This window comes from Eriocheir sinensis, chromosome 19 (genome assembly GCF_024679095.1).
Source record: "Eriocheir sinensis breed Jianghai 21 chromosome 19, ASM2467909v1, whole genome shotgun sequence".
Lineage (NCBI taxonomy): Eukaryota > Metazoa > Arthropoda > Malacostraca > Decapoda > Varunidae > Eriocheir > Eriocheir sinensis.
The window spans coordinates 13,201,752-13,330,796 of record NC_066527.1 but is presented as its reverse complement, the minus strand read 5'-3'; the positions used below and the strand labels follow the sequence as shown (position 1 = coordinate 13,330,796).

General features: G+C 43.4%; 4 protein-coding genes and 1 long non-coding RNA gene across 8 annotated transcripts; 3 read left to right on the top strand and 2 right to left on the bottom strand.

Moving 5' to 3' along the window:
• The first annotated feature begins 7,538 nt into the window (after positions 1–7,538).
• LOC127000979 (uncharacterized) lies at positions 7,539–29,246 on the top strand. The gene is made up of 20 exons (XM_050865152.1): positions 7,539–7,609; positions 8,888–9,743; positions 13,400–13,466; positions 13,980–14,129; positions 17,076–17,216; positions 17,553–17,699; positions 18,408–18,554; positions 18,740–18,877; positions 19,393–19,539; positions 20,081–20,227; positions 20,475–20,618; positions 21,046–21,189; positions 21,463–21,576; positions 21,929–22,164; positions 22,334–22,471; positions 23,227–23,397; positions 23,650–23,706; positions 23,822–23,966; positions 24,329–24,454; positions 28,346–29,246. The coding sequence occupies exons 1-20, from the start codon at positions 7,539–7,541 to the stop codon at positions 29,101–29,103; spliced, it is 4,044 nt and encodes a 1,347-aa protein (XP_050721109.1). The 3' UTR covers positions 29,104–29,246.
• A 1,261-nt stretch (positions 29,247–30,507) lies between these two features.
• Positions 30,508–39,221, bottom strand: LOC127000737 (tRNA pseudouridine(38/39) synthase-like). Its single transcript, XM_050864773.1, has 10 exons — positions 38,933–39,221; positions 37,830–37,935; positions 37,004–37,146; positions 36,179–36,340; positions 35,611–35,837; positions 35,241–35,362; positions 34,160–34,761; positions 33,232–33,375; positions 31,470–31,777; positions 30,508–30,691 (listed from the first exon to the last, which is right to left on the bottom strand). Exons 2-10 carry the CDS (start codon positions 37,923–37,925, stop codon positions 30,615–30,617), a joined length of 1,881 nt encoding a protein of 626 aa, XP_050720730.1. The 5' UTR covers positions 37,926–37,935; positions 38,933–39,221; the 3' UTR covers positions 30,508–30,614.
• Positions 39,222–43,017: 3,796 nt separating this feature from the next.
• On the top strand, positions 43,018–69,687 carry LOC127000977 (cytoplasmic polyadenylation element-binding protein-like). Its single transcript, XM_050865151.1, has 10 exons — positions 43,018–43,181; positions 44,590–44,770; positions 45,666–45,778; positions 52,331–52,453; positions 52,909–53,048; positions 53,755–53,878; positions 57,291–57,534; positions 62,354–62,545; positions 62,787–62,953; positions 69,661–69,687. The coding sequence occupies exons 1-10, from the start codon at positions 43,167–43,169 to the stop codon at positions 69,685–69,687; spliced, it is 1,326 nt and encodes a 441-aa protein (XP_050721108.1). The 5' UTR covers positions 43,018–43,166.
• A 32,248-nt stretch (positions 69,688–101,935) lies between these two features.
• LOC127001026 (uncharacterized) lies at positions 101,936–111,200 on the top strand. Of its 4 annotated transcripts, none has more exons than XR_007754667.1 (6): positions 101,936–102,037; positions 105,962–106,062; positions 106,855–106,975; positions 107,763–107,911; positions 108,745–108,887; positions 111,057–111,200. It is a non-coding gene; the product is annotated as an uncharacterized LOC127001026 (long non-coding RNA). The 4 variants fall into 4 exon arrangements; XR_007754668.1 differs by having other exon boundaries at positions 107,763–107,952; XR_007754669.1 differs by having other exon boundaries at positions 105,935–106,062.
• Positions 111,201–114,960: 3,760 nt separating this feature from the next.
• On the bottom strand, positions 114,961–120,724 carry LOC127000976 (G-box-binding factor-like). Its single transcript, XM_050865150.1, has 6 exons — positions 120,605–120,724; positions 119,549–119,710; positions 118,752–118,947; positions 116,652–117,295; positions 115,662–115,931; positions 114,961–114,980 (listed from the first exon to the last, which is right to left on the bottom strand). The coding sequence occupies exons 2-6, from the start codon at positions 119,553–119,555 to the stop codon at positions 114,961–114,963; spliced, it is 1,137 nt and encodes a 378-aa protein (XP_050721107.1). The 5' UTR covers positions 119,556–119,710; positions 120,605–120,724.
• Positions 120,725–129,045: the final 8,321 nt, after the last annotated feature.

The window sequence follows — 129,045 nt, the reverse complement described above, 5'->3', positions numbered from 1 at the left end:
TGCTGGCTGCCGAGTGCTCTCCTTTGGACTTGGAGCGGTCGTCTAACCCTAATAGTTTAAGGTAAGAGACTGTAGTTGCGTTTTTGGGTTTTATTTTCACTTATCTATACTTTGCAATGACTAGATTTTTTGTCCGGTTGTTATCTCAGGCAAAAATGTTCACAATATTCAAGAAAGGTGACAATGAATCCTAGAAACTACAGGAGTATAACTGTAATCAATCGTATAGCAAAACTACATGACATGATTTTATGTTCTGGATTAAAAATGTGGTTTAAGCCTTGCAGAGAGCAAGCAGGTGCCCAAGCAAAGCGGGGCTGTATGGAACACGTGTGCCTGAGATTATTGTGTGATATGGCGAAACGGGAAAAAAAAAAAATTATTTGTGACTTTTGTTGATTTTTCCCAGGCCTATGACCGTGTTCCGAGGCAGGTGTTGTTCCGCGTGTTGCGTCGACTTGGGTGTGGAGCAGTGATGCTGGCGGCCTTGGCTGTCTTGTACTCCGTTACAGACAGAGTGCGTTATTGGCTCAGTAATCATCACTTTCAATTAGGGGTGCGCCAAGGCTCGCCAACGTCTTGCCTATTTTTTATTCTTTATGTCAGTGACTTAAGATGATAAAGGAGGGTTGTGATGTAGATGGCTTTTTGTCCAAGGTGCATATTTTAGTACTTGTGGATGACACTGTACTTTTAGCAGGAACAAAGAGCCGCAAAATGCAGAAAATTAAGATCATTCAAAAATATTGTAAAGAATACGGCATGATTATTAATAAGACTAAGACCAAGTTTTTTCTTAATAAATGGTCAGGCGGGTGATGCGGAGGCACTGTGAGTGGGCGATCTAAATGTCGAGGCTGTGACAAGTACAGTACGTATATCTGGGATCGCCGGACACCGCAGATGGCTCCCCATCGTCCGCTGTCAAAGCCCATGCCATGTCAAAGATGCTTCACGTAATCAAGTTTGTCTCCTTTATTAGGAAAAATCATGACACTCCTTTTGTCGTGAAGAAACGTGTGTCTGACGCAGCGCTGATGTCGTCAATACTCCATGGCTGTGAGTCATGGCTCAACGCTGACCTTACACCTATGGAAAAATTATATAATTGGTGCATTAAGGAACTATTAGGAGTACGAAGAACAACTTGTAATGATGTGTGTTACAAAGAAGTAGGTTGTGTTCCCCTGAAACAGTTGGTTCAATATAAGCAACACAAATTCTTAAACAATATGTGGTCTGAGAGGTCAGCGCTGAGAGATGATCCTCTCATGTATGCGATGAGGGTGGTGATGGCGTCAACAACAGTAACATCTAGGTTAGTAAAATATTACACTGAGAATGTATTTATGGACTTCAATACGGCAAAACTAGAATTAAGAGATGAAACCACGGCGAGTGACTCCTCCAGGCGAGTAACTTACAAATAAATTAATCCAAGCTTGGACACATTATATTTACACCAAAAGGCATAACATAATAGAGCCATACAGGATATCATTCACGCGATTCCGTATCAGCGGCCACTGTTTAGCGTGTGAGGTTGTTCGGTGGAACAGGCGGGGTCGTGGTCGCGTCCCCCTGCAGGAGCGTCTGTGCAGGTGCGGTTTCGTACAGACGGAGCGACATGTTGCCCAGCACTGCCCCCTCACCCAACACCTAAGAAACGCTTAACATTTTCTACCATAAAATAGTCGCTGATCACATGTAAAATTATTCATATTTTAACCACATACATGTAGATACCTTAAACTGTTTCATGAGGCTGATGGTTGTATTTAGGGTTATCAAATATTAGGCGAATACTTATACATAATTCAGGAAAATTTTATGTATATATGTTTTGGGGACTTATAATTGAAGTAAAGGAAGTATAGCCAGTGAGTTATCCTGGAATGTATTTGTTTAACTTTAAGATTACGTTGTGGACCACAGAGGGTATAATGTAGATTACAGAAGCTTTCACTCTGTTTTATGATATTATAAATGTTTGAGTAAAATCAAGTTGTAAAATGTTATCCTGTGGTCAATAAACATCTATCAATCTATCTGTCTATCTATCTGTGTGTGTGTGTGTGTGTGTGTGTGTGTGTGTGTGTGTGTGTGTGTGTGTGTGTGTGTGTGTGTGTGTGTGTGTGTGTGTGTGTTGGGTATGTGTGTGTGTGTGTGTGTGTGTCATGAAGGAGGCGCCCAGGAGCTACTCATGTGATCCTTCCGTGTCCGTGAGCTGAAGAGCGATCACCAGGTAGGACAGGACCAGGCTGAACACCTGAGGAAGGAGAGAAAGGGAAGGGAGCTCAAGGTACAGCGGTGATGGGGTTGTAAAATAATGGCTAAGTTAGTAAGTACACACATCCCATTCGTCCATTATAAGATAACATACACACACTTAACGCACACAAAATACAGTACGCCTACACCAGGATCTGGATCCATAAGACAGACAGTCGGTTCACGCTCGCTCGGGAACCTCGGCCGCTACGTCATCAGTCCCAAAACCTAAATATAACAAGTCTGGTCACTTCCCGCTAAAATCTCGTCGTATTCGCTTAATGACGTCACGCTGCCTTCAAAGGCTGGGTCCGTTACGTGGGACCAAGGAGGCTATACTTTACTATAGTCTATAGTCTCCTTGCGTGGGACCGAGTCAGTCTGCAACAAGACGGTACTTGGCGCACAACCTTCAGTCCCTGTCCTGCACGACAGGTTCCCCTCTGTAACTGTTAACAACTGTAAACCTGGCTGAATTCTTCAGTGTGGGCATCACTCTATAACTTTTGGTGCTAATTTGATAATTAAAGATGTCACAGTCTCCCTGTTACTATTATTTAACCTGACTATCGTACTCCATGTTAGTAGCCTATCACTCTGTGCATCAACTTCACAATTTGTGATGTAGCCACACAGGCGTCATTTGGGGTCTTGGGGGCAGTTGCCCCCAAGCCTCAAAGTAACAGCAGTTTGCCCCCCACCAGCGAAGCGAAGCCTCAAACAGCAGCTGGATTTAGTTATATATATATATATATATATATATATATATATATATATATATATATATATATATATATATATATATATATATATATATATATATATATATATATATATTTTTTTTTTTAATTATTATTATTATTATTATTATTTTGTTGTTGTTGTTGTTGTTGTTGTTGTTGTTGTGTGTGTGTGTGTGTGTGTGTGTGTGTGTGTGTGTGTGTGTGTGTGAACAGTCAACACTGAGCGGCAGTATTAGGGTTCCGGGAGCAGCAAAGACAGACGTGCTGTAGCCTGTTTAGGAGGTGGGCCTCAGAACTGGTGACGTCGCGGTGGGGGCCTGTGAGAGTGCCAAGCCTAGTGCTTTCCCCATCTCTATCTCGCCCCTGTGTCACTGTGTGCTGTGTGTGTGGATCTACAGTGAGGGTGTAAGCTAGATGAGTGTGCGTGATTTGTTGTGTGAGCGGTGGACATCGTGTATACAGTGTACCGGTATGTGAGTGTGGAGCTTTGCATGAGTGTTTGCGGGTGTCTGTGTGTTGCACCAGCGTAAGAGTGTGGTGAAAAAATGGTGAGCCACCGACGGACAGACCACCAGTGTTTGCTTGCCTCTGTCCTCTGTCCTTCGTCTTAGCAGCTCGATGTAAACCTCCCGACAAGGGAGGAGACGAGGCCGCCATTACGGGCCGTGATGATAAGGTAAATGAACAGTAGTGAGATTATATAATTTATGCTGAAAAACCTTGCTTATGTGGTTTAAAAAAAGCAAAAAAAAAAAAAAAATATATATATATATATATATATATATATATATAAAGAGAGCTGATGAAGCTCTTTGCTCACCAAACTGTCTCTGCCCCCCCCAAGAAAAATCTGAAATGACGCCCCTGTAGCCACATAAATGGTAATTATTCCACTAATAGCATGTAAACAGGAAACTCTACAATAGAGATTCTGACAAGAAAATAGAAGTTTTTATATCATTGTTGAATTACCAGAGCTGGGCGCGTTACTGGATATCGGGTAGTCCGGTACCGCTCCTCCGCACCTCGAAACACATATAGTCCGTACCTGTACTTCCGCGCCTAAAATTTTTTCACTCGTTCCGGTACCGCACCTCCGCACCTCCGGTACCGTACCCAAAACTATTAAAGCGCGCCTGAAAAATCTAGTCCGTACCTTAAAAAAAAGAAATACAAGGCAATACTGCAGCAGCATTATTATTATCATTATTATTATTATTATTATTACCATTATTTTTGTTATCATTATTGTCATTTTAACGCATAGAATCTCCACCACCTGAAGTAAAGTAACTACTTTTACACTCATCATAATTATCATACCTCAGTACACATGCAACACCGGGCCGTAAATCTGAATGAGTGACGTCACTCAAGTGGCGGGAAAACATGCCCTGCAGCACAGACCGCGTAAACGACCGGAAGTATTACTGCAGAGCGCGGACTGTTTGTCGTTTTCATTTTTTTTATCCTTGAAAACCTCAGGTGCGGAGGTACGGACTTAAAATACTGCCGTTCCGCACCTGTTACTTCCGCACTTTTGAAAAACTTTCCGCACTTCGGACCTCCGCACCTCGTTTAAAGGTCCGCAGGTCCGGAGGAGCGGAGGTGCGGACAGAGGTGCGGAAGTGCCCAGCTCTGTGAATTACTTAATTAAATGACATATTGCATTGTAATGAGTAACATGCTTAGTTCATTTATCTCACTCCTGTCTACTCCTTTCATCAGTTAATTATCAAAAATTACTAAGTAAGTATTTTTTGTTAAATAAGAATGGTATACTTGTAGTTAATAAAGAAAAAATAGTATGACTGAAAACGTAGTATACAGTGAACAAAATAAAAGAAAATACAAGTCACCCATCAATTACTCCGTTTTCTGTCATTGGACCCACCGAGGCAGTATGACGTCACCTCTCTGTCACGCCTCTCCTGCGCGTGAACAGACTTGTTATGATTAGATTTTGATAAGTCCCACTCGCTCCTATTCACTCACTGACTGACGCGCTTATTAACCACTATTTTTACAGATTTGTTTTCACTCTTTTTTGTTGTTTTTTGCTCTTCATTACTATTTATGGCATTATGCATATTAGCGAAGTAGCATCAATAGTAGTGGTAGTAGTAGTAGTAGTAGTAGTAGTAGTAGTAGTAGTAGTAGTAGTGGTGGTGGTGGTGGTGGCGGTGGTAGTTGTTGTAGTAATAGTGGTAGTGTTATTAGAAGTAGTAAATAACAAATTCTCAATTTTTGTCTAAGTAATCAACATGCACCTGGAGTGGATTAAGATGAACCAGGGGACGCCACTGTGACCTGAAATGGCCTTATCAGAATTAGACAAACTCAGGTCACAGTAACTTCACTTGATTCATTTTGATCTGCTCCAGGTGCATGTTGATCATTTATATTTAAATTCAAAACTAACCTTTCCGTTAAAAAAAAAAAAACAGGAACAGTGCAGAGAATGTATACATCCATCCATGTATTTACATCTATCTATCTGTGTGCATGCATGTATGTATGTATGTATGTATGTATGTGTATAAATGTATGTATGTATGTATGTATGTATGTATGTATGTATGTTCAGGGCCGTAATTTCTGGGGGAGCTAGTGGGGCTATAGCCCCCAAAATGATTTCTATATTGGCCTCAAAATGCCCCTAACAGTGCTTATTTAAAAAAAAATCCCCTTTCGCCACCTCGTGAACCTATAGGGAACCCATAGGTTCACGAGGGGCTAGAGGGCATCATTATATGATGCCCTCCAACCACCCCAAAAAAATCTGCCAAATTTACAAGCCTGATGTATGCATGTATGTATGTGTGTATGTAGGTATGTATGTATGTGTGTGTGTGTGTGTGTGTGTGTACAGTCACCAACATGTAATCAAAAACATCTAGAGTCATCACTATCATCACCCGCATCTAGAATCATCCATCTACTGCACTTAGAATCATCAGTTTATCATTTACAGCATCTAGAGTCATCACTGTCATATCGTATCTAGTCATCACTGTCTCATATCATATCTAGAGTCATCACTGTCATATCGTATCCAGTCATCACTGTCATATCATATCTAGAGTCATCACTGTCATATCGTATCTAGAGTCATCACTGTCATATCGTATCTAGAGTCATCACTGTCATATCGTATCTAGAGTCATCACTGTCTCATATCGTATCTAGAGTCATCACTGTCTCATATCGTATCTAGAGTCATCACTGTCATATCGTATCTAGAGTCATCACTGTCTCATATCGTATCTAGAGTCATCACTGTCTCATATCGTATCTAGTCATCACTGTCTCATATCGTATCTAGAGTCATCGCTGTCATATCGTATCTAGAGTCATCACTGTCTCATATCGTATCTAGAGTCATCACTGTTGAGATTCATACTAGGTACTACCATTCGGTAGCATATAAAGGAGAAGGGACAGCATCTTTCTGCAAGACTCGTTGATTTCTAGAATTTTCAATGTCAAGCAGCCTGTACTTCATGTCATCTGTATATCATGTTCTGTAAAAAGTGCAGAACAGACAACTGCATATTTTGTGATTATGTTGCCTCTACGGCGGCGACAAATCACCCGCTGTTTTCTTCTTGTTTCCTCTTTAGGAAACCTGAGGTAGCGCACAGTATTTCCATTTTTTAAGTAGAGTATTGTAGCACCCATACACTGAACAGTTACTAGGCATATCTGTTAAAAAAGGATAGAGCACTGTGCCACACATCAGGATAGATGGATGACTGTTTTCTGACTGGAGAGTGTGGCCAGCCAGGCCAGGGTATGAGCAAGGCCTTCTAAAAGGCCTTGGTATGAGGCGGTGGGACTGCTGACGTCATTCACCGACCCCAAGCGAGCGTGAGCCGACCTGTCTGTCGCCTGGCCAATACTACATACTCGTCCATGACACACGCCGTGCACATGAAAGAGTAAGTACACACTCCATACAAATCTACAACACTATTCGTCGATGATCTACCCATCTACTTCTATCTACCCGGGCCCCGCCCTAACAACGGCCCCGGCAGAAGGAGACAAGCTAGCGGAAGACAAGGACGCCCTCCGCCCTTGGAGTCTTACTGTGGTGACGCAGGAGCCGCCAAGGTTGAAGAGCTTCATGACTCGCATCTCCAGAGGCCTTTCAAGCTCCGCCAGCACCGCTGCCGCCTGTGGGTGAAGAGGCAAGGGTAGGTAGGGCACGCCAAGGTGAGGCAAGGCAAGGTAACACAGTGTGTGCCAGACCCACCTCGGGCAGCGGAGCCACGTCGGGATGAGCCAAGAGGCGCCGGTAGACACCAGCACACCGACGGCGCTGCAACAACAACAACAACAATAACAACAACAACAACAACAACAACAGCAACAACAACAACAACACCTGCTCTTGCTGCCACCCTCACCTCCTGCAGCAGGTTCTCGGCCGCCATGTTTATCGCTGGAAACGCCAACATGAAAACGAACCCAAACGCGAAGTAGACGATCTCAAACTTGCCCTGCTTCTGCAGCCTCACGATGAGGCTGTACGTGGAGAAGGTGAAGAAGACGACGCCGCCGCTCAGCCACACGAGCAGGGGCCCCCCGAGGTACGCCAGCAGGCAGGCCAACACCTGTGCATGGAGTAGAATGAGGAGCCGCATAAAAAGGGGAGAGTTTATGAGGACGTAAACCCTCAGTCGGAATAACACTTGGTCTAAGGGCCGTATTACAAGTCGGGTCCCTACAGAGTTCGGGATGAATAACTCTGTAGGGACCCGAAACCTCTCGGATTCGACTTGTAATACGGCCCCTAAACCGAACTCTGTAGGGACCTGAAACCTCTCGGATTCGACTTGTAATACGGCCCCTAAACCGAACTCTGTAGGGACCCGAAACCTCTCGGATTCGACTTGTAATACGGCCCCTAAACCGAACTCTGTAGGGACCCGAAACCTCTCGGATTCGACTTGTAATACGGCCCCTAAACAGATAAGACCCGTTGCTTTGGGTGACGTTGATGCTACTACTGGCGCTGATAGAGCTGGCAGTGACTCAAGTGTTGGTCCCCATGGTTCTGGTACCAGGAACACCATGCAGCAGTTCTCCCTTCTGTTTTTTGCAAGATTCAGGAAGTTGAGAAATACATTTTCTTGGTACCAGGGACCAGAGCTGGCTTGGCCCACAGTGTTATGGGCTCGCTCAGCACGAGTATATAGCGTTGTCGATACCTGTAAAGAAGAGCAAAGATCCGAATCTTCACGTTGCTTGTGCTTTCTGTACTCTATGGCTGTGAGACATGAACAGTGAGAAGTGATTTGAAGATTTGGATTGATGCCTTTGGTAATAGATGCCAACCCAGAATCTTGAGATATCACTGGAATGACTGTGTCAAATTGGCGACTACTCCGTAAGGGTAAGACTGATTCGAGGCCATTACCTGCATAAGCAGTAAAAGTCAACCCCGTCTATACGGGGACGTGGCACTCTACCCAGAAGCTGACCCTGCTCACCCGGTTATTTCTGCAATATAGAGAATGCCAAGTGGAGAAGGCAAAGGAGATGCCCACAAAGGTCGTGGTTTGACCACAGGGTACTCAGGGTGGGAAGGGGGCCTGAATGGAGACTTATTCGTAGGGATTCCCGTGATTGGCGTCGTTGGGCGAGGCGAGCCAGCCACCCCCCACCCACACTCACACAGCCGTATGCTCTTATTGATTGACTGATAGACGAATTTTGGCAGAATTTACAGGTCACTCTTAACGCCTCAACACTGTCCGAAGTAGACCCGCCACCACTACCCCGACATCAATATCGGGACACAGTCCTGAAAATGGTTACAGCTCTGCATCTACATCTACATGTTCATGTACCTCCTCCGTCTGCAGCAGCACCACGCGGGCCCGCCGCAGGAAGGGTGCCAGGTCAGGGGTGACTGCGGCGGCGGGCACACTCCAGGCCCCACTTGAGTTGACGTCCGTGGCCTCGTCCCGCACCTCGGTGACCAGGTGCTCCCAGCGGGGCGGCAGCACTGCGCGGGTGGCGGCCTGCAGGCGGCGAAGCTCCGAGCTGAGCAGCAGTACCATAGCAGGGAAGGAGGGGAAGCTGAGCAGCCAGTCCCCGAGAGCCAACACAAACACCAGCCACCGGGCCCCGTCGCTATCAGAGATGATAAAGCCTATTATCCTGAAGATGAAGAACAGGTACTGCGCCACGCACACCCACAGGAAGGCGAGGCTGGTCGCGCCCAGACGCCGAGGTCCTGCAGGGTTGAGGCCGCGCGCCAGCCGCTTTAGAGCTGCCACCTCCCTCACGAGGCGCGGCAGGCGGGGGCTGAGCAGCAGCAGCAGCAGACACGTGACACTGAACGCCACCTGCGAGCCCATATTCAACATGATCTTCCCGGCAATGGCCACGACGCTCGTTTGGTGGAAGACCACGACCCTCCAGATGGCTGCATCGCCCACGTTCATCCACACCTGCAGGGCCACATTCAGCGCCAGGTGCACCACGCACCACGCCGCGGGTAGCCAACCCACGCGGCAGGCACCCTCGGGGCCCACCACCACGTACGGACACAAGCCCACCGCCTGCAGCCACCACACGCCCACGCCCATGCCAACGTCTGTACTCGCCGCAGTGCCACGCGTGGCTCGTGGCCGCCTCTTGGGTGCCTCCTCTGCCATCGCTGCCATTGTCGCTGTGCCTCTGTCGCCGCTGCTCAGTTCCCGCGGCCCCTGCCAGGTATCGACCACTAGGCCGGGGCGGGCCGAGCGTCGCCTGCAAGCTTCATCTCGTAATGACTGTAGCAAAGGACCTGCCATATTATCGTTTCTAAAGTCGAGTTGATAACATCGCAGGTATTTTGCTATTTATCGTGTTCATACTTACTTGCATAATAATCACTAACGTAATGAGGGTTTTATTTTATAACATGATAAATATAGTTTCATTATGTCCAAATATATACCTACCAATCATATTACATGGACATAATTATGTCGTTAATATTATTATGTTACATTGCTATTTCAATTATTGTCAAATTATCTTTGCAAACTGGCGTTGAAAAATAGTTGTCACCCTCCTGCCAAAGGAAGTTAAGAAATAAGTAAAATTCTTGTGGTAATGGGCGAACAGGACAATCGCCTCGAGGCGTGCGTGGTGGAGACTCCCTGAGGCAGGGGGCGGAGGGGACGGGGGGGGGGGGCCTACAGAATACACCAGCGAACATCTTTACGGTATTCATGGTTATACATTCATGAGTAGGTTTTATTACTTGATGCACGTAAACGCAGGTGACAACGGATATATACCTGGATAGGTTACCCCTTCACTGAATGTCGGTGTGTTCTTCAATTACACAACACTGTCACGTCCGTCTATATGCATCAGTAATCGTGACCTGCCCAAGAGCCATAAACACCGCCCACGAAGGTAACAAGCTTCATCTATAAACACTATTTCGATATTGTAAACTTCCACCGCGTCGCTGTTCCGCCTCCAAAGCTTCAACACAATCTTCACTGGCGGCTGCGAGGCCTTTGAGGGTCGTTTGTGTTTCGTTTTAGTCGACTTGAATTACCCGTGAGAAAGGAAGGCGGTCAGTCGCTTGTGAGGAGTATCACCTGCAGGACGGCACGGTAAGGAAACGGAGGTGGCGACATTGTGACCTAGGAATCTACTAGAGTTTAAGGATGGCGTTGTAATGTTAAGCATGGCTGGCATCAAGGTGCTCTCTCTCTCTCTATATATATATATATATGGATAACTGGTCCGCTTCCTCCGGTTTGCAGGCACCATTGCCCCTGATCATCTGGACTCCATGTTTGTTACAGTGTGAGGAAAGTGGTTGTGTTGGTCTTCTTGGTTGTTAGTGTGAAGAAAGTGGTTGTGTTGGTCTTCTTGGTTGTTAGTGTGAAGAAAGTGGTTGTGTTGGTCTTCTTGGTTGTTAGTGTGAAGAAAGTGGTTGTGTTGGGCGTTTTAGTAGTAGCAGTGTGAAGAAATTCGTTGTGTTGGGGTGTATTGAATAGTTCTGGGGAGGGGAGGGAAGGCGAGGGAAGGCAAGGCAAAAAGGCGGGGAGTAGCATGAAGATAATGTGATGAAAAGGTGGGGAGACTGTTTGTCTTGGTCAGCAGGGGGGAAGAGGAAGACGGTGTTTGTCTGCCCAGCTCGCGACAAGGAGTGCGAAGGCGTTTAGCTGATTGGGCGTGAGCTTTCACCCGGTATTATAAGACTCTATCGCTTTTCACATCAGCCATTTCTAAAGGTCAAAGAGGGGGTCAGCTGGATTCTCATGAATGTTTCTTCAGGTTCACGGTACAGAGGAAGGGTTAAACTATCACCAGGGTCATACAATTGCCCCTGGAAATGCCCACAACCCCTACGAAAGCAGTGTCAAATATGTGTTCTTGGGCGGCGAAATGTTTTGCACGACCCTTTGTTTAGTAATTTCTATCAATATGAGGACAGGGCGTGTCGAGTCTGAGCAAACAAAGCGGTCCCGTGCTGGTAATATTGTGTGAGTGATCTCTTTCGTTTACGTGATGGTGGTGGCGATAATGACTGCTTGGTGGCGGTAATAGTTGTGGTAATAGAAATAATGGTGGTTGAAATTGGAAGGTAACAGATATTATGGTAGTACTAGTTATACAGTGCGGTAGTTCTATTTGCCTATTGTGTGGTACGGGAGGGTGGTGTGGCATGGTACGGAGAGGGTGGGTGGTGGTGTGGTGTTGTAACAGGTGGGTGGTGGTGGTGGTGTGGTACGAGAGGGTGATGTGGTACGGTGTGAAGTGCGGTGGTTCGGAGAGGGGTGTGGTGGGTGGTACCGGGTGCAATACGTTCACCCCGCACGTCACCTTCTGCTGCTCTTAACGAAAAACCTCTCCTTAACATTGAGCAATCTCCCCATCAATACATTTTCTTCTGCAGCCTTACTAAACTAACCCCCCACCCCCCACCCCCCTTTACTCTTTACCTCGTCATCCCTCTTGTTCCTCGGTACTTTTCTCCCCCTCTTGCGGAAGGAAGGAAAGAAGGATGGGGGGAGGGGAGGTTACTATGTTTACTGCACGAATTCTTGAAGGGTTGGAATAGAGTTGCCAGATTATCGTACAGAACTTCAATTTTTACATTTCCGACCCGTAAATTATCTCCTGCACCCAAATAACGAGATTCATTAGTAGTTGTCGTTGAAATGGTTAATTATTGATGTAGTTTTGTCGGAAAATACAACGTGGTGAATAAGATTATCTGGCATCGTTGGGTTGAGCCTATTGACCATTCATTACCTTAGTGCTCCATAGTTTCCTACTCGGACTGAAAATATCAAAAGCCCTTCCTAGTTATCTATTGAAGGATTGAGCCTACTGACCATTCGTTCTCTAGTTTCCTACACGTGCTGAAATAATTAAAAGCCCTAGTTTTTTTTTATGGAAGGGTTGGGTTTATTGACCATTCATTATCTTAGTGCTCCCTAGTTTCCTACTCGGAATGAAAATATTAAAAGCCCTTCCTAGTTATCTATTGAATTATTGAGTCTACTGACCATTCATTATCTTGCTGTTCGCTAGTTTCCTACAAATGCTGAAATTGTTGAAATCCCTAGTTTTATATGGAATGGTTGGGCCTATTGACCATTCATTATCTTGCTGTTCGCTAGTTTCCTAAAAGTGCTGAAATTGTTGAAAGCCCTAGTTTTATATGGAAGGGTTGGGCCTATTGACCATTCATTATTTTGCCGTTCCTACTTTCTTAGTCTGATTTTATTAAAAGCCCTTCCTTATTTCGCTCGTTCCTTTAATTTCTCCCACATTAACTGGTGTTAACGTCACAGACACCTGATCTTCGTTAAGCAGGAATTAAACAGCCATTTCCTCTACCAATCTCGTTATTCTTACTTTGTCACTTTTCACCTCGTCACATCCTCTTCGTTAAGCAGGAATTACGAAGCCCTTAATTCCTTCTACATTTCTCGTTATTCTTATTTGTCACTTTTCACTTCGACACCTGATCTTCGTTAAGCAGGAATTAAACAAAGCCATTTCCTCTACATTTCTCATTATTTGTCACTTCTCGCCTGATCTTCGTTAAGCAGGAATTACAACAAAGCTATTTCCTCTACAATTCTCGTTATTCTTATTTGTCACTTTTCACCTCGACACCTGATCTTCGTTAGGCAGAAATTACAACAAAGCCCTTCCTTCTACCATTCTCGTTATGCTTACTTTGTCATTTATTTTTCATACTAATGTTCTTCTACTATTCTCGTTATTCTTACTTTGTCATTTATTTTTCATACTAATGTTTTCTCATCGAGGGGATTGTTTTGGTCTATCGTTTTTCTCCTTAATGCCCCTTCATGTATTTTGATAATAATGACAATGATAATACACAGATGCAGGCAACGGTGGTGATCGTATTGGTGTTGGCTGTGTGCGCCCAAGGCCAGGAGTCTGGTTCCAGTAAGTGACTTAATCTGTTGTGTATTTCCCTAGTTATCACTTTTAATAATTATGTGGGTAGATCTTTGTCTTGGTTGTCTTTAACGCTGATGTTACAGGCTCGTTCCAGCATCATGTACTTTCCATGATCCTTTTCTATGGATTAATGGCTGGACCCCAGATAAGTTTTTTTTTCTGATTTTTTTTGCGGAAGTGCAAGGTTAAGTGATTGGCGGGTAAATTTGCAAGTCTTGTCTGTAGCGCCCATGTTACAAGCTCCTACCACTTTGATCAGTTCCAGACTCGATCTGCTTTCTGTGATCGACTTTTATGGGTTAACTGCTAGGTATTTTTTTTTCATATGGCGCAAGTATTGGGTCAAAAAGTAATTGAATATGAAGTACGAATTCAACAAAGAAGGTTAAGGGGCTTCAGTTGAAATACGATATAGTAATGATATATATTAAGGGAGATCTTGGAATACGGCACTTTGTCTTGCCCTTCTATATAATACTTTTTCTATTCCGTGCTCAGGTCCCAGGGCGGCGTGTCCGTGGCCGTGCCCCGAGTACTATCACCCCGTGTGTGGGAGTAACGGAGTGACGTACGACAACCCTTGCAAACTGTACGAGGCCGCCGCGTGTGTTAACCACTGCATCACCCAGCGACACACCGGCAAATGCGGTGAGTGGCGGAGGAAAATGCAGAATAGAGGAACGGAAAAAGGGGGTAAAAAGGGGATTAAAAGTAGGATCAGGAGAAACAAAATGGGTGAGCAAGAGGATCGGGAGGAAGGGATAAGGTATAAGTGTAAGTAGGATCGGGAGAAGGGCGGGAGAGGAGAGAAAAGCATAAGAGGAGGATTGGGAGGAAGGGATAAGGTATAAGTGTAAGTAGGATCGGGAGAAGGACAGGAGAGGAGAGAAAAGCATAAGAGGAGGATCGGGAGGAAGGGATAAGGTATAAGTGTAAGTAGGATCGGGAGAAGGGCAGGAGAGGAGAGAAAAACATAAGAGGAGGATCGGGAGGAAGGGATAAGGTACAAGTGTAAGTAGGATCGGGAGAAGGGCAGGAGAAGAGAGAAAAGCATAAGAGGAGGATCGAGAAGAAGGTAGAAGGGATAAGGAGGACTAAATGCAGGATCAGGAGGGGGAAGAAGAGTAGAAGCAGAATAGATAAAATGAACAGGGAAAAAAGTATAAGAGGATCGGAAGAGGCAGGTAAGAAGAGTAAAGAAGGAAGGAAACAAGGACAGGGTTAAGGTTTAGCGATGGACGGTTAAGGAAAGAGAAAAAGAAAGAAGGGAAGGATAGGAAAGAAAGGAGGAAGGAAGGGTGCAGCGTTTATTGCATTTGCGGTACTGAAGGGTTGGAACTATTGACCATTCATTATCTTGTCCGCTAGTTTCCTACCCAATTCTGCAGAAATTCAAAGCCCTTCCTAGTTTTGCGCTTTCCCTTAATTTGGTCCACATCAATTGACACTTTAACCTTCATACATCACCACCTGGTACTTCGTTGAGCAAATATTATTACCACGTTCCTAGTTGGCCCTCCTCACCTTAATTTGGTCCACATTGACACAACCTCCATACCTCGACACACGGTACTTCGTTGAGCAGGTATTACTACCCCGTTCCTAGTTGGCCCTCCTCCCCTTAATTTGGTCCACATTGACACAACCTCCATACCTCGACACACGGTACTTCGTTGAGCAAGTATTACTACCCCGTTCCTAGTTGGCCCTCCTCCCCTTAATTTGGTCCACATTGACACAACCTCCATACCTCGACACACGGTACTTCGTTGAGCAAGTATTACTACCCCGTTCCTAGTTGACCCTCCTTCCCTTAATTTGGTCCACATTAATTGACACAACCTCCGTACCTCGACACATGGTACTTCGTTGAGCAAGTATTACTACCCCGTTCCTAGTTGGCCCTCTTTGCCTTCATTCTTACACTAATTAGCTTTTTTATACCTCTAACCTTCATACGTCACCACCTGGTACTTCGTTGAGCAAATAGCCTACTACTCCTGTTCCTAGTTAACCCTCTTTGCCTTCATTCTTACTAATAAGCTGTTTTCTACCTCTAACCATGCCCAATCGTTACCTTTATAATTAGCGCTTAAGATCTGGCTAGTCCTTTGGGTTTTTTCAGTCCTTGGCGCCTCCACTTGTCTGTTCCTTTCCACCCGCGCACAATTTCCTTTCCTCGACGGTGACCCTTCAGTATTACCTTTATCCTCCTACGCCCATAGTCTATTAAAGTTATATCTGTTCAACATTGCACCATCTTTGACTTTTTCTACTGGTACCTCTTTTTTACCACACTCGTACTATGTCTTTATCCTTATATTTCTACGCTCATAATCTATTTGTTTACCAGTTCAATATTGTATGATCTATGACCCTTTACTGTATTGCCTTTTTCCACACTTATTACGTCTTCATTCTTTCTCTGCTCAACAGCCTTCCATATGTTTGTACTAGGGCTGTGGAGTGTTCACTTCTTTCTCTGCTCAACAGCCTTCCATATGTTTGTACTAGGGCTGTGGAGTGTTCACAAGTACCAGACGTATATATACCATCTGACTTCATAAGGAGTCTCGCGGAACTTTCTTGGGAGCTCTCCGCCGTAACTGCTTCAGACTCCACGACGCCTCCACAGCCCGGGTTTAATAAGTCGCGCTCCACCCCATCCCCATACACACTCCTTCACTCCACCTCTAGCACTTTTGACTTCTGACGTGGCCCATATTCTGAAATCTAGGGACCAGCACACCCACATTTGATTAGGCTTTCGTTGGGGGTGAGGGTATTTTAATGGGTTTTATTATGAACTTACTATCCATATCAGACCTTATGACGTACCACAAAGACTGATCAGCATGGTACTTTGGCACAGATTATCACACACTCCGCTAAGTTTTGACGATATTGTGCATTGCCAGATGTTAATTATGACGTTTACTCCTGGCTGTGATGGCAAAAACCTGTGAGCCACTTACACGTTCGAACAGGTGAGGCGTGACGTATTTGTGACCTGTATCCACCAGCTACCTCCACTTCTGGCTTACCCTACTCCCATCCCCCCCCTCATACCCTTCCCCGCGGACACTACCCCCGCCCCCTTTCTCCCTAATACATCTCATTTCCCCCCCATCCCCCCCCTCATACCCTTCTCCCCCGCGGACACTACCCCCGCCCCCTTTCTCCCTAATACATCTCATTTTCCCCCCATCCCCCCCCTCATACCCTTCTCCCCCGCTGACACTCTCCACCCGCCCACTTTCTCCCCAATACCTCTCATTTCCCCCACTCTCCATGAATCAGATTGATCTCCTTTATGGACTTTGGAAATAATTGAGCGGAAATATGAAAATACGAACCATGACTCCTGTTCTCAAACGTATAGGCGCCTTGGTTCGCCGGTTTGAAAAGCCTCTCGTGTAAACAGTTGGGATTTCCATGGACTGTTTGGTGATACGAGTGATAGATAATAAGACTCGTGCATGTTGAACGTTAAAATTGCCAATGAAAACCCGGGTAATCTTCACTGTGCCTTGGGAAATAGCCGTAATGGGAACACGAAACGTAATAAGGACCATATCTTCCTCTTCCCTGTAGACTCGCCATGCCCAGAAGCTTGCATCGCCGTGTACCAGCCGGTGTGTGGGACTGACGGCCGCACGTACAGCAGCGCGTGCCACCTTAGCATGGAGCGCTGCGCCAACCCGTGTGTCGAGATGAAGCACGACGGGGAGTGTGGTGAGTGTACGCCCGGGCAAAATGAGACCGTATCCAAGTTTTTAGTCAGTTGTCAGCCTTGCAGCTTTTAAGTTCCCAGTTTGCTGCTATCAAGTGTATTCCTTTCTAATCATGCACTAGTTCAGGCCGATAGTGTGGTGAACTTTAACTGTTACTTTGCAGCGCCAAATATCAAACTGCTGAGGTAACTTACAGCCTTATATCTTAAAAATATATATTCCTTCGCTCCCATCTTTGGCATTCAGCAACTAGAGATTTTACGAACACTGGTTGTTATTGAGTTTCCTCACAAACAATAGTCACAGCCTTGTCCGCGGCCGTGTCTGCCCTTTCCAGTGTCGCCGGGTGAGCAGTGCCGCGAGATGTGTGTGGGCGGGCACCCGGTGTGTGGCAGTGACGGGGCCACCTACATGAGCGACTGTCACCTCTCCAACGCCGCCTGTGACAACCCGTGCATCAAGAAGGTCGCCGACGGACAGTGTTGTGAGTACCCATTGTATTATCCTCGTACTCCTTGCGATGGAAATGCTAATGGGAAAGTTAGGAGCATACGCTAAAGCTGCGCGTGGTCTGTCTTCATTACCACTCGCGTAGGCCCCCGAGCCTGTGTCGGGTAATGGCCCATTGCCCAGGGACACGTGACCAGTGTGAAATACAGGTTACCGTTACCATCCCAGGTACCTATTCAATGAAAGTCCCGAATGGGAGGATTAGCCACCTTGATGGGCTGGCCGTGCGAGGATCAGGATGCTAACCACTATACCGTGGAGGCCCTAACCTAAAGCCAGTTTGTTTGGTAGTGCTTAGTTTTTGTATTAGTGTGAAGTTCCTTGTTCCTTATGGTTAGAGCGAAGAATTTTTGTACTCAAGGTTGATTTATAAATTAACTATGAATTAACCTAACAACTGATAACTAGTGATCAGCCAGTTTAAATAGGTAGAGAAATGCCTAATTGCTAAGGATTTAAACCATTTGTTTACACCTATAGGTACAGTATACCTACCTACAGTACCTACCATTTCATACAGCCATAGGTACCAAGCATTTCATGAACAAGGAGTAATTTTAACCACCCGTGACCAAAGGAGCATCAGAAAGTATCATTCCTACCAAAGGTTCATTATCAATTGGCTTTCCCCATGATCTCTTCATATATAGTAATCCCGAAGTGTAAGTAATTCCTCCTCCAGCCCGTACCTGCGGCGACATTTGCCCTGTGCACGTGGATGATGCGTCCGTGTGCGGCAGCGACGGCATCACCTACGAGAGCGTGTGCCACTTGCAGGAGGCGGCCTGTCAGAACCCCTGCATCACCCTGCAACACTTGGGTCCCTGCAGTGAGTAGGCTAAGAATCTACGCAAGAGAAATTTGGAGTGTTGCTATGTGTTTTTTTTTTTTTATACTTCCTACCAGCAACTTCTAGCAGTTTAAATGTATTCTCATTGTTTTACCCCCCCCCCTCCCCCACTTCACACGCCCCAAACAGATCTGTACCTACATTTTTAACTTCCTCGTTGCCAGTCACGTGCCCCATCATCTGTCCGCTCAACTTCGCTCCCGTGTGTGGCACTGACGGCAAGACCTACAGCAACCGGTGCCAGCTCGATGCCGCCGCCTGCACCAACCCCTGCATCGCCCTCCGAGCCGAGGGTGCCTGCCGTGAGTGTTGCCGTAGCCGGTGATGACTGAATGGGAAAAAGTTTTGCTACTCTTCCGGAACCCAATCTTAGAACAGCTGTCTCCAGCACTTACATCTTTCTATCTTGCCTTCTTGTTAGCTTGGTATTCGCTTGTTTAAGACTTCCTGGGGCCATGCGAACACCGCGACCCCGGGTCCCTGGCTATAGCTGCCACTTGGTTGCAAAGTCTCTGGACACCTCGCCTCAGATTTCAGTACCGTGCATGTCGTTGTTTATACAGATCCCCCACGATATTTACTTTGTGCATTGGGCCACACCTTTGTCAGTCGTTATCATCTTCGCTTCACGTGCTCCCCGTGCCTATACATCGTTTTTTTTCTGCTGATGTGAGGTCAGTGGTTGCATACAGTCAAATAAAAGTACAAAGTCATGAACTGTATATAAATACAATTGAAGTTTAGTACAAATAGGAGTACTTTCACCAGATGTTAGTAAATATTTACACTAAAATTTAACTTTAGATTTTCTTTACAGTTCGTGTATGTGGTGATGCATGCCCTGTGCCAGCATCAGGGAACTATGTGTGTGGCAGTGATGGCACCACATACCCCAGCCAGTGCCACCTGCAGGAGGCAGCGTGCCAAAACCCCTGCCTTGTCCTGGAGCGGGAAGGCCCCTGTGGTGAGTGCATAGTGGAGGAGCACACATCCATTAGTAAATTCACCAGGGTTGTCATTGCTGGCAGCGGTTTTTATTTCTTGTGGACCAGGTTTTCATGACTATAGTGTTTCTCTAACCTGTTCAGTGTTCTTAGCGACTCCTTTAAGTTTTGCTTGATCTGACTTGTAGGCAGTGTAGTGTACAAGGTATAGAGTACAGTGTGTGACCCTATAAAGGCAGCCATAGGAGAGGAGGGCCACAAAGACTGGTTAGCAGGTGTGGAGGTTTTAGAGACTTGACATTTTATACAGAACCTTGTTCCATTTTTCTCGCACATCCATGCCAAATCAAATGGACACTTTCTTGGACACCTGGGCACTCTACCAGCAAGAAAATCCCTCCTGATATTGTAATATAAACTGTAAACTGTCCAACCCAGAGCCATTTTATACAGTACCCAAAAGACTTTTGAAAAACCAGACACCAACTGCTGGTTGCTTCGTACCCCGTCTAAACCCTAAAGTAACCCGTAAACCTTGCCATAGAATATTTTCTTTTACAGAAGGAAGAGACTGCCCAGGGATCTGCCCATTCAACTTTGACCCTGTCTGTGGCAGTGATGGAAAGACTTACGGCAACATGTGTCAGCTGAATGACGCCACGCACTGTGAGAACTCCTGCATCACCCTCAGAGGAGTGGGGCCTTGCGGTGAGTGTCATTGGGTTTCATCTTTATTAAAATTTTACTGTGGCTTTAACTTTATCACAGGGAGGGATGGACACGTGCATTATCACCGGGAGGGATGGACGCGTGCATATATTTCTCGAGTAACAAAAGTTGGCATCAAAATGATGGTTAAAAGCAAGAAACATGTCAGTAGACTGAGGTTGAGGAGGCTTGGTCATTAAGGGTTTAAGACTGAAAGCAAAGAGTTTGATTTGTTTTTACATTTCAGGCCGTAATTGTGGAGACTTGTGCCCGATGACGAACCAGGTGCCAGTGTGTGGCAGTGACGATACTACCTACCCCAGCCAGTGCCACCTAGAAGAGGCGGCGTGCCAGAACCCCTGCCTCACCCTGCAGCATGAAGGGGCCTGTGGTAAGTGGCTGAAGGAGAGACTAATACACTTTTCAACCTGTTAAGGACTGTTTGATGCAGGGTTCTTCAATGTAGGAGGTCTTGACTGTTGTCTACTGAATGGGTCCCCATTTCAAAAGATCAGTACCGTACCATATTACACAAGGCAACCAGCAGTTAGTGTCTACATTTTCAAATGTCTTTTGGGTATTGTATAAAATGGCTCTGGGTCACAGCAAATAACACTCTGGCTTGGACAGTTTAAATTAAAATGAGGGATTTTCTCACTGGTAGTGCCCAGGTGTCCAAGAATGCATCAACTTAATTTGGCACCGTTGTGTGGAAAAAAATGGAAAAAAGTTTATTGTAAAATGTTAGTCTCTAAAACCTCCACACCTGCTAACCAATCTTTGTGGCCCTCCTCTCCTATGGCTGCCTTGCCACACAGGTGAGGGGAGGTGCTGCCTGGAGGGCATGCTGTCCCTGCCTGACCTAAATGTTCAGCTGTCTTGCCACGCCGGAGCCCTGCTGGCAGAGCCCATCTCGACAACCACCCCAACCACCGCCACGGAGCTGCCCACCAACGTGCCCCGTAAGTTGACAAGACCACTGTTGGTTTTATAACCACCTAGTTTTTAAATATTTTCTCATTCAAATGAACTGAACACAAAAGTATATCTACATCGGAGGTATATTATCTCTTCTAATATACATTTCCTTCCAGTTTAAATTGTTTTCCTATAATTATCCAATACTGGATGCTTCAGTCTTCAAATCAGCCCAGTAATGGGTGGGCAAGACACTAGCTTTGGGGTAGATGTTTCTATTATTGCTCCACAAAGTTTTAATTTTTAAATTTGTGCAGACTGTCTGTTCGCTGGCCGCGGCTACCCTGTGGGGGCACGGCTGGACCACCTCTGCTTCCCCATAGAGTGCACAAGCTATGGCTGGGCGTATATGGGACAGATCAGTGACTGCTGTGAGTAAAACTTTAAGCTTTGTACTAATGGTCTTGAGGTTGCTGTGTATAGTATTGTAGTTTCTTATGAACAATTGAATCATTACTTTTGCCTCTTAATATAACAAGTCTTTCCTTTTCAAAAGCAATAATTTGCCTTTTTTGTGTAATTGAGTATTTTCATGTTCATACCTTTCTTCAGACAACACCTTGTGTTGTATATGGACATTTGACTGTAGAAGGAATGTCACGAAAGAATGATTGTAACAAATTAATCCAAATCACCATTGTGATGCTGTGCACGCTGTCTTGATATTTATGTAGATCATCCCCTAATGTCATAATGCATGGATTGGTTCTTCCTCCCTGTCAGGCCGCCACTGTCACCTCCACGGGGACATGCACGTCTTCACCTTCGACCACCAGCTGTACAACTTCAACGGCACCTGTAACTACACAGTGGCTCAGCAAGGCGCCTCCTTCACCCCTCCGCTGGGAGTCTTCACCTGGCCCAAGACTTGCAAGGGCCGCTCCACCTGCTTCAGACACACCACCTTCAGGAATGATGAGCACACCATTGTTACTGTGAACCACTACGGTCTGTTCAAGGTAATGCGTCAGTCTTACTTGTGGTGACTGGTTGTGCATACCTAGTTATACTGCCAAAGATTAATGATATAGTCTCAACAAACTTTCTTGACCCATTGTTTGGATATGTTAAGTATGTTAGAATAATAGAGGGAATAATCTTGGAGTGCCAACCTTTTCTCACTTCCAGGTGAATGTAAATGGCTACGAGAATCTGGTAGCAGAGAGCGGCGTGCAGGTGTTGAGGACTGGCGATGGCGCGGCCGTGCCCGTGCTGGCGTGGCGCGGCGATTGTGGCATCTACCTGGCTGGCTCCTCGGGCATTGTGGTGCGTGGAGTATGATTCCTTTAAGAGTCCTTTTGTGGGTACATATTTTTCTTCTACTTTGTAAACAGTAGTGTTCCAGGTCCACCCAAAAAGTGACTTCTCCTGGCCTATCATTTCTTTTTTTTTTTTTTTTTTAGGAGCATCTAGTGGGCTCTTTTGTTCATGTTTTCGTTAGTTGCCCTTGAGCTGCTTCCCTTACTGTGAAATTTTCTTTCTCTGGGGATCATTTCCTCCTATTGAATCTAGGGAACTTTTCACCCTTCTGCATATCATCTGGCCTCTGCATTGACTTTTAGCCAAATTGAGTTTTTGGGGGCATTACTTCAACTGCATACTTCATCTCTAATCATCAAACTGTTTTTGCTAGCCATTAACATTGCTATTGCTGGTCCTGTTATTTCTTCCTACTACTGTCCACAATACCCTGCCTGAAAGTCTTCCCCTCCCTTTCTGAATGTAATCATTAAACCCCTTCATTTAATTATAGCTGGAGTGTCCTTTCGACATTCATTAAACTGTACTGCTGGTTCCATTATTCCTCCTTCCTACTACCATAGACAAGACCCTGCTTAGAAGTCTCTCCCTCCCTTTCGGCATGTAATCCTTAAACCCCCCCACTAACTTGTAGCCCGATGATTTTTTCTGGCATCCGTTAAACTGAAGTGCTGTATACCTTGCCACTATTGATCGTATTATGCAGACTCATTCCTGCCATCCACAAAACCCTGTCACGTCTACTACCGTCTTCTACACAGCTGCTGGCCTGTCTCTTCCGCCTGGACGTGTGGGCTTCCTCCAGCCTTGTGGACCACCTGGACGGTCTGTGCGGCCACTACAACCTCAACCCGAATGATGACTTTAGGGCTCGCGACGGCACAACCTACCCATCCAACAACTGGCCCCTCGCTTTCCCCCATTCCTGGAGGGTTAGTGTTCTTATCTGCACCTGTTCACTCATCCCCATTCTGTTATTCATACAGTAACTCTTTAACATGGCCTGAACCTTTAATCTTTATAACCTTTGCCCATTTCTGAAGTTTCCTTAATTTTCCTAAATCTTTTTCAAAGTCTAGGCTTATTTGCTCAATTTTATGTCTGCTGTATTTGTCCCTTGAACTATCAATTTCCCTTTCCTGTCTGTTCTTCTACCCTCACCCATTCTTCCTCCTTTCCCTCAGACCAACGTGCAGACGGAGGCACACTGCCATCAGCCTCACACTGGACCCATCAACGGGGTAAGAATAATGTACAGTGTGAAGAGAAATTTCATTTAAAAAGAAAGTGGCTACTATGTCTTCTTGCTAAATGCTCTAGTCCTTGTTTAACGTTTATTCTCCTTTATCTTCTCAGGATGACCCGTGCCCAAGTAACCCCAAGTGGCGAAGCATCTACCAAACAACTTGCATGAAGATGCTGGACGCTGCTGACGGCCTCCCCACCACCCAGATGGCCAACGGCTTCACCCCGCCCGTCTATGACACCAACCCCTATATTAGTAAGCTCGGTTTGTAGACTTGCTGCCAGGTCACTTGCAAAAGATTAACTACTTTCTGTTTATGCTTTTTTCATTAGTTGTAATTAAAGTTTATAGTTTTTTTACTTATAAACTTTACGTAACTTTACTTCAAGGATAAGCCTTTAGTAATGCATTGTGATCATAGGTGAACCAGGAACAGGTTTTGACTCCTAGCATCAAGGTTGTGGTGCAGCGATGCTTCCCCTCACTTGGATACTCTATGCATCTGCTCCCTGAATCTCATTATAATTAAAAGATCTGCTTGCCTACTTCTACTTATATTTACTCAAACTCCTAAACAGCTTCTGTCCTGGCAACTAACTTAACTATCTTTGCTGCAGATACTTGTGCTGCGGATGTGTGTGTGATGCACCAGGGCGGCTTCCCCGTCAAGGCCATGGAGCAGTGGATCTTCATGCTCCGCCAGAACCTTGTGGTGTCCCTGAAGCTGGGCCAGAGACTGTTGGGTGAGTGTATGGACTGCAGGTAGTGTGGAAACATGGGAGTGTGACTGATGAGTATTGATAGTGTAACAGATTTGTGGAGACTACAGATAGTGGCAGAGTGATAGCTTGCTTAGGAAGTGTGAATAGGATGATAAATGACTGCACTGACCATTTGTTGGGTTGAAGCATAAAAGGGTGAAGAATGAGAACTTTATATGGGTAGTGAAACAGTGATTTGTGGGGGACTACAGATAGTGGAAGAACTATTGGGTGACTGGGATTTATGGATGGACCAGAAGGGTGGTAACAGCTAAATGAACAGACTGGTAATTGTGGATTAGACAGGCAAAAGATACACACTAATTGCAATGGCTGACTAGTGAGTGGGCTTTGTAGGGAAGCAGAAGGGTGATCAAGTTAAAAGAATGGAAATTTTGGGTTAAGCACAAGATCTAGACATACTAACTACAGAATGGTGCCTCTGTCTGCACCTTGGTCTGAGGGAAAGGAGGAGGAAAGGGTGAGGGTAGAGGAACAGACAGGAAGGGGAAATTGATAGTTCAAGGGACAAATTAAGCAGACATAACAATTAAGAGAATAAGCCTAGACTTTGAAGTAGAATGGAAGTTATGGGTTAAGCAGAAGATCTAGACACACTAACTACAGAAGGGTGATCAGGTTAATATAATGGGTCCAGCACAGGATCTAGACATACTAACTGCTAAAACTTGCAATCATTTTTTCAACAGGATCGGAGGGATGGGTTAAGCACAAGATCTAGACATGCTAACTGCTAAAACTTGCAATCATTTTTTCAACAGGATCGGAGGGATGGGTTAAGCACAAGATCTAGACATGCTAACTGCTAAAACTTGCAATCATTTTTTCAACAGGATCGGAGGGATGGGTTAAGCACAGGATCTAGACATGCTAACTGCTAAAACTTGCAATCATTTTTTCAACAGGATCAGAGGGATGGGTTAAGCACAAGATCTAGACATGCTAACTGCTAAAACTTGCAATCATTTTTTCAACAGGATCAGAGGGATGGGTTAAGCACAAGATCTAGACATGCTAACTGCTAAAACTTGCAATCATTTTTTCAACAGGATCGGAGGGATGGGTTAAGCACAAGATCTAGACATGCTAACTGCTAAAACTTGCAATCATTTTTTCAACAGGATCGGAGGGATGGGTTAAGCACAGGATCTAGACATGCTAACTGCTAAAACTTGCAATCATTTTTTCAACAGGATTGGAGGGATGGGTTAAGCACAAGAACTAGACATGCTAACTGCTAAAACTTGCAATCATTTTTTCAACAGGATTGGAGGGATGGGTTAAGCACAAGATCTAGACATGCTAACTGCTAAAACTTGCAATCATTTTTCAACAGGATTGAGGGATGGGTTAAGCACAAGAACTAGACATGCTAACTGCTAAAACTTGCAATCATTTTTTCAACAGGATTGGAGGGATGGGTTAAGCACAAGATCTAGACATGCTAACTGCTAAAACTTGCAATCATTTTTTCAACAGGATTGGAGGGATGGGTTAAGCACAAGAACTAGACATGCTAACTGCTAAAACTTGCAATCATTTTTTCAACAGGATCAGAGGGATGGGTTAAGCATAAGATCTAGACATGCTAACTGCTAAAACTTTCAATCATTTTTTCAACAGGATCGGAGGGATGGGTTAAGCACAGGATCTAGACATGCTAACTGCTAAAACTTTCAATCATTTTTTCAACAGGATCGGAGGGATGGGTTAAGCACAGGATCTAGACATACTAACTGCTAAAACTTTCAATCATTTTTTCAACAGGATCGGAGGGATGGGTTAAGCACAGGATCTAGACATACTAACTGCTAAAACTTTCAATCCTTTTTTCAACAGGATAGGAGGGATGGGTTAAGCACAAGATCTAGACATGCTAACTGCTAAAACTTGCAATCATTTTTTCAACAGGATCAGAGGGATGGGTTAAGCACAAGATCTAGACATACTAACTGCTAAAACTTTCAATCATTTTTTCAACAGGATCGGAGGGATGGGTTAAGCACAAGATCTAGACATACTAACTGCTAAAACTTTCAATCATTTTTTCAACAGGATCGGAGGGATGGGTTAAGCACAAGATCTAGACATACTAACTGCTAAAACTTTCAATCATTTTTTCAACAGAATCGGAGGGATGGGTTAAGCACAAGATCTAGACATACTAACTGCTAAAACTTTCAATCCTTTTTTCAACAGGATCAGAGGGATGGGTTAAGCACAAGATCTAGACATACTAACTGCTAAAACTTGCAATCATTTTTTCAACAGGATCGGAGGGATGGGTTAAGCACAAGATCTAGACATACTAACTGCTAAAACTTTCAATCATTTTTTCAACAGGATTGGAGGGATGGGTTAAGCACAGGATCTAGACATACTAACTACTAAAACTTTCAATCATTTTTTTAACAGGATTGGAGGGATGGGTTAAGCACAAGATCTAGACGTACTAACTGCAAAAACTTTCAATCATTTTTTTAACAGGATTGGAGGGATGGGTTAAGCACAAGATCTAGACGTACTAACTGCAAAAACTTTCAATCATTTTTTCAACAGGATCAGAGGGATGGGTTAAGCACAAGATCTAGACGTACTAACTGCAAAAACTTTCAATCATTTTTTCAACAGGATTGGAGGGATGGGTTAAGCACAAGATCTAGACATGCTAACTGCTAAAACTTGCAATCATTTTTTAAACAGGATTGGAGGGATGGGTTAAGCACAAGATCTAGACATGCTAACTGCTAAAACTTTCAATCATTTTTTTAACAGTATCAGAGGGATGGGTTAAGCACAAGATCTAGACATGCTAACTGCTAAAACTTGCAATCATTTTTTCAACAGTATCAGAGGGATGGGTTAAGCACAAGATCTAGACATGCTAACTGCTAAAACTTTCAATCATTTTTTTAACAGGATCGGAGGGATGGGTTAAGCACAGGATCTAGACATACTAACTGCTAAAACTTTCAATCATTTTTCAACAGGATAGGAGGGATGGGTTAAGCACAAGATCTAGACATACTAACTGCTAAAACTTTCAATCATTTTTTCAACAGGATCGGAGGGATGGGTTAAGCACAAGATCTAGACATACTAACTGCTAAAACTTTCAATCATTTTTTCAACAGGATCAGAGGGATGGGTTAAGCACAAGATCTAGACATGCTAACTGCTAAAACTTTCAATCATTTTTTCAACAGGATCAGAGGGATGGGTTAAGCACAAGATCTAGACATACTAACTGCTAAAACTTTCAATCATTTTTTCAGGATCAGAGGGATGGGTTAAGCACAAGATCTAAACATACTAACTGCTAAAACTTTCAATCATTTTTTCAACAGGATCGGAGGGAGTTAGTGCACAAAGATCTAGACATACTAACTGCTAAAACTTGCAATCATTTTTTCAACAGTATCAGAGGGATGGGTTAAGCACAAGATCTAGACATACTAACTGCTAAAACTTGCAATCATTTTTTCAACAGGATTGGAGGGATGGGTTAAGCACAAGATCTAGACATGCTAACTGCTAAAACTTGCAATCATTTTTTCAACAGGATCAGAGGGATGGGTTAAGCACAAGATCTAGACATACTAACTGCTAAAACTTGCAATCATTTTTTCAACAGTATTGGAGTGATGGGTTAAGCACAAGATCTAGACATGCTAACTGCTAAAACTTGCAATCATTTTTTCAACAGGATCAGAGGGATGGGTTAAGCACAAGATCTAGACATACTAACTGCTAAAACTTGCAATCATTTTTTCAACAGGATCGGAGGGATGGGTTAAGCACAAGATCTAGACATGCTAACTGCTAAAACTTGCCGTCACTTTCTTTCAACAGGATCAGATGGCAGCACCACAATAGACCCCACAGGAGTTGCCCCACACTGCATGAGCACCACCACCCCGGACCAATGCACCTCCACCGCCACCACCACAGTCACCGCAAGCATCCTGGCCACCACCACACACTTCTCAACCACCACGGTCACTACCACCACCACTACTAGCATCACCACTACCACCACCACTTTTATAACAATCGTGACCTCGCCAACGTATCCGTCCACCCCATACACAACTACGCCCACCACCAATCCATATCCCTTCCCAACCTACGACTTCTCTGAATACATCTCCTCTGACTATCCGTTCCCTTCAGACTTTTATCAGACCACTCTGTACACCACTACACACACTACCCCAATATACAAGTATCCACTCGCTGATATCACCTTCCCATACATTACTGAGCACACCTCTTACCCAACCCATATCCCCACATACTCAAAGACTTTCCCTACATACCACACACCCACATACTCGACCACTTTCCCTACATACACCTACTCCACGTACACCTCACAGACCCCCACCTACCATACATACACACCCACATACTCGCACACATTCCCCACATATCCATACCCATCTTCCACCTCTTACACTCCTTCCTACCCTACTCCCACGCCTCCTACCACCCATTGTACCCAGAAGGATTGCCCTAATCGTTGTGCCCCCGCTGGCCAGTGTCCACAAGGTATGATGGAGCTGCCTTGGCCATACCTATGTGAAGGGGAGTGTGTGTGCTGTATCTAAGCTGTTTAATGTTCAGCGGCTCCCCAAGTGTGGGATAATGTTTTAATTAATGTACATAGGTGTTTATAACTGCAGTGTTTAGTCTGATACAAGAGTTATGCTCCCCTGTTAATTTTGTTTCAAAAATATATCTTCTAATTTAATATTCTTTTAATATCTTTTTTTAAAGATTGGTTGAATTGGCTGAAATAGTAGAAGCTCTGTCTCTGGTATCCACAATGCTATCACTTCACTCTCAAATCAAGAAGCTGAGAATGCAAAGCAACAATGATGCCACTGTGTTAAGAGAAATTTAAGTGAGTGAATGTTTGATGATTAGCCTTAACCCGACTTTTGATACGATCACCAGTGTGCAAATGTCTGTGATACAGACAGCCATTATTGTGCGCAACCCCAAGTAGAAGAAAACTGTTGGCCATGGTGACAGGTGGCAATCAATCTTACATGCCCTAAGTGTAATAACTGATCAACTTATCCTCTAATGTGAATGATGGGAAAGATGGCTAATGTAATGTACAACTGATATTGACACTTTGTTCTTCCCCATTCTTGAGGAGCAACAAGGCTGGATAAGTAGGTTTATTTTGTAACCAAAACCACCCAGTAACAATGATATTCCAGTAAAGACAAGTACTAGTGGCTGTAGGGTTAAGAGAGGAGCATGCTACTGTACTTTCCATGATTTGCTAATCTCTTACTTTGTCTATTTAGCAGTTTCTCAGCGGCTCGTAGCTTTAAGTTGGCAGAAGTGGATGGGTTAGCAGCCTACTGCCAATATTGGCAGCTAATAAAAAATGTCTGCTGATGTGTACAAGGAGGCTAGCAGGTTTGTTTTTTTATTTCGGCTATTTTTCCAGTCTAAGTTCTGTCTAGTCAATAATTCACTACTCAAACTAAAATCAGACATCTGGGTACAATGTTGAGGCATAGCCTATATTACAGGTTATGTATACACACTAATGCTTAATCATCTATAAATTTAATATAGAAACTGGACTTTAACCCTAAGGATGAGCTAGAGGGCAATTTTCTGCTCTTGGAGTGAGCTATGTTATTTTTTTACTAAATAGGTGTTTTTCAGCAATGCCCTGTGTGGCAATCTCTGACAAAAACGAAATAGTTCAGTGCTTTAACACTGCCAATCTTTCAAGTACATAATGAAAAAAAAAAAAAAGTCCCTTGGTTGCAGCACGGCAGAGATGTGATGTTGGAAAGTACAAATGTTGGCAGGACAATGGATGACAGGAGTTCCCACACCCCGCCTTTCTCCGACCAAACGGGAATTCCCGCAAGCCATGCTAAAAGTTTAAAGAATCTCCAAAAAGGAAAAGTAATAGATAAAAAAAGTCATAAGAGTTGATGAAACTAACTTTTACGGTGATGGATATTAACAAAAGTCAGGGCTGATGATTATGGATTATTATCTATGAATAAAAGTACAAATCCAATTTTGACTTACAGAAAAGACCTGACTGAACACAAATCTTCATAACCTTGGGCTCGGCAGCAGGTCAGGTCAGGTTCTGCAGCAGACCGGGGTCCAGCCTCTGCCTCTTGACGTAGTGCTCAACCCGCTGCTCCAGACTCTCTGCACCAAAATGGAAATCATAATAGCAATAGTTATATTTTGCTCTGAGACATACAGAAAAAGACATACAGGATAAAAGTAAAAATGAAAGGAGAGGAGAAACACAGTGCTGCACTCATGAACAAACTAACAAGCCCACTAAACTCACTCCCTTGCACTTGTTCACATTCACCTTGGGTCCCTCCACACCCAACCTTTTGTCCTGCAGCATACGCACACACCTTCATTTCTTCAAACACTTCAGGGCTTGCACATTCACATTTGATAAGGCTTTCATAGAGGTTGTGGTAGTGTGATCTGCACTGCCATATTATCGTACTCATCGCATTGCACTGTCGTAATTTCTGACCGATAACTATAGCAAAAAAACACAAAAAGCATCAATAAATAACAGTTTTAACACTAACTTTAATGTTCTATCGTTGTTTGTGTGGCTGCGGTAGTCTTGGAGCCTAAAATTGATAAATGCAATGTTCAGAGTACGACAATTTGGCAGCGCTGAGTGTGATGAGCCTTTTCATAATTTGCTGAGGCTTCTGCACCATCAACATGAAAAGAACTCACGAGAACCCAACTAATCTCCTTTTTGGCCTTTGGAACTGAAAGCATCTAAGAATATATATGCTAAAGTCTCAGGAAGGAGAAATTGAATTAGAAAGTGAACCAATGAAAGAGGATGCTGGTGAACTCACGATGACTTCCTGCCAAGCGACAACCTTCCACTTTATCTTTGCCCATCTCTTTCCCTTAAAATGAAAGAAGTCCTTAGTTCACTCACCACAGGTTGGCCGGGAGAGGAGCGGCCGATACACCTTGGTCCTTGTGCCTGTCATGAGGGGGGTGACCTGCTCCCTCACCTCCCGTCCCTCACACACCTCCTCATCCTCGTCCTTCTTCCTCTTTTCGCTTCGTTTCGTCTCCCCCTCCTTCTTCTTTTGAGCAGGGTCTTTCTTTTCCCCCAGTTTCTCCTTCTCTTCCTCCTTCTGTTCTTCCTCTTCCTTCTTTTCCTCCTTCTCAAGCCTTGCCTTTGCCAGGTCTTTGTAGCGAGCCTCTAGGTCACTCAGCATACTTCCAATCATAGTGGCTCTGTGAGAGGTAGAAGAGTTAGGTTTTGTTTTGATTTCCTGCCTTTGTCTTCTGCCTATCCAGCACTCTGACTCCCTGATAACACAACTATAGTCCTTTAGGTTTTGATTTCCTACCTTTGTCTTCCACCCATCCAGCACTCTGACTCCCTTAAAATGTGACACCATTCTTATCTGTTCCAGTGACTCTAATCTAACCTAACCTAACCTAACCTAACCTAATCTAATCTAACCTTACCTTACCTTACCTTGCCTTACCTTACCTTACCTGACCTTACCTAACCTAATCTAACCATACCTTACCTTACCTTACCTTACCTTACCTTACCTAACCTAACCTAACCTTACCTTACCTTACCTTACCTAACCTAACCTAACCTAACCTTACCTTACCTTACCTTACCTTACCTAACCTAACCTAATCTAACCTTACCTAACCTTACCTTACCTTACCTTACCTAACCTAACCTTACCTTACTTAACCTTACCTTACCTTACCTTACCTTACCTTACCTTACCTTACCTAACCTAACCTAACCTCCTCCTCCTCTCCATCTTCATCCTCATCATTTATCTCCTCATCCTTTCTCGTATCCTACATTATACATCGTTCTTTACCTGTCTGCATCTATGACAAAAATAATGCTGAAGGTGTTGCTTTAGGCAATGTTTTGACACATCCTCTTTATGGGTAGTGTTAGTTTGGGTTGTAAGCCTTGCCTCTTCCTCTGCACTCTCCTCCCATCTTTTGCATGCTTACCTCTTTCTCTTTCCTCTCTTGCTTCCAATACTTTCCCCTTCCTGTCTCATGCTAATACCTTCCTAGCATCCCCTTTTCTCCTTTATCCTCACTTTTTCCCTTCCCTTCTCCCTGCCTTCCTGTTCCCCTCCCTTCTCCCTTTCCCCCTTCACCTAGTTATTGCAAAGAGGTGAAGAGGATGAGAAGGAGAAGACAGAACATGATGAGGAAAAGGAAGAACTAAAAAAAACAAGGAGCTAAAGAAAAAGAAAAACAACAAACCAAGATGATAATTTTTCTCCCTCTTATCTGTATGGCAATGAGGTGCAGAAGGAGGTCGAGGAGGAGGAGGAGAAAGACAAAACACAATGAAAAGAAAACATGAGGAACAAAGGCAACAACACACTCCCCATCACTCAGGAGACAGAGGTTGAGATGGTATGGGCATGTCAAGAAAAGGGAGGAGGGCCATGTAATCAGAAGAGCTGCAGAGGTAGAGATAAAAGAAAGGAGACCAGCTGGAAGACCAAAGAAGAGACAGCGTGTGGAGGAAGACATGAGAAGGGTGAACATCAGGGAGGAGAGAGTATACTATCGTCAAGAGTGGGGGAGATTCATACCCCAAAAATAAGGACGGTAAGCGAGAACAGGAGGAAGACAAAGAAGAAGAACAAGAAAAAGGAGACGAAGAAGAACAACAACACACTCCCCCTCACCTCACTGCCTGTACCGCCCACGTCCCTTGCATCTGGGCCACCACGCGACGCACCTCCGCCTCCTCCCACCGCCACGCCACGCCGCTGAACTCCACCGACCACAGGCTTAGGGGGAAGTCACTGGCCAGGCTGTACTGCGGCTTCCTGGAGACAAAACAGCAATAATAACAATAATAATAAAGTGAAGCAAAAAACAGAAGAAAAAAGTACGAAGATAATAAGTAAGTACCTGAATATAAATAAGTGAAAATAAGTGTATAAGAACATAAGAAGTCTGCAAGAGGGTGGTAGGACTATGCAAGGCAGCTCCTGTGAACCTGACCCCACCTAACATCACTATCCATGAACTTATCTGATCTTTTGTTTGATGTGTCTATCGTATTCTCTTTTCAACGGACGAGGTTAAAAGAAGTAACTGTTTCGCAATTATTCACCTTCTGTTGGTATTAATAGAAGAGATAAAACAAAAGAAGGTGAATAATGAGAAACGCCTACTGCTTTTAACCACAGCTGTTTAAAATAGAATTAAAATAAGTACCGGTATATAGAAGTATTGATATGTAATGAAGTGGCTAAGAAATGTGGTTTGAAAGAGATACAGGCAAGAGTGAGACAGAGAAGGCTGCAATGGTTCAGACATGTGAGAAGTGAGACAGAGGGCAGAGTGCTGAGGATGGTGGAGGAAACAGAGGTACTTGGAAAGAGGCAAAGATAAACTAAGGAGAACATGGAGAGGAACATTGCAACAAGGCTTGAAAGTGTTAGAAATAGAGGAAAGAATAGCACTGGATCGAGCAAAATGAAGGAGGATCATCGTACGTCTGACCCCAAGAATGGAAGAAGATGGACTACAAACAAAAACAAAGAAGTTGAAGATAATAATAATAACGATAATGATGGTAGTTGACGTGTCCTTGTGTGCACCTACCTGGGGTGTGTCTGTACGTCAAGCAGCGTTGCCACAATGTCGGGGCGCTCCTTGCCCTCCCCCACCAGGAACAGTACTGCCATCACGGCCCTCACTTGGTGCCACAGGAACGCCTGGCCCTCGATGGTGGCCACACACATCTCGTACCCATCACCACCCTCACTGCAGCTTCGTAAATCACCTCCCTCATTCCTGCCACCCAAGACACCACTATCTTTCCCTTGCTCTCTTCCTTCACCTACAACACCACTATCTTTCCTTTCCTCTCTTCCTTCATTTTCTTCCTTACTACTACCATCACATTTTCCCCCCTCCTTACCACCACCACCACCACCACCACTATTTCCCTTTCCACATTCACCATCTTCACTTCTCCCAGTTCTTCTTTTACCACCTCTTCCACCAGTACCACCATCCTCACCATCTACATTAGCCACCCTTCCCTCATCACCACCACCACCACCATCCTCCTGCTTCGCCCTCTCCACCCTGACAGCCAGAATGCGTCGCCTGAAGTTCACAACACCATTGCCCACGTCCATCTTACAAAGGTTACGGTAGTCATGTTCTCCAACCAAGTGCTGCCCGGCCTCCTGCATAGCCTGTCAGAGGGAGGAAAGAAGGTACTGGGTTTAAAGATTAGGATTAAGATATGATAAGGCAGATAAGGATGATTTAACACTAGAATCTATGCTGTTTAATACGGCCAAGGGTTGATGTCATGATTTCCACGCATGAAGGAAAAGGGAAGAAAGAAGGTACTGAGTTTGTGTCATGATTTCCACACAGCACAAAGAAAAAGGGACAAAAAGAACATTCTGAGCTTAAAGTTGTGGACAAAGATGATTTAACACTGGAATCAACACTGCATAATGAGACTAACTGCTAATGACATGAACTCCACATTGCACAAAGAAACAAAGGAGAAAAAAGGTACTGGGTTTAAAGTAGTAAAGATGATGTAACACGAACCTACACTGCATAAGCCCAATTTTACCCCTACCTGCCCCTCCTTCGCCTCATTGACCCCCTCAAGCCACCTCTTTTACCTCCCCCTCACACCACCACCTCTCCCACTAACCTGCAAGTCCAGGCCGCCCCGAGGGAAGAAGTACTTGTAGGTGCGGCGGCAGCAGTCAAACCTGGCCGAGAACCCCTGAGGCACCGGACACCAGGCAAGGACGCGGATCTCCTGCGGAAGGACTGAGGGAGGAAGAGAGAGTGAGAAATAGGGAAAGAGAGATGAATAGAAAGACCGTCTCCTATTCTGCTTTATTCTATGACTAAGCTTATCAGTTATGCCAATCACATGAATAAGAAACAAATATATAGATAAATAAACAAATGAACAAATCAAAAAGTCAAGTAATAAGAAATCAGTTAGTAAATAATTAAAGTGTGAATACTTATACTAATACTGCTAATAATAACCAACAAAAATTCATAACTACCTCTGTTGAGAAGCTGGACATAGTTAATTTCATCCCCTTCTTCCTCCTCATCTTCCTTCACCACCTCCTCCTTTTCTTTTTCCTCCTGCCCCTCCATTCTCTCACAGACAGCCCCCTCTGCTCCCTGTGTGAGCCCCAGCACCCCCAAGCCCTTCTTCAGTTTGCTGCGCAGGGTGATGGAGATGACTTGGTCGAAGGCACTCACACCTTTGTCCGTCCTGCCACACCTGAGAGAGAAAGATCATATGACACTGCATGAGTTTAGCCGACAAATAACAAGGGTATACACAGGTTTGCATTAGCTAGATGTTAACATGCAGACAAAGAGTATGGAAGAGCTATTATAGTGTTAAAGAAGGGAAAAATCAATAACTAACACATTATGAAGATATCCAGCAACAAGTAGGGAGGGAAAAAAATGTAGATAAGGAGGAGCCATTGTTAAGGTAATCCCCAAGACATACATCATATTGGGTTGGATACAGAGACAGCTGAACTGAATCTGATCCTGCATGGTGTCAGTTCCAAGTAATATCTGTGTCAAAACTTTGCACACTCATCAACAAACCTGTGGTAGTTGGAGGTCTCCCTGGACTCTATCAGCCTGGTCTTGAGCAGTGCCGCAAAGAGCTGAGCCTCAATGGTGTTCTGAGAGTCCTCCTGCACAGCAAAGCCCTGGTAGTCCCAGCCCAGGTAACACAGCTTGAGGGCCACATGTCTGCGGGAGTGCCTGGGGAGAGCCACCACAAGGAGGTAGGGTTTTTTTACAGCAAAGAAAGCAGATAAAGGGCAAAAACAAAATAAACAAAAAAGTCTACTGAGAACTCCTCCAATAAAAGAGAATACAATAGAGTGGCCAGAAGAAAGGTCAAATTTGGATGGAGAGGTGGCTTGATACTCCCCTCTTGAAAGTGTCAGGAAATTATAGGTGTAACAACATACACAACTAGAGGCAGGAAGTGAGGTTAATGAAGTTCATCGTAATGGAAAAAGCCTCATAATGGACACAAAGAGGAGGGCATCAGTGTTGTCAAAGGGATCAATGCATATAAAAGAAAGTGTCTTTTTCCACTTTCCACGTAATTCAGCATGACTTGTGAGTGTCCTTCAGCCACAAGTTTGAGGTTATACGGCGGGTGATACGATGCCCATTCCAGCATATGCCCCTTTTGATTAACTTATTGATTCAGCCACTAACCAACACTCACCTGAAGTAAACCACGACAGATATCTAAATGCAGGACCCTACACTAGCCATGTTATAAAGCACTACAAGGCAGCTGAGACCCAATCTTTATTTGTGTTGTCTGCCTGTATGCTACACTTAACACTTAATGCCTCACACACCCATTTATAAACAACAAGTACAGAGGCGTCATGTAACTGTACTTACTTGGAGAAGTCAAACTGTCTCTGTTTCTGTGGCTTGGTGTGGACAGAGGGTGTGTCTGAGGCCCCTCCAGCCTGGCTCTTGGTGAGAAGGTTACGCAGCTGTGTGTTGTGGGCCTCCAGCTGCCGCACCCTGGCCTCCAGCTCCTGTTGCAAGATACCAACACATTCTTCACCACCTGGCCAGTCCTCTCTCTCTCTCTCTCTCTCTCTCTCTCTAACTATAAGAAGAAAAAGAACAAAAAGAAGAGGAAGAAAAAGAAGAAGAATAAAAAGAACAAAAAGAATGCTAATAAAATATGAAGAAGAGGAAGATTTTATTTAGTCTACTTCAATAATAGACAAATCAAATTACTGTGAATCAGGGACAAAGACGCATCAAATACAAAAGTAAGGTAAGGGAATATATACACAATCCATGTAAAGGAGAAAATAAAATATAATCAGAGATGTGGCATTCACATCATGAAACTATTACCATTCCTTATTTCAATTTTGAGTGTAACCTTGGCAATGAATCTAACAGCATTTTCAGCCAGTACCTCTCACACCAGCACCTGACTTTTTAAACATCTTTACTAACAATAATGTGATGGATTTGTCTTTTATAACCCATTTTCAAGGCATGGTTCGTTGATATTTTTTACATCGCCTTTTACAACTGAGTTTGAAATTAATCGACTTAACTTTGTGAGTCCAACATTTCTAACTTACTCCATCCCTAAAATTAAATTAAAAAGTCTAACTAGCCCCATAACCGTTAATAAATATTTTTGCACCATTTAAAAAATCTGACACAAGACTTCAACCCTCAAGCAGCTTTCCCTCACCTCCCTCGTTAGCTGGCTGAGTGGCGTCTGTTTGTGCTTCTTGTTTGCAGGTTGCCACGGCCCAGCCTCTTTCTCGTCTTCCTGGGCCCCCACCATGGTCGGGTCCCTGCCGCAAGAATAAGTAAGTGCCTGGCAAACCTTAAGTAAGCATCAAACTGTTTTACAATTAATGATACGGTACTTTTTTTTACTTTATTTATGGCTTTCTTGTGCTTTTTCAGGGGAATTTAAAATATTTGGAAATTTTATTATTATGACCATTTTTATATAACTAACCCTGACTGTCTAACTAAACCAAAGGAATATTAACCAAATGACTCAAAACTAACAACATACCGTAGTCCCCTAAATTCAATGACTAGGCCCATCAGACTAGGACCCAACAGGAATGTCAGTTGGGCTCAGCCTTCATGGAGGCAGTGGATATTAATAAGGCAGCTAACAATACTTCATTTCGATGAGCCAAAATGATTTTTCATGATGTGTAAAGGATAAAAATTCCTTAAAACTTCCTCTAAAATTTTGAAAGGTGGTCATTTTCCACAATTTTGAGTATGGAAAATGAATCAGTACAGAGTAACTCCCTGCCTGACCAACTGAAACACTCCAGGAGTGCAACCCAGCGTATGGGCAGTGTAGGCCCCAGTTGGTGATTAATCTCAAAACACAAGACAAGCACACTGTAACCCTAGTGACACCCTCTATACCAGGGCTACTCAACCATTACGAGCAAAGGTCCAGTTAGACAAGTACAAATGTATGCAGAGATCCGATTAAATATTGTAGCTGGACCCCAGCTCCAGGAGTAGCAAAATATAATTTTACATTATGAAAGTCCTAGCGATGGATTCTTGCAAGTGTATTTCCTTGACTGATTGTAGGGCCTACAGTCAGGCAAGGAAATATACTTGCAAGAATCTATCACTACCAGGACCATGTAAATCAGTTATATTTTTCTACTGCTGGAACTTGGGGTCCAGTTACAACACTCATAAGGTCCGGATTTGGACCGCGGGCCGCCAGTTGAGTAGCCCTGCTCTATACAATAAATCCGTTCCTTCAAAGATTGCCTTTAACTCCTTCCTCTAGCTACCTGTGTATACCTGGAGCTCGGTGTTACAAGTAGGAAGAGATGAACATAAATTAATATGAAATGTCAAGGCACGGGGCAATGAGTGGAGGCTGGGACTGTTCTATGGACCCCTTCTTCTTCTTTTGACCTGTATCGCTTCGTAGGTCCTCCTCCTCTTGATCCTCTCTTCTGCTTATAGACACACTTTGCTTTTCAATGGCATTACTGTTTTTTTTTTCGGTGTTTTAGGGCACACCACCACCTCGCACGTGTGTTTGTTTTTGTTATGGTCCGGCTGCTGATGATGACACTGATGCAGCGGGCCAGTTGGGGGGCGTGGCTTCGGTGTTCATCGAGGCCTCAAAAAGCCATTGCCTTTGTGTAGTACTGAATGTAAATATTGTACAACACGTGAGAATGAGGCACTGATGTTTTTTTCTGAAGGGTGTCATGTGCCCATCACGAGCATTTAATTGTCATGGGTGATTAAAAGGAACAGATCGAGGATCGTTAATTGTCGTCAGTATTTCTTTTTTTTTTTTTTAGGTGGTGCCTATAGCTCTGGTAGGCTCTCTTGAGGGGTCTCTTGGATGACCCTGCAGCCCGTTAGTGGCACATGCGAATTTTATTTAAAGTAGCTGCCGTGATCTATGACTTGTTTGGCCCTTGCTGGCCCGCTCCTCTTGATCGAAGTCGCTGAAGTTAAGGATTGATTAAAGATAAGTCGTTAACATGTGAGGTTGACATGTAAGGTTGACATATAAGTAGTGATGTAAGAGTATAACCTGCAGAACTAATGGTACAGATTGAAAGGAAAGGCTAATAAGTTGGCGTCTCGATGGTGATGTCGAAAACAGTCTATACATATCAACCAATAGCAGGACAGCCAGGTGTGAAACAGATGGGAATACCTGTCTGTCTCCCGAGGAACGATCGAGGAGGGTAAAGACTATATTCGCTAGAGGATCCGAACCTCTCTCGGTGCCACGTTAACGTTACCTTCCTATTTACACTTTGGCGTGCGGTTTACCCAAGGAGACTGGGTTTACCTGTGCTGTTTACCTGCACACTTACACTTTTACGTTACTTGTGGACTGTGGACTTCTAATTGATGCCGGTGCCGCGCGTTGACTGTTTTCAGTCTTTTTTATCTTCCACACTAATAGTATATATAGTGTTCAAGCCGCAGCCCAGTGTTGTAAAGCTTCAAGACTGACAAGCATAACCTGCTGGCCTACAGACGCAAGCCTGGCATGTATGATCCGTAGGAAAGTGAATACTGTATATCTTGGTATGCGCATTTTTTCAGCCGACTCGAGCGGTACGGACTCGTGATGAGATAAGGAGTATGTAGAATGACAAATAGAGTAGAAGGGGTAGGGGGAGACCGCGGAGGTGGCTGGATTATGTAAAGGAAGTCACAAGATGAGAAGAGGGAAATGTAGGATGACAAGTAAAGGGAATAGAAATACAGGACGAAAGGGGGAGAGACCGAGGCAAAGGTGAATGTATCGAGAAAAAAACATCAGTGAACAAATATTACAGACCACGGTGGAAGAGACTCATAAACACCAACGACCCCATCCAACAACCCAAATCACACGCAAAAAAATCTGAAAAAAAATTGCCTACATTAATGGTTTTACTCTAATGCGTAAATCAGCTTTCCATCATCCCTGACTCATTTGAAGCACGAGAGGTTGTTTTGCACCTCTACCGTGAATTTGAAGTTTGATTTGGGCATTTTGTCAGGGCAATTTGTAGCCAATAGTAATTTGTATAGTTCTACCTAAGGAAGTTCTACCTAACCTGTGGGCAATTTGCATAGTAATTTTTTATAGTACCTGTGGGTACTTTGTATAGTATTTTTTACAATAATTTGTATAGTACCTGTGGCAAGAAAAATAGGGTCACAAGGTTACAAACAAGCAAAGGGTAATCCAAGTAATTTAAGTCTGGCGCGACGTGAGGCGACGGGGGGCTGAGCTGCTCTCAGGGTAGGAGGCATCGGCATTCCCAGACGCTTCCACTTCTAACGTCAACTATTTCCAAAGGCCGAAAAGGAGATTAATCGGGTTTTCATGAGTTCTTTTTCACGTTCATGGTCAAGAAGAAGGATCAAACTACCACCAGGGTCATAAAAGTGACTCTGAAAATGTCCCACACTCCTACGAAACGTCTGGAATATGACCCTTGACGTAATCGCATCATCATTCATCTTTGCCTCGGTGTCTCGATCTCTCCCTTATTCCGCCTTGTTCTGCCTTTCCCTTTACTTTTCCTCCTACACTCTCTTTTCATCTCATCTTAATTGTGTCTTCCTTTACATAACCCGTCCACTTCTTCCTACACCAATTAGCTGCTACCCGCGACCCACACACCCTTTCTTCCTTTCTGACTAGGGATATTTACAGGGGCGTCATTTGGGGTCTTGGGGGCTGTTGCCCCCCCCAAGACTCAAGTTGCCCCCCCCAAGCCTCAGTTTGCCCCCCCTACCAGCGAAGCCTCAAGAAGTAACAGCAGCTGGATTTAGTTATATATATATATATATATATATATATATATATATATATATATATATATATATATATATATATATATATTTTTTTTTTTTTTTTTTAATTATTATTATAATTATTATTATTTTGTTGTTGTTGTTGTTGTTGTGTGTGTGTGTGTGTGTGTGTGTGAACAGTCAACACTGAGCGGCAGTATTAGGGTTCCGGGAGCAGCAAAGACAGACGTGCTGTAGCCTGTTTAGGAGGTGGGCCTCAGAACTGGTGACGTCGCGGTGGGGGCCTGTGAGAGTGCCAAGCCTAGTGCTTTCCCCATCTCTATCTCGCCCCTGTGTCACTGTGTGCTGTGTGTGTGGATCTACAGTGAGGGTGTAAGCTAGATGAGTGTGCGTGATTTGTTGTGTGAGCGGTGGACATCGTGTATACAGTGTACCGGTATGTGAGTGTGGAGCTTTGCATGAGTGTTTGCGGGTGTCTGTGTTGCACCAGCGTAAGAGTGTGGTGAAAAAATGGTGAGCCACCGACGGACAGACCACCAGTGTTTGCTTGCCTCTGTCCTCTGTCCTTCGTCTTAGCAGCTCGATGTAAACCTCCCAAGGGAGGAGACGAGGCCGCCATTACGGGCCGTGATGATAAGGTAAATGAACAGTAGTGAGATTATATAATTTATGCTGAAAAACCTTGCTTATGTGGTTTAAAAAAAGCAAAAAAAAAAAAAAATATATATATATATATATATATATATATATATATATATATATATATATATATATATATATATATATATATATATAGAGAGAGAGAGAGAGAGAGAGAGAGAGAGAAAGCTGATGAAGCTCTTTGCTCACCAAACTGTCTCTGCCCCCCCCAAGAAAAATCTGAAATGACGCCCCTGGATATTTATGATTGCGTGACATTGCTCTGAGAATACACTGATGGAAACTGGAATTCCGGACATTTGAGGAAGTTTAAAAAAATCCTATTTGCGAAGTAGAAGTCAGGAACAACAATTAACCCAGTAACCACTACCATCCATTTACCTCTCCATCTCGTTACTCATATAGCTAATAAAAAAATGAAGATAAAAAAAATGAAAGATGGTTTTGATTACACCTGCGGTAAATGGGATATGGCCTAACTACTCAAACTGAATAATAGCCTGTTAACAATGGAACTACGGGGCTACCACTTCTCCCATTACTCTCTCCAGTGCATAAAACCAGTGGAAATGTGATTTTAATAACACCTACTACGGTAAATATAAAACGGCCGAATTATAGAAACAGAATTTCATCTGTAAGTTAATTACGAAACCTATGTAAGTTCAAATTTCGTAGTAATTTATTAGTAGATATTTTTATTTGAGTTCATCGTACAGAAAAGTCTGATAAACGACTTATATAACTATTTAACAAGTGCTCGAATGCGTTAAAGCTCCGTTCGAATCGCTATTAAAATCTCATTAACGCTGAAAAAGGGAGGAAATCAGTTTGTCTTAGGTCACAATTTATTTATTCATATTCTACCTATTCTAATGTACCATAAAACGCCGGGAAAATGCTCAGAATATGCACTAAACGGCCGAAGGAGAGCGAGACCCCTCCACCTGCGCAGAAGATGGACGATTCGCAGCGAGAGGGAAGGTTGGCCGTGCACGCCGTTCAGTATTTTAGCACCGTGGAGAGCCTGCGGAGGTCCTGCGATTTTAATTATCCTATGTAAATTGTCTCGAGAGTGAGAGACGCAACCATGCAGAGTGGAATGGTGAGTATGAACGTGTGAAGCGTGATATGTACTATTGAGATTGATGGCAGACCTATGACCTTGATGCTTGATGGCGTCCCTTGTCTGCACTTTGTCCTTATTTGATGTCTCGCACGTGTTTATTTAATGGTTTGGGCGTGTTAACTATGACGTGGTTGTCTTCATTGTGTAAGCGTGTGGTAGTGGATGTGGTAGAGTTGTTGCATTTCGTATTTGGTTGATGGAAAATTTTGGCAGACGTGACTTTGATATGTCTGGTTAATACCGTCCCTTGCAGTTTCTCGTCCTTATTTCATACCTTATTCGTGTTTATTTTATGGTTCAGACGTGTCGGCCATAACCTGAGTGTGTCCCTGGCGTTACTGAGCCATATAAGTAAACGAGTGGTAGAGGGTGTGGTTAAGTTCTCAGGCCTTTAATCCGTGCCTGCCTGATGGCGTCGTTTGCACCGTATGTATGGTTCTTTAAGGCTTTCCACGTTTTCTTCAACTTTTCATTGGTCTCAAGTGTTTCCCTGGTGTTACTGAGCCATAGAAGTAAGTGTGTGATAGAGGATGTGGTCTGACTTGTGACATTAACTCCTGTGTGGCTGCCTTGAGTGATGGCGTCGTTTGCCCCGTATGCGTTATGGTTGTTTAAGGGTTTACACGTGTTTTGATTGATCTGAAATGTCTCCCTGGTGTCAATGAGCCATATAAGCGAGTGTGTGGTAGTGGGTGTGGTTAAGTTGTGGCATTTTACTCATTTGTATTGCTGTTTGGTTGATGGCGTCGTTTGCACCGCATGTTACTGCTTATATACGTAATGTTTACAAGTATTTTCCATAATCTTGAGTGTGTTCCAGGTGTTACTGAGCTATATAAGTTAGCGCGTTATAGTGGATGTGGTAAACTTGTGGCATCTAACTTGTGTATGGCTGTCTAACTGATTGCATCGTTTGCACAGTATGTTTTATGATTTTATGATTAATGTTTTCCACGTGTTTTCAGTCTGTTCCCGGCCTTACTTAACCATACAAGTGATGCGTATGACAGTTTAATCTGGGGCATTTAACTCCTGAGTGCATGCATAGGCTATGGGAGTGAGGTTGGTGGCGTCGTTTGTAACCGTGTGATTCACGGCTATTCAGTGTTTAACACGTTTTTTTTACTCACCCTAAATGTGTTACTGGCGTCACTGAAGTATTTACATGGGATTCGTGTGGCTGTGGATCTAGTTTACGTGTCTAGCAGTAAACTTGTGTATGGTTGTTAGGTAGTTGGGCTCATGAGCACCTTGTGCCTTATCAGGAGCTGATAGCGTGACTTGCTTGGGTATGAGGCTGTCCTTGATGCTGCTAAATAAAAGGAACGCAGAGTATTTGACCTTAACCATGCTTTTTTTGCCATTGCCATTGCCATCCCTCCAGAGTGAGCTGAGTGAACTGTACGGGTCCCTGAGTCTTGGGGGCTGCTCAGAGGGAGGCGATGGCAGCAACCTGGGGACCATTATGCGTATCAACTCCTTCCTCAACAACTCCCTCGACCTCCACAGCCTGACTTCGCCCGACACCAATGCTGCTGCCTCCCCCACCTCCAAGGCTTCCATTGGTGAGAGAGAGAGAGAGGGAGCATGTTAGGTATAAACAGAAAACTGATAAAGTTGGAAGGAGAGGGAAGGAAGAGTGAGGATGGGAGAAGGGGGAAGGAAAGACCGTGACAGAGGCAAAGGATGATTGGAGGAGCGGAAAATAGTTGAGAGGAACACACACACACACACACACACACACACACTCATGATTTTAAGGAAAAGTTGGACAAAAACGGGTATGGAGATGGGACAGCGCGAGCGTATCTCTTTTCCCGTATGTCACAACTAGGTAAATACAACTAGTAAATACAACTAGGTAAATACACACACACACACACACACACACACACACTCAAAGAAGAGATTTAATTCAGATATCATTGAGTCGGTCATCTCACACAGGACAAATGAAGCTTCAGAATGTGGGTTTCGGGGTCTTGTAAAACAGCTTGCTCACTCTATTTGTATTTTCTGACCTACAGCAGTTTGGGCTAATATTTATTCAGTTTTCGCAGCAAGCAGCCAAGTCCTGTGATGAGATCTATTTATAACTGATGCCATGGTTTTTTTTACCAGGTAACTTCCCTTGAGAGTTGAGAATGTGATCAGGGCAGAAGTCAAGTTTTTCTTCAGTTACTCCTATTTTCCAACTTTCTCAACTCCTTCCTACTCCCTCCATGTAGTACTCAATGCTATCAATCCTCCTTAGCTGTAGTCTTTTTCACCACCCCTTGCTCTCATATATTGACGCACTCACAAAACCACCATCTTGCATTCCCATATTTCCAAACCACCTCGCTTGTGCTGAGCTATATAACTCCCATGCACCCTTTCAAAAGGCCACTCTACATTACCCTTAGAATGTCCAGACTACCTCACAGAGGTGGTAGATCTTTATCCCTCTTTTCCTCCCAGACATGATGCTGTACGAGTTGATGAACGGCTCAGGAGCGATGCAGCTAAATAACTGGAAGGGCCAGTCTTCGCCTCGGCCTCTTGGCTCTGGTAGCCTGAAGAAGCCGCTGCAGGTGTGGTCCCACTCTTGTTTGTGTGTTGTCATTGAGAGGAGAAAGATAATAGATAATGATGCTTCTTTTATTAGGGTTTTGTTGGTGATTGATTAACCCCCTTAGTGCCACGCATTTTTTGCAAAAAAAACCTTCCCCTGGTGCCAAGGGATTTTTTTTTTTTTTTTTTTTTTTTTTTTTCGGAAAAGTGTTTAGAATGATAAGACAACACATACTTGATACATTTTACTACTCACTTCTTAAAATTTCCATGATTTCTAGGCGCCGGAAGTTTCCATAGACTTACTCGCTCCAGGGAGCTCGTCTGTCAAACTTCAGCTTTGGCCTGAGAGGCAGCAGAGGGTTTGAAAACCCTCCTTGCTTGGGCATAATGCGAGTGGCGAGGCGTGGGCACCTCACTTTCCTCACCACTCGAGCTGCCACTATCACTATACGTATACAGTAAACCCTCAGTTATCCGGGTGCACCGTATCCGGGAGTTTTAAAAAATATTTGATTTTTTCAAAAAAAATATAAAAAAATTGTCACACGCTGCCAAAAGTCGTTCAAATAGCCCGCACAATGCCTCTAAGCTCTGCCCAGGCGGCGTACCGCACCCGTAAGGCACGCTCCAGCTTTCACGTACCAATGATATTGACGTCCTGGTGCGAAGGTTCACAGGAAAGCTGTGTGCTTCTCAGTACAACTGGCACGTAAATGTTCTTGCCGAGCGCTGCAGACCATATCGAAGTGACGAGAGTCAAGGCAGTGCAGGTTTAAATGACGGGTGTGTCAATTAAAGAACTGTTCAAATGAAACGCAGTGCGAACCCTAGCTTAAGCCTTGATGACTGCCTAAATCCAGACTGGACTAGGTAAGTAGTCTCCGTCCCCGTGGAGAAGGCATGCGGGTCCGCTAGCACTCCTGCGGGAATCTGTGCGGAATAAGAAATGCGGATAAGTACCGCCCTCGGTCCGACATGTGAAAGAAGGATTTTACCATGCTTACGGTAGGGCGAGTAAAGGGGCCCGCAGGGGTTCAGGAGTCCCGTGGGCCAGCCCGATCTGGAGGTGCGGGCTGGCCGTAAATCGTGGTTACTTCTTGTGGCTGGCCTCCCCGTGGTCCCGCTGGAAGCACTGTGCAGGGGGTACCCGCCCCCCTGGCTCAAAAGGGCAACACAGTGTAACTAAACAGCCACAGATCACCACGCAAGCGGATGCGCCAGGTTGTCTTTGACTCCTTGGTTCCCCACTCACACTCAGAGTGGGGCGGCCTGGCGTACTTGCCCGGCGTCTGTGGGCCTTCAGGTTCCTTGCCGAGCTTAAAAAGGTAGCACCCTGGGGTGTCTGCCCGGGCGTCCATATAGAACCCTGCTTTGAGCGCCTGATGCCCGTTGCTGGCCTGGACGGCTTCGGGTATCGCTCTGGTATGCCCGCGGTGCTCGTAGCCATGAGGTTGCTAATGCAGCTACGCAGCGATAAAGCCGCAGGCACGCACCTAAGAACAGCACAGAGCATCGGCCTTCCAGTTTTGTAAAACTGGACCCGTAAAAAGTTTCTTGTGGCAGTGCTGGGTCTGCTCGGAAGCCTATGTGGTAAACACGATGGTGCAGACTTGGGCAGTTAAGCTGCCACAAATACCTGGGCTTTTCTGGGTTGGGTCCAGGCCCCGCTGGTGTGATTGGCCAGGCAGGGGAACATTAGCTGCTGCCTGTGAACACGGGGCTAGGCACCCCAGCAATGGGTTAGCGGCTGAGGCTGTCGCGCCTAATCGCCGAATCCCAAGTAACAGATCCTTCCAAGGTGCAGCGGGTCTGCGATAAGCCAGGGAGAGATTGCCGCGAGTGCTAACCGTGACAATGCTGCTCGAACCCTTTTCTCAGCGCCCAGAGCACATCAATCATGTGCATTTCACTCCCTGGTGCAGACTGACTGCTACAAAGCCATTGGGCGTACAATATTATAAGTATGGACAGAAGCACCTATGCAGTACTCTGCTGTTGCCATTATGGCAGCCCATGATCGAAAGTTGGGTTTTCGGGTCCGTAGACTTAACCTACACCATATCTGGGTTTTTCCCGTATCCGGGTGCCCCCGTGGCTATATTAACCCAGATACCAGAGGGTTTACTGTATATAATCTTTATCAAGGTCACTATCAGACTCAGAGTCACTCGAATCACTATCCGTGAAGTCACTAGGGGCTTCATCAAGGGCACAAGCAAAGTTGGACGTTCGCAAAATATGCTTTGCGCGGTGAGATATCCTCCCTGCACTGCGGTCAGGTCAGGAAAGGGGCTCGTACCCTCGGGATCCCAAGAGGCTTGGTGGGGTGGGTGAAGATCAGTGACTAGGAGGGGTAAAGGTATGAATAGAGTCCTGACAAAGTATGAAAAGCTTCTCAGTCAAAATAAGGCCACGGTGATTTTTCTAAATTGCCGCTGTAGAAAAACGGTGCTGGCACACAGCGTGCGCCTACCCGCCGCCGCCGCCGTAGATACACGCTGCTGGTACCCTAGGGGTTAACTGTAAGGAAAATTACCCAAGGGGTATATAAAAAGAAAAAGGGAAAGGAAAATACCTCCACTTTTTGCTTTTGGTGTTGTCATTTAGAAGAAAAAGATAATAGAAAATAATAATACTTCTTTTATTGATTCCATAATAATAATAAAATATGTTTGTTAGATGTAGACTATCTGCAGGCTACAGTAAGTATTTTGAGCATGTCTAAGGTAGGCTATGCCAGGCTATCATAAAAGAGCAGTACAGGTTAAAGATTAGATATATATGATTGTTACCACTGCAGTAGACAGTGTAACAAGGCTTCTGCACCTTGAGCAAGAAAGCATCCATGAGAACTTGACTAACTTTACTTGAAGATACAGTAAACCCTCAGTTCAATGGACCCACTTTTTATGGATTTTGGATTTAACAGACAAGGTCAGAGGGTCAGAAATCTACGGGGATCGACCAAGAATATTTTTTTAACTGACCGTGCTTGACTGCAATTGAGTCTGTTTGCCATCTTGCCCTCCTCCCTTTATCTCATCTCCCATCCTTCAGTTACATTAGTTCAAACCGTTGTTGGCAGTTTTGGTAAGAACGTACCAGCTTTGGCACTTTTTGTCTGAAGTACATAAAGTACGTCTCTTTAGGCCGCCTGATTAAATGTTTTCCTCCTTGTGGTTCCCATTCAAATGAAGAATGCATTTACACCACAAGAAAGTCATATAATATCCCGGGATGTATATGTAATGGAAAATAGGAAAGTATTTGCAAGTGTCGGTGAAGTGTTTAGAGTAACACTTTACAATATATATATGAATGTTGGAGAGAATGGCAGTGCTCTGTGGCGTTGGTTACCATATAATGACTGACGGATACCCGAACACCAGTATAGTACATTTTAACATGGTGCCTCTTCCACACGTATATATTAACCCTCTGAGTACCGCGCTATGGCGAGAAAACTAGTACACCCCATACCGCACTATGTGCAAAAAAAATTTTTTTCTTTCAAAACACTCGAATCTATCCCAAAACCATAAAAAATGTTGTCATTCCCCTTTCCGTAGCTTAGAAGTGTACCCCCTTCATCTCACCCGCAGCCCCGCCCCACCCGTCCAGCCCCGCTCAGCCGAGAGCGAGTTCATGCGGCTGTGCCCGCCACTCCGTTTCAGCGCGGTTTTGTAGTTCCACACTTTTTACACTCAGTGCATCATGGAACAATTATATTTCGAGAAATAAGACCGGTTTTGAAAATTATAAAATGACGATACGGTATCGTCACCCGTATGGGAAGCAACATTTTGTTTTTGGCAGAGGGTGGTAAGCTGTCCTGAACTTTTCCTTTGTTTTCACTATGTGGCGTATCCCATAGGATCACGAGAACCTGGGAGAGGCTAGCCCAACTCTCTAGCTATCACGTGATACCCGGCTGGTCTTCGGGGAACCAAAACTTTTCGCGAAATAAGACCGAGTGTAAGGGTAACTCAGTGACGATGTGGTATCGTCACCCGTACTGGCGGTAACATCCAGTGGTGACGATACCGTATCGTCATCGGTACTCAGAGGGTTAAAGGTGATACACACACACACACACACACACACACACACACACACACACACACACACACATGTAAAGAAAGGCATCAGGGTGGATCCTGAAAGAATGTAGTTAGCAACTTGCAGAGAAACTGCACTCCATAATGAGCACTTCCCTGAGTGATGGAAGGGTACCACAAGATTGGAAGAGAGCAAACATAGTACCAATTTATAAAGGAGGAAAGAGAGAGGACCCATTAAATTACAGACCGGTATCACTCACTAGTGTGGTTGCGAAGATATGTGTGAGGCTAGTTAAAAACAGGTGGTCGGAGTTTTTAGAAAGGGAGAGAATTACCTCGGATTGCCAGTTTGGATTTAGGAGAGGAAAATAGTGTGTCACCAACTTATGTTATTACTCAAGGGTGACAGATCTAATACAAGAGAGAGAAGGCTGGGGGGATGGAGTGTACCTGGATTTGAAAAAGACATTCGACAAAGTACCGCACAGAAGACTTGGAAAATTAAAAATAGGGGTGGAGTGGGTGATGGACTGATTAAGTGGCTGGAGGACTTCCTAACTAACAGGGAAATGAGGACAGTAATCAAGGATAAGGTTTCCAACTGGTGCCCAGTGAGGAGTGGGGTCCCACAAGGTTCAGTGCTGGCACCAATAATGTTTGCTGTTTATATAAATGATATGGTGGACGGAGTGACCTGCTATGTGAGTTTTTTTTGCAGATTATGCAAAGCTATTGAGACGAGTCGATGATGTGAGGCATTGCAGAGGGACCTGGACAAAATATGGGAGTGGAATGGTACATGGCAGATGGAATTCAACCTTGGGAAATGTAAAAAAATAGTGTTTGGTAGGAGTGATAGAAGATGTGAATATGATTATAAGATGGGAAGTGAGATAATATGCAGAGGAGTGGAAGAAAAAGATTTGGGAGTGGCTATCTCAGAGAATGTCACCGGACAAACACATCAACAGGATAACAGGACAAACTATGAATTTGCTGAAGAACATGAGGACGGCATTTGTGTATTTGGACGAAGAGATGATGAAGAATATAATAGTTACAATGATAAGGCCAAGGTTGGAGTATGCAGCAGTGGTCTGGTCTCCTCACAAAAAGAAGAACAAATGAAAGCTGGAAAGAGTACAGAGAGTGGCAACTAAGATGGTACCGGAACTTAGGGATCAGACTTACGAGGAGAGACTCAGTAGCATGGGGCTCACAACCCTGGAGAGAAGAAGAGAAAGAGGAGACCTGATAGCGGTGTACAGGGTGGCGAGCGGGGTGGAGAATCTGGACAGAGAGGACCTGTGTGTGTGGAGCGAGAGAGAAAGGAGAGAACATGGAAAGAAGTTGAGGGCGACCACGTGTAGGGGAGATGTGAAAAAGTTTAGCTTCCCAAACAGAAGCATTGAGCTATGGAATAAACTGGAGAAGGAGGTGGTTTGTGCAAGAAACATTCATGATTTTAAGGAAAAGTTGGATAAGAGAGGATATGGAGACGGGACAGTGCGAGCGTAGCTCTTTTCCCATACGTCACAAGTAGGTAAATACAACTAGGTAAATACACACACACTCCGCTCCGCTCCTGAAGTTCAATCGGCTAGAGCGCCGCACTGCAAGGCTTCACGGCCAAACAGGCGTCAGTTTGAGCCCCGCTCAGGCTGGATTCTTTCCGTTGACTAGGAGTGGTTACTGTACCCCCTTGAGCAAGGTGGATGGGATGTGTTGTGTGTGAGGTCCTGGCAATACCCAGAGATGGACTAATGAGCACTTGCTCATGTCGGGAAGGTACCTGCTGGCGAAAGCGAGTCCAACTCATGATCAGGCCACACACACACATACACACACACGTCACACCACCAAAATTTGAAGCACTTATTATGGAAGTACGTTCATTATTAATTTTTTAGTTAATATTTTTTCCAAATTTACCAAGTTTGTGTGATTCTAGTTGTTCAGGTATTCTCTTTATTATTTTGAGTCTTGGATTTTTAAACTTTTGGGGAGCACACAGGAATGCATCTCATTTTCTATAATGGAATTAAATGGGAAAATTCACTTGGATTAACAAATTTCTACTTTATTACGAGTAAATTTTGGGGAATGAAAATCTCTTTTCAATCGTGGACTTGGTGTACATGTCTTATACTTGTATTATACCCATAACAATAAGACCCCCTCAGGGCACCACCGTCAGCCTGCAAGCCTCGGTGCCTTGCAGTACGTCACTAAGTGTGCTGTGCAGCTATACAGACAACTTGCAGACAACATACCCACTAAACACCATGTACATGCGTTTATTAAATTCGTTACTGTTATATGAATTTGTAAATTTCCACCTCTACTAACAGACTTTCAGCATCAACGGGCTAAGTTCCAACCCAGTTAGGTCAAGGGTTTACTGTATTTGTAGTGATGACCAAAGCATCTTGATAATAGTTTCGTAATGTGTTGGGTTTGAGCACTCACTTCCCCTTTCCTTTTTCCTCCCCTCATGACGCCCCACAGCTGCAGCAGAACAGTAATGGCGGCGATCCCAGCATCCCCCTGAGCCGCCTGCTGGCACAGACATACAGCTACAGCTCCGACAGTTCCTCCCCCAACCCCCTCACTCCACGCTCCACCTCACAGGTCAGTATGCAGAGCCGGACTAAAAACGTGTGGCCAGTGCTGGTTTATGTCTGCTGGGGGCAATTAGCAGGACTTTAGTGTACACATATTCATAAAAGGTAAAGGTGGGTGCATACGCCATAGCTGCGCTTAGCTGCATTGCTCAGCCGTTGCATCAGCCCTTTGACTGATGGGAAGAGTCTATTACCCCTTGACATGGACCAGTGTGGAGTCTGGGATTGCCACAGTTTGCCTTCCCCAGGTACCCATTTATTGACCAGCCCGAAAGGGAGGATGAATAGCCGAGTGAGCTGCACACCAACTGCCCGGGCCAGGATTCACAGCTAGACAGGCTATCCACTGCTCCATGGAGTAAAAAGGAAAATGAGAAAGAATGATAGAGTGGGAGGTAGAAAACTTAGGAATTCTTAACTCCATTCATGTCTTCCAACTTCCAAGCCTTTCTCTCCATTCAGGGGTGTGGGCGTAACAACAGTGTGTTCGGGTACATGGACGAGAGTCCCCAGTCCAGCGGGTCCAGCAACTCAAGGCAGTCCTTCAGTTACTCCCAGTCCCCTGCCAGTGTGGGCCGGCGCATGAAGCCATCCACGAGCAGGTAGTGTGGCGTTGTTTTCTTTTTATTTTCCTTTAAAGGTGAATCGAGCATAACTTGTGCCACTTTAAAAAAATTGCCTGTGCCACGACAGGCTTGGGCCGACCATCTGGCCCCTGAAGAAAGCCTACCGGCGCTCTAGGCGGGGATGTAAAAAATAAATAAATAAATAAAGATAGTGAAACTTAAGGATGTTGAAATTATGGTCCAACTTAACAAGAAAAGTGATTTGATACTTTCTTTTTGAAAGTTCGTCACAGGAAGGAAGAAGTAAAGAGAGAGGCTGCTCCAAAGTTGCCAGTGAAAGCGACGAAAGATTGAGATGACTGGTTAACTTGCAAAAGGAAGTTTGACAGCACTGGGAAGATTCTTGTGCATTGAGGGGTCAGGAAGGGTGGGGTGTTCAGTTAGCAGGGAAATATCAATGAAAGCAACATGGTTACTGATGTAAGAAGTTGAGGACAAACAGTTGGTATTGGATAGTTTTGTATGATAGCTGAATAGTTGTTTCCCTTTGAGCCCTTGGATAGTTGTGTAGTTGGGTATGATATGTTCTCCATTGAGTGCCAGCGGTAACTTCGTGATCTGTAGTTAGACTCTGTTTCTATATCACTCTCTCTGCCCTTGAGACATTCTACAATTGGTAATATTGTGGTAAATTTAAGATCAATTCCTTAATGATTAATACGGCTCTCATTTCATCTTCCAGCAGTGAACCCGGCAGCCCTACCATGGGAGAAGCAATCCTCATGGGGTGCCAGGATGCCAACGTTGCCATGCATGACTACAACGCCAACAAGGTGGCTGAAGCTGCCACCCTCGCTGACTTGGTGGTGAGTACAGTGGCCATCACGAAAACTGTGCTGAAGTTAAGGGCCATAGTCTTAACCCCTTCAACACAAGGACGCGTATACTGTTTCCTTACGTGCGCCATACCATATCTGAGGACACGCATACTGCGTCCTGGCTCGCTTTAGCCGTATAAAAGTTATTTAATCTCTGTATATGGGCCGTATATGGGTATATTCACCTCAAAATTATCTGTTAACTTCTTTCTTTATATGCACCATTTAATTCTGCATGTTTTCATATATAATACATGATGTTTATATTGAGTTTATGGCTGAAAACTTGTTATATTCAATAACAACATTTGAAATTTGGCGCGCGCGGCGATCTCAGATATGGTGTGGGGCGCTGTTTTGGCCCGGCCATAGTGAAGAGGTTATACATTTTAACTCCCAAGCACACTCGTTTGACTTCATAGGAGTTGTGGGTATTTCCGTGGGTAGCTTTACGAGCATAGTGATAATTTGACAAAGCTTCTGTACCATGAACGTGAAAAGAAGGCATGAGAACCCGATTAATCTCATTTTTTTGGCCTTTGGAAATAACTGATGTGAGAGGTGGAAGCATCTGAGGATGACCACCCAAGGCCTACACGAGGTTGTATGTAGACACTTCACCAGTCATCCTTCAATCACACATAGACTTGGGAAGGACATTGCAGTTTGATAGGAAAATTGTGCAGAGTTAATGGATTCATTACTACAACAAACAGTTGCATGGAGATTGTTTCCTTAGCTTTTAGTAGTCATTCACTCACAGCCATATTCCAAGCTCTCCCTTACTAAGATGTCAGTTATTTTCAGTTCAAAAATCAATGCCAGCTTCTAAACTTTTTTTTTTATGTTCATTTAATTCCACATGCTTCACTTGAGGGATGAGTTCCTGAAGGGATTGTGTAATTTAGATATCGTGTAAACTAAACAATTTTCCCACATGAATAGACGTGAAGTCCGGGTGTTGCGTTCCTCTGGCTTAAAATTTCAAGGGGATCATCTGCACCGAATAAAAAGACTAATTATTTGATAAAATTCTCGCAGGTTTGTAAACCCTTGGCATGCTTGTGACAAAGTTTGAGTAAAATTCACATAAATAAAAAACTTTCTCCCACCAGTCCCCAATCACGGACTCAAGACTTGTGTGGCTAGTGGCCAGTGCTTCTCTGACGAGCCCCAGGCACTCAGACAAGTTCTTGGTTATTAAAGCTTGTAACGGATCGTATGCTGCTGAGGTTGCTGCTGCTCGTGCCTCCCCCAGCTGTTTCATGCGCTCCCATTCAATTTCCAACAGGTCTTCACTGGAGAGTTATACCCTGTGGGATTGCAGCAACTCTTGGCTTCTTCCATAGAGTGACTTGAATTGGCAAACAGCATGTTATTCTAAACAAGCTATGTAAAGTTAAAAACTGACTTGAGTTAGTTATTCTAAATTTGTGTCATTTTAACACGTGAATTGAAGGTTTCCTATGTCGCATTTAGCCATTAACCCTTTCACTACCACCTGGCCAAAAGAGCGCCCCGCGCCGTATCCAGGATCGCCGTGCGCGCCAAATTTCAAATGTCGCTATTGAATATAACAAGTTGTTAGCCATAAACTCAACATATTCAACATGTATTACATATGAAAACATGCGGAATTAAATGGTGCACATAAACAAACCCACTACGGCCGGGCCAAAACAGTGCCCCGCGCTGTATCCAGGATCGCCGTGCGCGCCAAATTTCAAATGTCACTATTGAATATAACGAGTTTCCAGCCATAAACTCAATATAATCATCATGTATTATATATGAAAACATGCAGAATTAAATGGTGCATGAAAAGAAACTTAAATTAATTGATAATTCTGAGACGTAAGCATAAGTATAGAGATAAAATAACTTATATTGGCTAAAGCGAGCCGGGATGCAGTATGCACGTCCTTGGATATGGTACGGGGTATGTAAGGACGCAGTATACGCGTCCTCATGTTGAAGGGGTTTACCTGAAAAAGTGGTTACAAGAATAATTCCATGGAATGGGGTCTGGCTGACTGATATTGTTGGAATTAAGGAAATAACTCAGGAAGGGAGAGTTTGTAATATGGGCACCACATGTGGGGAAGCTCTGCTCACAGAGCTCTCCTGGACACAGTCGTTTTGTTTGTTACCAATGGTGCCGATCGACGCTATAGTTTTCCATGTGAAACTGGCCGATGGGGTAGTGGCAGCTACAGAGGAAGCGAGAGGTGTTGAGAGTGTGTGGTAAAGTGCGGGGCTAGGCTAACCCCGCAGCCACCAGTACCCCATCGGCCAGTTTTAAGTGGAAATTCTATAGCAGCGATCGCCGCCATTGGTAACGATCAACACAGACAAAACGACTGTGAAAGCGGCCCTAAGGCTCCTTCTCCTACTGACAACGTTCTACCTCTTAAATTCTGCCGCCATGTTGCCTCTCCAATTTCCATTGATATTTTCATGCTGACTGCTCTTCTGAACTTTCTAACTGCATGCCTCCCCTCCCGCGGCCCTGCTGCACACTACAGGTAACTCTCGATTTACACGAGTTTGGTTTACGCGTTTTTGAAATAACGCGGGGTCCAAAATCCAAATAAATGTTTAATTTACATGTTTTTTCACTTATATGCGATATTTTATGGAGTGGTCACCAGATGTCTCACGCAATTGGACTCGCACGGCGCCGCGGCCACATAGCTGAGCTCTGTTCTTACCACGCGCCACTTGAACAACAATACAGTACCCATGCTGCCACGCTACTCAACAATAGGGATGGGCAGGTACCGGTACCGGCTATACGGTACAGTACCGGTACCAGACTGCTTGGTACTTGTACCAATACTATCCAGTCGCTCATGGTGTCCCTCATTTCTTCCTCACACGAGTGAGGCTGAGACTGAGTGCCTGAGTGGATGTCTTGGTGATATGGATATTCTCTCTCTCTCTCTCTCTCTCAACTAAATGAAGTGAATATTTATTTCTCGATAAAAACTTACCTCTTGTTTGATTTACATTGTTTTTGATTTACGCGACCTCTTCAAGGACACAATACTCACATAAATCGAGAGTTACCTGTACTTTCTACTCATGCTCATCCCTATACTGCCCAAACCTCTTATGCAAGAGTTAACCAGCGTCTCCATTCTTTCATCCCCTTCACTCGTAAACTCTGGAACATCCTTCCTTCGTCTGTATTTCCTCCGCCTAAGACTTGACCTCTTTCAAGAAGTGTATCAAGACACCTCTCCACCCAAAATTGACCTCTCTTAGCTACTCTTTACTTTTATCTATTATGGGAGTGGCGAGTAGCTTTCCCCCCCCCCCCTTGAGCTGTGTCCTTTGATGTAAAAAAAAAAGAAAAAGAAATACGCAAAGGGTATCACACATTTCAAGAATTTTTCAGAATTCTTTGAGTCTTGGCGGCGGCAGCCGAGTCTCCGTCCAGGCATCTCCAGACAGAGTGACTCGAAGTAGCACTGTGGTGCCGAATAGTGCCTTGATGGGTGCCCCCAACCAGCAGGTTTCCTCCAGTAGTGCCTTGCTTGGCCTGCAGCCCCAGCAGCAGTCCCAGGTGTCTCCCAACATGAGGCAGCTGTCCTCTAGCCTCTCCAATAGTACCCTGCACTCACCAGCCCCTGTGACCCAAGGTGTGTGTGTGTGTGTGTGTGTGTATTTACCTGTAGTCTTTCATTCCATCTGTCCACCAAGAAAGCGGGAATTTTGATGAATGTGGCACCTGCATATTTCTAGTTCATGAATACACGAAATTCAACTTCAACTCAACATTCAAGCTTATTTTTCAATAATATATTTGAATGTTTATGTATACATAAAACAACTCGGTCGTTTGCATTGATAATCTAATATACAAGCACACGAAAAGACAAGCTTGTATCAAATAACATAGTCACATCATGCTCAAAAGATCTATGGTTTGTCAATTTCATTGATTGATAGCTCATTTCAGGCATATTAAAAGACGTCTGGCTCTGCAGGTGTAAATAAAGGGTATCGTAACAATTTACTGTATGTAAATATCGATTAATAATCGAAATAACGAAGTAGTAAACAATAACTGTTGAATGCGATGCTAGTCTATTTCGAATATTAGGCTACCCATGTTATTTACATCCAACACATCAAAATTCCTTATGTATAGACACTTGCAGAGTCGGATGTCACTTTATGTACCTGAGTGAGTTGAAATATGGGTATCTGAAAGGCTATAGATTGTTCGAGTATGATCAGACTATACTGTTTGATATACAAGTTGTTCCTTCATGTGCTTGTTTGGTAGATTATCGATGAAATTAGGTATGTCTGCGGTTCACGTAAGAGAGCTTGAGGGTTTTATGTATACCCAAACATTCAAATATATCACTGAAAATATAAAGTTTATCTTCACGCAATCATGAGCTAACGATGCGCAGGTGCCACATCTACATTCGCGAGTGGACAGACTGAATGAAACGGACTATAGTTGTATTTAACTAGTTGTGATATTCAGCAAGCTACATTCAAGTTTAACTTTAGATTCATAAATAGATTTGGCTTGAACTATATCCTTTTCAATGTCATTCCACGTTTCAATGCATCTATGAGGAAAGCTGCATTACTAGATTATCTCTTAGGGTGTAATTCCACTGAGGCAACACAGGCAACATGTTGCTTGCAACATGATTGACTTTCAACATTTTTGCTGAATGTGGCTTTCAACAAGGAGGCATGTTGCCTGAAGGAGTGATTCCTCTGAGGCAACATTTTAACATATTACTTGCTACATTGTTGCGTAGGCCAAGGGTGTTTCAACCATTTCAGCACAAAGCAACATGTAGCATGCGACTTTGTGACATGCAATAGCTAGCAACACATTACTTGTAGAATGTGTTGCATGCAACAAGATTTTGGCTGTTGCCAAGTGTTGCCTTCCTTCCCACCTGCTGTTAGAAGGATTCCATGTTGAATACAACAAGATGGATTACTGGTCCCTAGAAAAAATAAAATTACCGAATATAGAAAACGTGTGGCTTTATAGGATATACGCTTGGAAAGGTACGAGAATAACCAGGCTAAATTAGACATGATCAAGAGTTGATTGTTATACTTACTGATCCTTCTCCTCTTCTAGTTTAGTCATATTACTTTTGGTTTGAACTTGCTGTAATAAAAGTGAAACATACAAAGTACTGGAGATAGTCCATGAACTATGCCATGGGAAGTGGGAGCAAATAAGATGCTCAAACACACACACACACACACACACACACACACACACACACACACACACACACACACACACACACACACACAAGAGTAAGGGAGGAAGTACTGGGTGAAATAAAGACCTGGAAAGTAGAGCATGAAAAAGCTAATGTAGACTTCCAGGAAATAATTGAAAAGAAACTAAAAGAGGAGAGGGAAAATGTAGAAAAATAGGTGGTCAAGGTCATAAAGAATGAAGATTTAGTGAGATGTAGCAGAAAAGAAAAAGTGTTATAATATTCGGAATGAAAGTGAAAAACATTACGTATAAACCAAGAAGGGATAAGGAACGTAAGGAAGGGATACGTAGTACAGTCGTCCCTCAAATAGTACGGTTTCCAATAGTTCGGTTTCGGTTTTATACAGATTCTCATAGAAGATCTTTTAGGATTTTTAAATTTCCTGCTCATTGGGATATTTAAAAATCCTTAAAAATCTTCTTAGAAAATCCACATAAAACCAAAACCGAACTATTGGAAACCATACTATTTGAGGGACGACTGTATTTCCTTTGTAGGAGTACCTTGCTGGTATAGGTGGTAACCCCTCGTGATGAGGGAAAATAAACTGGGGATGAATTCCTCTTGATCAGGTGGTGTGGAGGAAGATGACGGTGCGATGGCTGGCCTGGAGTGGCCGGCGGAGTGTGGTAGGGGGTGAGCAGCTTGATGTGGAGCTGGAGTGTGACAGGGCTGGGGGGCTGCCGCCTCACTTGTGGGGGTACATAGGCTCTGCGTGTTGGTGGGGGGGCTGATGGACCTCCACTTCTGTTGTAGAGTGGTTAAGCTCTGTGTGGTGGTGTGGAGTTGATGCGGCTGGCTTACGGTAGTGCTGCCGCTGTTGCCTGCGTTGTGTGGGGTGAACCGGGTCAATCTCTCACTAAATCAGCTTCCTCGAGGTTGGGCGTTCTGTATCGTCTCCTCCAGTTCTTCTCCCCCGCACAGTTCCTATCCATATACAGAGGCCTTGTCTGCCCTCGTATGGAGTATGCATCTCACATGTGGGGGGGGGGGGAGCTCCACTCACACAGCTCTTCTGGACAGAGTGGAGTCTAAGGCTCTTCGTCTCATCAGCTCTCCTCTTACTGCTAGTCTTTTACCTCTTAAATTCCGTCGCGATGTTGCCTCTCTATCTTCTATCGATATTTTCACGCTGACTGCTCTTCTGAACTTGCTAACTGCATGCCTCCCCCCCTCCTGCGACCTCGCCTCACACGACTTACTGATCAAGCTCATCCCTATACTGTCTAAACCCCTTATACAAGGGTTAACCAGCATCTTCACTCTTTCATCCCTCACAGTGGTAAACTCTGGAACAATCTTCCTTCATATATATTTCCCCCTGCCTACGACTTGAACTCTTTCAAGAGGAGGGTATCAGGACACCTCTCCTCCCAAAATTGCTCTCTCTTTTTGGCCACTCCCCTTTACTCTGTTCAGGAGCCCTTGAACTGTCTCCTTTGCTGTGAAAAAAATAATAATTGGCGCAGGGTTGTCATTGAAGTCTGGTTCCACTGGGTCCTCATCCTCTAGGGTCTGTAGGGAGGCATACCTATTGTTGGTGGTGATGCAGGCAAATGAGAGACCCATGTGGACTGGCCTTGCTGGGAGGCGTGTAAATGGTGGTGTTGGTTTAGGGGTAGGCTGAGGCCTGACCAGCTATAGCTCCCGCAGCTGTTTCTTGGGCTCGTGGAGTGGCATCCCCTCACTCATCAGCCTGGTGTAGAGCTGCTGGCCCTAGAGGTTGAAGGGGCACTTGATGGACCTGGGCCCATGTGGTCCTCCACACTGGAAGCAGGGGTATGGTCGGGAGCAGGCGGTGTCGTCCTGCTTGGAGGCGTGGGGGCCACTACACCGACCACACTGCACTCGTAGCCTGCAGGTATTAACACTGTGCCCGATCTTCAGGCACCCTGGGCATCATAAGAGAGGAAGGAGGAAAGGCCGTGGCCAGAACACAAGCCCGGAGATTGTAATCCTCTTAGGGAGTAACCCTCTCGCCTTGAGCCTCTGCCACCACCCCTTGGTGGTCCGTGGCAAGAGACGTGGCAGGATCCAAGTGAGGTCTATGCACCCGCCTCCATCCAGGGTCCAGAATGTCTCCTGGTTGTGCTCCATTTCGGTGTCTTCCACCAGTGGCCCCACCTTGGCGTACTGATATTGGTTGTTCTCCTTCTCAGCCCTCCTGCAGGTGACCTCCCACGCCCCCAGTTTGAAGGAGGGCTGGGAGAATTCCGGCACCTTGAGGAGGTTATGGTCGAACACCACGATGATTTGGGCCGATCCATTGCCCAGGGAACGGGTTTCCCCGTCCAGGACGTACTTCCCTAAGGGAGAGGAGCTGAGGGCTTGCGATACCTTCTGGGGGTTGTTGAACACCTGCTGCGCCCCCGTCTTGGTCCGGAGCAGGATGGAGGCTCAGGTGTACAACGGAGGGGTCGGAAGGACAGTAGGAGTAGGGGTCTGTTTCCCCTGGGTCGGTTCGGGGGACGATGATGTCCTCTGCCGCTTGGGGTGACGCACGTCCTCGGCCTGGGAAGGGTCATCCATTTCAGCGTCAACAATGACCTCGGTCTCATGGTGGGTGGCCCATCAGGCTGGCTTGGGCTGGCCATAGTGGCTGCCGTGCCCTCGGCACAGCTAGGGGGCTTTGGTTGTCACGTGTGGCTGGCACACAGAGAGAGAAAGTTTTGTACGTCCACACTCGGTAGCTGTCAGCCCAAAACCCTGGTAGTAGTATTATTGTACTTTGTTTCTTAGGTGATGTCATTGATTGTTAAATTAGAGTGCCATCATTCAATTAAATTACAAATATTTTTTAATCATGAAACTAACTAGATTATCTCAATCATATATATTTGGTACATGTCTCTTAAACAATACATGACGTCATGAACAGCCAATCGGGTGAAAGGGGGGCGGAGCTTAGCCAGTATGGGGGAGGGGCTTCTCAGTGCAAATTTGCCAAGTTAATTTGCACAGATTATAGGTAAATACTACTAGGTAAATACACACACACACACATCTTCCTCTCTATGGAGTTATTATTTTATATAATAAAAAAGACAGGACAAAGACAAGAAAATATCAGGGAATACCAAGAGCATGCCAGTTCATGTAAAAGAAGATGAAGGAAAATGCCAAAAGACAATAATCAAATTTTGTTCCAGTGGTGCATCATCTTGATATTGTTGTATCCTTGCAGGCCTGGACCTGAATGGGTTGACCCAGCTGCAGAATGCTTGGTTGTCATCACAGCGGCTGCCCAGCCTGACTGGTCAGAGTCTGATGACGGGGGAGCATAACAAATCCTCTGTGGCACTGGCCAACCTGCTTTCCTCACCATGCGACCCTTATTACATTGAGAAGGCTGCCAAGATGCACAGGAGTGCTGCTGGTGTGTGTGTGTGTGTGTGTGTGTGTGTGTATTTGCCAAGTTGTGAAAGACAAAAAATGAGCTATGATCATGGCATCCAGTCTGTGTCTCAATCAAACTCTGCTTTTCAGTTATTTCAGTTTTTGGACTGGACATTCTTTTTGTCCAAGCTACTCTACAATTAAGTACATCTTTATGGAAATTGTGTATTTGATATCATTCAAACAACTTTTATTCTTCAATTCCTTTCCCCACGCCTCAGCCGTGTGTGATGCAAATTGCACCTGGAGTGGACCGCTGCCAATGAAGGTCAACAAAAACCCCGTCTACTCCTGCAAGGTAAGCTTCCCCCTGCACATGATAAAAATTTTTGTATTTATTTATACGTGTTCATATGTTATCCATTTTTTCAGTAAAATAATTGTGTGTGTGTGTGTGTGTGTGTGTGTGTGTGTATATATATATATATATATATATATATATATATATATATATATATATATATATATATATATATATATATATATATATATATATACATATATATATATATATATATATATATATATATATATATATATATATATATATATATATATATATATATATATATATATATATATATATATATATATATATATATATATATATATATATATATATATATATATATATATATATATATATATATATATATATATATATATATATATATATATATATATATATATATATATATATATTTCCTTACCGAAACACAGGTTTCTGAGGCTACTGACAGCAATCTCTACTCTGTTCCCCTACTATCTCTATCCTAAATTTCAATCCAAAGCTGGATGTTAGCCTACGATGCTTAGCGACATCACTGCTCTCGTGCCTGACCTTGACTCTTCTGAATTTTCCACCATCTGGTTAAGACTTCACTGTCATTCTATTACTAAATACATCTGTGCTGTTTATCTCTCACCTAACTCTACCAACTATGTAAAATTCTTTGACTATTTGAATTCTAAGTGGAGCACATCTTGACCCACTCTCCCTTCTGAAATCTCCATCCTAGGAGATTTCAATATTCCTACCAGCTTTGGCTTTCACCCTCTTTCACTGACCATCCTGGTGAACAAGCCTACAACTTTGCTATCCTCAACGACCTAGAGCAGTTGGTCCAGCACCCTACACGTATTCCTGACCGTCTTGGAGATCGGCCCAACATTCTAGACCTCTTCCTTACCTCAAACCCTTCTGCTTATTCTGTCAAACTGTTCTCTCCGTTGGGCTCCTCAGATCACAATCTTATTTCTGCATCCTGTCCTATCGCTCCTGTACACCCTCTGGACCCACCGAAGAGGCGATGCTTCTGGCATTATGCTTCAGCTCGGTGGGACGACCTGAGATGTACTTTTCCATTCCCGTGGAATGATTATTGCTTCCAGGATAGAGACCCTCTGTGTGTGCTCAGCGCATCACAGAGGTGATTGTCTCTGGAATGGAGGCATACATTCCTTGTTCTTTCTCTACTCCTCACGCTAAAAAGCCTTGGTTTAATCACGCTTGTTCTCGTGCTCACAAAAGATACCAGAGCCTTCAAACTAATGCTGATTATGAACTTTACATTTCTGCCCGAAATCGTGCCAAATCTATTCTCCGACTAACCAAAAATTCTTTCATTAATAGAAAATGTCAAAACCTTGCTTTCTCTAACTCTTCCCGTGACTTCTGGCATCTAGCCAAAAACATCTCCTCCAACTTCACTTCTTCATCTTTCCCTCCACTACTCAGTCCTGACGGCAACACTGCCGTCTCATCTATCTCTAAGGCTGAACTCTTCTCTCAAACTTTTCTAAAAACTCCTCTGGACGATTCTGGGCATATTCCTCCTACTCATCCCCTCTGACTCCTTTATGCCTGTTATAAAAGATTCTTCAAAATGATGTTTTCTATGCCTCTCTGGCCTCAATCCTCAGAGGGCTTATGGACCTGATGGAGTGCCTCCTATTGTCTTTAAAAACTGTGCCTCCGTGCTGTCACCCTGCCTGGTCAAACTCTTTCCCCTCTGCCTGTCAACATCTACATTTCCTTCTTGCTGGAAGTATGCCTTCACACAGCCTGTACCTAGAAGGGTGACCGCTCCAATCCCTCAAACTACCGTCCTGTTGCTTTACTTTCTTGTCTATCTAAAGCTTTTGAATCAATCCTTAACCGGAAGATTCAAAAGCACCTTTCCACTTCTGACCTTCTATCTGATCGCCAGTATGGGTTCAGCAAAAGGCGTTCTACTGGTGATCTCCTAGCCTTCCTAACTGACTCTTGGTCATCCTCTCTTAGCCGTTTCGGTGAAACTTTTGCTATTGCGCTGGACATATCAAAAGCTTTTTGATAGGTCTGGCACAAATCTTGCTTTCTAAACTACCCTCCTACGGTTTCTATCCTTCTTTCTGTACCTTTATCTCCAGTTTCCTTTCTGACCGTTCTATTTCTGCCGTGGTAGACGGTCACTGTTCTTCCCTAAATCTATTAACAGTGGTGTCCCACAGGGTTCTGTCCTATCTCCCACTCTTTTTCTGTTGTTCATTGATGATCTTCTTTCCAAAACGAACTGTCCTATCCATTCCTACGCCGATGATTCCACTCTGCATTATTCAACTTCTTTTAATAGAAGACCCACCCTTCAGGAACTTAACGACTCAAGGCTGGAGGCTGCAGAACGCTTAGCCTCAGACCTTACTATTATTTCCGATTGGGGCAAGAAGAACCTGGTGTCCTTCAACGCCTCAAAAACACAGTTTCTCCACCTATCCACTCGACACAATCTTCCAAACAACTATCCCCTATTCTTTGACAACACCAGCTATCACCTTCCTCAACACTAAACATCCTCGGTCTATCCTTAACTCAAAATCTCAACTGAAACTTCATATCTCATCTCTTACTAAATCAGCTTCCTCGAGGCTGGGCGTTCTGTACCGTCTCCGCAAGTTCTTCTCCCCTGCACAGTTGATGTCCATATACAGGGCCTTGTCCGCCCTCGTATGGATATGCATCTCATGTGTGGGGGCTCCCTCACACAGCTCTTCTGGACAGAGTGGAGGCAAAGGCTCTTCGTCTCATCAGCTCTCCTCCTCATACTGATATTCTTCTACCTCTTAAATTCCGCCGCAATGTTGCCTCTCTTTCTATCTTCTATCGATATTTCCACGCTGACTGCTCTTCTGAACTTGCTAACTGCATGCCTCCCCCCCTCCCGCTGGCCCGCTGCACTCGACTTTCTACTCATGCTCATCCCTATACTGTCCAAACCCCTTATGCAAGAGTTAACCAGCATCTTCACTCTTTCATCCCTCACGCTGGTAAACTCTGGAACAATCTTCCTTCATCTGTATTTCCTCCTGCCTACGACTTGAACTCTTTCAGAGGAGGTATCAGGACACCTCTCCTCCCGAAACAACTTATCTTTCAGCCACCTCTTTGGATTCTTTTAGGAGCAGCAAGTGGCAGGCTTTTTTTTATTAATGTTTACTTTTTTGTGCCTTGAGCTGTCTCCTTTGCTGTAAAAAAAAAAATATATATATATATATATATATATATATATATATATATATATATATATATATATATATATATATATATATATATATATATATATATATATATATATATATATATATATATATATATATATATATATATATATATATATATATATATATATATATATATATATATATATATATATATATATATATATATATATATATATATATATATATATATATATATATATATATATATATATATATATATATATATATATATATATATATATATTACAACAAAGGAAACAGCTCAAAGCCACAAAAAAGGAAACAATAATAAAAAAAGCCGCTACTTGCTCTAAAAAAGAGTCAAAAGAGCTGACCGAAAAAGGAAGGTCCAATTTCGGGAGGAGATGTGTCCTGATCCTCCTCCTTGAGGATTCAAGTCGTAGGCAGGAGAAATACAAGATGAAGGAAGATTGTTCAGGATTTACCACCAGCGTGAGGGATGAAAGAGTGAAGATGCTGGTTAGCTCTTGCGTGGGGTTTGGACAGTATAGGGATGAGCAGGTGAAAGTCGTGTGCAACGAAGGCCGCGGGGAGATCAGAAAAAATGAAAGAACAACAGGGAAACTTCAGAAGAGCTGAACAAAAAACAACGGAAGTTGTTGAGATGAAGTTTCAGTTGATTAAACTGAGTGAAAGAAAAGTGACAGCTGAAGTGTTGTCGAAGAAGTGGGGATAAATGTTGGAAGATTGTCAGTGATGGAGTGGAGAAAATTATTTTGGTGGCTGAACACATCCTTTCTGCCCCAATCAGGCTGTTCTGAGTCTGAGGTTAAGCGTTCGCTTCTCAATCAAGTCGATGTGCCTCCTGTGTGATGGTCTGCTATTGAAAGAAGCTGAATAATGCAATGAAGTCGTCGGCAACAGGTGGTTCAGTTGTGGGAAAGATCGTGACGAAATAACAGGAAGAGAAGTGGTGAACAGAGCTGACAGGTTTGGGAGGCCACCACTGCAGAGAGGCTGGATGAGAACAGAGAGGACAAGAATCGAGAAAGAGGGCAGTTTGAAAGCAAGGTGAGGCTGGGAGGATGGCAGGGAGTTAGGCTGAGATCGCCCAGTGAGCCCCTTGCGGGTCCATGCAGCGATCGAAATAGAAAGGATAAAGAGGTGCTTTGGATCTTCCGGATGGGATGATTAAGCTTTGAAGTAAGCCTGTGATAGTTTGAGGATGGCTCAGTCACCCTTCTTAGGCACGGAACTGTACAAACATACTTCCAACAAACAAAGAATAGATGTTGTGTGGTGAATAGGAGGTGGGTGGGTGGGTGGGCGGGTGGGTGGGTATGTGGGCAGGCAGGTGGGCAAAAGGCGGGCAGGTGGGCAGTGGGTGGGCGTGCACGTGCGTGCATGCGTGCGTGCGTGTGTGATACGTGCGTATGTATGTATGTATGTATGTATATGTATGTCTGTGTGAATATATATATATATATATATATATATATATATATATATATATATATATATATATATATATATATATATATATTATGGTATATTACATATATATATATATATATATATATATATATATATATATATATATATATATATATATATATATATATATATATATATATATATATATATATATATATATATATATATATATATATATATATATATATATATATATATATATATATATATATATATATATATATATATATATATATATATATATATATATATATATATACACACACACACCATAGGGGGTTCAAAATTATATTCCGCCCCGGATACCAAATACTCTAGGAACGCCTCTGGGGACATCACTGTTAATAGGTTTAGGGGAAGAAGAGTGACCGTCCACCACAGCAGAAATAGAACGGTCAGAAAGGAAACTGGAGATAAAGGTACAGAGAGAAGAATAGAAACCGCAGGAGGTAGTTAGGAAAGCAAGATTTGTGCCAGACCTATCAAAAGCTTGTGATATGTTTAGCGCAATAGCAAAGGTTTCACCGAAACGGCTAAGAGAGGATGACCAAGAGTCAGTTAGGAAGGTAAAGAGATCATCAGAAGAACGCCCCTAGCGGAACCCATACTGGCGATCAGATGAAGGTCAGAAGTTAAAAGGTGCTTTTGAATCTTCCGGTTAAGATTGATTCAAAAAGCTTTGGATAGAACAAGAAAGTAAATCTATGGGGCAGTAGTTTGAGTTATTGGAACGGTCACCCTTCTTAGGCACAGAGCTGTGCAAGGCATACTCCCAGGAAAGGTAGATATTGACAGGCAGAGGCGAAAGAGTTTGACCAGGCAGAGTGTCAGCACGGATGCTATGTTTATATCCAATTCTGACATTCTCCCTTATAGCCAGTATGGGTTCCGCAAGGGGCTCTCTGACTGACTCTTGGTCATTCTCACTAAGCCGTTTCGGTGAAACTTTTGCTGTTGCCTTAGACATCTCTTAGATATCTATCCAATTCTGACCTTCTCCCTGATCGCCAGTATGGGTTCCGCAATGGCCTTCCTGACTGGCTTGGTCATTCTCACTAAGCCGTTTCGATGAAACTTTTGCTGTTGTCTTAGACATCTCGAAAGTTTTTGACAGAGTATGGCACAAATCTTTGTTTTCAAACTGCACCTCCTACAGTTCCTTCCACCCGATCTATCGTTGCTGTGGCAGACGGTCACTTCTTTCCGTAAACCTATCAACAGTTGTGTCCCGCAGGGTTCTGTCCTGTCTCCCTCTTTCTGTTGTTCATTAACGATCCTCTTTTCAACACAAACTGTCCTATTCATTCGTACGCCAATGAGCCCACTCTGCACTACTCAACACCTTTTGACAAAAGACCCTCCCAACGGGAAGTACGGGAGTCTCGGCTGGAGGCTGCAGAACGTTTAATTTCAGACCCTGCTATCCTTTCTGAATAAGGAAGGACGAACCTTGTGTCCTTCAATGCCTCAAAACTCAGTTTCTTCACCTATCAACTCGATACAAGCTTCCAAACACCTATCCCCTATTTTTTGACAACACTCAGCTGCCACAAACTTCTACACTTAACATCTTCGGTCTGTCCTTAACTCAAAATCTTAATTGGAAACTTTATAATATTATCTCATCTCTTGCTAAATCAGCTTCCTCGATGTCAGGTCCCTGCACCCTCTCCGCCAGTTCTTTTCCCCCTCACAAATGTTGTCAATATACAGGGGCCTTGTCCGCCCTCGCATGTAGTATGCATTTCATATGTTAGGGGCTCGACACACACATCTCTATTTGACAGAGTCAAGTCTAAGGCTGTTTATCTCATCAAATCCCGTCCTCTTGCGAGCAGTCTTTTGCCTCTTAACTTTCGCGGCAATGTTGCATCATCTAGGAAATTAGGAGAAAAACATTGCAAAAACAGCTTGGGTGCCGTGGCTTCACGCACGAGGAAATGTTTTGTGGCTAATTCACGCCGAGTTGATAAAGAGCAAGAGGACCTTGCCAAGGAGAGTCTAGTCCGCTGTGCGTTTAGTATAGCCAGACGACACGTTCAAAGAAATATAGACTTATTGCGTCCACCCCCAAAGACATTAGTGTTTCCTCAGACACAGCCTCCTAGTCTCCGAAAACTCTCCTAATGTACACCTGAAACGTAATAGAGGTAGATGGATAGAGACAGAGAGATAGCGAAAATGAGAACATAAGAACATAAGGAGTCTGTAAGGCCGATGGCCTTATTCAAGGCAGCTCCTGTTAACCTAACCACACGCAACCTCACCATCCATGAACATAATTATCTAGCCTTTGTTTGCAGGTATGCTGCCCACACCCTTCCCTGTGAACCCAGTGCTGGCTTGGTGTTTAGTGTGCCATGTAACTGTTATCCTCACACGCTTTTCTCGCCTCCACCACCGTGTTCCCGACGAGCCGCTTAGTGGAACCTTTGTGTGCTGACCACCGCCTGCTGGGGGCCTTGCGTGCTGACCTCCCGCCACTGGGAGCCGGTCTTGAAGGCGAGCGTGTGGCGGGCGTGGTCCAGCACGGCGCCGTACTTGCACAGGAGGGAGACGCCCATGACGAAGTCATAGTCGTTGGAGGCCACCTCCTCCAGCGGCGCGGCGTTCACGCGGCAGCCGTCGCCCAAGTCCAGCACGACGCGCTTGGGCAGCCTGCGGCCTTTCCTGCTGGCGAGGAGCAGCTTGCGGCGCCTTTCTGACACGTGGAAGCCTGGGCGCCGGTGTCCAGCAGCACCGTCATGGGCTTAGCCCACGCCGCGCCGCCCTCCCGCCGCACCCAGAGGACGTCAGGCTCCACGGAGCGCTCCGTTTTCCTCGGCCTCCGCCGCAGCTGCTGCGGGCGGCAGACGAAGAGGTCGCTGCCGTCAGGCCGAAACACCTGCACCATGCGGCCGCGCCGCAGGTGGTGGGCGTCCAGCACGACCCCGTCTGCGTCGTACATGTCCTCCAGCCACGCCGGGAACACAGTGGCAGGGACGACCATCTCCACGCCGCCCCCCAGACTGATGGGGACGGCCTTCAGCTGTATGACGTCCAGCACCCGCGAGCCGATCCAGAGAAGGATCTCCTGCCTGGCGGTGGGCTCCGTGCCGGTGATCAGCCCCAGCCTCTGGCCATGGTGTGGAAGAGGAAGGTGATCTGGGCCCCGGAGTCCAGCTGGACGAGGCACGCGTGGCCGTTCACCGAGCCCAGCACACAGTTGTGGTCATCCACGTGAAGACACGGGTGGCTGCCGAGCCGCCGCCTCTCCTGGCGGGCACCGACGGCGGCTCCAGCACCAGCCCCACCGCCTCGCCCTTGCCGGGGCTGCGCGGCTTGTTCGAAACCCGATGCACTGGCGGGGAGTCATCTCAGTGTGTTGTGAAGAAGAGTGAATATGTAAATAGAAAAAGAGGATGTTGATGAAGAAGAACAGGAGGAAAGAGAAGGAGAAGGAGAAGGAAACGATGAAGAAGAGAGGATAAGTAGAAGAAAAAGATGATGTTGATGAAGAAGAACAGGAGGAAAGAGAAGGAGAAGGAGGAGGAGGAGGAAACGATGAAGAAGAGAGGATAAGTAGAAGAAAAAGATGATGTTGATGAAAGAGAGCAAGAAGAAAGAGAAAAAGAAGAAGGAAAAGGAGGAGGAGGAGGAGGAGGAAGAAAAGATGAAGAATAAGAAAGAAAAAGTAAAAGATGATCATGAAAAAAATAATGAAAATGATCAAAAACAAAAATGATCACGTGACATGAACTACAGAACCTCTCGCCCCCCAACGTTCCTTTTATTTTTCTCTACCTTCCTCCTTTCCTCCCTTTCTCCTCCTTTTCCTCTCTAATCCTCACTCTTCTCTTTTTTTCCCATTATTCCTTCATATTTATATTTTCTTTTAACTCCCTCCCCTTCGGTTTTTCTTCCTACTGTCATATCCATCCACCTTCTCTCTTTCCTTCCTTCCTTCCTTCTCTCCTTTCCTTACTTCCGTTTTCCCCTTTCTTCCCTTCATTCTTCTTTCTTCCCTTCCCTCCTCTCTCCATCCATTCTTCCCTTTTGTTATTCCTTTCTATTTTCCCTTCCTTTCCCTCCCTCCTGTCTTTCCCTCTCTATTTCACATTACTCGTTTTGTATTATTATTCCCTTCCTTTCCTTTTTTTCCCTTTCTTCACATCTCCCATTCCATCACATCGCCTTCCTTCCCTCTCCCTCTACTTCCTCCCCTCACTGCTAATCCTCCTCCTCTCCACCTCCCCAACAGGACCCCAAGTTGACCCTCCGTAGCGGGGCTCAACGGAGATGGTTGAGCCGAAGTGGACGTGGCTTTCGCTAACCTCATCGCCCAGAGGCCAGAGATCGCGAAGGTAAGGGGAGGAGGAGCGGGAGTGTGTGTGTGTGTGTGTGTGTGTGTGTGTGTGTGTGTGTGTGTGCGTGTGTCCAGTTTGGCTCCGGGGATACAGAAACGCTGCCGTCTCAACGTATTCCGACCGCAAAACTCCGTAAGTTGGCCTCTCACCACACTGTCGCCAACTAAGTTGACTCTAGTAGTCAGTTTGCCCATGCCAGGAAATAGCGTCTGGTTCGTACGAGTGACAGCTGGGAGAATGGTCTTGTGGTTTCTTTTGGCAGGGCGCGAGGTACAAAAGGGAGCGCGGGCGAAGGTGGGTTTGGAAGTGGTGGTGGTGACAGTAGTGGGTGGTTGGGGAAGGGTGGAGGGTGAGATGTGGATGGAGGGAGATGTGGTATCAGAAGTGGAGGAGGAGGAGTTTGAGTTCGTGTTGGAGGTGGAAGTGGAGGATGGAGTGGTGATGAGGATAGGAGGAGTCAAGGGTGTTGGAGGGAGAGGAAGGAGAGGGTGAAAGGGGAGTGGTATTGTGGATGGAGGTGGATTAGGTAGGAAGGGAGGTGGATGGAGTAGAAGGAATGGCAAGGGTGGCGGCGGGTTCAGGCGTGGCAGAGGAGATCGTGTTGGAGGTGGAAGGGGAAGATGGAGTGGTGATGAGGATAGGGAGGAGTCAAGGGTGTTGGAGGAGAAGAGGAGTGGAGTGGATGAGGTAGCAAGGAGGTGGATGGGGCGGAAGGATTAGTAAGGATGGAGGCGGGATCAGGCGAGGGAAGGAAGAAGGAAGAGAGGAAGGAAGGAAGAAGGAAAAAGTGGAAGGGAAAGGAACGGAAGGGAAGGGAAGAAAAGGAAGAGAAATTATAAGTAAAAGATGGGAAAAGAAAGGAAGGAAGGAAGGAAGAGAAGGAAGGGAAGGGAAGAAAAGGAAAAGAAATTATAAGTAAAAGAAGGGAAAAGAAAGGAAGGAAGGAAGGGAAGGAAGAGAAGGGATGATAATTGAAGAGAAGAGAGAGGGAAAGGGCGGGAAAAAAGTGGAAGAGAAAGGGAAGGAAAGGGAAGAAAAGAGAAAAAGTGGAAACACTTGAAACACTTTATTATGCTTACAAAAAAATGGTTTTATAATAAGCAGAAATTAATTTAATAATTTTTAAGCAGGGAAGGGAAGGGAAGGGAAGAGAAGAGAGAGAAGGGAAAAGACGATAAAAAAAGTGGAACGGAAGGGAAAGGAAGGGAAGGAAAGGAAAGGAAAGGGAAAGGGAAAGGACGAGAAAGAAAGTGGAAGGGAAGGGAAGGGAAGGGAAGGGAAGGAATGGCAAGGGTGGCGGCGGGTTCAGGCGTGGCAGAGGAGATCGTGTTGGAGGTGTAAGGGGAAGATGGAGTGGTGATGAGGATAGGGGAGGAGTCAAGGGTGTTGGAGGGAGAAGAGGGAGTGGGAGTGGATGAGGTAGCAAGGGAGGTGGATGGGGCGGAAGGATTAGTAAGGATGGAGGCGGGTTCAGGCGAGGGAAGGGAAGAAGGAAAGAGAGGAAGGAAGGGAAGAAGGAAAAAGTGGAAGGGAAAGGAACGGAAGGGAAGGGAAGAAAAGGAAGAGAAATTATAAGTAAAAGAAGGGAAAAGAAAGGAAGGAAGGAAGAGAAGGAAGGGAAGGGAAGAAAAGGAAAAGAAATAGAAATTATAAGTAAAAGAAGGGAAAAGAAAGGAAGGGAAGGGAAGGGAAGGGAAGATAATTGAAAAGAAGAGAGAGGGAAAGGGCGGGAAAAAAGTGGAAGAGAAAGGGAAGGAAAGGGAAGAAAAGAGAAAAAAGTGGAAACACTTTAAACACTTTATTATGCTTACAAAAAAATGGTTTTATAATAAGCAGAAATTAATTTAATAATTTGTAAGCAGGGAAGGGAAGGGAAGGGAAGGGAAGAGAGAGAAGGGAAAGGACGATAAAAAAATCGGAACGGAAGGGAAGGGAAGGGAAGGAAAGGAAAGGAAAGGAAAGGAAAGGGAAAGGACGAGAAAGAAAGTGTAAGGGAAGGGAAGGAAAGAAAAGGAAAGGAAAGGGAAAGGGAAAGGACGAGAAAGAAAGTGTAAGGGAAGGGAAGGGAAGGGAAGGGAAGGGAAGGGAAGGGAAGGGAAAGGGAAAGGAAAGGGAAAGGGAAAGGACGAGAAAGAAAGTGGAAGGGAAGGGAAGGGAAGGAAAGGGAATAATATGTGTCCCCCGTCATTTGTTTCCCCAGTCTTTGGAGTTTGTTTAGGTTAAGATTAATTGCAATGATGAAGAGGAAAAGAACCCGACTCTCTCGTGGCCTTCGGAAATAGTTGTTGTGAGCCGAAAGCGTCTAAGAACACGCGCCGTACACCCATCACACCTACACCCACACTTGACAAGCAGGGCCGGATTTAGGGCAGGGCCCATAGGGCCGCGGCTCAGCTAGGGCCCCGCTCATTTAGGGGCCCCGCGCCAGCTCCAGTACATTAATATAAGCACTTTTCTGTTTAATTCAAGGATACCGCTGCCATCCTTTCGTGTCATATCAATATAATCCCTGACTTGAGTCACGTAAAACATTTGAGCTTATTAGCAAGTACGACTCTTTTTCTCGCGGCACATTTACAGAAACATGCCAACCAGGGAAGTGGTAATGTAAACTACCTCTCCTCAACACTATGTAACGAGCTGATCGATGTGTTGGGGGAAAATGTTGTGTCTACCATAGCAGCAGAAGTTAAAAAATGCCAAATATTGCTCCATATCTGCGGCTTCCCCTCCAGACGTGTCTCACATGGACCAGCAACGCCTAACCATTCGGTACATGTTGCCAGAGGGGCCAGCAGAGCGTTTTTTGACGTTTGTACCCTTACTGAATTATACAAGAAATGAAATTGCAGAAGTAATAGTGATTTTTGCAGAAACCCAATATTCTATCTGTGAGTGTCGCGGCATGATAACGCGAGCAACATGTCTGCAAAATATAATGGCACCCAGGCGCACATAAAACGTCATTGTGGATTTATTTCAAGGAGCGTAAGCAACAGAAGCGCCGAAGTTTCCCTCAAACTATATTTAGCATTAGTTAGACCTCATCTTGACAATGCGGTTCAGTTCTGGTCACCTTACTATAGAATGGATGTCAAAATGCTAGAATCGGTGCAGAGGAGGATGACTAAGATGATTCAGCGGTTGAGAAACTTGCCATACGAGGAAAGACTCAAACAGTTAAGCTTGCATTCACTAGAAAGGCGAAGGGTGCGTGGAGACATGATCGAAGTTTATAAATGGATGAAGGGCTTTAATAAAGGAAATATTCATAAGGTTTTGTTGGTAAGAGAACCGGGTAGGACACGAAGTAATGGGTTTAAACTGGATAAATACAGATTTAACAGGGACATAGGCAAAAATTGGTTTACAAACAGGGTGGTGGATGAGTGGAATAGGCTTAGCAGTCATGTGGTGAGTGACAAAGTGATAAATTCATGGACAGCGATACTAGGTGGGGTTAGATACACAGGAGCTTAGGGTCAGCGAACTGACTTGTAAAGGCCTACCGGCCTCTTCCAGATTCCAACGTTCTTATGTTCTTATGTTCTTATGTCCATTGCTAGATTTTCTAGTACAACTATGTTTTGCTCGTAGCCATTGGCTATGGCTTCTACAACATCTGCACGGGCCGACCATCGTGTGTCTGGCAAGCACTTGATAACTGGTGAGCCTTGCAGCGCATCTCCATGTTTGCGCCAACGATGTGTTGACTTGACCAGATAAACATACAGACGTTGAATCGTAGCACCAAACATAGTCACTGCAACATTCAGCAGCACACATCGCAACAAGACTCAGCGAATGAGCCATGCAAGGAACAAACTCTGCAAATTAACAAGAACATAAGAACATAGGGAAACTGCAAGAGGCCGGGTGGCCTACACAGGACAGCTCCAGAATCCCCCCTACTTTTTTTTTTTTTTTACAACAAAGGAGGCAGCTCAAGGGCACACAAAAAAAGAAAACAATAATAAAAAAAAAGCCCGCTACTCGCTGCTCCTAAAAAAAAGATGTGTCCAAAAGCAAGGTCAAATACGGGAGGAGAGATGTCCTGATACCCTCCTCTTGAAAGAGTTCAAGTCGTAGGCAGGAGGAAATACAGATGAAGGAAGATTGTTCCAGAGTTTACCAGCGTGAGGGATGAAAGAGTGAAGATGCTGGTTAACTCTTGCATAAGGGGTTTGGACAGTATAGGGATGAGCATGAGTAGAAAGTCGAGTGCAGCGGGGCCGCGGGAGGGGGGGAGACATGCAGTTAGCAAGTTCAGAAGAGCAGTCAGCGTGGAAATATCGATAGAAGATAGAAAGAGAGGCAACATTGCGGCGGAATTTAAGAGGAAGAAGACTATCAGTATGAGGAGGAGAGCTGATGAGACGAAGAGCCTTAGCCTCCACTCTGTCCAGAAGAGCTGTGTGGAGCCCCCCACACATGAGATGCATACTCCATACGAGGGCGGACAAGGCCCCTGTATATGGACAGCAACTGTGCAAGGGAGAAGAATTGGCGGAGATGGTACAGAACGCCCAGCCTCGAGGAAGCTGATTTAGTAAGAGATGAGATATGAAGTTTCCAGTTGAGATTTTGAGTTAAGGATAGACCGAGGATGTTTAGTGTTGAGGAAGGTGATAGCTGGGTGTTGTCAAAGAATAGGGGATAGTTGTTTGGAAGATTGTGTCGAGTGGATAGGTGGAGAAACTGTGTTTTTGAGGCGTTGAAGGACACCAGGTTCTTCTTGCCCCAATCGGAAATAATAGTAAGGTCTGAGGCTAAGCGTTCTGCAGCCTCCAGCCTTGAGTCGTTAAGTTCCTGAAGGGTGGGTCTTCTATTAAAAGAAGTTGAGTAATGCAGAGTGGAATCATCGGCGTAGGAATGGATAGGACAGATCGTTTTGGAAAGATCATCAATGAACAACAGAAAAAGATTGGGAGATAGGACAGAACCCTGTGGGACACCACTGTTAATAGATTTAGGGGAAGAACAGTGACCGTCTACCACGGCAGAAATAGAACGGTCAGAAAGGAAACTTGAGATAAAGGTACAGAGAGAAGAAACCGTAGGATGGTAGTTTAGAAAGCAAGGACTTGTGCCAGACCCTATCAAAAGCTTTTGATATGTCCAGCGCAATAGCAAAGTTTCACCGAAACGGCTAAGAGAGGATGACCAAGAGTCAGTTAAGAAGGTAGGATATCACCAGTAGAACGCCCCTTGCGGAACCCATACTGGCGATCAGATAGAAGGTCAGAAGTGGAAAGGTGCTTTTGAATCTTCCGGGTAAGGATTGATTCAAAAGCTTTAGATAGACAAGAAAGTAAAGCTATAGGACGGTAGTTTGAGGGATTGGAGCGGTCACCCTTCTTAGGTACAGGCTGTATGAAGGCATACTTCCAGCAAGAAGGAAAGGTAGATGTTGACAGGCAGAGGCGAAAGAGTTTGACCAGGCAGGGTGACAGCACGGAGGCACAGTTTTAAGGACAATAGGAGGCACTCCATCAGGTCCATAAGCCTTCTGAGGATTGAGGCCAGAGAGGGCATAGAAAACATCATTTTGAAGAATCTTTCTAACAGGCATAAAGGAGTCAGAGGGGGATGAATAGGAGGAATATGCCCAGAATCGTCCAGAGTGGAGTTTTTAGAAAAGTTTGAGAGAAGAGTTCAGCCTTAGAGATAGATGAGACGGCAGTGTTGCCGTCAGGACTGAGAGTGGAGGAAAGATGAAGAAGTGAAGTTGGAGGAGATGTTTTGGCTAGATGCCAGAAGTCACAGGAAGAGTTAGAGAAAGCAAGGTTTTGACATTTTCTATTAATGAAAGAATTTTTGGTTAGTCGGAGAATAGATTTGGCACGATTTCGGGCAGAAATGTAAAGTTCATAATTAGCATTAGTTTGAAGGCTCTGGTACCTTTTGTGAGCTACCTCTCTATCATTGACAGCACGAGAACAAGCGTGATTAAACCAAGGCTTTTTAGCGTGAGGAGAAGAGAAAGAACGAGAATGTATGCCTCCATTCCAGAGACAATCACCTCTGTGATGCGCTGAGCACACACAGAGGGTCTCTATCCTGGAAGCAATAATCATTCCACGGGAAATCGGAAGAAGTACATCCTCAGGTCGTCCCACCGAGCTGAAGCAAAATGCCAGAAGCATCGCCTCTTCGGTGGGTCCAGAGGGTGTACAGGAGCGATAGGACAGGATGCAGATATAAGATTGTGATCGGAGGAGCCCAACGGAGAGAACAGTTTGACAGAATAAGCAGAAGAGTTTGAGGTAAGGAAGAGGTCTAGAATGTTGGGCCGATCTCCAAGACGGTCGGGAATACGTGTAGGGTGCTGGACCAACTGCTCTAGGTCGTTGAGGATAGCAAAGTTGTAGGCTTGTTCACCAGGATGGTCAGTGAAAGAGGATGAAAGCCAAAGCTGGTGGTGAACATTGAAATCTCCTAGGATGGAGATTTCAGCAAAGGGAGTGGGTCAAGATGTGCTCCACTTTAGAATTCAAGTAGTCAAAGAATTTTACATAGTTAGTAGAGTTAGGTGAGAGATAAACAGCACAGATGTATTTAGTAATAGAATGACAATGAAGTCTTAGCCAGATGGTGGAAAATTCAGAAGAGTCAAGGTCGTGGGCACGAGAGCAAGTGATGTCGTTGCGCACGTAGGCGCAACATCCAGCTTTGGATTGAAATTTAGGATAGAGATAGTAGGGAGGAACAGAGTAGATATTGCTGTCAGTAGCCTCAGAAACCTGTGTTTCAGTAAGGAAGAAAGGTGAGTTTAGGATATATATATATATATATATATATATATATATATATATATATATATATATATATATATATATATATATATATATATATATATATATATATATATATATATATATATATATATATATATATATATATATATATATATATATATATATATATATATATATATATATATATATATATATATATATATATATATATATATATATATATATATATATATATATATATATATATATATATATATATATATATATATATATATATATATATATATATATATATATATATATATATATATATATATATATATATATATATATATATATATATATATATATATATATATATATATATATATATATATATATATATATATATATATATATATATATATATATATATATATATATATCGAGCATTTCCAGACATTCCTCAAGACAGCTCTAGAAGAAGGTAGCCAGGAAAAATCGACTCAATCACATTGTAGTCAATCATACACAACTGTGATATGATTGCAGCGTCCGCCAACCTGGAGATGGCTCTATGTATCTATTCGTCAATTTTCGTGACGGGGTGCACTGGAAAGAGATCGTTTTGTAAGTTAAACAGCATCAAGGACACTACGCAGTACCATGGGAGAAAGTCGTTTGGCGTCTCTGGCCCTTTTGAGTGCTGAACACAAATTATTTCCTATTGTCCTATTGTCCTTAAAAACTGTGCTTCCGTGCTGAAACCCTGCCTGGTTAAACTCTTTCGCCTCTGCCTGTCAACATCTACCTTTCATTCCTGCTGGAAGTATGCCTTTGTACAGCCTGTGCCTCAGAAGGTTGACCGTTCCAATCCCTTAAACTACCGTCCTATTGCTTTACTTTCTTGTCTATCTAAAGCTTTTGAATCGATCCTTAACCAGAAGATTCAAAAGCACCTTTCCACTTCTAACCTTCTATCTGATCGCCAGTATGGGTTCCGCAAGGGGCGTTCTACTGGCGATCTTCTTGCTCTCTTAACTGACTCTTGGTCATCCTCTCTTAGCCGTTTCCGTGAAACCTTTGCTATTGCGCTGGACATATCAGAAGCCTTTGATAGGGTCTGGCACAAATCTTTGCTCTCCAAACTACCCTCCTACGGTTTCTATCCTTCTCTCTGTATCTTTATCTCCAGTTTCCTTTCTGACCGTTCTATTTCTGCTGTGGTAGACGGTCACTGTTCTTCCCCTAAACCTATTAATAGTGGTGTTCCGCAGGGTTGAGTCCTATCTCCTACTCTTTCTGTTGTTCAATGATGATCTTTCCAAAACGAACTGTCCTATCCATTCTTACGCCGATGACTTCACTCTGCATTGCTCAACTTCTTTTAATAGAAGACCCACCCAACAGGAACTAGAAAGCTTAGCCTCAGACCTTACCATTATCTCCGATTGGGGCAAGAAGGACTTGGTGTCCTTCAAAGCCTCAAAAACACAGTTTCTCCACCCATCCACTCGACGCAATCTTCCAAACTATCCCCTATTCTTTGACAACACTCAGCTATCACCTTCTTCAACACTAAACATCCTTGGTCTATCCTTATCCTTATCTTTAATAAGGACTGTATTATTACATGCATTATAAAACTTGGTTTCCTGATTTTCCTGCGTTACATCTAATGAGTAGTTGGTGAGTTTGTATAAACATGACGATTAGTATATGACAAATTTACTAAATGCTTGTGGGGAGTGAACCTGACAAGGCCCCGCATACTTTCAGGGCCCGGGGCCCCGCAACATGTAAATCCGGCCCTGTTGACAAGGCTTTCGTAGAGGTCGTGTTAGTATTTCCACGGGTAGTCATATGAGCCTGGGGATAGTTTGACAAGTCTTCTGCACCATGAACGTAAGAAACAATCCTCAAAGACCCGACTAATCTCCTTTGTGGCCTTGGGAAATAACTGTTGTGAGAGTCGAAAGCGTCTGATACGGATCTTACACGCACTCATTTGATGATGCTTTGGTACAGGTTGTGTTAGTATATCCAGGGGTAGTTTTATGAGCCTGGTGATAGTTTGGCAAGGCTAGCACACCCCCACATCAGGTAAAACTTCCGTAGAGGTTTTGTTAGACTTTCCGTGGGTAGTTTTATGAGACTAGCGATAGTTTGACGAGGCTTGCACACACCCACATCAGGTAAGATTTCCTTAGAGGTTGTGTTAGACTTTCCACAGGTAGTCTGATGAGCCTAGTGATAGTTTGGCAAGGCTTCTGCACCATGAACGTAAATAACATCCCAGAAGACCCGACTCCGCTCCTCTGTGACCTTCATTCCCTCATAAGTTTTTCCTCTTTTCTCTCTCCCCTCTTTCGCCTTCCCTTCCTCCTCCCTTCTTCCCCTCCTCTATTTGTTTCTTATTGTGCCCTCACACGTGCTGCTCTTTATCCGTTTTTCCTTCTTCCTGTGTCTTCCTCCCCCCTCCTCCTTCCTCTTCCTCTTCCTCTTTTTACTCCTCCTCCTAGACTTCTCTTTCCTCTCTCTCACACAACACACATATTATCATTTAATTTCTTTGTTTCTCTGTTTCACTCAATTCTTGCTTCCTCTCCCTCTCCTCCTCCTCCTCCTCCTCCTCCTCCTCCTCCTCTCCCTCGCCTCTTCCCACAGTTCACCCTCTTTCATTATTCTTCTTCACTTCTTCTTGTTCATGTTTTCCTTCCTCGCTTCTTCCTTCCTGGTGTTTACTGTTTTCCTTCCTCGCTTCTTCCTTCCTGGTGTTTACTGTTTTCCTTCCTCGCTTCTTCCTTCCTGGTGTTTACTGTTTTCCTTCCTCGCTTCTTCCTTCCTGGTGTTAACTGTTTTCCTTCCTCGCTTCTTCCTTCCTGGTGTTTACTGTTTTCCTTCCTCGCTTCTTCCTTCCTGGTGTTTACTGTTTTCCTTCCTCGCTTCCTCCTTCCTGGTGTTTACTGTTTCGGGTTATTTACTACTGTTTTCTTTTTCTTGGATCTTACCTTTTTCTAATTTTTTTTCCTTTAATTTCCATTTGTCTTCTTTAGTATACTTTTTTTCCACTTTCTCCCGCCCCTAGAGCCATTTATCCTACTCATTGCTACAACAGATTTGCCATACTGGAGGAGGAGGACGAGGAACAGAGCACCTTCTTGGTCGGTGACTCTATGATTCGCCATCAGGTGGTTGAATTCTGTGGCAGTCCCCCGTCGTAGGCGTAACTACTGTTATCCTGGAGCTGGTGTTGACGACATCACAGCTGCACTGGACGAGGTCTCCGCTGTGGCCTCTAATGACTCACTCTTTGTTCTCCACACAGGTACAAACGACGTCACCACGACCCGGTCTGAGGAACTGCTGGACAAGTACCGTAGGCTCATCCAGCAGTATAAGTCTAAATCCCCTAATATTTTGATTTCAGGAATTCTACCACGGACATGGGATGAGGGCGACTTCTACAGTAAGGCCTTCAGCCTCAACAACCGCCTACAGACTCTCTGCGGAGAACTTGACGTCGAGTTCTTTAACGCCTGGAACCATTTCTACGGCCAGAGTAAACTTTTCCAAAGGGACGGCATACACCTGTCCCCCATCGGGGCAGCCAGATTCGGAAGGCTCCTCAACAACGCCGTACTTACCGCCCTAACAACAAAAAACGACTCTCAGCCACGTCCTTCCATCCCGCCCGTGTAAATAGACACCATACACCGCAACAGACTCGTAACATTGAACCCTCCAGTACCTCTATTACCAAGCTTCAAGATAACCTAAGAGTCCTTAGTTTCAATGCGCGTAGCCTAAGAAACAAATTTGATGAACTGCGATGTCTTGCTCTGACAGAAAACTTTGACGTAATTGCTATAACCGAAACATTTATCGACACCACTAATATTGATTTAAGTTCCGAATACAACATAGATGGCTACAGATTCTTCAACAATGATCGTGCAAACCGTAGAGGGGGTGGTGTCGCCCTTTTTGTCAAAAGCTACTTGCAACCTACTGACAAAACACCAAGAAACAGTAACGTTGAACATTTGTGCGTGCGAGTAAACATTGCAAAAGTCAATTTAAATATATCTGTCACTTACAGGCCTCCGGGGCAATCACTTGATGGCGATCTTGAAATGTACAGCGTCTTAAGGCAGTCACTTAATAACAGCGACTCACTGATACTAGGAGACTTTAACCTCCCCCATATCGACTGGGCGACACTGTCGGGTACAGAAGGTGAGTCCCATAGAATGATCGAATTTCTAGAGGAAAATTATCTAAGCCAAATGGTTTCTGAACCAACTCGACAAAATAACATACTTTTTTTTTTTTTTTTTTTTTTTTTTTACGTTGTTGCCTATTGCGCCGGTAGGCATCTTCCCGGTGGGGCCTGATGGTCGGCCCAAGGCTTCTTCCAGGTGGGGCCTGATGGTCGGCCCAGCCCGTTCTGGCGCAGGCGAGTGTTTTATAGTGGCGCCATCTTGCATTGGCTCATGCTGCCCCCCGGAACTCGTTCTTGATTCGCTTGGACGGCTTCCTCTGGAGTCCGGGTTGATGGGTGGTCTTCAGGACAGCATGTGGGTAGTTTTAAGCCACTCGGCGGTGACTGAAAAATCCGAGTGGTAGCGTGGGGATTCGAACCCGCGTCGTCCATCACGCGGTGAATGTGAGCCCAGTACGCTACCACCTACGCCACCGCCTTGTTATAGCGACCCAAGATAACCTAGTCAGTAATGTCACGGTAGGAGAACACCTCGGTTCCTGCGATCATAAACTAGTGCGCGTTGACATTAGAGCTCAAACATCGGTGACTGAAAATAAAGTTAAGGTGCCCAATTTCAAAAGAGCCAACTTCGTAGAAATCCGACGAAAACTAATAGATATGCAACTATCAGATGACGGCAATGCAGAGGACGCCTGGCTAAACTTTAAAAATCACTTACTCACTCAGCAGGACACATTTGTCCCCTCGTGCGAGAAGCGAATTAACACTAATAAAAGTCCACCTTGGTTTAATAGCGAAATTAAACACTCAGTCAAGGAGAGAAAATTGTCTTACAGGTTAAAGAAAGACCAAAGCACGCCCGAAAACATTAGACTTTACAATGATGCAAGGCGACGAGTAAAAAGATTAGTGCATCAGGCAAAGCGTAGATATGAAGAAAATATTGCAGCCAACTGTAAAAATAATCCGAAATCCTTCTTCAGTTACATAAACAACAGAAAGGCGATCAGAAGTGGAATTGGACCTTTAACAAACAGCGACGGTGCACTAGTGACTGACAGCCAACACGTTGCAAACCTATTAAATAATTACTTTTCCTCGGTGTTTAATAATAACAGTCCTCCCACCACCACCACCAACACCAGTACTAATGTAAATCCCGAGCATGCATTGTCTAACTTTGAAATAAAACCCGATGAAGTCCTTAAAGCCCTCAAATCACTTAAAACAAATAAAAGTCCTGGACCTGATAAAGTATATCCAACTCTGCTGAAAGAAACAAAGTGCGAAATACTCTCCTCCCTCACAACCGTATTCAATATGTCCTTGCGACAAGGCATTGTCCCTTCAGATTGGAAAAAGGCTAACGTGACACCGATTTTTAAGAAAGGAGACAAAAAAGTACCAGGTAATTACAGGCCCATTAGTCTAACTTCGGTTGTAGGTAAGCTACTTGAGGGCATAATTAGAGACAAAATTGTGAGTTACCTTGAAAGCGACTCATTAATTGGGGACTCACAACATGGCTTCCGAAACAAAAGATCCTGCATATCAAATCTATTAACCTTTTATAACGACCTCTTCACTGTTTATGACGTAACCAAATCACTGGACGTAGTCTATCTTGATTTCCAGAAAGCGTTTGATAAAGTCCCGCATCATAAATTACTTTACAAATTAAAGCAAATAGGTATTGCCGGTCAGGTAAACCAATGGATCGCGAATTGGTTGAGCAACAGACAACAAAGAGTAGTGATTGACGGATTTAACTCAGAGTGGGCGCCGGTCACTAGTGGCGTCCCTCAGGGCTCGGTTCTTGGCCCAGTGCTCTTCATTATTTACATCAACGACGTGGATGTTGGACTCAATAACCGCATTAGTAAATTTGCAGACGACACAAAGATTGGTAACTCGGTTCTCACTGACGAAGACAGGCAAAGCCTCCAAGAGGATTTGCACAAAATTTCAGCTTGGTCGGATAGATGGGAGATGCCCTTTAACGTAGACAAGTGCCAGGTCCTTCAAGTTGGAACGAGGAATAAGAAGTTTGATTACGAAATGCGCGGCGTTAAACTCACAAGCGTTCAATGCGTCAAGGACTTGGGGGTCAAAATAGCGTCAAACCTCAAATTCTCACAGCAATGCATCGATGCAGCAAATAAAGCGAACAGAATGTTGGGCTTCATTAAAAGAAACTTTTTATTTAAGAATAAAGATGTAATACTCTGCTCTACAACAGTTTAGTCAGACCCCACTTGGAATATGCGGTACAGTTTTGGTCTCCCCACCATGCAAAGGATATTGCTAAATTAGAAGGTGTTCAGCGTCGGGCAACGAAAATTATCCCTTCCTTGCGCAACAAATCCTACGAAGAAAGGCTTTCTACCCTTAACATGTTCTCTCTTGAGAAACGTCGCCTCCGAGGAAAATTGATCGAATGTTTTAAAATACTTAATGGTTTCACGAATGTAGACAGATCAACATTGTTTATGATCGATGACACTTTGCGCACGAGGAACAATGGCGTAAAACTCAGATGTAGACAAGTAAATTCAGACTGCACCAAAATTTTCTTCACCAACGTTGTAGTGCGAGAATGGAATAAGCTCCCACCATCAGTGGTCCAGTGTAACACGATTGACTCCTTCAAAAATAAGCTCGACCGTCACTTCCTTCAACTTAATATCAACTAGAGTAGAAGTGCAACGTTTTGGAGTCTTCTGATTAATGTAAAATCACTTAGGTTTAAGGACAGACCACCAAGTCTGGACCATGGGGTCTGTGTGGTCTGATTTTCTATGTAAATCTATGTAAATCTCTCTCTCTCGCTCGCTCGCGCTCTCTCTCTCTCTCTCTCTCTCTCTCTCTCTCTCTCTCTCTCTCTCTCTCTCTCTCTCTCTCTCTCTCTCTCTCTCTCTCTCTCTCTCTCTCTCTCTCTCTCTCTCTCTCTCTCTCTCTCTCTCTCTCTCCCTTCGTCCACCCTTTCTTCCTCCTCTGCGTCCACTCTTTCCTTCCCTTCGCCCCTCTCTTAGTACATATCCATTTTCCTTTCCCTCCCCTTCCTTAGCCATTACACATTCCCTAGCCCTCTTTCCCTCCTCCTCTCTCTCCCTCTCTTCTTTATCCCCAGTCACACTTTTCACGTTTCCTCTTCCCCTTCACTCATCTCCATTCCTCTCACCTCCCCTTCTCCTCCTTCTCCTCCTCCTCTTCCTCCTCCGCTTCCTCCTCCTCTTCCTCCTCCTCTTCCTCCTCCTCCTCCTCCTCCTCCAGTATTGGCCCAATAGCAACTGTAAATGGCGAATCCACAAATGATGATAAAGAAATCGCTAACATATTGAATTATTTTTTTGCCTCGGTTTTTCCAAAAGAAATCTTATCCGATAGGCAACCGGAAGGCCCTAAATATATTGATGACATATCCTTGAGTAGTATTAGCGACATTGTAGAAAGTGATATTGTACAAATTATCGATAATATTAAAGTAAACAAAACGCCCGGCCCAGATAAAATATCCCCGCGTATTCTTAAAGAGGCAAGACATCAGATCAGCAAGCCCCTCTTGAACATATTCTCAAAGTCGCTAAACACAGGAAAAGTACCACTAGAATGGAAACTCGCTAACGTAACTCCTATCTTTAAAAGAAAAGGCGACAAGTCACAACCAGGTAATTATCGACCGATCAGTCTAACGCCAGTCGTGTGCAAAATTTTGGAGACGATCATTCGTGGAAAAATGGTAAAGTTTTTTTTTTTAAGATAACAGACTAATTAAGAAATCGCAACATAGTTTTCGAAACAGGCGTTCCTGTTTGACTAACCTTCTCGATTTCTTCAACTACATTTTTAATGTGTACGATGAAAGTCAATCAGTAGACATTGTATATTTGGACTTTCAGAAAGCATTTGACAAAGTCCCTCACAACCGCCTACTTAGTAAATTGGAAGCTCACGGTTTAACTGGTAATATTCGTAAGTGGCTCAAAGACTGGCTTACCGACCGTAAACAGAGAGTTGTTATGAATGGTATATCATCTGACTGGCGAGATGTCAAAAGCGTTGTTCCACAGGGGTCGGTGTTGGGACTTGTTCTGTTTTTAGTGTACGTATACGACATTGACGAGGGGCTATCGTGTAAAATATCGAAATTTGCCGACGACACAAAAATAGCCAGCAGAGTCACTACGACAACGGATAAAGAACACTTCCAAGCTGATCTCGAACTTAAGCAGTTAGGCACGAACATGGCAAATGAATTTCAATATTGAAAAGTGCAAGGTTATGCATATCGGAATCAACAGCGATCGTATTCATTATCAAATTAATGGAGTGCGACTTTCTGAAGCCAGCAAAGAAAAAGATCTTGGAGTAATAATTTCCAGCGATCTTAAACCGAGTCAACATTGTACAGAAGTAGTAAACACTGCCAACAAACTGATCGGATTTGTTGGTCGTACATTTGAACACAAATCAGAAAAAGTAATATTGACTCTGTACAATTCGTTAGTTCGCCCACATCTTGAGTACTGCATTCAGTTTTGGTCTCCCTATTACAGAAAAGATATAGACAAACTCGAGAGGGTGCAGCGTCGAGCTACTAAAATGATCCCTAGACTGCGAAACAAACCGTACGAAGACAGATTTAAGGAACTTAACTTATTCAGCTTATCAAAGCGCAGGCAAAGAGGTGATCTTAAAGAAGTGTTTAAAATTTTCAAGCGATTCGACAACGTTAATGTTCATGATTACTTTAAGTTTACAGTCTCTCAATCAAGTGTAACAGAAAACAATGGATAGAAAATAACGAGGAAGCGTTTCAACTCAAATGAATCAAAACACTTCTTCAACCGCGTCATCAATGCATGGGATGGTCTGCCTCAAAACGTCGTCGAAAGCGAGACTATTTGCACGTTCAAAAACCGACAAGACAAATATTTAGAAGGTAACCCGAACAACCGCTATTTTGCTCCGGTATAGCAGAAAGTAGTGTTAGCTAAGTTGTCGTGTATGATCTTCCTTCTCTCCATGTAAAATTCCGTTGTAGTTTTTTTACTACATGGTATTCTTCCTCATCGTGCCAGCCTCGGCTGGAGGGACTGGTGGGAGGGGAGGAGCCCTCGCCTTTGCTGTCCTGTGTCTCTGACTCGTAGATTAGGGTAGATGGTAGCAACAACAAACAGCCTAGTTAGGACCAAGAGGTCTGTTGCTGTTTGTTTTTCCTTTGTGTTCATTTGTACTCCATCGTACTGTCAATCCAGTGACGGGCACGTTAATCATTTGTCTTCAAACACACACACACACACACACACACACACACGGCCCGGTAGCCTGCACGGCACGGTAGCTCAGTGGGTAGAGCGTGTGCCTCAGGATCAGAAGGACCGGGGTTCGATTCCCCGACGGGTGAAGATAAGTTGGGTTTATCTTCTTTCACGTGTAGCAACTGTTCACCTAGCAGTGAGTAGGTACGCGACGTCAGGCGAGGAGTTGTGACCTCGTTGTCGCGGTGTACCTCAAGGATCAGTGCTTGGCCCCATGCTCTTCTTAATTTATGTTAATGATATCGATGATGGGCTCACTTGCAAAGTATCAAAATTTGCTGATGACACAAAAATTGCTAGTAAAGTAACTGCGATACTCGACGAAGAAGCTTTACAATCAGATATAGATCGACTTGCACGTTGGGCTAATCAATGGCAAATGAAATTTAACGTTGACAAATGTAAAGTGTTGCACATCGGAAAAAATAACAATCGCGTTCGGTACGTAATGAATGGCCAACAACTTTCTGCAGTAAGTAAAGAAAGGGATCTTGGAATCACTATATCAAGCGATTTAAAGCCCGGTCAGCATTGTTCAGAGGTAGTTAAAACTGCAAACAAATTGGTTGGCTTCATCGGACGAGTCTTTAATAATAAATCGGAAAAAGTAATATTAGAACTGTATAATTCGTTGGTTCGACCCCGTCTAGAGTACTGTGTACAGTTTTGGTCTCCCTACTACAGAAAAGACATAGAAAAGTTGGAACGGGTCCAACGAAGAGTAACAAAGATGATTCCTAGGTTGAGAAATTTCTCATATGAACAAAGGCTTAAAGAAGTAAATCTATTCAGCCTATCAAAACGAAGAATGCGAGGCGATCTAATAGAAGTGTTTAAAATGTTCAAAGGATTCAGTGATATTAATGCGGAAGATTACTTTACAATTGATCGATCAAATAGAACAAGAAGAAATCACAATTTGAAGATAAGTGGTAAAAAGATTCTCGTCGCACGAAGCTAAACACTTCTTCTTCAATCGAGTTGTTAATGTTTGGAACTCTATACCTTGTGATGTCGTTGATAGTACAACAGTTACGGCCTTCAAGAATAGATTAGACAAGTGTTTTGAATCCAACCAGCAACTAAGATATTACTCATTGTCGTAATAACGTTAAGTTCTTTCGAATACTGGTGTCCTTGTCCGCTTTTATCGCCCGGTTAGTGGTAGCAGTAATGGTAGGTCTTTCCTCTTTCCTACATAAATTCCATGCAGTTTTTTCCATGCTGCATGGTTCTTTTTCCTGTCCTGCCAGCTTTGGCTGGAGGGATGGGGGGGGCAGGAGCCTTCGCCTTTGCTGTCCTTCATCTTCCACCTTTGATTAGATAGTTAGTGTAGCTTGTCACAAACAACCTCGTAAAGACCAGCAGGTCTGCTGTTGTTTGTTCTTCCTTTGTGTGTTCCTTTGTGTGTGTTGTGTGTGAGTAGTCTCAGCCCTACCCAAAGATCGGTACTATAAGCTCTGTGCTCTTCCGTAGGGGAACGGCTGGCTGTCTCGAGAGAGACCCGCAGCAGACCAAGAGGTGAATTACACACACACACAGCTGGCTGTCTCGAGAGAGACCCCCAGCAGACCAAGAGGTGAATTACACACACACACACACACACACACACACACACACACACACACACACACACGGCTGGCTGTCTCGAGAGAGACCCGCAGCAGACCAAGAGGTGAATGACATACACATAAACACAGTCTTTTTTGGGAAGATCTTGTGTGTGTGTGTGTGTGTGTGTGTGTGTGTGTGTGTGTGTGTGTGTGTGTGTGTGTGTGTGTGTGTGTGTGTGTGTGTGTGTGTGTGTGTGTGTGTGTGTGTGTTATAATAATAATAATAATTTACGGTTTAATGATGACAGATACGTGCAGCCAATAGCTGAAGATACACACAAAAAAAAAGTATAGATGCATAAACTTAAAGGAGAATAAAAGCAAAATGGTGACTAAAATAGGTTCGATGTGAATAAAAGGCAAATGAATGAAAGGAGTTGATGAAAACGACAAATGAAATGAAATGAATACAAATAATGGTACAAATATATGGTTAGAGTAGGTAGGAAGACACCTACCGAACGGGCGTGAGCTACTCCCGGTGAGGATATATGGGAAGCGAGGAGGGTGCTGAAGCCCTTCAAAGACCCTTCCCATGTCCTCACTAACCGTTTCCCTTTTGTCTCATCAACACCAGAGAGCAGTTCAGCATGCTCTCTAAAGACAGTTCCTCTCTCTTTCTACACCACACTACAGCCACACAGCACACACACCTTTTCCCAAAATTCAATTCAAAATGGCGATGAACAACAGAGCCTCAGAGTCCCCGCCTTGGGGTGGGGGACCATAAATTCCCCGGGGAGGATTCCCCTTATCGCTGCCGACTTGAGAGGTGTCCTGATAACTCCTCGAACCTCCTCCTTATCATTTTCCGCAACATTCGCGGTCTTCGTTCTAATTTTCATTCTGTGGAACACCATCCCTCCTCCTCTAAACCTCACCTTCTCTCCCTCACCGAAACACAGGTTTCTGAGGCTACTAACAGCAACCTCTACTCTGTTCCCTCCTACTATCTCTATCCTAAATTTCAATCCAAAGCTGGATGTTGCGCCTACGTGCGCAACGACATCACTTGTTCTCTTGCCCACAACCTTGACTCTTCTGAATTTTCCACCATCTGGCTAAGACTTCATTGTCATTCTATTACTAAATACACCTGTGCTGTTTATCTCTCACCTAATTCTACTAACTATGTAAAATTCTTTGACTATTTGAACTCTAAAGTGGAGCACATCTTGACTCACTCTCCCTTCGCTGAAATCTCCATCCTAGGAGATTTCAATGTTCACCACCAGCTTTGGCTTTCATCCTTTCACTGACCATCCTGGTGAACAAGCCTACAACTTTGCTCTCCTCAACAATCTAGAGCAGTTGGTTCAGCACCCTACATGTATTCCCGACCGTCTTGGAGACAGGCCCAACATTCTAGACCTCTTCCTTACCTCTAATCCTTCTGCTTAGTCTGTCAAACTGTTCTCTCCGTTGGGCTCCTCCGATCATAACCTTATTTCTGTATCCTGTCCTATCGCTCCTGTACATCCTCTGGACCCACCGAAGAGGCGATGCTTCTGGCATTTTGCTTCAGCTCGGTGGGACGACCTGAGGATGTACTTTTCCGATTTCCCGTGAAATGATTACTGCTTCCAGGAGAGAGATCCCTCTGTGTGTGCCCAGCGCATCATGGAGGTGATTGTCTCTGGAATGAGGCATACATTCCACGTTCTTTCTCTACTCCTCATGCTAAAAAGCCTTGGTTTAATCACGCTTGTTCTCGTGCTATTAAAGATAGAGAGGCAGCTCACAAAGGTTCCTGAGCCTTTGAACACCCTAACTTTGACCTTTACATTTCAGCCCGGAATCGTGCCATATCTATTCTCCGACTTACCAAAACTTATTTTATCAATAGAAAATGTCAACACCTGGCTTCTTCTACGTCTTTCCGTGACTTCTGGCATCTCGCCAAATATATCTCCTCAATTTCACTTCTTCCTCTTTCCTCTCCTTAACCCTGACGGCAGCACTGCCGTCTCATCTGTCTCTAAAGCTGAACTCTTCGCTCAAACTTTCTGTAAGAACTCCACCCTGGACGATTCTGGGCATATTCCTCCTACTCATCCCCCCTCTGACTTTTTTATGCCTGTTATTAAGATTCTTCCAAATGATGTTTTCTATGCCCTCTCTGGCCTCAACTCTCAGAAGGCTTATGAACCTGATGGAGTGCCTCCTATTGTCCTTAAAAACTGTGTTTCCGTGCTGACACCCTGCTTGGTCAAACTCTTTCGTCTCTGCCTATCAACATCAACCTTTCCTTCCTGCTGGAAATATGCCTTTGTACAGCCTGTGCCTAAGAAGGGTGACCGTTCCAATCCCTCAAACTACCGTCCTATAGCTTTACTTGCATGTCTATCTAAAGCTTTTGTATCAATCCTTAACCAGAAGATTCAAAAGCACCTTTCCACTTCTAACCTTCTATCTGATCGCCAGTATGGGCTCCGCAAGGGGCGTTCTACTGGCGATCTTCTCGCTCTCTGAACTGACTCTTGGTCATCCTCTCTTAGCCGTTTCGGTGAAACTTTCTCTGTTGCGCTGGATATATCGAAAGCCTTCGATAGAGTCTGGCACCAGTCTTTGCCTTCTAAACTGCCCTCTTTCGGATTCTATCCCTCTCTCTCTTCCTTTATCTCCAGTTTCCTTTCCAGCTTTTCTTTCTCTGCGGTGGTAGACGGTCACTGTTCTTCCCCTAAACCTATCAACAGTGGTGTTCCACAGGGCTCTGTCCTATCGCCCACTCCCTACCTGTTATTCATCAATGATCTTCTTTCCATAACAAACTGTCCTATCCACTCATACGCCGACGACTACACTCTGCATTATTCAACTTCTTTCAATAGAAGGCCCTCACAAAAGGAAGTACACGACTCCAGACTGAAGGCTGCAGAACGCTTAACCTCAGACCTTGCTATCATTTCCGATTGGGGCAGAAGGAACCTTGTGTCCTTCAATGCCTCAAAAACTCGATTTCTCCACCCATCAACTCGACACAATTTTCCAAACACCTATCCTCTATTCTTCGACAACACTCAGCTGTCACCATCTTCAACACTAAACATCCTCGGTCTCAACTGGAAACTTCACATCTCTCTCGCTAAATCAGCTTCCTCGAGGTTGGGCGTTCTGTATCGTCTCCGCCAGTTCTTCTCCCCCGCGCAGTTGCTATACATATACAGGGGCCTTGTCCGCCCTCGTATGGAGTATGCATCTCACGTGTGGGGAGGCTCCACTCACACAGCTCTTTTGGACAGAGTGGAGCCTAAGGCTCTTCGTCTCATCAGCTCTCCTCCTCCTACTGATAGTCTTCTACCTCTTAAATTCCGTCGCGATGTTGCCTCTCTTTCTATCTTCTACCGATATTTCCACGTTGACTGCTCTTCTGAACTTGCTAACTGCATGCCTCCCCCCCTCCCGCGGCCCCGCTGCACACGACTTTCTACTCATGCTCATCCCTATACTGTCCAAACCCCTTATGCAAGAGTTACCCAACATCTTCACTCTTTCATCCCTCACGCTGGTAAACTCTGGAACAATCTTCCTTCATCTGTATTTCCTCCTGCCTACGACTTGATCTCTTTCAAGAGACGGGTATCTGGATACCTCTCCTGAAATTGACCTCTCTTTCGGCCACCTCTTTGGATTCTTTTTTAGGAGCAGCAAGGAGCGGGCTTTTTTAATCATTGTTTCCTTTTTTTGTGCCCTTGAGCTGTCTCCTTTGTTGTAAAAAAAAGAAAGATGAATGAAGTGATGAGAATTTGGCAATGTTGACTAGAAAATAGGTGAATATGAATAAAAGAAAATGAATGTGATGAGTTGATGGAATACAACAGGCGTGAAATAAATTTGAATAGAAATAACAGAAAATTAGAGTACTTCATGATAAAAACATAAAAAGTCAGGTTATTATCCTTGCTAGTTATTTAAAAAGCTAACTACTGTCGGTATGGTGCTGTTCTTGTACCGGTCAGCTCAGGTTCTGATGGGGACCAGCTTCTTGGGGCGGCGTACTGCTCGACGGGGCCTCGGGGCTTCGGGAGGGAGCAGGTGTCTGTGGTGTGGGTTGTGAAGCAGCTTGGTGCCGAACCTCTGAAGCTGAAGCGTCAGGAGGTTTGGAATGGAGAGAAGGTTCAGTTGGGTGATGGCTTCATTGTAAATTGTGTAGTTCGACCCCATGATGCTTACAATTGCCCTCTTCTGTACTTTTTCCCGTTTCTTTGTTTGTGTGTTGTTGAGGGATGACGACCAGAGTGGAGAGGCGTAGCACAGCCTTGGCAGGATGAATGTGGTGTAGACATGTGTCAGGTCGGAGGTAGTGACGCCAAATTTCTTGAGAGTGCGGAGCATGTGCAGTCTGTATGAGGTGGCGGAGATCGTAGTGTTGGTGTGAGGGTCCCAGCTGAGCTTGTCGTCGAGGAGGATGCCAAGTAGTTTAGTGGTGTGCACAGCTTCCAGGATGTGATCACCGAGCTTGAGTGTTGGGGGTGGAGTAGGTGTAATGGCCAGGTCGAAGTGCATGACTATTGTTTTCTTCCTGTTAATGGTGACGGAATAGTCTTGGGCCCAGGCCAGCAGGGTGTTGAGATCATTTTGAAGGGAGGTGTAGTATGGTGAAGTGTTGTTAAGTGCTGCAGCTATTGTGGAATCGTGTGTGTGTGTGTGTGTGTGTGTGTGTGTGTGTGTGTGTAGGACAATAATAACAGTAATGTGAAAGGAATAGATAAATATATAAATCGATGCAGAGATAGGAAAAAAGATAGATGCATAAATAGATATAGACATATAGATCGATAGATTGGCTATGCATAAGTGGATAGGTGAGTTGGAATGTTTTTTATATAGATGGATAAATAAACGAATAACAGACACACAAATACAGACAAAGACAGATAGATTGACTAACAAAGACACAGACAGACAGACTGACAGACAGACACAGATGCTGAGTCAGAGAAAACAACATTTGAAAGAATCTTAATCGAATTCGTAATCGTATAATGGGACGGATGGAGGGAGGAAGGAGAAGCCCGCAGTGGTCCGGTATTGGCTGAGATTTTTGGACGAAAGTTTGTGTGAATTTTCTTTTTTATGGAAGCTTGCATTAAGTCGTTCGTGAAGCGAGGTAGATTGAACAAAATAACATGTTTTCTACTCTGACGGAGCGAGTAAGACGAGAGTTAGGAAACCAAAGTTGTGTTTTTCGTATCTACTCGGTGCAGCAAATTAAGGCAAACGCTCAAGGTGCAAACTATTATAAAAATATGAAGTGCCACGATTTGTGTAGTACTTCAACGCAACAAAATTAATGAAAAGTGCAGGAAGTTTTTTAGCTCATCCCGCCATAATAAGAAAAAAATGACAAGGGCTTTTTCATCATCCCGCGCAGGAAAATTATTGAGTATTTGAAAAAAGGTCACGGTTTATTTCTGCCTTGGGGGACCCAATCAAAACAAGAAACAGAAATGTCAGTTTTTGTAGCGCCAGGATGTAAAATGAAACAGTGAGTCGTGAAAACATAAATACAAACCGATTCAAGACAAAGGAAGAAAAGATGTGGACCTTGGGCGTTGGGAGGCACAAGTAGTAACATCACTCCAGCGGGCAAAGAAAAGATGTGGACCTCAGGTGTTGGGAGGCACAAGTAGTAACATCACTCCAGCGGGCAAAGAAAAGATGTAGACCTCAGGTGTTGGGAGGCACAAGTAGTAACATCACTCCGCCGGGCAAAGAAAAGATGTAGACCTCAGGTGTTGGGAGGCACAAGTAGTAACATCACTCCGCCGGGCAAAGAAAAGATGTAGACCTCAGGTGTTGGGAGGCTCAAGTAGTAACATCACTCCACCGGGCAAAGAAAAGATGTGTACCTCAGGTGTTGGGAGGCTCAAGTAGTAACATCACTCCAGCGGGCGAAGAAAAGATGTGGACCTCAGGTGTTGGGAGGCTCAAGTAGTAACATCACTCCACCGGGCGAAAAAAAGATATGGACCTCAGGTGTTGGGAGGCACAAGTAGTAACATCACTCCACCGGGCGAAAAAAAGATGTGGACCTCAGGTGTTGGGAGGCTCAAGTAGTAACATCACTCCACCGGGCGAGAGTAGCTCAGATCGAGTCTTTACTCCTTATGTCTCCTCATACAAAAGATGGGTGATGGAGACATGGTTCGGTTCAAGGCCTGGGTATCAGGTGATGGAATGCTCAAGTGGCAACATCACCTGACCAGCCTGGAGAAAATATCATTAAACCTTTACTTTCTATCCCTCTTACTCGGAAAAAAAAGGTTATAGAGATTTGGTGCGATTCAAGCTAGAAATAAAAAAAAAACGTACATTTCAAGTGATGGAAAACTCAGGAAACATCAGTGAACCAGCCAAGGGTAACTATGATTGAACCTTTACGCTTTCCTTCCTCTTCGTCAAAAAAATAAGGGAGAGACTTGGTTCGACTCTATCCAGGAATATAAAGGTCATGGTTCTCAGGTGATGGAAGACTCAGGAAACATCACTGAACCGGCTAACTGCAGCTAGGATTGAACCTCTACTTTCAGCTCTCCTTCTTAATGGAAAAATATATGAACCGTAGAGTTAAGGCTCGATTCAAGCCATAGATATATAGAGCTTCGTTCTCAGGCGATGGGAGGCTCAAGTTACATCACAACTGGTAAAGAGGATCTAACCTTAAACTCGACATTAATATCATATGAATACAATGCAGCTCACTTCTCTCGATCTTGCTTTCGCCCCCAGGCATTAGGGAAACAAGACCAGAGAACGCCTCCACATTGAACCGAAAGAGAAATTATGAAGATAAGTAGTCGATTGGTTACAAATTATGAAAAAAAAACGTAAGCAAGGAAACAAAACAAAAAACACAATGAAAAATCGGAAAAGGGTTGGAAAGAATATGACAACAGATGAACGACATACAGGAAAAGGAGAGAAAAGGGGAATTCAAAACAGGAAGATGATGTAAAAATCGTCATTTCCGCGAGGCCTCAATACACGGACGAGCAGCAGGACAGTTCCGCCTCGCGCCGCCCCTCGGAGCAGCGGTGTGGCTAATGCAAGAAGCAGTTTCGCGCGCTGGGCCCCCGAGACCACGCCGGAGGGATGGGACGGAATACAGAAGCAGGGCGTGGTCAGGGAGGGAGCCCGGGAGGAACGGTTAACAGAGTTAGCTGAAAGGTTACACGCTGAGACCAGCAGAGTGTCTCACAGGTGTCAAGGCTCCGGGGGGATTAAGGTCGATGGCTACTAAAGGCTCGCGGTCACCGTCAGTATTTTATCGATTTGGTGGAAAAAATTGGCGGGGCGCTAGTAATCACTAGGCTCTCCTAATAGTACTGCTTTGGGGAATTTATAAGGTCTGCTACGCTGTGTTACTCGAATAAATGAAGGTTTGGTTAATACTAGATGTTAAGAGTCCAATTGCTTGTTGTTTTATCGTAGGTGAAAGGAAGTGCTAATCGCTAAAATCTATCAATCCTACTTTTCGGAGTTTAGGTTTGCTACGTTCTGTAAGCGCTTTGGTCGACTAGGCGATAGTTTGATTTATTATGGAAGTTAATTAAGAGTTCAATAGTCTTTTGTCGGCGGTAACAAGAGAAGCCGCTAGTAAATCTAGTAATATTGCTACTTATCGGAATCTAGGCTGCTTTTTGCACTTTACAAGCACTAAGTCGAATAGGCGATGATTTAGTTCAGCCCACAAGTTAGGAGTCTCATAGTTTTTAGGCCAAACCGGAGTCCGATGCGAGTAAGCCGCACAAACATACGTAATCATTGAGGCTGCGAGGCTAGGCGTTGAGGCCACTCTGTCCCGGGGTGGCTTGGGTCCCGGAAGACTGGTCAGGGGTGCTGACGAGCGATGGTTGGCAGAGGTGGACACAGACTTTACTTCATCAGGTCAAAGGTCACTTACTCAGTCCAACAAGCGGGTAAAGAATAAGGATGCTAAAACAATTATGGCAGAGTGAGTAGTGAGTCGCCGCGCGGGTCGGAGGTGCTGCGCCTTGCTCGCGAAAACGCTGAATCGACTTGGCTGGGCGAGCCAAGAACTCGGTGGAGTTCTGTTACGTTTGTGCGGATCCCACAGGCGATAAGTGGATAGGGTGCTGTCTGTGCCTTAAGTGGTGTCATGTGAAGTGTGCTCATCTGTCTGGAATTAAGTCGGAAAATATATATAAAGTAAATTGGATTTGCAACCCATGCCTTCATAAAGCATCTCTGGCTACCAAAATTGTGGAAAAAATGAAAGATGGAATTCTAGCTGGAATTATCTAAGGAAATATCAGAAGTGAAACAAGAAGTTGAGTCACAAGCGGTCAGCGTGAAGGAGGAGCTGGGGGAGGTGGCGCAGGATGTGGCGGACGTATTGCAGCGGGCTGAACATGTCGAGTCAGCAGATGCAACTTGGGCTGAGGTCACCAAACGTAAGAGGAAAGTTAAGAAGAATTTACTTATTGTCAAGGCCTCGGAACAAGATAAAAAGGCTACAGAGTTGAAAAGTGAAGTTTCTGAAGCATTACATGGCATTCAGATTACCGATTCAAGATTTACTTTTGGAGGTAATATTATAATGAACTTTGATGATGAGGATACGAGGAATGAGGCAGCCCAAAAATTGCAATCTGTGGAGAAAGTCAGGACTAAAAGTGTGGGAAAACTGAGGCCAAAGATCGTAATGTGCACAAGGAGGAGACTGGGGATAAGATAATTGAGACACTGCTTAAAAGAAATGAGTTCCTACACTCCATCCCACAAGTTGAGGAGAAAATTGAGAAAATTTTTAGTAAGCCTGCTGCCGGTGGCACAGCACATTATATCCTGAAATGTGATCCAATGGTTAGAGAGCTAATCTACAAGCACCATGATAGAACAAAACTTGAATGGGGGGTGTATACTGTGAGAGACAGATACCATGCAATAATATGTTATCATTGTCAGAGATATGGTCATATTGAGTCCAAATGCACTGTCAAGGCCAATGGTGAGAACCCAGTATGTTATAAATGTGCAGGAGAGCATAAAGCGAAAGACTGCCCCGGGACTGAGAGCAAATGTATAAACTGTGTGAGGTACAAGAAGTCGGAAGTTAATCACTCGGCGAATAACCAGTGTTGTGTAGTTTTTCAGACTGAAATTGAGAGAATTCGTAACATAACCGATCCTGGCTACTAATTCCTCAGATACAAAGATTAAATGTGGTCTGCTAAATGTTCAGTGTGTGGGATATAAAACTCTAGATATCCGTGATCTCATCAAAGAAAAGGATCTTGACATTTTAGCGGTAACTGAGACATTGCTAAATGATTACGACGTCGCCAAGATTCGTGAGATGACGCCAGTAACTCGTACCTCTCTACATGTTCCGAGGGAGACAAGAAGAGGTGGTGGTGTTGGGATCTTTCTTTCGAATTCTTTTAAGAAGATTCGGAGAAAAGCATCAGAAAGGTGGGATACCTTTGAATTAGTGCAAGTCATCTGTGAAATTGATAGAAGGAAATGCACCTTTATTGTGGTGTATCGACCTCCGAATACAAGAGCAGAGGTCTTTATTGATGAATTTCGCACATTTTTGGAGCCTGTGGATATGGTGAGTGCAAATGTGTTCATCCGTGGTGACTTTAATCTATGGATTGATGATCCTGAAAATTCTTCTGCCATGGCCTTCATTGAGATGACTTCTTTAGGGGGTCATGTGCTAGACTTGGTTTTCAGCGATATAGACTGTGATCTAGTGCAAGGGGGGGGTGTTGATGAAATATGTTGTATATCCCCGGTGCATAAATTGGTAACCTTTGAAATTTCATACGTGAGGGAAGCAGTGCAGAGAAAAAAAGATTACGTTCAGATTGCGAAAGAATTTTCATCCAGAAATGTTGATTAACTCTGTAATATAGGTAATTACTATTAATTGTCGTGAAATCTGTGAACATGGCTCGGTGATACGTGGAAACTGTCCTACCTGCCTGGTTAAGCTATATAATGGTTTAGCTAAAGATGAGTATAACAGCCTCTGTCCTCTGATTGAAAAGGAGATAGTGTTGAGAGATCATGCACCTTGGTTTAATGCGGAAATACTGTGGGCAAAAAGAGAGAAGAAGAAAAAAGAAAGACTGTGGTTTATGCAAAAAATTGATGAGGCAAGAAGAGCATACCAGGAGGCAAGAAACAAAGAAAATCGGCTTGTGATAAAACGGAAAAGAGAATACTATCGGAATAAGGTTGTGGAGGCAGGGCCTGACATCAATAAATTATATTAGGTGCTTGACAGTTTGACTAGAAACAGAAAGGTTAACAAGCTTCCGGATGGTTTCTCGGATGAAGTGCTGGCAAATAAGTTTTTTAGACTTTTTTGACCAGAAAACTGAGAGAGTTATCATGAACTTTAGAGGCGACCGCGCGGTTACCATGGATCCGCTGTGGAAACTCCAGTCCCTGAAATAAAGTTAACGAGTTTTCAACAAGTGGATGTGGCTGTGGTGAAAACTATCATACACAGGTGAACCTGACGTACTGTGATGGTGATCCCTTGCCGATAAGTGACATCATTAAGAGTGAAAACTTTAGTGATTTCTTAAATATTATGACTATGATGGTTAACACTAGTATCGAAAGCAAGACTTTCCCAGAGAGTGAGAAAGCGGCGATCGTGAAACCTATCGTTAAAGGTAAACTGGACCCACAGTGTTTAAGTTCCTTTAGACCAGTATCCAACTTGACGTTTCTATCTAAGATACTTGAAAATGCGATCTTAAATCAGCTAATGGAGCATTTGCTGGTGGTGCAGGCTTTACCGGATAATGAATCTGCCTACAAGAGGCTTTACTCAACTGAAACTACTCTCTGTTTGGTGGTAAACAACTTGCTTGTGCTTATGGAAGAGGGGAAGTGTGGTGTTCTGATTTTGTTAGACTTGAGTGCTGCGTCTGACACGGTGGAGCACAGTCTATTGCTTCAGGATTGCAAGAATATTGGAATTGAGGGTGGCGCGCTGGATTATCTGAGGAGTTACCTTGAGAACAGAACTTACTGTGTGCAAATAGATAAATCGTTCTCCACTCATAAACTTTTGCAAAGAGGAGTCTCCCAGGGAAGTGTACTGGGTCCAATTTTATTCTGTGTTTATACTATCGGTCTTTCACATTTGCTAAGTAGGCATGAAGTTGACTTTAAACTGTATGCTGATGATACACATTTCTATTTGTCGCTGAGTAATGTGGAAAACACTGAAGACAAGCTGAGCAGAATTATGGATGATGTTGGGAAATGGATGAATTTTAAGCAACTGAAGCTGAATGAGGATAAAACTGAATGCTTGATTGTCGGGAAAAACAAGGATCTCAGGAGGTCAGTCAGTCAAAGATCTAGGTGTGATACTTTACTGCACTCTACCATTCAAAGAACAGATCAATCAGGTGGTGAGAACGGCAGGCTACCATCTCAGAAATATTGCATTTGTCAAGAAATACCTGGATGATAAGACCATGAAGATGCTTACTATATATAATCATGTAACTAGTAAGCTGGATTATTGTAACTCCCTTTATTATGGCCTTCCTAAATATCTGCTGAAGAAACTACAACTGGTTATGAACAGAGCTGCATTTGATTTAATTTCAGGATATAAGCTACATACGGGGAAATTAACCTTCCTCCTCTTCATCGTGGGGCAAGAACGAGGAGGGATTGGGAGGAAAAGAAAGGGGAGGAGGGAGGGAAAGTTGGGGAGGGAGGGAAAGGTGGGGAGGGAGGGAAAGCTGGAAAGCAAGATTCTTTAATGTTTTTTCATCTTTTCTTCTCTTCGTCGTATTTTTCTGTTCTTTTCCCTGATTTTCTTTCCTCCTGACTTTGGTAGAGTTATCCACAGCCTGAAACACAAGAAAACACACCAAACAGATATGCCAGGAAAATAACAATTATACACATGCTCCCTTGCAGAGGTGCCAAGTCTTCATCCTCACCACCATCTATCTTCCATTTTCTGGCCCATAACTATTACAACGAACCATCAACAATTAACAAATATAACAAAAAATACAAGTAAATTTTATAAATGTGGTTGAGGGGGTAGTTTTTAGGTGTACACTTGGCATATGACGGTGACAATGTGGCCGACTTGCATCGCCTCCTCCTCCTCCTCCTCCTTCCTCCCGGTCAGCTGATCCGAGGTGGACGGCGTTCCGCGTGTCGGCCAATTTTCTTGTAATCCAGGATGACACAGACGGCCATGGATGGAAGCAAGGTAGGTAGTCGTGTTATGATTGCTCTCTTGAAGGTTACCTATGTCAATGAAGGCGTGGAGGAGGTGATAGTTGTGGAAAATAAGGTTGACAGCCTCGGGTGGCGGTGTCGTGACAAGCCTGCCAGAGAGGCGACCCAAGGGTGTGTGTGTCAGTGTGTGCGTGTGTGTGTGTCCTGAGGTGAGGAGGCAGGCGTTCAGGGGAGGACACTCTGGCAGGGGTCAAGGCAGGGGCTGTGGGCAGAGGGATGGCAGCGGTGACGTGTGGGTGTGTGTGTGTTGAGCCAAGCATGCAGGGGCAGGGGCAGAGTCAGGGATGATACCACAGGGGCAGGAGCAGGGACAGGGTTGTGTGTGTGTATGGAGAGCGGGACACATACTGGGGTGTTGGCTCTCTGGGTGTTATTCTATACTTTTCCTCCCTGGTGTGCCCCGTGCCAGGGAGGAGTTTTGTGTGTATTCCCCTGTATTATATTGACCCTAAGGAGAGGCAAGGGTGTAAACCTCCCTGTAGGTGAGGCCCCATTAGATTCATTTATTTATTTATTTAATTTTTATGTTGTGGTCTCTAGCGGTGGTAGGCTTTCTTGGGGGTGCCTGCATGGTGGTCATCCCAAGCCTGTCAAGATGCAGCAGGCAAGTGTTAGAGGTGACTGTGGCCGTTTCAAGACACACCAAACCCTCAGAAAAAAATGGTCTGGTTCAGCAGTGAGGTGAACCTGTGTTAACTCCCGTGGTTTACTGCACCCAACAAGGATATGTTAGAAAAGATAGGGACACTCGGGCTGCAGAGGTTTTGACACTCTCCGGTTCGCCACCTGTGGGTGTTCGCACCTCCGTGATTTCGCGTGCTAGTTGTTTCGCCACTTGAAAGGAGAGGTTCTGCTACTCACCACGAAAACCTATTAAACATTCTAAAAATGTTAACAAAAAATATCTCCTGCATCCTTTAACCCGTATACAGTGATGTCCTTTGTTAGAGAAAAGGGTCATGGTTGGTTGCATTTTTTTCTTATATTTTTTATTTGCCCCATAAAATGAAAAAAAATTATTTCATTTTATTGCTTTGATATTATACGTATGTTGAGTGACAAATATTATCAATACAAACAAAATTAAAGGCCATATAATAGCTCAAAAAGGGAATTGAATATATACGTACTAAAAGCTTCCATAAGAGGTATGTATACTGTATTGGTAATAATAAACAGTGCACAGGTAAAAAATCTCAGTGTTAAAAAATATGCCGCTCCTGCATGCCGCCTCTTCTAGTCTCAGTTACGAATCATTCATTGCCGCGGACGTTGGGTTAGGTCCAAGCCCAACTATTGGTGTTCAAGCTCTTAGAAATGCTTCAGTGCACAGGTCGCCATCCTCGTATCTGTCCCATAGGTCGAAGAGACGGCCATGCAATCGAGCGTACATAGTTTGATTGCGTTTGTTGAGGCTTTCAGATACGAGGTGCATCTGAAGCTCTGCGGCTGCCGCTTCTTCACGAAGGAGTGTGACTAAAGGGTAAAAGCCCAAGTCCGCTCTGCCATCTTTACCGTTCAGTGGGGGATGCCAGCCTAAAAAGAATAAATAAACAAAATAAAATAATGATTTACAGCTAAAGCACTAAAAGTTTAATTGTTGTGTAGCGGCATGGCGAGTGTGGAGCAAGTCTAGGCGGTGGCTGAGTGGCAGCGTGCTGGGCCCACATTCACTGCGTGATGGACGACGCGAGATCAAATCCCCACGCTATCACCTCGGATTTTTAGTCACCACCGAGTGGCTTAAAACTACCCACATGCTGTCCTGCAGACCACCCATCAACCCAGACTCTAGAGGAAACCGTCCAAGTTCATCAAGAACAAGTTCCGGGGGGCAGCATGAGCCAAGAGCAGATGGCGCCACTATAAACACTTGCCTGCACCATGACGGGCCGAGGCCGACTACCATTGAGGCCCCACAAGCAAGCCTACTGACGTTAAAGGCATAGAGTTAAAAAAAAAAAAAAGTTTGGCTAAACTAAAGATTTCAGACTTTCCGCCTCACAAGAAAACAGAAGGGTTATGGTAAGCTATAGTCTAAGCATTTGATTACCGAAACATCTGTAAAGAGCGAAACGTTCAGGTATCGAAACCACTCGGTGGCGAACCGGACCACTGTTAGGTAGCGAAACCTCTTGCGCGAACGCTACGGGTAGTGAGGCCTCTGTCAAGCGGCAGCTTAAGTCAGGAGAACCACTGATAGATACAGATGAGAAAATGAGTGAGGCTTTAAACAGATATCTCTTTACTGTATTTACCAAAGAAAGATTAGATGATATACCACAGGGAGAACAGATCTACAGGGGAGAAGAGGTAGAAGGATTAACCAACATCAACACAAGTAGGGAGATCGTGATTAGAAAAAGTGGAGAATATTCACGAGAGGGTAGCCTACTAACTTTGAGATGCTGACTGCTTGTTTCTGGACAAAATATGCTGCTGTTTATCATGAAGACAGTACTTTTCTCCGGAAATCACTAAATGATTGACTTTTCAGTGCCTATTGTGCCGCAGCCACAAAATAGCTTGCAGAGGCTCAACTTGGACACCCGTGGGAAATCGAGGGTTTTGGGTGGGGGAGCGTATTTAAACTACATACTCCAACCGAACGTTACATAACCTCCTAACCTGGACCCCCTCATGTATATGCGACTTATTTCTGCGAGGAGGTATTTCTCGCAGCACCGGCTGGACCGCCGGCTTCAGAGGAGGCTACACTTTCGTGAATATTACCCCCAAAAGTTATGTGAGCCAAAAAAACTGGTGTGACGGCATCCCATAAGTTGATGGATCATGTGAACCGTGGACGTGTGTGTTCAGTCTAAAGCAGGTCAGATAAGTGAGTGTGTGGGGCAGAGAATATCCAGACCGGGTGTGTGTTTCGATACATGCAGAGGACGTGTAGGAAACTAGAAAAAGGATAAAATAAACTCCCGGGGCATGACACAGTATTAACTAACCTAATGCACACCACAGTAACCTTACCTAACATTACTGCCACAAGACACTTAGGCTGAAGGAACAATATTAACTCAACTAACCTAACGCACACTACAGTAACCTTACCTAACATTACTGCCACAAGACACTGAGGCTGAAGGAACAATATTAACTCAACTTACCTAACACACACTTAAGTAACCTTACCTAACATTACTGCCACAAGACACTGAGGCTGAAGGAACAATATTAACTCAACTAACCTAACACACACTTAAGTAACCTTGCCTAACATTACTCCCACAAGACACTTAGGCTGAAGGAACAATATTAACTCAACTAACCTAACGCACACTTAAGTAACCTTGCCTAACATTACTCCCACAAGACACTTAGGCTGAAGGAACAGTATTAACTCAACTTAATGTAACCTAACGCACACTTAAGTAACCTTACCTAACATTACTGCCACAAGACACTTAGGCTGTGTGTGACAGCTAGCTTAATGGTGTGTGGAGATGGTAGCATATAGTAAGGTGTGTTCTTTGGGGCGCCAACAGTGTGTCCGGTTACTGGTTTGGATGTCACGGCCTCAATGGCTCACGGCTGACACGGCCAGGACTCCTTCAAAGCTCCAGGAAACTAATAGCAAAGAGTGGAGTGATCCAAACAACTGAAAAAATAGCCACAAATGTGTGTGTGGGAACCTGGGGAGTCGCTGGTCAGGAGTTAGTTATAATATATATGGCTAGGCTTAAAAGAATATATGGCTGGGTTAGTTAAAAATATACATGTATGACTAGGGTTGAAAATATATGGCTGTGTTAGTTTAAATATATGGCTGGAGTTAGTTAAGAAACCTTATAATACTTAGCAAACCCAACATTAGGGTAAGGTGATTTACTCTCCGGTGCTAAATCTCCCACAGATATACTAATTGGACTTTGCCACACAGATGCTGGACTTTGGGGACCCTGGCGGCCATGGGGAGGTGTCCGTGGGCGCTGGGCAAGGCCGAGGGCGAGGAGTACAGCACACTGGATGAGGGGGACCATGGTAAGGGGTGGAGTGCTTGCTTCAATTCTCTGTTCAGTTATTTTCTTTTCCTTAGGCCAAAAGTTCAGGCTACCAAAAAGGATAATATTAGTCAAAATTTGTCCTAAAAAAAGATATAATTGCTGAAGTGCCATGCTCTTACTGATGAACATGAATTAGCATAGAAACACACACACACACACACACACACAAAGAAATATAGAGGTTTGGAACAGACTAAGTGAAAAAATAGTATCGGCGAAGAGTGTGCAGAGCTTCAAGGAAAAGTTGGATAATTATAGGTATGGAGACGGGACCACACCAGCGTAAGCCCAGGCCTGTAAAATTACAACTAGGTAAATACACACACACACACATGCAGACTCACCATTCTGATAGCCCAGTGGAAAAAGCTCTGCTGCGTGGATCTTAAATGCCACTCTAAGCGAGAAAAATGAGAAAAAATCATCAATCACACAAACCATTTCATAATATATATCAACGCATTTGTGATGAGTTTATGCATCATCTATTTTTGGGGGTTTATATTATGGCAAAAATTTGGCCCGTTGCTGCTACACACGGTAAAGCCACACATTTGGCCCGTCGCTGCTACCGGGCTAAGAAACTACCCTTGGAAATAGTCACAACTCCTATGAAAGCCTTGTCATTGTGTGTGTGTGTGTGTGTGTGTATGTGCGTGTGTGTGTGTCTGGGCGTCAAAATGTTTAAGAATCTGGCCCTCCTTCACCATTACTTATACCCTAATAATTCTCACCATCAGTCAGTTACCACCCCCTTTACCCCTTCCAGGATGGTGCAGGGCTCTCAGGAGATGGACAAGCAGGAACAGGGGACCAGAACTCACAGGTGTTCTTCATTGAGTGTGTGAGTGCCGCTGTCGTCACCATGAACACCTGCTCGGAGGCACCAAGTGAGTAGATGACACTACCTAGAGTGCCTAAAACAGGGAGGGCTTTGGGGAGTGAATCAGGGCTTGGGGTATCTGAGGTACAGTGAAACAGGGCTTAGAGAGAAGCTGGGGGAATGAAACAGGGCTTGGGGAAGTTATATCTAGGCTTGGGGGTGTCTGAGGTTGAGTGAAACAGGGCTTACATAAGTTCCTAAGTGTGTGTGTGGGTTTGTTTGTGTACTGCCCCTCACACAAGGCATAAAGGTGTATAAATATATCCCTACATTTGATATACTTATTTATTAGTTTGAAAGGGATTTGAATTTTTATGTTAAATTTTACTCCCAACAAATTATTTTATCACAGGGGACAAAGGTCTGTACTAAATGTCTGGGCACCTCAGTTCACCTATTTGAAAAGCCTCTCATAGTACTTGTTGGGGTGTCCATGGGGTGTTTTGGGATGCTGGTAATAGTTTTAACATGCCCTCTGCACCTTGAATGGGAAAATCACCCATGAAAGCCCTGTTAATCTTCACTGTGGCCTTGGGAAACAGTCATAATAGAAGCTGCAACTCTCTCGTATAAGTTGCTGGCTTTCATGGAGTGTTTTGTGATGCTGGGTATAGTTTGACCTGACTCCTGCACCTTGAAAGGGAAAATCACCCATGAAATCCTGGATAATTTTCTTTGTGGCCTTGGGAAACAGTTGTAATGGGATATCATTATGTATAACAATATTGACCTAAGAACATTTAATTCTTTATTTTTCCAAGGCAAGAGTGACCCCCAAACCCTCCCTTCCACAGGACCCGTCAAGCCAGTCCGCCGTGCAAGACTGCCTGGTCAAGATGGGGTCCAGCCTTGCACAGAACTGCTTGGCTGGCCAGTGCCACAAGTTGGTGGTGACAAAGGAAAGCCCTCCATGACTGCTACAGCCTGATGGATGGATCTCATGGTAGGGTATCATGGGCTGAGAGAGAAGGACGATGTAGCAAGGTAAGGTTCAGTTGATTTTACCCTGCTGCCAACGAGTGAACTTTTGATATGCAGTTTGGAATGTCTGTCAACTTAAGGTGTCTGGTGCAGTTTAGGGAAGGGTTAACTTTCTTTTTTTCAGCCTATGTTAAGAGCAGGGAAAGTGTAGAGTGACAGGACTTAGAGGAAGAGAAGGAAAAGGAATGTCAGTTAGAGAAGGGAGGGAAGGAGAATATGGATAAGGATGGAGTGAGAGAGAAAGGAAGAGAAGGGAAGGAAGAAATATAAAGAAAAAACTGGAAATGAAAGGAAAATAAAGAGGAAGGAGAATATGCAAATACCAAGATGGAGACAGAGAGAGAAAGGAAAGAAGGAAGGAAAGAGATATATATAAAGAAAAGATTAGGAACAAGAGTAAAATAATTAAAGGATGAGGAGGAGGAGGAGGAGGTAGAATATACAAATAAAGATGGAGACAGAGAGAGAGAAAGGAAGAATATTCAAATAAAGATTGAGAGGAAGAGAATGGCCATCTGTTTTGTCCCTTACTAGTTGAGCACTCCTGGTCGCATGTTCCTGAAGTCTCTGCGGGTATGTGGTCCCTGAGTGAAGACGCTCGGCTGTAACTTGGCAGCTAACCACGGGCTGTTCTGGAAAATACTCTCATTGTGATTCCCCCCTCCCAAAATTACCTTAAGTAACTCCAACCAAACCTTACCTAACTTTCCCTAACCTAACCTCACCTATCCTGCCCTGCTCAAGAGTACAGACTTGGGGAATATGCCTCCTGGTAACCCCTGTCATGGCTTGCAGGTGTGTGGTGACCCAGGCTGTGGAGGGTGGCTGCCACACTCACTGCTCCAGCCACTCACAGCTGTACCTCAGGAGCCAGACACCATCTGCTTCACTCCTGCCCAGACTTTGCCACTCACACCCAACAGCTGCTTCATCTTAAGGTAGGACTGCTTGATTATTATTATTGTTATTATTATTATTATCATTATCATTATTATTATTATCATTATTATTATTAACCAAGAAACAGGCCCTGCTGGAAAGAGTCAAAGGCTATAAACCAGAGGGTGAGTGACATTGTTATGAATTTTATATAGAAAGAAAGGAAGGAAAGAGAGGAGATGGAAAGGAAGAAAGGGAGGAAAGGAAAGCAGAAATTCATGAATGAAAGGAGGGAAAGAGAGAAGGAAGGAAGACAGGAAGGGAAAGAAAGAAGTGAAGGGGAGGAGGAAAGGATAGAAGGAAAGAAAAAAGGAAGAGGACGGAAGGAAAGAAGGAAGGAAGGGGGTGAGGTAAGGGTACTACTACTACTACTACTACTACTAGTGCTACTACCATAGCTGGGCATTATCGCAATAAGTTATCACGATACTTTATCGCTGATAACAGAATCGGGTCATCGGCCATCCGCTACTTATTTAGATATATATCGGTATCTTTTTTAGTTTTGTAACCAAACTAGCGATAATCACTACTATTTTCCGCGTCTCAGAAGAAAAAAAACATTGTCTCCTCCCTACACGTGTCCCGGGCGCCCGGTGTTGTATGAAAAAACTTCGGGGTATGAAATATCTTCGGTGAAGAGATTTCATACTTACAGCATCAACGCTAAAACACTAGCTTATTTTTTTATTACCCAAAAATCAATATATCAAAGAGATAAATAATTTAACTTTGCCCAAAAAATTATTATTCACTGCCTCAAATTTGATATTACATATTCGTTTATGAGCATGCCATGGTATTGAAGGCACCCGGTGTTGTGTTATTTGGTGTCCCATCTTCAACAGCTGGCGCTTTTGTTTACAAACACTGGTCTCTCGTGAACTGCGCATGGTCAGACCAGCAAGCGTAGACCTGTACAGTCTCACAAAGCTTTTTAACTGTAATTAAGAGTTGCTGGAAGGCTGAATCAGACATACAGTACCACTACCACCATCCTCGCTGTTTCTAGAACGACACTCTGTACGAGTTGTATTTATATGTACAGAGTGTCGTTCTAGGAAGCTTTGTGAACATGATTCAGTTCAAGCCAAGGATGTGATGCAAACCCAGTGTTTTAATGTTGATGCTGTAATTAATTTCTTTACCGAAGATATTTCATGCCCTAATTTTCACACAGGCACCTATGCGCAGTAGGAAGGAGACAACGGGGCTTTTTTCTGAGGCGGAAAAAAGTAGCGATTATCGCAAGTTTGGCTACACAAGTAACGAAGATACCGATATATATTTAAATAAGTAGCGGATGGCCGATAACCCGATTTTGTTATCAGCGATAAAGTATCGCGATAACGCCCAGCTATGTTTACCCCACTCTGGCTTACAATAATAAAACTCACAGAAACATAAGGAAAATATTTTTTCACATTATAAAAATATAAAATGTATTCCCTTTTTGAAAACTATAGCCTATAAATCTCTCGATGTGAAATATAGGAACACAGTCATATTTGTGTCTCCTAATGAATAGAATGTAAAACTACAATTAATTACCTTTCTGAAAGGTATCCCCTTCTTTTAGACTAGTAATATTAGACTAGCTTCCCTTTCTTCTGAATTTTTGTAACAGAAGGAGCATCTACTTTCATGAAAAATATATGGAACTAAATATTAAATTAATGTGATAAAATATGTCCTTTCTGTTGAATATTGATATCTGAAACAGTTAAAAACACCAACTTCCTTATAGTCTCAAACTCAAAAGTGTTCACTTATGGATGCCTTTCAAAAACTTAAACATGCAGAATGCACAACTGGAGTAGGCCTAGATCTGCATGTATGTCAAAACTGCGAGTCTGATTAGGCATTACAGTATTGCTATTTTTTTTATTTATAGCAATACTGTAATGCCTAATCAAACTCACCAATTTGTTTCCTTGAATCTAGGCCTACTCAGTTGTGCAATCTACATGTCATATTCTACAACCCCGACATTGGAGCCATTTTCTGAAGGCCTTCCCTCCCAAAATTACCTTAAGTAACTCCAACCAAACCTTACCTAACTTTCCCTAACCTAACCTCACCTATCCTGCCCTGCTCAAGAGTAGGCGGCACATACCCGTACAGACTTGGGGAATATGCCTCCTGGTAACCCCTGTCATGGCCTGCAGGTGTGTGGTGACCCAGGCTGTGGAGGGTGGCTGCCACACTCACTGCTCCAGCCACTCACAGCTGTACCTCAGGAGCCAGACACCATCTGCTTCACTCCTGCCCAGACTTTGCCACTCACACCCAACAGCTGCTTCATCTTAAGGTAGGACTGCTTGATTATTATTGTTATTATTATTATTATTATTATTATTATTATTATTATTATTATTATTATTATTATTAAGCCAAGAAACAGGCCCTGCTGGAAAGAGTCAAAGGCTATAAACCAGAGGGTGAGTGACATTGTTATGAATATTAAGAACATTTTCTTCAATAATCTTTGACAGAGTTGCAAAGCAGCCTGAATCTACGACCTGTTGTTCGTTGTTTTTTGGTCTACCAAAACTTGTGTACTCTCAATTTTAGGCACTTGATACACTAAAGCAATGAATAAATCATGAACACAGACTTTACATGTTCATTATGTATTTATACCGTGGAGGAAGATTTATACCACTTGGCATTCCAAACCAAAACAAACCTCCTTCTTCTTTTGACCTGTATCGCTTTTCATCGGCTCATCACGGCCATCACTTCTTCTGGTACTAACTCTCCTCTCTGCCTCTCGTAGTTGCTACATTCTACAATTAGGTGTTCCACTGTTTCTTTCTCCCCAGTGTCCTAGACAGCTACAGCCCTTTGTGTTGCTAAGTCTCATACCTGTCAAGCTACTGTGGTGTCTTGCCATAAGATTTTGCGTTTGAGACCATAAGTTTGTGTTGAAAAGACGTAAGACTTGACAGGTATGGAACTTCCGACGGACTCAAGCAGGGTGCACGAGGTACCTCCCCCCCCCACCCACACACACACACACACACACACACACACACACACACTGACTGTAACAGTAGCCGTTACTCAGCACGCTCACATGAATTTAAATATGGCACGTACGATATATTTCAAATTGTTTAAAACAAACATGTTAAAAAAAACATCGCCAGCGGAGTAAAAACTTAAGATTTTCAGCTTACATTGTAAGACTTGAAAATCACCGAAATTACGTAAGACTTATGCAAAAAACATAGGACTTGACAGGTATGAAGTCTTGGTGAGAGTGAGTTCGGCCCCTCAGCGGCTCCTTTCGGTACTGTGCGGGTTTCGGCCTTTTGAATATCTCATTATCACGAGTTCTACTGACTAGATTCTGTTTGGTACTTTCCAGATTGAACATAAGTCTTCGTGGAATCTATTGGAAAAATGTTTCAAGCTATACATGCGGCAGGAGATTAGACAAAAATGGGAGAATGGTGTAAGCTTGGGTGCGAGTATTTAGCTTGTAATAACTGAATGGTAGAGTGTTTCTCACCACTTCACCTGAAATATGTTAGCATAAACACTTGGGATCAATGTCTTGTAGACTATAGGCACAGTGCAACATGATTTATCACGTGAGAGATTTTAAAGTGTGTGAGTCTTCATAGCATCAACAGGCCTTGACTCTGTTTTAGTTAAAGTAGCTAGCGATCACTGACAATTTTGGGGGGACAGAACTCCTCTAATTGTCGCTGACTGTATGGCTTGTCCCATTGCCTCATGCAGTGTGTGCGTGTGTGTGTGTGTGTGTGTGTGTGTGTGTATTCACCTAGTTGTGACATACAGGAAAAGAGCTACGCTCGCACTGTCCCGTCTCCATATCCTCTCTTATCCAACTTTTTCTTAAAATCATGAATGTTTCTTGCACAAACCACCTCCTCCTCCATTCCATTCCATAGCTCAATGCTTCTGTTTGGGAAGCTAAACTTTTTCACATCTTGCCTACACGTGGTCGCCCTCAACTTCTTTCCATGTCCTCTCATTTCCCTCTCGCTCCACACACACTCCAGATTCTCCACCCTGCTTGCTACCCTGTACACCGCTATCAGGTCTTCTCTTTCTCTTCTTCTCTCCAGGGTTGTGAGCCCCATGGTATTGAGTCTCTCCTCGTAAGTCCGATCCCTAAGTTCCGGTACCATCTTGGTTGCCATTCTCTGTACTCTTTCCAGCTTTCTTATATTTTTCTTTTCGTGAGGAGACCAGACCACTGCTGCATACTCCAACCTTGGCCTTATCATTGTAACTATTAATTTCTTCATCATCTCCTCGTCCAAATACACAAATGCCGTCCTTATGTTTCCTCAACAAATTCATAGTTTGTCCCGTTATCCTGTTGATGTGTTTGTCCGGTGACATGTTCTGAGACAGTCCTCCCAAATCTTTTTCTTCCACTCCTCTGCATATTATCTCACTTCCCATCTTATAATCATATTCACATCTTCTACCACTCCTACCTAACTATTTTTTACATTTCCCAAGGTTGAATTCCATCTGCCATGTACCACTCCCATATTTTGTCCAGGTCCCTCTGCAATGCCTCACAGTCTTTCACATCATTGACTCGTCTCAATAGCTTTGCATCATCTACAAACAAACTCACATAGCTGGTCACTCCTTCCACCATATCATTTATATAAACAGCAAACTTTATTGGCGGCAGCACCGAACCTTGTGCGACCCCACTCCTCACTGGGCACCAGTTGGAAAACTTGTGGTTAGGAAGTCCTCCAGTCACTTAATCAGTCCATGACCAACTCCACCCTTATTTTTAATCTTCCAAATTAGTCTTCTGTGCGGTACTTTGTCGAATGCCTTTTTCAAATCCAGGTACCTCCATCCCCAGCCTTCTCTCTCCTGTATTAAATCCGTCACCCTTGAGTAATAACACAAGTTGGTGACACACGATCTCCCTCTCCTGAATCCAAACTGGCAATCCGAGATAATTCTCTCACTTTCCAAAAAATCCGACCACCTGGTATTAACCAGCCTCTCACATATCTTCGCAACCACACTAGTGAGTGATACCGCTCTGTAATTTAATGGGTCCTCTCTCTTACCTCCTTTATAAATTGGCACTATGTTTGCTCTCTTTCAATCTTGTGGTACCCTTCCTCACTCAGGGAGGCGATCATTATAGAGTGCAGTTTCTCTGCAAGTTGCTCACTACATTCTTTCAGGATCAACCTGATACTCCATCGGCCCTGTCGTCTTTCTTACATCCAGCTTGTTCAAGCTTTCCTTGACCTCCTGCACCGTTAACTGTATCTCCTGCATAACCCTTCCTTTTTCCTGGCCCGGTGCCCCCCGAGCACAGCTTGCGTAATTCACGAGTAAAACACGTGAATCCAACACGTGGATACGAAGAGTAAATCTGGTTCATTTTGCAAGATGATTTCACGTGAATGTGACACGTGATTTTCACGTGTTGTAATTCTCGCCTAAAACACGTGTAAGATTCACGAGTATTTGACGTGAATATTGTGTGTCTATTACCCGTGTTAATCTAGATGGGATTTCGTCTTAATTATCCGGGCGGGGATGCAGGAAACAAATTGCACATTAAGGTTGGCAAGATACTGCCACCCGACCTTGCATATTCTATGTTTTAAACACCAAAGAAAGTCTAAAACTCCTTGAAATTTCACCAATAAGTGGACATCCACTTATTGGCGAAATTTCAACGAGTTTTCGACTTGCTTTGGTGTTTAAAACATAGAATATATATGCAAGGTGGGGCGGCCGTATCTTGCCAACCTCAATGTGCAATTTGTTTTCTGCATCCCCGCCCAGTATATTAATATTTTGTAGTATGTACTGATACACATAAGTTACAATGCAGTATAAGCAACATATATATGTGCATATATACTGTATTGTACATTATGCATACATAGCTGGACTACTACAGCAAAATATTAACATGTTCTGTAAAGAATGACAATATCAAGAAAATAACAATTTCTGTAAACATCATAATTCTAATGGTCTTTAGGGTAACAACAAACCCACAAAATTACGGAAGGAATTAAAAAAACTATGATAGTGAACTTAAAGGCAGCTGCCATATACTTGTACAAAACATTACATTCATTAAAACTTATAACACATTTCTGAGGTATGATGAACTAGAGTCAATTATCCTCCTCTTTGTGACAAATAATACATAACTTGGTATCAAGCACATAGTATACAAAAGGCTTTGGATACTGGGAAAAAATTAAATCTTATTTTAATCATAACATACATATATCAAATTACATGGAATGTAAGGAAAGGTATGAAACAATATCAATGGCCTTGCAATTGTTTTAAAATACCTAAAATACATAAGTAGAGTGATTTATGAAAGTAGGAAAAACATTGTCATCTCTTAATAATCTTCTCTGGAGATGCATGATATTGAATAACATGCAATTACTAATCCTCTTTGCAACAGATAATACACAAGCATGGTTAATGAATAAGCTGACTTAAAAGGATTATTACTGCTTACTCTGGGTTTGGGGCTGAATTATGAAGCTGATGTGCTGTCCTGAAGCAAATAAAAGGGTCTACTCAACAGTTTCCTTCATTTTGGGGTGTTGCAGTTTTGTTGCAATTATATGAATTACTTCAGCTGCACTAGAATCCGTGAATTTCTGAAGCACACTGTCTCGAATGAGAGTACACAGCTTTGTGTTTTAAATGCAATTTTGGCCCTTTGACCCTGCATATTATATTTGCAAAGAAGGCTTTGCTCATGAAACTACACAGCAACTTTGATACCATATCCTTCTTATTCATACCACCTATGCGAATACACTTACTATACATTTCTTGAAAATAAGTGGCATTTTCCAAATCCCTTTCTACAGTTTGAAGTTCTTCTAAGGTGTTACTCCGCTTGATAGTCAGGTCTATACCACTGTCACTAAATGAGCTAACACGGTCGACAGATTTCACATCTCTCACCTCGTGCTTCACATCTCTCATCTCATCCCTCATATCTAACAGCAGTTGGAGAACACGTTTCTGGAACCCTGTGGAGGAAATAATAACCAAATGAGAAGCAAGGGAGGGGATAAGTTCATTGATTTGAAGGCACATATCATTGTTTCTATTTCTCTCTCTGATGTCTCTAAAAATCAGAAAACTGTCCAGCACAAAAGTATGAAAATTTACCTTCTTTGAAGTCTTTTGTACAGTGGTAGGACATATGTGTTGTCACAGTTTCCAAAATGTTTGGGCGCCAGATGTTCGTTCTCAGTGGGAGTGATGCGTACGTGTCAATGTATGTTATTGTGGGTGTGGTCGTGGGTTTGTATCTATATTCTATAAAATATTTCATCAAATTTCGTAAGTAATTGTACGCTTGAACAGGTCATGAGTATATTGTTTTACTAAAAATATTCTCAAGTCGGAGCCGGTGAACGAAGCATAGCGGACAGTGTGACAACACTTGGGTACTGCTATTGTATAATATATTCTTATAAGGGGAGGCTGGCATGACTACAGCTGTTTTCTCAAAGAAATGTTATTATCTCCCCCAAAAGTTTTAATTATTTTAAGTGACAAACGTTCATCTATACTACGATTCTCAAGGAGTCGCATTATAGTATCATAATGAGACTTTAAACAATAAAAAGTATTACATGAAAGATATCAAAAGTCTGACAATTACTACTGTTACAGTATCTGAATCATCATGCTTACAATATAAGTTATTTTACATACAGTATACACAATATGTGACTACTTACTAGCTGTATCCATGGGGAAACTATGATCCTTTGGTTCTAGCTGCATTTGGAGGCGTTCATCCCTGCCAGTGTGATAGGGTGGGCTGCAGGGGTTATGTTGATCACGTCTGGTACGTTGATCCCTGATGTCACGTCGTTCTTGTTGGTCCCAACTGTAATGTGGTTCTTGTCGGTCCCTGATGTGATGTTGTTTTTCTTGGTCCCTACTGTAATGTCGTTCTTGTTGGTCCCTGATTTCATGTAGTTCTTGTTGGTCCCTGGTGTAATGTTCTTGGTCACTACTGTAATGTGGTTCTTGTTGATCCCTGATGTCATGTAGTTCATGTCGGTCCCTGATGAGATGTTCTTGGTCCCTACTGTAATGTTCTTGTTGATCCCTGATGTGATGTTGTTCTTGTCGGTCCCTGATGTGATGCTGTTCTTGGTCCCTACTGAAACGGCGTTCTTGTTGGCTCCTGCTGTCATGTAGTTCTTGTTGGTCCCTGATGTCATGTTGTTCTTTTTGGTTCTTACTGTAATGTTGCTGAGGTCGGTCCAGGCTGTTATGGCTGTCATTCTTAAGTTTCTTGGTATGGCCAGGGTTGCAAGACTTGTAATAATCTTGGCTAGATCCAGACATTGGAGAACGTTGTTCATCCACATCCCTGAGAATATAAGGCCAGAGATTACTATATCTAATAATACATTTTTTTTTTTATATTAAAAAGCATATTTCTTGACATTAAATTGCACTAAACTAATTCAAAGAATGCAGATGATTTTTCTTCTTTTATAATTCTCATACCAAACATTGTTAAAACAGCAATTACACAGTTTGTCTATATTAATTTCTTCATCTGTCCAGAATGTTCCTTCCTCAATAACCTGAAATTTTGCCCAGTACTAATTACAGATTCACCATTATTCAGATTTTTAAGTGTGATAATTCATTAATTTAAATAGACATACTCATGTTTATATACAGTCCTCATCATAAGCATTGTCGCTGCAACTTCCCTGAGCATCTTAACCCCTTCACTACGGTGACGCTTATATTGGCGTTATGACTTTATAATTTAACGTTGGAATTTGTATATTACAACATAAGAATATAAGGCTTTGTTTTCTCTGTATGTTAGTGTGCATCTCTGAAATCCTGTAAAGAAGGGGTTAAGTGCTTAAGAGTTTACGCTCCTGCTGATCCGTTGCAGTTACATTAAACCAAAATTATCAAACATCTGGCAACTCAGAGAGTGTGTGAGGTGACATTTAGCAGTAAATTGTCACTTACCCGCTCACAACTGACATAAAAGGAGCAATCTTCATGTGTACCTTCTCTCACTACCTACCCCAGACTGGCCTGCAGTCACTCACTGTTTCCACGCATACCTTGACATTGGCTCACTGCATGACCTTGTCAAGGGAGGACATCACAGCCATTACATTCCTTACAAGGCCAGATGAACCATTCGGGCCACCTCTAAGCAAATGGGTGTCAGTGTTCACCAAATTCAGTTGTACGCCATGACACTGGAGACAACAAAACATAAGAAAAAAATTCCTGGCAAGCCCCACAAGATATCTAGTAGAACTCTGTGACTGGTGCACCATGAAATGGGGTCCAAGCCAAAAAATAAAAGAAAATAACTTAAGAGTGGTTTGTTCAGTCTTGTAAAGGGAGGTAGTGGTTGTGGTGTCCTCCCTTGACAAGGTCATGCAGTTAGCCATTGTCAAGTTATACACGGAAACAGTAAGTGACTGAAAGCCTGTCTGGGGTAGGTTGTGAGAGGAGGTTTGCATGAAAATTTCTCCCTTGTGTCAGCTGTGAGCGGGTAAATGACAATTTGCCACTAAAATTTCGTCACGCACACTCATTTAGTTGCCGTATGTGTGATAATTTGGTTTAACGTGACTGCAACAGACCAGTGGGAGCATGAACACTCTTAAACACTCAAGACGCTCAGGAAAGTCACAGCAACGATGTTTATAACGAGGATTGTATTACTACCTGATATACAGATTGTGTGGTAGGAATTACTTCTAACCAAATTTTTCACATGCATCTCAATTAGTATGAAAACCCTGAAAGGGTTTATTAGGAGAAAATAGAGAATTACTTACCAATCACAATCAGAAGAACTTGACCTTCTTAGAAATGAAGTAGAAGTTACACTTCTGCTTCTGGTAGATGACGTTTGAGACTGAGGTGATGGTGTGGCCCCATTTGGTAGTGAAGGCAGCTTTTGAGGAGGATCTGGAACCTTGTTCAGAGGTGAAATCCCTTTCTTTGTCTTGGCTGGAGTAACTTCCTGCAACACTGAAGGAAAAAAATATCTATTTAGTAAACCAGATTTCACATAATTATAACAATAAGAAAAGCAGCACTTGCTTTGTAACCTGTCTGCTACCGCTGACGCGTCTCACGCGTTCAAAGCTAAACCACTCCTATATACCGCTGACGCGTCAGAAAATTATCGTAATAAATCGCAATAGAAAGAATGCTTTCATGCGCATTTCGGCGTTCACTTGAGTGCAGCACTTCTAGGGGACGGTGAGTGGAATGAACAACTTTTCGTATTGGTTTTGGCTATATTAAGTAATTTTAGCCCCCCAAAAAGAAAAAAAAATTGGCCAATGGGCGGTATAGAGCGCATCTTTTATTTCCCACAGGGCGGTAGCAGATGGGTTAAATTAGTATACTGTTGACCCATGCTAACTCCAGACTAATAGGGGAAAGGTTGGTCTGACAAATGCAAATGTCCGACAGATGAATTTACCCCCCCCCCCCCTCCAAAGGAGAAGAAAAAAAAAAACAGGTACTTACACTTGGACTTTAGTCCCTGGGTCGGTCAGAGTCCAAGTTAGTGAGGAGTCTGAGTTAGCGAGGGTCAACAGTATTTGCATCTTTGCCTACGTACCACGCATATCCTGGCTACTGACAAAGCCATCTGGAAGGATCTTCTTAGGACGTTTTCTCTTGATCCTTGATACACCATTACTATCACCATCAGAGTCAGCACTGCTCAGAGTATCCTCAACTGTAGATGTGTGCAGGTAATCTTCACAGTCTTGGTAACTATCTGAAATATGAACAGAAAACAATAAATTATTTTACCATACATGCAGAACTCTACCAAACATGTGGGGTGGCACTTGAAAAGCAGAAATGCATGACACGAACTCCAAATTTACTTAAACTACTTTCACACATACATGCTCCATACAAAAGTTGGTAATATGATTCCTTCAAACATTTGAATTTTTGCCTACACAGCCAGGTCCCTCTTGAATGTTTAAAGGTTGCCAATGAGTGGCAGAGCAAAGGGACAGTGCACAAACAGTGTGAATGCACACTGTAACAACCACTACATATATGGTGGATTGCCCAGGGCCCCTCTTCACCCACTGAGACCCAAGCCAGCCTTGGCTATGGCTGCTGACACTGGGAGGCCATATCGGATGACTCAAAACCCCCCACACCTTGCTCACAGGGGGGTAATCTCTAGTTGTCAGCGATATTTTTTATCGGTCTGAGCAGGACTCGATCATACTACACGCTCGTACCAAAATGGCAGGCACATGCTACCACTGAGCTAGCCAGTGGCTAGGAGCCCTGGACATGGGTCACAACCCCCCATTAATACATGGTACTCACTCACTGCTTGTGGACAGGGGCGTGGGGTATCAGAAAAAATGCACAAATTTTTCCTCTACGCCCGGGAATCGAAACCGGCTCTCTCGGTTGTAAGCCAAGTGTGCTATGATTACACCAAATGCCCTCAGTGCTCCCAAAACAATAGCTCCCAGCCTATGACTTATCTCTACCTCCATACGGTTCCCCCAGGTTCAATGTCCACATCCAAGTACCTAAACTTCTCCACCTGCATTCAGATTAATATATAATAACAGAGTCTATGCACTCTCAGCTGTAGCTATACATGAAAAGCAGAAAATATAAGAAGATTAACACCTACCTGATGATATTTTCACTTTAACCAAACGGAATTTCCTCCAAGATTTTAAGTCCGGTGTTGTTGAGACCTCAATGCCTTCTCTGCATTTACACCTTGAGGCCAATATAAGACTTGCTCTTCCTCATCGATCCAGCTACATGGTACAGTATGCTCCTCTTCTCGTTTTCCTCAAGCCAGACTGCTCGTTTCCACATCCTGACAATTTATACCAGAGTTAGTAATTCAGAACCTATTGTAATAAGATGTTTTTATTTCATTTGAAGACATAACCTGTATATATATATATATATATATATATATATATATATATATATATATATATATATATATATATATATATATATATATATATATATATATATATATATATATATATATATATATATTTTTTTTTTAAATACAATCACAGAGGTAAAACAACCCTGCAGCATCAAATGGTGGGAGATTAGGTTCAAACAATCTTATGTCAAAAATAGATGTGTAAATAGAAATATGACAATGCTGGCAAACATATTTACCTCAATTCTAAATAAGCTATTATATCTTTAACAAAATCAGTAATTTATAAATGCTACAAAATGAAACTTGTCACACCCTGTCAAAAGTAAATAGTCTCACCATTGATGATTATCTTCTCGTATAAAGACTTCCACTAGGTGTTACAGCCATCTTTAGATGTGAAATGAGAACAGGAGGGAATAAAGATGTGAAATGAGAACAGGAGGGAATAAAGATGTGAAATGAGAACAGGAGGGAGTAGATGTAGCACACATGAAAAAAAAAAAAAAAATTGAGGCCAGAATATCCAGAATATAAGACTCAAAAGTTCAGTATGAAAAAGGAGACATTAGAGATACTGTATTCATATTATCAAAATAATTTTTTTAAGCAGATGACAAGACAGCAAAGGCAAAAATAATTTAAATATCTTACATACTTTATTCAGTTTTGTCATGCAAAAATGGTATCAATACTACTCCGTCTTTGTAGGGTAATTTCACAACTTTTCTGAACAATTGCTTGGAATGAATAACTTTAATTTTTGTCCTCGAAGTATTTTTCATGAACACAATATTGATGAGTTTTGAATCACAAGGTTCAGTGAAAAAATTTTCAGTAAGGCTTTGGCTTAAAACATCACATGTTTCACATGTTACCTCTTTCAGGAAAACAAAGTCCTCACTTTCCAACAGGAAACAATTATCCTTGTACTTTGTGGAAATGCATGTTTCTAGAGAAGTGTATCTTTCCTTTTCAGCAAGCCTTTTGAATACTTGTGAGATGGGGTTATTTGTTGACCGCACTAACTTTTTTATTTTATATAAATGATTCTCAAAGGGGAATGCACTTAAAGAATTCAGTGAGCACTGATAGCTTTCCACATCATCAGCTAAATGGATGACATTATGTACATTATATACAACAAAATGAGGACCAAATACATCATGACATTGTTGCACAAAATACCAGGGGTGTGGAGTCGGATTTTCAAAACTCTGACTCCGACTCCGACTCCGACTCCAGTAAATTTAAATGTTGCGACTCCGACTCCGACTCTAGTAAATTTAAATGTTGCGACTCCGACTCCGATTCCGACTCCGACTCTAGTAAATTTAAATGTTGCGACTCCGACTCCGACTCCGACTCCGACTCTAGTAAATTTAAATGTTGCGACTCCGACTCCGACTCCAGTAAATTTAAATGTTGCGACTCCGACTCCGACTCCGACTCCAGGAAATTTGAAGGTTGCGACTCTGACTCCGACTCCGTATTTTTTTTTTTTTTTTTTTTTTTATATATATATATATATATATATATATATATATATATATATATATATATATATATATATATATATATATTTTTTTTTACCATCCTTGGATATCACTTAGCAATTATCCTCCATGATAGAATTAAATATACACATTAGCTCATGCAAAACACCATAAAATATGGCAAAAGGGATACCTGTACTATCTGTTGTCAGGGTGGTTGTTGCGGCATGTACCGCCCTCCTTCCTTAAGGTATATCCTCAAGAAAATACAAAATAAAAAGCATGAAAAAATATTAAAAATACCAATATTCCCGCAGACTGTTTGATTGGACATATCTTCCAAAACGTCAATTTCTCCCAATTTGTAAGAATCTCCATGAAGTGAAATCTTTACTAAAAAAAATAGCACGTAAAGGAGTCGGAGTCGCTCATATTTTTACCGACTCCGACTCCGACTCTGACTCTGACTCCAATTCCGACTCCGACTCCGACTCTGATTCCAATTCCAACTCCGACTCCGACTCCGGCCAAAAGTAGCCGACTCCTCGACTCCTCGACTCCGACTCCGACTCCACACCCCTGCAAAATACTCCAGTAGTTCTCGGGCATATGACAAGTAGCCATTCCTTATATAGTTATTTGAATTCAATAAGATACTAAGAGCTACAGTTAGTGACAGGCTTGTTTTGTAGATTTCAGCTGAAACAATATCTTTCATTGCAATGATACTTGTATACAAGATGAATTGCCTGAATTCAGTAGCCTTCCAGCGATCAATTAAGGCAAGAGATCTTGGCTGCCTTGCAAACTCACTTGGGAGTCTATTTGACATGCCCTTTAAAGCAGCAGACACCAAGCTTAACTGATGCTGGGAGAGTTTACACACTCTCGGACCTCTCATAAGAAAAAGTAACATTCTTCTTGTGACACCAAGGCAAATTAGATGCATGTAATCAAGAGGGAATCCTTTAACACAGGATATTCCATACTGAATGAGAGGACTTATTCCCCGTTGATGAGTTCCTTCATAATGACCTAGATTGAATTTTTCATCAGTTCTTTCTCTACATTTATCTTTGGAGTCTAGTATGACAACATTAGAGTCCCAGGTTCCTTTAATCTCACACCTTTCACAAGCATAATACCCGGTGTGGCCTTTAATGCATTTCAGAAAGGCTCGTGCAGGAGCGTCACATATGAACGAAATAATCTCCACTCCTAATCTTTTCCCATCCACAAATAAACTATCTTTTGAAAGTTTCATGTATTCTCCTAAAAAATCTTCTAGAAAACTTTCTACCGGTTCTGGCTTTGTCTTCCCACAATACAGAGCTACTAATGCTGGCCTGAAATTGCTAAACTTTATCAGTATTGGCCAGAACTGTTCATTACTTGACTTATACAATGGAATTCCATCTACATTTACACTTAATTTAATGAAATCATTGTTTTCTGTGAAATCTTTGTTGCGATTCAATATAATTTGTAAACATGAGGCCATTCCAAAATAAGAATAGCGTCCGCCACATTTTTCAACTGTTGTTACGTGCCTTGGCGTTTGCAGTAATGTCCGTGCATCTTTAGGAAGATTAAGCCCTCTTTTGTTAAGTATTTCTAAAAGCTGACCAATTGCTTGATGTTTTATATTATTCTCAGAGGCCCACTTAGCTAATTCCTCCAGAACAGAATCATCATTGATGCTATCTTTAAGTTCAGGTTGACTATCACTGTCGGTGCCAGATTCTTCTTCTGAAGAGCATATTATATTGTCATCAATCAATTGTTGATAAGGTAAAGTGTAAGGCATATCAGTATTCTCCTTAGCATCATGAAGTTTACTGACTTTAGAAGAAGTATAGTTTTCTTCATCTTCACTACTAGAAAAGAGCTCTTGCAGTTGACGCTGTAATTTCCGGTACCTTTTATAGTAAGCCATGACTTTACTACAGAGCTTTTATATTGAATTATGAGGATAGTTAACTAAGAATGAATACAGTATCATATATAAAGACTGTTTTAAAGTGAAAGAAACTGAAATGGCAGGACAGAATGCTAGAGAGAGAGAGAGAGAGAGAGAGAGAGAGAGAGAGAGAGAGAGAGAGAGAGAGAGAGAGAGAGAGAGGATTAGAGAATGCAAGGAGAGAATGAGAGAATTAGAGCATGCAAGGATAGGAATAAGCGGAGACTGCTGATGTGGCCATCCCTAATGAGGGGAGTTCTTAGTGACAGGCATCACATATAGGTAGAAAAGGAACTGAAGCAATGTTATCTGAAATTAAGACAAAACAATATTATTAGGTACCAACATTGAGAACACATAACAAGTATGCACACATACAAACATGTAAGCCATCTGCAGATATACAAGGATAGATAGTGGTGAATGATTGGAACAGACATCACAGCCATGTTGTGAGTGCCAATACCATAGAGACATTCAGGAAGAGGTTGGATAAATTCATGGAAAGCGAGGTTAGGTGGGGTCAGGCTTACAGGAGCTTTGTATAGGCCAACTGGCCACTTGTAGTATCCTTACTTTAATATGCAAACAGACCAAGAAAAATATGCATGAGTAAAGTTAAGAAATACCTAGATAGATTATTTTCAAGTTAGGCTAGGTAGGTTTAGCTTGTTCACTTGCACGGGCTATAAATTCATATATAGGCTATTTACTTCACCTAACACAACAAGAAGCTTGTGGTAGGTACAGACTAGATGATTTTATCGTAAATCTAAAAAACGGGACCACACACGTTTAAATGTACTAGTCCAAAACTATACTGTTAAACGAAATTAGGTACCTACTTCTGCAATGATTGTGAAAAAATACTAGATAATTAATTTACTAACCTTGTAATAAGTTGGGCAGGAAGAAGACAAAACAAAGCCTGTGTTGACACTGTATATAGGCTTCAAGAGTTGCAGCCTTTCAGCCCAGTTATCACAAGCTAGTGACGCTCAACTTCATGAGACTTCAAGTTTTCTTCAACTGAAAATAATAAGAATACTGTAATTACCACAACAAAATACATGACAGTATTCATAGCTTTGCAGAGTTTGGGTCAAATATTTCATATTACTTGAATACTATTACATCCATAGCCCTAAGCATTAAAGCAAGCTGGCGTTTTCTAAATGTTTACCCCTAAAGAACCGAAATTAGGTTAAGATTCGTATTATGCACCCTTGCCTAGTAACTGACGTGTCTCTATACATGCAAACTTTAAAATAAATAAGTAAATATGAATCTAACTTTAATCTAACCTTATATCGAATCTACAATAACCAACCTAACGTAACCTAACCTACCTTAATCTAGTCTAACCAACCTGTCTATCTATCCAAACTAACTTAACCAACCCCTTTTCATTTTATATGTAACTTTATGTCTGTGATTATAATGAAAATAGCAGGTTTGCAGGAGCTTGTGAAGTGAGTTAAAGATATAGGCTACACATTAAAGAATTAGTATTTGATGAGACTGGAGACAAGATGTGGAGGGGTGCATAATACGAATCTTAACCCTAAATTAACTTAACCTAACCTAAATCACAAGGGGGTAGGCAAAAAACAATTTTCGAGGCAAAAATGTCCCCACATCCCCTAACCTAACTAAAACTAACCAAACCTAAACAAACCTTGCCTAACGCATCTAACCTAACCTAAAGTATGAGGTGGTGGGGAAAAAATAAAAAAATAATTAATTAATAAATATTTTGATGAAAAAAACTGCCAGGTTTACAATCAGCACATCGAAATCTATCGGGAAAAAAAGTAGTTTCAACCCCAAAATCCATTCTGACCTCTGCAATAATAATACCGAGTTGGACCTGTTTCTGCCGGAGATCACTGACGAGCCCTGTCCTACACTCCCCATGCAACTCTTATAAGGGGAGCAAAAATCGAGGAACTAACTCCATCAGGCGCCATACCAGCTGTGTCACAGTCAGGGCTCACTTTGGGAGTCCAGCTGGACTCCTGCTGTGATCCCTGATGTGAATCAGCTGGTATGTACGTGATGGAGTTAGTTCTCGATTTTGCTCCCCTTATAAGAGTTGCATGGGGAGTGTAGGACAGGGCCTTGTGCATCAGCGGCCCGGGTGGCCGCCCTGGCTGGCACGCTTCTTACCTCTCATTGTACAGATCTTATCATCGTCAACGATTCCTCAAGTGTCCAGCACATCCACAAGCCCTTCCTAACACATACAGCACATGCCCTCATCATGAAGAAAACAATATATCAACTCTAAAAGGCCTGGTCTACATACCTTGTTTACGCTGTACTGGAGTTTTGGCGCGCTCTCTGCATGGGGCCCACCCTCAGCTGCAGCGTCTGACAGCACAGCAACACGTAGAAATCCACACTCGAGCCGATATGTATATATAATGAAGACTAAAATTTCTCATCTAGACCTTCTCACCGCAAATATTCATTCTGATAAAAATAACACTTTCCAACCTGCAAGTTCAGCTAACATATACGTGCTGCAGCCGTAATTTTTACAACGATCGACCGGCCATTTCAGATTCAAATTTTCGTCACCATTAATAACCATATTTCGCCAGGCGGTATTTATTTTTAATATTCAGTATCACTGTTGACTAGATAATTAATGCCAGAGAAGAGACATATAGGGCATGTGTACGTACGTTATATGTACCTGATAAAAAAATAAAAATAATGACGTAGATCTGGCAAAAATTGAAAATTACAAAATTTACCAAATTTCACCTTGTCATTTCTTTTCATCAACATATATGTTCATGGAGGAAGGAGAATTTTTTCTTAAAAAATATATATATATATATATATATATATATATATATATATTTTTATATATATATTTAGATAGATAGATAGATAGATAGATAGATAGATAGATAGATAGATATAGATATAGATAGATAGATAGATCTTGCACGACTTTTTTTTTTTTTTGCAATATCTATTCTTATACATCAAACTACATTAGAATAGGTACCTTTTTATGAAGGGACGCGTCGTAGTTCTCAAGTTAATTGAATTGAAATATAATGTGTGGTGTACGTATAGCTTGTCATAATTAACTCGTGAATTCCACGAGAATTTCTTACCCCAGTTTTATGCACGGCTGTTGACACGTCTATTTCTTAAGAATTACACGTGCATTCATTCACGTGAATTTGTCGGCTAAATACTCACGTGGTAAAGACGTGGATTTCTGGTGAATTCACGTGTTCACGAGTTTTCACCAGATATCCACATCTAAAAGATGTGGAATTCTGCAAGTGTGCTGCCTGGGCAGTGTTACCACGATAGGGGTGTCGAAGGAGGCAATGCCCCCCCAGTTAGAGGTCAGGATATTTAAAATTCAGTTGGAGTAGTTTAAATATGCGTCCCTTAACTATATAATATGGAGGCGTAATGTCGTATTTTGGAGGCGCTGAGTCAATCTCCACAATTACTGTTTCATATCTTATTTCAAGTATGAATTAGAGAACAATAAAAATTGTGGTAGAGAGCAAGAGAGTGTGAGTGTATGACATGGCTCGCTCGCTGACAATGTGGAAGGGAGCACTGCCAGGATGGCTCCGTTGCCCAGCGTGGTAACACTGCAGCAGAAAATGCTATTATGCATAACTGGCAAATTTGGCCGGCGAGTAGAAGCTGAGCCAGGCGGGACCCGGATTCACGTGGAAGCTCTCCCTACCGCAACTTAACTCGTACCAAAACGTAACTTCTTCTAAATCTGAATTCTTCTGCAAGGTGAATAGCTTTCTCGAATGCTTTGGGGTGCATTCAGCAGGTGTTTTGGCTTGTCTCTTGGGTCCCATGTTATGTTATGTGGTAATGGAGAAGCGTAGTCTATGACAATCCGTATAAATCCAAAACCGTAGTATTGGAAACTCTACTATTTGAGGGACGACTGTACTATAACTCAATAACATTTTATCCGGAAATGTCTGAAGTCATCCACAAGTCTGAAGTCACCCCATTTTACGGTATTGAACAGCAGAGTAGGGTTGTACCGACGTATCGGTATCGATGTATCGGCACATTTTAATTAAGAGTATTGATATCGGCTGACTTTCTGCCGATACTACCGATACTTGAAGGAGTTTTGTATGTCGCATGTCACTCGTTGCAAATAATTTTGTTCAGCAGAAATTGGATGGTACCCCAAAATTGCCCTTAACCCCATACCCAGTGGGCAAAACTCAGATAAATCTGATCAGATTCATGTGAATATGACACGTGAATATCACAAGAAAACTGATCTAAAACGCAAAAAGGAATTGACATGTTTTGACACATGAAATTCACGAGAAATTTTCACGAGTTTTACGTGTCGTGAACACGAGTGTTTCACGTGACCAAAACACTTGAATTACTCGTGTAATTTCCTGGGTAATTTATTAATATGAAAATTTCCTAGCTTATCGGCAGTGTATGTCCTGTATTCCTGTATTATTTAAAGATATAAATTCCAATCTAAGATTTGTATATCTGGATTTTTTAAATCTTGTATTGAATAGAATTATATACATCCACATACTGCAGGATATTCATATGTATTCCTTATAAGTACTACAATGCATAATATATTATGGCACTACTATGATGGTAGTACAAGGAATACATACATGAATATCTTGAAGTGAATGTATATATTTCTATACAATGCA

Coding starts and splice junctions, on each gene's coding strand:
- LOC127000979 (XM_050865152.1), top strand. CDS start 7,539: ATGAGGCTGTACGTGGAGAAGGTGAAGAAGACGACGCCGCCGCTCAGC. Junction 20,228..20,474: donor CAGAGGAGTGGGGCCTTGCG/GTGAGTGTCATT, acceptor TTTACATTTCAG/GCCGTAATTGTGGAGACTTG. Junction 21,577..21,928: donor GGGACAGATCAGTGACTGCT/GTGAGTAAAACT, acceptor CCTCCCTGTCAG/GCCGCCACTGTCACCTCCAC.
- LOC127000737 (XM_050864773.1), bottom strand. CDS start 37,925: ATGGTGGGGGCCCAGGAAGACGAGAAAGAGGCTGGGCCGTGGCAACCT. Junction 35,363..35,610: donor TGTCCAGCTTCTCAACAGAG/GTAGTTATGAAT, acceptor TTCCTCCCTCAG/TCCTTCCGCAGGAGATCCGC. Junction 31,778..33,231: donor TGGGCGGTACAGGCAGTGAG/GTGAGGGGGAGT, acceptor TACCTCTCACAG/AGCCACTATGATTGGAAGTA.
- LOC127000977 (XM_050865151.1), top strand. Junction 52,454..52,908: donor CTCCACGCTCCACCTCACAG/GTCAGTATGCAG, acceptor CTCTCCATTCAG/GGGTGTGGGCGTAACAACAG. Junction 53,879..57,290: donor CCACCCTCGCTGACTTGGTG/GTGAGTACAGTG, acceptor AGAATTTTTCAG/AATTCTTTGAGTCTTGGCGG.
- LOC127000976 (XM_050865150.1), bottom strand. Junction 117,296..118,751: donor AGTTCTTCTGATTGTGATTG/GTAAGTAATTCT, acceptor TTATATTCTCAG/GGATGTGGATGAACAACGTT. Junction 114,981..115,661: donor TATGGTATCAAAGTTGCTGT/GTAGTTTCATGA, acceptor GTTTTGTACAAG/TATATGGCAGCTGCCTTTAA.